This window comes from Clarias gariepinus, chromosome 6 (assembly GCF_024256425.1).
Source record: "Clarias gariepinus isolate MV-2021 ecotype Netherlands chromosome 6, CGAR_prim_01v2, whole genome shotgun sequence".
In the NCBI taxonomy this organism is placed as follows: Eukaryota; Metazoa; Chordata; class Actinopteri; order Siluriformes; family Clariidae; genus Clarias; species Clarias gariepinus.
In genome coordinates this window covers 38,593,135-38,737,313 of record NC_071105.1, presented here as the reverse complement: position 1 = coordinate 38,737,313, position 144,179 = coordinate 38,593,135, and the positions used below count along the sequence as shown (strand labels likewise).

General features: G+C 39.6%; 5 protein-coding genes across 10 annotated transcripts in view; all 5 read left to right on the top strand.

Moving 5' to 3' along the window:
- Nucleotides 1-78, top strand: part of LOC128526206 (membrane-spanning 4-domains subfamily A member 8-like) — an 8,748-nt gene extending 8,670 nt beyond the window's left edge. The window contains exon 10 of one of the 2 annotated variants that reach the window (XM_053497824.1): nucleotides 1-78. This exon is cut by the window's left edge and continues 225 nt beyond it. The gene's annotated coding sequence lies outside the window, so the exon portion shown is untranslated. The other variant, XM_053497825.1, reaches the window with a different exon arrangement.
- A 3,695-nt stretch (nucleotides 79-3,773) lies between these two features.
- Nucleotides 3,774-5,733, top strand: LOC128527128 (membrane-spanning 4-domains subfamily A member 12-like). Of its 2 annotated transcripts, XR_008360842.1 has the most exons (7): nucleotides 3,774-3,822; nucleotides 4,148-4,212; nucleotides 4,314-4,421; nucleotides 4,504-4,560; nucleotides 4,773-4,925; nucleotides 5,320-5,442; nucleotides 5,579-5,733. XR_008360842.1 is itself a non-coding variant. In XM_053499436.1 (6 exons), the coding sequence occupies exons 2-6, from the start codon at nucleotides 4,171-4,173 to the stop codon at nucleotides 5,413-5,415; spliced, it is 456 nt and encodes a 151-aa protein (XP_053355411.1). In that variant the 5' UTR covers nucleotides 3,774-3,822; nucleotides 4,148-4,170; the 3' UTR covers nucleotides 5,416-5,733. The 2 variants fall into 2 exon arrangements, 1 of the variants encoding a protein (XP_053355411.1); XM_053499436.1 differs by having other exon boundaries at nucleotides 5,320-5,733.
- A 21,317-nt stretch (nucleotides 5,734-27,050) lies between these two features.
- Nucleotides 27,051-59,770, top strand: LOC128526728 (membrane-spanning 4-domains subfamily A member 4A-like). Its single transcript, XM_053498862.1, has 8 exons — nucleotides 27,051-27,139; nucleotides 29,165-29,352; nucleotides 48,694-48,804; nucleotides 48,896-48,952; nucleotides 49,132-49,272; nucleotides 49,483-49,596; nucleotides 51,769-51,849; nucleotides 59,429-59,770. The coding sequence occupies exons 2-8, from the start codon at nucleotides 29,191-29,193 to the stop codon at nucleotides 59,768-59,770; spliced, it is 1,008 nt and encodes a 335-aa protein (XP_053354837.1). The 5' UTR covers nucleotides 27,051-27,139; nucleotides 29,165-29,190.
- Nucleotides 59,771-60,735: 965 nt separating this feature from the next.
- LOC128526587 (membrane-spanning 4-domains subfamily A member 8-like) lies at nucleotides 60,736-139,391 on the top strand. Of its 4 annotated transcripts, none has more exons than XM_053498594.1 (8): nucleotides 60,736-60,817; nucleotides 130,276-130,464; nucleotides 134,885-134,995; nucleotides 135,082-135,138; nucleotides 135,339-135,482; nucleotides 135,693-135,806; nucleotides 138,421-138,501; nucleotides 138,752-139,391. In XM_053498594.1, the coding sequence occupies exons 2-8, from the start codon at nucleotides 130,303-130,305 to the stop codon at nucleotides 138,839-138,841; spliced, it is 759 nt and encodes a 252-aa protein (XP_053354569.1). In that variant the 5' UTR covers nucleotides 60,736-60,817; nucleotides 130,276-130,302; the 3' UTR covers nucleotides 138,842-139,391. The 4 variants fall into 4 exon arrangements, with proteins under 4 accessions (XP_053354569.1, XP_053354570.1, XP_053354571.1 ...); XM_053498595.1 differs by lacking the exon at nucleotides 60,736-60,817 and adding an exon at nucleotides 127,989-128,086; XM_053498596.1 differs by lacking the exon at nucleotides 60,736-60,817 and adding an exon at nucleotides 128,707-128,791.
- On the top strand, nucleotides 66,518-81,347 carry LOC128526591 (membrane-spanning 4-domains subfamily A member 8-like). Its single transcript, XM_053498600.1, has 7 exons — nucleotides 66,518-66,674; nucleotides 76,450-76,560; nucleotides 76,654-76,710; nucleotides 76,911-77,048; nucleotides 77,253-77,366; nucleotides 80,766-80,846; nucleotides 81,077-81,347. Exons 1-7 carry the CDS (start codon nucleotides 66,522-66,524, stop codon nucleotides 81,164-81,166), a joined length of 744 nt encoding a protein of 247 aa, XP_053354575.1. The 5' UTR covers nucleotides 66,518-66,521; the 3' UTR covers nucleotides 81,167-81,347.
- Nucleotides 139,392-144,179: the final 4,788 nt, after the last annotated feature.

The window sequence follows — 144,179 nt, the reverse complement described above, 5'->3', positions numbered from 1 at the left end:
ATGTCTTTACAAGTGTAATATCTAAGTTTGAAAAATATTAAAAACAAACCAGTCATTAACAACATGTTCATGTGATATAAAGCCAAGTTCATAAATATTCGGAAACAACAAAGTTACAGTGGAAGCTTGGATTACGAGCATGCGCTGTGCGTGTGTGTGTGTGACGCTCGTCGTCAAAACAAGATGCGCATGTGTGATACATGATACTCAGTAACCAAGACAAAACTCGTTTTTCAAGTCAAATTTTATTAAAAATCTTTGCTCGTCTTGCGGAACATTTGCAAACTGCGTTACTCTCAATCCGAGGTTCCACTTTATTGTTATTTTCGCTGCCTATTGCTGTATATTGGAGTTGGAATTAACCTTCTGTCCTGTACCTGTGCACTAATGCACTACAGTACAATGTGGCTAAAGGCATATTCACAGGCACATTCCAGCCATTCATAGGCAATGAAAAACCAATAATAGTACCCCAGACAACACAGTACAATAGGATATCTAATGGGATAGCTGACTATTGGAAAGTAAAAGTGAGTGCCGCTGTGAGTAGCTTCATTTAAATTTAAATACAATCAGATAAAAAAAACTGTAAGCTTTCGCAAGGAATACTCAAAACAAAATCAATAATATTACCCCAGCCAAATAATACAGCATTACCTCTAAAACAACTGTGTGTGGTTCTGCCTGTGGCCCATTGAATTTAAATATTTAAATGTTTCAAAATAATGGAAAGAGAGGAGTTTGGGGAAGGAATGGAACTGCTCATGATCTGACACATACCACCTCATCTTACGGTGTGTTCACATATAACTGCCAGTGAAGCTTATTCTCTTGTATTCATGTGACAATGTGACAAAAGCAGCAAAAACCAGTGCACCCCCAGTCCTGAAGCATGTATATAATTGGAGGGTTGCATCAGAAAAAAAAATATATATATATATATATATATATATATATATATATATATATATATATATATTTATTTATATATATATATATATATATTTTTTTTTTTTTTTTTTTTTTTCTGATGCAACCCTCCAATTATACAATGAATTATAGAATCTTATTTAGTACACAAAGTTGTGTTTATATATATATATATACATTTTCTTCTTCTTTCAACTTTTTATTCCACTTGTTTTTTTTTGTCCTTATTGTAATTAATATTAGTTTACAATATAATGAATTTTAACTTTGGAAACAAGAGGCATCCCAGAACTTTCCCCAACATTGCTTACTCCATTATGTAACCACATAGTTTGTTATTTTTGTTTCATTTTATTTAAATGAAAATCACCCCCACACAAACCTTCCAAATAATGAATCATAACCTTTTGGTTTAAACAAGTGATAATAATAGTAAGAAGCAGAAGAAGAAGGAGAGGAAGACGGTACTGAAAAACAACAAGAAAAACAAGAAGAACAAGAACTAGAATATGAGGAAATATATTTATTTATTTAACAATGGTCCCATAAATCTATCACATTCTAACCTCTGTACACTTCTTGTGTTCTAGTTTCCCCTTACGGTTAACACTTCAAAGTTGTTCTCTTTTATTGCTGCCACTTTGTTTAGTCTTTGCAAAAATTCTTCATGCTAATTCTAACCTTCTAATCTTCTGCACATTTCTGAACAAGTGGGACTTAATTGTAAAACGAAATGACTCTCCGACTTGTCCTACACAGAAACTCAAACCTACAGTATGATTTGTTGCTATTGTTTTTTTTTTCAAAACCTACTTTGTTTTGAAGTTGAAAAAAGTGTAACTTTGATTTATGTCACATTTAAATCAAAATGGTCTTTCACACAGTTTCTGTGTTATTACCAATTTTCTATCACATCCACTTTAACAATAAACACATTAATCTGAGTTTTACTAAACAGCTTATGGCAAGTACTCAATTCATCATGAATATTCACTGTAAGCCGGCTAACTTTATATATTGCTTTTTTCCTGTCACTGTGCTTCTGCTGCCACAGCACCAAGTTCCAGTCCCATGCCAAGACCTGCAGCTCCCACAATGCTTCACTTTCGCTAACATCAGTCTCCACTCTCTCTTGTGTTTGTGTTCTGCCTTGCTTCATGGCTTATTGCCAAAATACATAGGTGAAGGTTTTTCCAAGTAAATGCCTTATGTACATATGTGTGTGTGTGTGTGTGTGTGTGTGGGTGTGTGTGCATGTATAACAAAGCAGAAAAATAAAAGCAATTATTTCTGGCTTTAAATATCATATTTAAACAGCTGTGCAGATATTTTTTAAGATGTCATCTGTTTTTTAGTTCTAAGAAATATATTAATTCATCTACTGTACAGGGTACAGAAGACAAAATGACAAACACATTCTAAACCTATACCACTGTCCTGTCGAATTCTTGATTCTCATTGATTCTGAATCTTGTGATCTGCAAATCACAAGATTAGATTAATACACTTATTCACATAAAAATTTGTAAAAAAAAAATTGAGAATCTACACTGCTGACACTTAGAGGTAAAGCTATAGCTAAGTTTTATTGCATCTTCAGAAAGAATAGGTTCATAAGTTCACTTTGTTATACAGTAACTTGGTAACATGACAAGTTACCTTTGTTTTTTTTTAAAGAAAAAAGAGACCAAGAGAAAATGATTATTGCACAAGTCAGTATACATGATGGATGCATCGCTTCTGACCCTGACATGCTTTTCACTCTGGAACAGGTTCAAGCTGGAATAATCAGAGCACTCAATTCTCTTTTCTCAAGTCCAATGAGAAAGAAAATTGTTCTTTCTTATTGGACTCACTAAGTGGTTTTCTTATTCTCTTATTTAGTCCCAGTCCTGTGAGTTGTTATCACACTGTGTGTGTGAAAATGCTCCTTCATTTGCTATTAAACATAAATGTCTACAAGCCATTTGTTACTTTCCAACTTCACCAAGCATGTACAGTATAGTAAATGTATCAAATAATAATAATAATAAAAATAAATTCCACCAGAAGATGTGGAATTTATCTTGGGACTTGTTTTATAAAGTGCTCATTGCTTTTTCTCCCTCTTTCAGGCTGTCAGGAACATAATGATGTTTACTGTTCCTCTGTTTACTTTTACTGTTTGTGTCTTCTTATGCAGATAGTAAATAGGTCAATGGTGTTCACTTTTCTCCAGAAAGGACCCATGGGTGTGCAGGTTTTCATTCCAACCAAGCAGACGCCACACCTTTCTATTGAAAGCCAACAACTACTAATTAAACAGATGTAATCAGGTGTGGCTTAACCAGATAGAATCAGGTGTGGGTTGGTATGAAATTCTACACCTACATGGGCCCTATTTGGAGAATAATCGACAGTACTGTAATAGGTACAACCAATAAAAGTCAAAGCATATCAGAAAAAATAGACAATTTTGTGTTGTTGGTTTTTTTTCAGCTTGATTTTTTTTTTTTTTCACTAAGAAAAAACAACGGTGGTCTTATGCTGTTGTGGAGAAGAAAGTAAAATATTGTACTTTTAAATACAATGAAGTGAGTTGCTCAAAATGAAAATCTTCTAGTAAAAAAAGTATATAATCACAGTGTCTTTAATGTTAAATGTATTTCATTCTATCTACCAATAGTGTGGCAGTGCCAGGACTTGAAAATCCGGACCTTTTAATCAAGAAACACTTAAATACTGATCATTTTTTCTTGCCTTGCCTTGTTCCTGAGATGGAAATACTACTTCAGTGGAAATTCTGGAACAAAGGATGCATGGCATATATATATATATTTGACAGATGATTGTGAATCAAAATCATTTAATGAAGAGACGGTGAAGTGACTGCATTGCTAAAAGCAAAGGGAGGTAAAAAAGCTTCTTTTATTAAGCCAAATGACTTTTGCAATAGAATCATTTTGGGAAAAAAATATATATATCCTTTCATACTTTTTTGCATTTCTATTATCATGTTTTTTGGTGTATTGTTTTACACCTTGTCTTGTGTATCATTTGCTACACATAAATGTACTATGTAATAACAAAAACAATAACATTATTATTATTATTATTATTATTGTTATTTCATTATGTGTGTTTATTCTATATATGTATTTTACTGGAATGACAACAATAAGAGTTGCAGCTTCAGTAATTATTGCATGTCTGATTAATATGAGTCTGATCTTTGCAGGATTACAGCGACTATCAGTGAAAATGCTTCCATGTTGTTTGAACGCTGATCAAAAAATCCTGGGGGTAATTTATTTTCATATGAACTTAATTTTTTACTCTTGAGCAGTATCTTTAAATCTAAGCTAAGGCCAATTTCCTTTTCTTTATTCTTTTTATTTCTACAGATTGTCCAGGCCATCACTGGAGCCGTAATGTTCATGTTTGGTTTTGCCAATAGAAATAGTCACAGTGTGTCTGACTCCAGCGGTGTTATATATTGGGGATCTATCAGTGTATGTTTCTTTTTTTTTTTTTTCTTGTTTTAATTTCAACTGATTTCAATACTTAATACTCTTAATTTTTTGTTTTGATCAGTTTATCTCCTCCGGTATCCTGTCAGCCGTTCCTGGAGGTCGTTGGCAGAGTTGTTTGGTGGGTAAACAGTTTTTTTTTTAATAATTATTATTTCAGATATGAGAAACATAAATATTGCAAATAATTCTTGAGAGCAGTAACACTCTACAATTATTTGAAGAAAAAAATAAATTTTATTAATGATTCAATATAAATTTAAAGTGATTAGAGGTAAATTAAGAGAAGCATTATAATAGTCATGAATACAGCTCTGTTTCTTGTCTTGTTAGAAAAAAGTCTCGATGATTATGAACCTGATCAGCACCGGGGGTGGGATTGCAGCCACTGGTCTGTTCTCTGCTGATCTGTACAATGTTGTACAAGATCCCAAACTGTTAAATGAGCTGAAAAAGCTTTCAATACGTGATTTTAACCCCTTTCAGGTTTGTATTTAACTGTTGGTTGTTTATTTATTAAAATAAGTTGTGCCAGCATGTTAGCATTGTAAAATATAATACATTATGCATAAATGTTTTTATATAAAATTTTGGACTGTCCTATCTTTTGACTTTTTTAATAGCAATAGCCCCTGTGTGACAGAAAGATCTGCAGTCTCTAACTTTCAAAGGGAATAATAAAAATACAGCACAAGCTCGTAGCAGAATCACCAACCCAAAAAACAAATAAATTCATGTTTTTTCATATAATTCAAGCAGGTGTTTTCTAGCAACGCTTAGGAAACGCTTACTAAGACATTTTTCCCAAAACCAGCCTCATTTGTACACATTGTAAAGTGAACAATTTTATAATTATTTATTTATTTATTTATTTATTTAGAATGGTAGTGGAAACTCTGGAGCACTCCTGGTTTTTTCTCTACTCGAAGTCTGCATGTCCATCTGGACATTTATACGGATTTGGAAATCCAAATGATCCATCTTTCCCCTTACTGTTTTGGAAGTACTATTATTATTGATTTTATACCTTTTGTTTATTTCTACTTTTGTTAAGGAATTATGGAATTGAATTGTTAAGCCTGGACAGCAATTTTGAACTTGATTTTTCCCCTAACACAATTCTTGGTTCATCCCTTTAGCAATTCAAGTGAGGATCATCCCTTTAGCCATCCAGCTCACCTTAAAGCATGTTTAGACCTTCTTTATATTTATGCTAAAACATATGACATGAAGTAAAAAAAATATATGAATTTTAATGTGATCTTTTCTTTTTCTATGATTTTCTTACGATATTATGAGGTATTTTTCTGATTAAAAATAATAATAAATACATTTTTATTACTTGAATATTAAACTTGATTGTGGCATATATAAAAAGTCTGGTTGCGGGGTGGTTATGGTCCTGGATGATACTGCATGCCTACTCAAATCAAATCTCATTAAATTAAAATTTTATTTGTCACACACACAGTCATACACAGTACGATAATGCTTATATGGGCGCTTGTGACCTTTAAAATCAAAATTATTAATAGAAATCTAAATAAATTAGGAAATGCAAATAAATAATAAAATATAGAGACATTATTTCAAAAATATATGCAAATAAGTAAAACAGAATCTAAAATTTAAAAGATGAGATCTTTAAAAAACCCTAGCTGTACACACTCTAAAATATAAAACTGTGCTGTACTAATTTTTTTTTTTGGTGAAACATTTTTACACTTAAAAATATTGAGTAAATATAAAAGTTGCAAACTCATGTAAAATATACTTTATGAATTGAGTACAAGTCAGTAAAAAAAAAATGAAGTAGACCTGAATAACTTTATTTACTACAATGATGTACAAAATTGAGTAAATGTAATGAAAATCAGAAGTTTATGCAATGGTTACCCCAAGTGAAAATGAGTAAAATAATTGAGTAGATATAATTGAAATGCAAGGTAGAAGAAACTGAAACTTATACTATTATTTAACAAACAAATGTGCTACATTTACTAAATATTTTAACTGAATTTAATTCATACTGCATAGAATTAATATGTTACAGTCATTTTTTTAAACTATATTTACCGTTTAATCAAATGGTACTTTAATTCAGTTTAATGCATCTAATGACACCAAATTATAAACAAAGAAACAATACACACATTACCATTTTAGTTAAACATCTATTTGCCAAATTTGACAAGACATAAAGTCTAAACTCAATCTTGTGCAAATGACATGTAACAAGATCATAAACAAAGAGCTGAATTGATCTAATTAGTAAACAGGCTCACAAACAATGCATCTGCCACAAGTATTATACAGTTAACATGTGGAAAGTAGACTTTTGTATTAGAATCTAATGAGTCACTAAAAGATTGCACAACTTCACACTTCCTGCAAACTGTGGGATCCATACAAATGTGTGTGCATACCTCAGGTCTTAAAGAAGCAACGGCGGTCTAAATGAACAAGTGTGACTGTTACTACAAAATCTACCAGACTGGTAAAATAGTACTTTTGTTCAAATACATACATTACTGTTCAAAAGTTTGGGGTCCATTGCAAATTTCTTTGTTTTTGTTTAGTGATTTATTTTCTACTTCCTACAACAATACTAGGATTTCAAAACTATAAATAATAATAGTGTAAATTTACAGTGTATATATATAAAAATATATATATATATACACTGTAAATTTAGATATGTTGATATATTTTTTTGCCGATATTATACAGGGGTATCCCACATGGAAAGAACCTATATGAGGATATATGCGCATATATGAAACCTATATGCAGTATATATGCACATATATCCTGACCTATATGAGGATATATGCGCATATATCCTCACCTATATGCAGTATATATGCACATATATCCTGACCTATATGAGGATATATGCGCATATATCCTCACCTATATGCAGTATATATGCACATATATCCTGACCTATATGAGGATATATGCGCATATATCTTCACCTATATGCAGTATATATGCACATATATCCTGACCTATATGAGGATATATGCGCATATATGAAGGCCTATATGCAGTATATATGCGCATTTATTCTCACCTATATGGGGATATATGCGCATATATCCTCACCTATATGCAGTATATATGCACATATATCCTGACCTATATGAGGATATATGCGCATATATCTTCACCTATATGCAGTATATATGCACATATATCCTGACCTATATGAGGATATATGCGCATATATGAAGGCCTATATGCAGTATATATGCGCATTTATTCTCACCTATATGGGGATATATGCGCATATATGAAGCCTATATGCAGTATACATGCATATATATAATAATATATATGCTGCATATAGGCAAAATTGAGGTGCATATATGTGCATATACAGGCCATACAGGTCTCCTGTATTGCTTCTTTATATCCACATATAAGCCCTATATGTACATACAAGATATGTCTCCTATATAGCTCATGGCAGGATCTGGTCATTTTAGCTCATATCTCACTTTGGCAACTGTCATACATGATGCGCTCATATTTTCTATTATCAAGGCAATAACTAAGAACTAACTAAATAAAAAACACATTTTAGAATTTCTGTTGCATTATCTGCTAATGACCCGAGGCAGGACACGCCCACACGCCAATCACACGGAAATCAGTCCGGCTAATTTACATACTAGGCCACGCCCCCGGACAAGGAAACTCTTCAGAATGTTCTGGAAAGTGGGAGGAGTTTACATTTACCTCAGAAGAAGACTGTGTGGCCCTGACGACGAACGGGAGCATTTTGAAGAGAGAATCCAGGAGGACACACTGGGTAAGTTACTAAGTCTTATATAACTCTTATTCTGATAATATTAAACTAATATTAGTAAATATTTTCCTCACTTCAGCTAGCTCTTGTCAGCTTGTGTGACACATTGGCTTTCAATGCCATTTACATAGTTTAGGTAAATCATGCTAACATGCTGCCTTTCTGTATGTAGCACAAACATGATATTTCCCGGTGGCTAAGCTAATGCCTTATGGAGTTTACAGATGTTTATAAACGTTTTAATAAATAACCATTTATTATTATTATACTGTCTTATTATTTTTGTCTTTTCTAGATGCTACATTGAAGAAGTGGCCGGCAGCCACCCGAGGGCAGACAGGCACATCTATCAATTCAAAGCTCACGAAGCTGAGAAGGTCCTCAAAATATATATATGTTTTCTTCCTGAGTTTTTTTGTCTTATTTTTGTTCTTTTACTATTTGATTGTTCTTAAAAAAATAAAAAAATTAAATTTCTACATTTTGGGCTTTTATTTATGTTGTCTAACAGCTATGGATTTTAATAATTTTACTAATATCTAGGTAAAAATATAGGTGCATATATATGCACGTATATATGTACACATATATGTACATATAATATAGGAAAACGGCCAATTTTATATATGTCACATATATGTTTATAGGTACATATATGCACGCATATATGCACGCACGCATATATGTACGCATATATGTACATATACGTACATATAATATAGGAAAACGGCCAATTTTATATATGTCACATATATTAAAAACCTATATCAAACCTATATTAAAACATATATGTTTTATATAGGTTTTTTCCGTGTGGGATATATTGACAATAAAACTGAAACACTGGCCAAGTTGGAAAATGATAGATTATAATGTTATAAGAGGGAATCATTATCAGGGCCCTTGAGTGTGACAAATGTTTTCTCATTAAGCTGGATGTTAAACCCCAGTGGACTAAGGGGTGCTGCAACAACATCCAAGTTTCTTTATAGACCTTCTAATGGTGCTAATCGATTTTCAGTTGCGGGTCGAATGCTTTTTTTAAATCTGTTTAGCAGACCATTCATCATCATCTAAAAGCATTTCTTCAATGCATTGAAGTACAGAAATATACAAATAAAAAATAAATTTTATTCTATATCAGTTTAATGTATAGTCGTGGTCCATTTCAATACAGTTGATGTTTTAGTTGATGGAATTAGGTAATGAGGACGACAATGTTGTCTGATCATGTCGTCGGACACATAAACACCTGACTGTATCAAGAATGTCCTAATATCAGTAAAAAGGTGTCCTGCTATCCGAGATCAGAGCACTGATCTTGATGCTCATCTCAGGGTCCACAGTGTGGCAGAAAGCTCAAGCTCAATTAAATCAGTGCGTACTGTATGTCTATCAGTCAAATCTATTTCACTTGAGGAATGCCCTAATAAATAATATACAAACAGAATATTATGGAGAATAAAATAAAGAATAGATTCTCAAGTATGGGCTAATTTTTAACTAGTAATTTAACAGTTTCGTAGCTACAAAATCACAATTGTAATTTAAGTAACAACAAATATTACCTAATCATTTGATATGATAAATGATCAGGTAATATCCCAGTTAATTGCTTTTTTTTTTAATTGTTCTTATATGGCTCTTTGTCAGGGTGAATCGTTCACTGACAGCCCTGTAACTTAAGGTGGGGGAGGGCGCTTATTTGCATTTATATGTTTACCAACATATAATTTATGTAAATATATCATATAATTTATGTAAATTAATTTATTATCCGACTATATATTTTGATTCATTGCCAACTATTGCATTGCCAGTGATAAACATTCCCCAATCACAAAACCAAACAGGAAACATCTACTTCCAAAAGTCAAACCATTATTGGCATCAAACTCTGTAAATCAGTGCGATAATTAACCATGTTCTAATAGTATGATCCTACTCCAATTAACAGGTTCTGACTTCATAAGGTAATTACTGATAAGCTAAGATGTTTTGTACTGGCTCTAAATAGTCATAACCAAATCAGCAGAATACATAGCATGGTCTTTTGTCTTGAGACTGTCCTGAAAACTGTGTGTGTGGTTTGTGTAGTTTTTTGGACTCAGTTTCCCAGAATGATCATTGGTTCCTGTATAAATAGCTGTTTGTTCTGGGAAACTGGGTCGAGCATTGGTTACAGTATGTCAAGTGGGCATTTGTCTTGTCTTATCTTATCTTATCTTGTATTAGTTGGCATTTGTTTTATGCAGCAATTTAGTTAAGTTTAACATCTGGTCTGTTAAGTAGGTGTTGTTAGTTTGTCTCTTTGTCTGTGTGTCTCTTCGTCTGTCAGTATTCTTGTCTGTGTAATACCCTAGTTTGTTTAGTTACTGTTGCTGTCTGTATGTCTCCTTGTCTTTGTGTCTCCTAGTGCAAGTGTAGCCTCTAGCATGGTTAGCCCCTAGTGGGTTTAGACATTTACATTTACATTTAGGCATTTGGCAGACGCTCTTATCCAGAGCGACTTACATTTTTATCTCATTATACACCTGAGCAGTTGAGGGTTAAGGGCCTTGCTCAAGGGCCCAACAGTGGCAACTCGGTGGTTGTGGGGTTTGAACCTGGGATCTTCCGAACCGTAGTCCAGTAGTCCAGTGCTTTGTCCAGTGCTTTAACCACTGAGCTACCCCTGACCCCTAGCCTCTAGGATGATTAGCCTTTTGTATGTGTAACCTCATGTGTGATTAGCCTCTTGTGTGATTTCTCTGTTGTATGTTTAGTTACTAGTCTGTTTTACTGCTAACCATTGAACTACTAACTTGCTTAGCTCCTAGTCTGTTTAGTCTCCTGGTCTGTTTAGATCTTAGTCTGTTTAGCTACTAACCTGTTTTTTTCTTAGTTTCATATCTCGTCTGCTGTGTACCTAGTCTGTTAGTCTCTTGAATCTTAGGCAAATAGTCTGTTTAGCAACTACTCTGTTTAGCTACCATTCAGCTTAGCAGCTAGTATGCGTAACAGCTAGTAGGCTTAGCCAAGTCTGTCTGGTATGTTTAGTCCCTTGTGTGTTTAGTCCCCAAGTCTGTTCGATTTGTTTAGTCGTCTTGTCTGTTTAGTATCCAAGTCTGTTTAAGCACCTAATCTGTGTTAGTTATTATTTGATTAATGTTTTTGTTAAAGACGTGCTCCAGAGAGAGCCAACTTCCTTTGTTTTATGTTTTGTTTTATTAAGTAATAAAAAGACTCTTTACGTTCTTACCTCTTTATCTCTGCTAAAGCTCACACACCACCACTTTCCATGACAAAAACTGGTCATACATTTTCTTGAGAAGTGCGGTGACCGCAGACATTACACCTACCAAAACATCTTAGGTGTGAAGAATGTCTTTGATAACATCAGCATCACAGATGTTAAATGCTTAATTTTCCACAGATGTTGCAGCAATGTCAGGAAGAGGGGGCTTTGCAGCATTTCCTCCTGCTAGTGCCCTGCGTAGATGCCTTCTCTACCATCAAGCTTCAACTCACCTTGCTTTAATGTCTAAAACAGTTTTAGCTTCACAAATTACATCTTCTATAGTGAGCTGTTACATGACAACTTAGAACACTAGCACTTTCTACAACCCGGCCGAAGTGCGAACGAGTAACAAATAAAAAAGCCTGATAAAACAACATAAATATTATGTAGAACAACGAAATTTCCAGAAATGTAAGACAATATATTTTGGTTCAGTGCCAGCCGAAGTGCAAGTAAATAAAGAATCTAGTTTTATTCTTCCTTCTTTTCTTTTTAATGATTGTAGTTGTGTGAACTAGTGAGCATGGTGTTAATATTTGGGTGATTAAACCCAGACAGAATGTATGGGGTTTAAAACAAAAAAATAAAATCTTAAGTATGGGCTAATGTTTAACAGTTGCACAGTTACAGTATGTAGCTAATCAATAATTTAAAAAACAGGATTTTAATCATTTAAATAACAACCAAAATTATGATTAACGATCAGGTAATATCCCAGCTATATATATATATATATATATATATATATATATATATATATATTTTTTTTTATTTTTTTTTTAATAATTATTCTTATATGGGTATTTTGTCAGGGTAAATAATTTAGTGACAGCCCTGTAACCAGCCCTGTAACTTTCCATGTAAAACAGGTACATCTGTATGAATAAACTGTTTAAATGTATGTAGCATGAGCCACTTATCATTAAGACATTTTGTGTACTTTTTATCCCTGTTATGTGCTTGATATTAAATACTGTAGGATAAAAAAACATAACATTTTGGTGAGACAATTGTGACCGGTTGTGAAACAGACCAAGAATGATGAATTAAACAGGAGTGCGTTTCAAAAATATTTTACTCATGTGAAGTGTGTAATTTAAGGAAAAAAGTATGAGTGTCACTCAAAGCAAAAAAACAAAAAACAAAACAAACAATCCTTATACAGTAACTAATCCCTAAATTAACAGAAAAGAAATATGAAAATAAAACTGAAATCTTCAGCACATACGGCACCCTAACTAAACACCTTTAAACTAAAGAAACAAAAAATACAAAGGTGGTATAATACTTAACCTAATCTAACAATTGAATTCATCTAATAGCAATTAATTACTAATTGTAGTAGACTTCGCCTATGACTACAAGGCCCTCTGCCTAAAATGGAGACCTGACATCTCCGAGGAGGAGCTGATGAGCTGGATGCTTAACAACATAAACCCTGTCTCAGAGGCACGGTAAGCTCCATTGAACAGCTAGTAAAGCTGGGATTGAGGGTAGAAAAAGACTGCATGGAAGTGAAAGACTACTGGCAGAAGTTGGGGGCTCAGCACAACAAGGAGTTAAAGAAAACAGCCACAGAATGGACTTCTACACTACACTTAGCTGGACTCTCCATTGCTCAGCCCCAACCATCTTCCTTTCATCTTTACCCTCCACGACACACCACCAAGATTCTATTCGACCTCGTCAGTGACCTGGGTAAGATATCAAAAGCCCAAGAGGAGGACAGCCAGATAGCCACTTTAGAGGACCCTAGGAAGACACCAAGCCAAAGGGTCACCTTTCAACACCTCCAGGGGGCATTATGTCATAAAGCTCCAGAGAAGCGAGGAGAAAGATTCTAACTGGTGGTCCTACAATCTTTAATCAAGAGGTTCACGGCTACTACCACAAAAACCCATCAGGCGGACACAGGGAGAGGCTAGTAGACAAAGTCTGGTGGCCCTCCATTCGCAAGGACGTCTGGCAATACGTCAAGTCATGTAAAGTCTGAAAGAGCCTTAACACCATCAGTATAGTGACCACTGGCAACCAGAGTTTTGCTATGCTCTTAGCTCCGCTCATCATGAAACTACAGGGACAAGCCCAGCGGGGTTCATCGTTAAAATCTGTCCCATTTTGCAGGACAGATAAAGTGATTTGCCTTAACTGCTGTGATAGTCTTAGTTCGTGTTATTTATTTTTTTAAACACTATTTTGTTCTTTAACATTAAAATTTTTGTACTTGTAATTTTTAAGGGGATTGAGAGTAACGCAATTTTAATTCCTTATATGTATGTACCATACACGTAGCAGAATCAACAATAAACTTGACTTGGACTTTGATTTTGACATTGTACAATAAAAACTGTGCAAAACATGTATCTGGACATTACTCGAGTAGTTTTACTAGAGAGAGAGAGAGAGTTGCATTACCCAACCACAATTGGTGTGTAGTATTTGAAGTGTGAATTTGCCACCTGCTGACTATTATGTGTAAAGGAATGACTTGCATTTTCTTTCAAAAAGCATTTTTATTTCAAAGCAGCAGTAATTTTTCTGTAACCTTCCCCAGATTTGTGCCTCTGGTTTGTGCTCTGACATGAACTGTCAACTGTGGGACCTTATATAGACAGGTGTGTGTCTTTCCAAATCAGGTCCAATTAACTGAATTTACCCCAAGTGGACTCCAATTAAGCTGCAGAAACATCTCATGGATGATCAGGGAAACAGGATGTGTCTGAGCTCAATTTTGCAAAGACTGTGAATACTTATGTACATGTGCTTTTTCATTTTTTTTTTAATAAATTGCAAAAATCTCAAGTAAACTTTTTCATGTTGTCATTATGGGGTGTTGTGTGTAGAATTCTGAGGAAAAAAAATAATTTAATTAGTTTTAGAATAAGGCTGTGACATGACATAAAAGGTGGAAAAAGTGCTGTGAATACTTTCCGGATGCACTGTATGTCATGATGCTGTGTATTCAAAGGACGCAAACGCAGGTATGGTGAAGTTATAGCCTTTCAGCTTTAATTTATTTTAGAATCTCTTTTTCTTTCAAGTTAAGTCTTTCAAATAAAAGGACAAAAAAACACAAAAAGATGAAACTGAAACAAAAACAAACGTGCTCCTCTTCGAGCCTCCTCAGGCTGGGTCTGCAGGCGGATACATACACAAGCACAGGAGATTAGTTCCAAAACTGAAATAACAATCACAAGGGCTTCTTGCCCAGCTTGTCTGGCGTTTTAACCTTGACGAAAACGTGCCTGCCTTTACAGGCCTTACCGCAACCCTGCAGACTCTGCTCAGTTCTGAGGAGGAACCATTTACATTTAGGCATTTGGCAGATGCTCTTATCCAGAGCGACTTACATTTTTATCTCATTATACATCTGAGCAGTTGAGGGTTAAGGGCCTTGCTCAAGGGCCCAACAGTGGCAACTTGGTGGTTGTGGGGTTTGAACCTGAGATCTTCCGAACCGTAGTCCAATGCCTTAACCACAGAGGTACCCCTGGCCACGTACAACGTGAAACACGTACACGTCACGAGTTAGAAGCCAGCAACAAACAAACATGGTAGTAACAGTGAACGGACGTAACTCTCCGGGTTCGACTGGCTTAAATAGAAACACAGGGGAGAGACACAGGTGGACATAATTAGTGCTGGGGAGACATACCAACATTCACACACTAGAGGGGGACAAATCTGCGGCTCAGTAGTCCGGAGACCCAGATCTTATTCCCCCGGACTGTGGTGGTACAGGTGTGACACTATACATAATAATAATAATAATTCTAATCTAATAATGTAACAGGTGTTTGAAATTAGAATCTTTTCTGAAGGTCTTTGTACTTCTAACGCTGCTTTCATGACAACTAAAGACTTGAATTTGGTACCACCTAGTGCGTTTACACTAACCCAGTCATTAAAAGTTGGAAATAAAATGGGCGTTAAATTCACTGCCAATAATTGACCAAAAATAGATTAAAAGAACAGTTTGATAAAATAAACATTTTATTGATTCAAGTCTTACTCTGTATTTAATTTTTTTTTTTAATTACAGTGGAACCTCGGATTGTAAGCAAGCATTCCGCAAGACAAGCAAAGATTTTTGACTTAAATAATGAACAATGGCTCGGTCTTAGTGCGCGTCTCCCACTCGTATATTCAACAACTGTGCAATGCGTGTAGTGTTTACTATAACACGGTGACCACATGTGTGTGTGTGTAAAACATATTTTATGTGCAGGTGAAGTAAAAGAAAGTCTGTGAAAGTTTGTGTTAAAGATCCATTTTCTGTCTCTGTATCAGCCTGCACTGCGCGTCATTGGTCACCGTGCTCATTCACAGGCACCCCTCCTCCTCTCACCTTCTCTCTCTCTCTCTCTCTCTCTCTCTCTCTCTCTCACACACAGACACACACACACACACTTGCACCCCTCCTCTTCTCCGTTAGTGTGTCGCTCATTCGAGTGTCATTAAAGAGGTCTCTTGTTTATTTTCCCGAACAAACAGTGTTTACATTAGTGTGCATGTGTGAAAAATTCAAATAAGAGAGGAGGAAGGGTTACTGTGTAAGATGAGAAGATGGAGGGGGGTCTGATTCATCCTCTCCTCTTACTTTCGCTTGACACCCACACAAACACACACACAGCGCCTGCACGCATAAATGGGTTTATTTTTACATTTTTTAAGGTCAAGTGCAGCTTATTTTGTTTTATTTTTACTTTATATTTTGTATTTATTATTTTTTATTAATTTATGTTTTGGGCTGTGGAATAAAATTATTTGAGTTTCTATTATTTCTTATGGAAAAGATCTCTTTGTAAGATTGTTTTGATATATTTATTTTAATGCTGTTTATAAAGAATTTGTCACAACACCCTGCTTCATATGGGGCTATGTATCTTTAAGGCAAGTAAAAGTGCCCATGGTTTTACCCCTATAGCCCACAAAAGCATCTGTGGTGTGCACAGAAGTATCAGAACTTGACCTTGAAACAATGTGTCCCGTTTCCTTTAACATATTGTGAATAATCTGTGCATTGTTTACTTGGGGAAGCAATGGCAGCGGGACGCATTGTGGGAATGTTGTGTGAGTGTGATGCTCTGGGCAATGCTCAGCTGAGAAAATCGGGTTCAGCACTCATATGGTCAGCAATTTGACACATTAACATTTACATTTACATTTAGGCATTTGGCAGACGCTCGTATCCAGAGTGACTTACAAAAAGTGCTTTAAAGTTTACATAATTGGATACATACTTACACTGGGTTACTAGGTTAATAATTAAGTGCCATTAGTCCAACACAACTGGAAAGAGTTTTTTTTTTTTTTTTTTTTTGGGGGGGGGAGGGGGGGGGTTACAAGTACTGGAGAAACAGATGCATTTTGAGTCGTCTTTTAAAGATAGTCAAAGTCTCTGCTGTACGGACATCTAGAGGAAGTTTGTTCCACCACCAAGGTGCCGGAAAAGAGCCTGGATGAATGCCGCCCTCGATCCCTAAAAGAGGGTGGGATGAGATGAGCAGTGCTGGAGGATCGGAGGGAACATGGTGCAGTGCGTGGTGTGATTAGAGCAAAGAGGTAAGTGGTGCTGGGCCATTTTTAGCTTTGTAGGCAAGCATCAGCGTTTTGAATTTGATGCGGGCAGCTACAGGAAGCCAGTGCAGGGAGCGGAGGAGTGGTGTGGTGTAGGAGACCTTGGGAAGGTTAAAAAACAAGACGTGCTGCTGCATTCTGGATCAGTTGCAGAAGACGAATCGTGGATAGAGGCAGGCCTGCCAGGAGCGAGTTGCAGTAGTCCAGTCCTGAAATAACAAGGGACTGAACAAGCACCTGAGTAGCCTGTGAAGAAAGAAATGGGCGAATTCTTCTGATATTGTAAAAAAGAGATCTACAAGAGCGAATAAGGTTAGCGATGTGTGGGGAAAATGACAGATGATTGTCCACGGTTACCCCAAGATTGCTTGTGGTGGCTGAAGGAGTGATTTGGTTGTTGTCCAGGGACATATGCCGCTTACTAGAACAGTTATGGCAACTTACCATGGCAGTGCTGTTCCCTACAAGGTAATGCTCACTACTAGACTGCATACATTGTTTAGAAATGTTGGTCTTTTCTTTTCTTCAATTTTCCTTGGTCTCAGTCTAATTATGAATTCGAGTCCCTGTCCCATCATCTTGGTCCCAGTAGATTTGTGCCTAGCACCTAAACTTAATTTGCCTTTTGAGTTTTCAGTAAATTAGATTTACCAGGGTATTCCAGCTTCCCTTTCCACCATTCCTCCTGAATCAGAAGGTCTTTAACCTGGTACTGGTGAAATTCAATTCAATTTAATTTATTTGCGCTTTTAACAATTTTCATTGTCGCAAAGCAGCTTTACACAATCAAAAGAATTAAGTTTAAATGAAATGTGAATGTGTATGAATCAAAATGATAAGATTGTCCCTGATGAGCAAGCCGAGGACGACGCGACAGTGGCAAAAAAAAACTCCCTGAGGTGGTAATAGGAAGAAACCTTCAGAGGAACCAGACTCAACAGGGAACCCATCCTCGTTTGGGTGAAAATGGATAGCAGAGTTGATCTGCATAATACTATGTGAGACTGGAAGTTCAGTATGACAGAAGATGTGTAAAATTAAATGCAGTCCAGTTTGTTCCTGAAGGCTCAGGTAGACTGTAGGAAATTCCAGTCCTGAACTATTGAGCGACTGAAGCCACAGGTCCTCAGAGAACAGCTGTCTACATCAGTCAAGGACAGGGCGGTCTTCATGGAAAAGTGGAACCATCCCCAGTCACCACATGCATCCCAGGCAGACCACACAGGGTATCCATGTGATGAGATCTCTAACCAGAAGCAGGACTCCATGTGATGAGATCTCCAACCAGAAGCAGGACTACAGGATGAGTTAGACAGGTCCAGAAGGCAGATCACTGGCAGCTCAGGGGCGACTTGTATAGCTTGACAGAGAAATAGGTAGAGGAAAAAGAAGAGAAGGAAAGAGAGAGAAAAGAGAGCAAAAGAAGAGAGAGCAAAAGAGATGGTGAGATTTTAGGGATGGTCACAGTCGATGTACAAGATGAATGTATATTTAGTGCAGAGTGCAAGCAGGGACTCCGGCAAGACTAACTATGACAGCATAACTAAAAGGGAAAGCCAGAAGGAAACACAGCCATGAGGGCTCCCTGAGATGTAAAGCAACCAATCACCTCAACGTCAACAAACCTGAGTGATCAATGAGAGTGGAGAAGACAGAATCTAAACATACCAGTTCACCATAATACTCTACGTCTATGAGTCCCCCAGATCTGCTCCTTTACCTAAGGCAAATCAATTTACAAAAATGTTTGGCTAAATAAATAGGTTTTTAGCCTAGACTTAAACACTGAGACTGTGTCTGAGTTCCGAACACTATTTGGAAGGCCATTCCATAACTTTGGGGATGTGTAAGAAAAAGTTCTGCCCCCTTTTTTCTGCATCATGGTGACGCGGCCCCATGACGTATAAAACTCTGCTCTAATTTACGACGCTAGCTTATGCAGAGGTGCTGGACACAGCGAGTGAAGTCTTATTGCTCCGGAGCTATAACGGCGGAGGACAGAAGGCTTCGGCTGTGGAGGATAGTTGGGTAAGAATGCAGAAAAAAGCCTAAGCATGCTGGGGAGGCTGATGAGGTCCGCGAATAAGCTGGCAACTAAGGGTGTTTTCCACAAACTTCCAGCACTGAAACAGTTCAGCAGTGGACTGGGTCTACATGTTTTTATAAATGATCCTCAGGGACAGAGTTTTTCCTGTCCTTAAGCAGAACCTAGTGGGCTAGTTTCCTTAGCAGCACAAATCTAGTCTGCCCAGGCAATATTTACAAGCTGTATTGTTGTCCATCAGTGCTAGAATGTGCTAGCCTCCTGATTGCTGGAGGGAATATTTCAGGGCCAGAAATAGAGTCATCATTTTGGGGCAATTGAAGTGATGACCTCTCCAGATCCCTTGGGCTGAATGGCCATCTAAGGCCGCACCCCAGCCTGTGAAGGAAACCGTCTGTCGTTAACAATCTGCGACGACGACACGGACCTAGAGTGGGACCCAGAGTCAAAGACCGGCGTCTGAACCACATAGAAAGGGTACGAAGCTCTCGGCGCGTAACCCTTATTGCCTCTTGGCCCTCGGATGAAACCCCCGGCACTTAGCCACCACTGAAACCACTCTAGGAGCGTTGAGGTTACCTCCTGGCCTAGCTTGGACTCCTTTAGGGTGCTTATATGATTCCGGCACGCGCAGGAGACAGCTGTGCCCACATTGCGGTCGGATTCCACATGACACTCAACATCATACTTCGTGTAGGAAGGAAGACGCTTTCTGTGGCATTAAGACTCCACCCTAAGAAAATGAGGTGAATTAGGGCGACGTGTTGACGCCGAATGGGAGGGGAACATGTGCTACAGTATGGCCCCCTTTACCAGCAAGCCTGTGATTTTGAATTAACAGAGGTGCTCACTGTGGTTTCACGGAAGTGGAAAACCGATGCCGTTGAAGCACAATGATTGAATCCTGTAGCCAGGGAGACATGCTTGGCAGTAGTGTACACGCTGCCAGCTTCTCCGAAGGGGCAGTAGCTTTGTCGCTTAGCTAGGTGGAGGGGTGGTGGTAATGGTGGTGGCTGTTAGGTGTCCGGAGTCCTAAACTACGACAGTAGAGAACCGAGCAACTAACACTTTGTGGAAACACCAGTGGTGGCGGAGATTGAACCATGGGCTCCTGCCAGTGCTCAGCTCTTAGTAGGTCAGTCTGGTATGCCTGCAAAGCCATTGTGTGCAGGACAGCACCTGGCTGACCCGCTGCCTAAAAAATCTTCTCCACCAATGAAGATGTTAGTATACACGCTTAGTGGGGAGGGTAGATTTTTCACAGGAGGATGAGCTCCCAGGAGAGAGATAGCCCGCAAGCGTCTCTCTGATCTGGGACATCATCATAAAGGACTGCGCTTTCACCAGTGACCATTGGAACAAATTGATGTCAATAGCACAAAAACACGGGCTAAATACGGCTTATTCCATAAAAGAGTTAACTCATGGAGGTCGCCAGGAAGGGGACCTCCGACAGAAATCTATCGTCTGACCTTGAGCGTTTGGGGGATTTATTTTATATATTTATTCCTACAGCGAGTCAAGGTGTACGCGTTAGACCGCGCGTTACCACCTCTAACAACAACTAACACATTAGTTCATCACTAGAGGATTGCTCTGAGGTAATAGTTTCTATCTCCGCGAAAGCGGGAGTGTAAGGGCCATATTTCATTCTTGTGATTTGTTGTTATGTTTATCTTATTTCAGTTTATTAGTTAAGCATTAAGCATTAAGTATCATACATATAATTTGTATTGGGACATCATTTCATGGGTTGTTCTGTGACATCATCCCACAGTTATGCAGTTCCATGTCTATCACGCACATTAGTTGTAGTTGTTGTTAAGACAGGGAAGGATACAGAAAGGTGTGGAGCACACAAGCTTTTGACCGTGAGACAGTAAGCTAAAAGGAATACAGTAAAATAAGTTGTTGTAACTGTAATCTATAGAAGCTACAGAACACAGCAAGCGACTTGTTGTGACTACAGTGGATTTATGCAAGAAACTGTAACAACCGTTGTTTTTGATGTTAAAAATAAGAGACAAAGAATAAGAGACAAAGAAATCAACGAAACGTCTGATGTCGTCAGTGACACAGTGTAACTAAAGACACGCGTCAGAACTTGTGAATAACATGCACCTTCATTAAAGTCGAAAGCTTGTGTGCTCCACACCTTTCTGTATCCTTCCGTGTCTTAACAACAACTACAACTAATGTGCGTGATAGACATGGAACTGCATAACTGTGGGATGATGTCACAGAACAACCCATGAAATGATGTCACAATACAAATTATATGTATGATACTTAATGCTTAATGCTTAACTAATAAAATGAAATAAGATAAACATAACAACAAATCACAAGAATGAAATATGGCCCATACATTTCCAGCCCCTAAATGACAGGCAGGAAGACTGACAATTACACACATTTTTGTTTTGTTGTTTTTTTTTTTTTTTTTTTTACAATTGGGCCACAACATTTACTATTGGATTAAAATTTAAATTAACTTTCTTAACACTTTAGAATTAACTTTCTTAACACTTTAGACATTTGTTAACGGTTTAACTTAAGGTATTCATATTGCTGCGTACCAAATGAAAGGAACATGATAATTAACAGTCCATTTCACATATGAGGCACAGCTTATCGATGGGTCTTTCCAGGTTACTGGTTTTAGTTTTGACCAGTACACGTCTAACAAGTCCTTTTTTATCAGGGAACACTTTCGTGATCTGTCCGATAACCCATGAATTTCTTGGAGAAGACTCATCAATTATTAAAACTACGTCTCCAATCAAGAGGTTTTTTCTCACCTGAGACCATTTTTGGTGCTCCTGAAGCAAGGGCAATTATTCACGCACCCATCGCTTCCAGAATAGGTCGGCAAGGTACAGAATTTGCTTCCACTTGCGACGTGCGTAAATGTCCTCTTTTTTGAAAAGACCAGGAGGCAAGTTTGGCTGTTTTTTCATCAGCAGCAGGTGGTTAGGTGTCAGGGGCTCCAGGTCTGTGGGATCGTCTGTAGCGGTGGTAAGGGGACGGTCATTCATTATAGCTTCCACCTTACACAGGAATGTGTGCAAGCTCTCATCGTTTAGTGTTTGTTCTTTTAGTACAGACCTCAAGATTTTTTTAACTGTGTGCACCTACAGGGAGAAAAAGTTCTTCCTTCCTTCACAAGAAGCGCTGAAGCGCGCTTGAGAAGTGGAAGGCTCATAATCCGGGGAGAGGCCGCGAGTAAAGGAAAATTCTGTGATATGCACGCGAAAAATGCGTCTCGGCACGCAGTTTCGTTTTTAAAAAACGGCAAACCTGAGCGCAAGGGACTTTAATAGGGAGAAATCGCAATACTTACCTGCTTCTTCAAGCCCGAGATAGCGTGCTCTTCCCTCAAACACTGAAAACAGAAAGCGAGGAGATCACGCTCAGCGAGATATTCTTCTACACGGAGGGATGGACTCGTGTCTAACTCTGCCATCTTTCTGGTAAGTAATAAGACACTGCCTATTTTCGCTTTCTTATTTAAAAAGTGCTTGCACACGCGCACACTCACAAAGCGGATCCTGAAGACAAAAAGATCTGAGGATGTTTCCGGTTTATGCCTATTTATAACCTCCAGGTGCACCTAATCGAATGACGTCACACAAGTATAGTGACGTAACCCTGATCAGATGCCACTAGGAGGTCATTTACTACTTTAACAAATGCTGTCTCTGTGCTGTGATGAGGCCTAAATCCTGACTGTTACAGTTCGTTTATGCTATTTCTATGTAGATATGAACATAGCTGCTGTGATACTACCTTTTCCAGAATTTTATAGATGAAGGGGAGGTTTGATATCAGTCTGTAATTGCAAAGCTGACAGGGGTCAAGGTCAGGTTTCTTGATTAGTGGTTTAATAACTGCTAATTTAGGGGATTTAAGTGGGTAACATACCCACTGCTGAGTGAACAGTTTATTACTTTCAACAGGGGTTCTGTTATTGCTGGAAGTATCTGCTTGAGAAAATGTGTCGGTATAGGATCTAATTCACAGGTTGATGATTTTGAAGAGGAGATGAGTAAAATTAGTTCTCTCGCTTCAAGGGAAGTAAAGTATTCTACAGTAGGTTCTGATGTGATGTGATTAATTTATCATCTGAATAACTTAAATTGTCTCGTTTCATAGCCTGAATTTTTTGCCTAATATTTATGATTTTGTTATTGAAAAAGTTCATGAAATCCTCACTACTGTATGTTGTTGTTGTGGAGATTTCTGCAGTGGTCTTGTTTTAAGTTAATTTAGCTATGGTATTAAATAAAAATCTAGGATTATCTTTGTTATTTTCTATAAGAGTGGAGAGAAACATTTGAGATTTTTTCTATAGTTCAGGATGCTCTCTTTCCATGCTTTTTGAAATACTAACAATTTAGTTTGACGGCATTTGCTTTCTAATTTTCGAGCGGTGCGTGTGTGGTCATTATACCAAGGAGTGAGTTTCTTATTTCTAAAAATTTTCCTTTTAACTGAAGCTAGTGTTGCCTCTAAATATTCTGTCGCCTGATCGAGTTTTGTGAAGTCAGATGGCGATCCAGTCAAAGTTGATAACTCTAGGAGATTGTTAATAAAGCACTGTGTGGTATTTGATGTAAATGTACGTTCAAGGTGGTAGCGCAGTGCTGTGCATACATTATTACTATGACACACTTTAAGACCATTTGGGCCCATTAGTGGCAGTGGTGGCTCAGTTGGTTAAGGCTGTGGGTTACGGGTTACTGATCGGAAGGTCGGGGGTTTGAGCCCCAGCATTGCCAAGTTGACACTGTTGAGCCCATGAGCAAGACCCTTAACCCTATATGCTCCAGGGGTGCTGTAAGCTGGCTGACCCTGTGCTCTGACCCCAGTTTCCTAATTGGGATATGCAAAGAAGACATTTCACTGTGCTGTAAAGTACATGTGACAAATGATTGAATATTCTTCTTCTATTCTTTAATCGAGACAAGACAGTGATCTGAGATAACTTCAGATGGTGGAATTGTAATTATGTCGCTTATACTTAATCCGAAGAATATTATTAAATCTAAAGTGTGATCTGCTTTATGAGTGGGTCCTACTACACACTGATTTACTCCTACTGAATCCATTATGGACATAGATGCTGTTCTCAGAGGGTTTTCTGAATTCTCAAAATAAATATTGAAATCTCCAGCAATTAACACCTTGTCTACAGAAATGACAATGTTTGAGAGGAAATCTGCAAATTCACAGAGAACGAGTGTACGGCCCTGGGGGTCTGTAAATGATGATTAGCGGAATCGACTGAGCTGACTTTATGTTACTATAGAGAACTTCAAATGCATCAAATTTAAATCTGTGTTTTTGTACGATAGCCAGATTATCTTTGTAAACAAATGCGACGCCTCCTCCTCTATCAGTTAGCCGAGGCTGGTGTATATAGTTGTATACCGGAAGACCAGCTTCATTTGAAACTACATACTCATCATGTTTAATCCAGGTTTCAGTTAAACATAATATATCAAACTCTGGTCTGCGATAGTTTCATTAACAATAACTGTTTTAGATGCGAGAGATCTAATATTTAACAGTCCTGGCTTCAGATCAGAGGTGCCGACTGTGCATTCAGTGTGATCTAAATTTTGTTCATGTTAATTAAGTTACTAAAACAGACTTTGTGAGTCTTTCTTAATTTGTGTTTAGCTCGGGAAACAGACACAGTCTCAATGCAGTGAACCCTGAGTGACGACTCTATGCAGCTAGCAGACGGTTGGTTTAGCCTGTTTGTCTACTCCCTGGCCTGGGCTTTGGATTGTCACTGTTTAACTAGGCCTCTTCTGAGATTGAGCTATACTACAGGAAATGAGAGCAGCACCTTCCTGAGTGGGATGGACATCTTTCTGCCCTAACAGGCCAGCTTTGCCCTTAAAGGTCTTCCAATTATCTGTTAAGCCCACATTATTTTTGGAGCACCACCTGGACATCCACCGGTTCAGTGACCATAACCTGCTGTAAGCTATGTCGCCACGTCTCATTGGATGGGACCAGAGAATATTACTTCATCAGACATCGCCTTCTCTAATTTAAACACCTCTGTAAAGTTACCCTTACTAACCCCTGACTGACGAAGGCGTATATCGTTAGCTTCAGCATATACCACTATCTTAGAGAACCTGTCCTGTCCTAGAGCCCTAAGATTACCTGCTATGTCCGGTGCTCTAGCTCCTGGGATAAACCTAACCACTGCCGCTGGCACCCCTAAAGGCCTGGTTAATTTCACATGTCTCAGTATAGAGTCTCCTATAACCAAAGCTCTTTTAGGTTTCTCAGCGGGTGCATCTCTGTACACAGAGAATGACCAGCCGAGGTCTGAAGCGGGTTTGAATGCAGGTACTGTATACGGTGGACTCTGTCAATCTCAGGCGGGGATGGCAATGTTTCACTCCCAAACACCTAAAACAAAACTTTGAAAAAGAACACGGTATAAAGTCCACCTTCAGTAGCTTCTGGAAGACCTAGGATATGCAGACGTTGTCTCCTGCTGCTGCCTTCTAGGTCCACGACTTTGGGCGTTAACTTATAGTTCTTATGAAGGCGCTGGTCATGGCCGCCCACTTTGGCCTAAATTTGGTCAAGTTTATTTTCCAACAAACTAAACAAGGATTTAAATTAAGCCGCTAATGCATCATGTGATTATCTAACAGTGCAGAAATAGCATGTTAGAGCGGTCGCAGTGTCATATTTTTTCCCAGTTTTAACACTCCTAGTAGCCATTGTAAGTGGAAAATAGATGACCATGGGGTAGTGTATTAAGTTATAATACCCTAAGGAGTAAAGAGGTTTGCAAATTGGACCAAAGCATTCTTAAATATCAGCATGACCACTATAGATAGTTCTTAACCCAATTCCAGAATTTTGTAATGTGCTTTAATATGCTTTCTTTGATTGCTATTTCTCTTTCAACAAATCATATCTTTTTAGTCCCCCTTTTTAAATTATCTTTCTTTCTTCTGTCTTTCCATCTTTCCACTGAAAGAAACACTACTTCTGGCAGTGTAATGGTATTATTAAAATAGAGGCAGCATCATTGTGTAGTGGTTAGCACTGTGACCTTGCCCCTCCAGGTTGGAGGGTTTGAGTCTGTTGGCCTTTGGGTCTGTGTGTATGGAGTTTAAATGTTTAAAAAAAAAGTCAATTAGGCCATTTGTTTTTTCCAAATTGCTTATAGTGTGTGAGTGTTGTGTGTATATACACTATATTGCTAAAAGTATTCCTTTGCCTGGCTTCACATGCTTATGAACTTGAGTAACATCCAATTGTGAATCCATAGGGTTTAATATGATGTTGGCTCAGCCTTTGTAGCTAAAACAGTTTCAACTCTTCAGGGACAACAAGTATTTCACAAGCATTAAGAGTTTATTGCACTAAAAGTAGGGGGCCGAGCCCAACTCCTGAAAAACAACCCCACACCAGTTCCAACATGACTGTGCACCATTGCACAAAGCAATGTCTATAAAAGACATGGATGAGTGAGTCTGGTGGAAGAATGGGCACAAATTCCCATAATCACACTCCTTAACCTTGTGGAAAGCCTTCTCAATAGAGTTGAAGCTGTTATAGCTGCAACGGACAATATTCTATTAAACCCTATGGATTAAGAATTGGATGTTACTCATATTAAACCCTCCTTCTTCTTTGTCTATTGGCTGTTTAACCTTAATTACACTAACTGTATTTATACTGTGCTGATAGGAATACTTCAGCTATGCTATTCATCTTTTTCTTGAGAAGTGCAGCATGTACAGACATCACCTCTGTTGCACCACGCCAATCACCCCCCCCCCCCACCCACAGACTTTCCTGTTACTGTCTTTTCAGTTATTTGAATTATAAGCAAGCTTTCAGGAGGTGCAAATAATACACAGAGCAAAGGGGAAAAGCAAAGCATGTATTACCACCTACAGAGATAAAGAGACACTGCACTGTTAAAAAGACATCAGGTAAAAAAAAGTATTTTTGTCTTTATTAAAATAACTGCTTTTCGTTTTATAACAGACAAGTAATGATCCCAGTGTTTGTTTTAAAGTGTGATTACGGCATGAAAATGCTGGTTCCCTTTTGTAGATTTGCCTTGCAAATTGGGTGATTATGGACCATTTTACTTTGTAGATTTACCTCTCATGTCATCTTCAGAGTAAATACAAAGATTGTTTTCAGAAGTGGACAAAATTCTAAGAAATGATACTTAAGTGAAAGTTAAAGTGATGTGTTAAAATTTAATGTATACAGAGAAAAAAAAATTGTTCTTAAGTAAAAGTTTAAAAGTTGTTACAATTAAATGCCCTTCATATTTTAACTGAGAAAAAAGATTTTATTGTGTTTTAAAATCATAACATAAAATTTTAAATTGATGTTTTTCTGTTTTGCCTGAAAACAGGTAAATCTATCCAAAGTGCTCTCGTGGATATAAAGCATGTCTGCTTTAAAGTTGTGAAGTTATTTTGTACTTAAGTAAAAGTACTGTTACTTTAGTGAACTTTTACTGAAATACAAGTAAAGTTACCCTTATAAAAATCTACTCAGGTAAAAGTAAAAAGTAGCTTATTAAAAATTTACTCAGAGTAAAAGTAACTGAGTTACATTTTTTTTAAACAGCAGGGGTGGGATGGGGGATGGAACACCCTTGCATAATAAATCTGTTCTCTTTGTTGTGCTTGAAATCAAATTCGTCGCTTAAAAATGACCAGAAGTTTGCTTCATAAGAATTTGTTGGCATTTCACTTTCAGCTGTGTCTGCATCACTGGCATCTGTTTTGTCCGTCTCATCGTTCTTGTGAATTTATTGCGTTTGTTCTCCATCAATCAATCAGTGCAGTGGTTTCCGGGGTGCAATTTTTTTTTTTCGTTCCCCGTTGTATTTTTTGTATTATTTTCAATTTTCATTTATTTATTTTTTACTCAGTAGTGAATACGATTTAAAATGTAGTGAAGTACAATATTTTAAACAAAACATACTTAAGTAAAAGTAAAATTACAGATTGTAAAAACTACTTTAAAAAGTAGAAGTACACAAAAAATCTACTCAATTACAGTAACGCGAGTAAATGTATTTCATTACTTTCCACCTCTGTTTATTGGCTTCATTTTAATAGGGTTCAAGTCTTGTAATTGAACCCTAATATAGTAATGGGGTTTGGGACGTGTGATGAAGTTTCTAATTAATGAAAGTTTAAGAGCGATTGAGATTTACAGAAGACTTCATGGTCAGTAGAGTGATGAGACTGTTACAGCAGCTGCAGTAAAACAATTGAATGCTGTAAACATTTTAAAAAAAGAGGGTGCTTGGAGTCCACTACAGTGGTTCCTGTGGACATTCAGTGAGTGGATATAATAATATACAATATACAGTCTTATGCAAAAGTTTGGGCACTCCTTGATAAATCACAGATTTTGGTAATTTTTTAAATTGAAAACATGTTAACAAAGTCTCTCTTGGAAAATGAAAACAATGCGAACATTTTTTCAGTGAACATTGATGCATAGTTACTTGTTATGCCATAAATTGAACAAAAAAATAACGCTTTTACCCTTCTTTTTTACTATAATTTTGTGATGCTGAAAGAGGCCAATAAAGGTTTAATGATGAACGTTATTCTTGGCTCTAAACTATATTTTCCCTCGGCACACCATATTTAAGCGACCACTTTGATATCAAGCAAAGGTGTCCCTTCAATTAAAAACACCTAGTTTGAGGTTTATAGCCACTTGTCTTTTTTGAACTACACTCCCCCATCCCGTCCCCGCTGTTATAAAAAGTGACGTTTACAACACGCACAGTGCTGTACAGTTTCTTTTCTTCGCTTCATGACTCCACTGATGGCACAAGTGGTCAATCTTGGATTATGGGTGAAATTGCACAAATTCTAGAAACATTATTTTTGTGATTTTATCCTTTGTACTGACATTTCTTCCTACATTATACCAACATGTTAATAGCAAACGCTGATAGCTTTTTTTGTCCACAGATTGAAAATCCAAAGAAGCTTTAAAGATGGCTAATGTTCATATACCGCTCACTAATGCGAGAAGTGGCTACAGCATCGTCACTCAAGTTGTTCCCTCATCAACAGTTTCAGTTGCAACAGAACAAAATTCATCTCAGACTCAAAGTCAGCTGCAGGAATTCCTGAAAGGAGAACCCAAAGCACTGGGAGTAAGTTACACTATTACATCACAGAGTCAAAAGAAAATATATTTATGAAGTTTAGGTATTTGGCTTTTAAATATGGCATTTAAAGATGTTCTTTACATAATGATGAAATATGAAACAGTAATCATAAAGCATTAATTTAAGATTTTTACTTTATGTTAGTCTTGGTGTTTTTCATATCATTTCACTTAAAATCAAACAAATTAATACACAAATAAACATAAATACAGTAATAACATGGTTCGCGTGGAATTGTAATAAACTGTATGTATAAACATAGGGCGATTACCATTTTGTCCATTCACCCTGTCTTTGCTTCAACAGCCTTATGCAATATCACAACACTTATTTCCATCCAGGGTTGCCTTAATTATTGGCCAAAACCTTGTGTTGATAATTGGGAGAGTAATACTGTTCTTTAAAGTTCTCCAGCACATACTCAAGACTTTTGAAGCAATTAAGGACTTTTTGGTGGCCAATTCATGTGTAAAAATTATTTCTCATGCTGTCAGAATGACTCTTTAAGAATGAGTCCTGGAATATTGCTGGTACATCTAGGAAGAAAAACTCCATAGATGTGATAACCTGGTCATTCAGTACATTCAGGTCATGAGCTGACTTTATTTTATTGCCACATAACAATGTTGAGCCTAGATTTGACCAAATGAAACTGCCTCCAGAGGCTTGTACAGTGGCCACTACGCATGATGGGTGCATCGCTTCTTGCGCTAATTTAATATATATTTTTTCCATTTTTTTCAAAGTCCAGTCATTTTCCTTCATAGCTAATTGTTTATTAACAATCAATGTGATAGTAACCATTATAAAAAGCACAATATAAATAAAACTGAATTTAATGTTACAGTTTATCCTGACCAAACACTGTAAAAAACTGTCCGTAATTTTAAAAGTAAGATACCGTATAAATGCTACAGAATAAAACCACAAAATCTTTTATTAACACAAAAACTTGTTATGGATGTAACATATAAACTCTCAGAGAAGGTATTTGTTACTAATATACTGAAGCATCAGTTTATATTTTACTAAACCTTTGTTAATAGAGTTTAAAAATCAGAAAAAATATCTGCTCTGTAAAAAATAAACCGTACATTTTATGGTAAAAAAAAAAAAAAATTTGCCAGAAATTTACCATAAACAATACGGTAGCAACATTATTGGTTGTACGGGATTGCACTCATTATACTGTATATTTTAAGGATTTTAATAGTTTTTTTTTTTACGGTTTATAGCCATCTAATATACATTAACCAAGGACTTTAAAGTCGTGAATGGTATTCGGCCCTTTGATCACTGTGGCAAAAACAGCCGCTAGCACGCGCCACTTTGCCCGCTGCCACTGCTCACCAGCCTGTGCCCGCATGCCAGCAGGGCACTGCCCACCAGATGACCATTACAAAATACATGAACATATTCAACACCCCAGTGCAGTGTGCACTTAAAAACCACAATGCAGGACAGAGGACATAAACTATTTTAACATGTGTGTGATAAAATCATTTTTTTTGTGTAAAGTCATACTAAAAGTCCTTCTATAAAATTATATGCTTAGATTGTCTGCCCAAAATGCTTAAAGATGTCCACCCTGACATTTGTATATTTGATTTTGAGAATTTAAATATTGTTTTGCTGACCTAATAAAAAAAAATACATTGGACCATGCTGATGTCCAAGTCTTGAATAAATTTTGATGGGTTTTGATCATTTGATTTAGGTTTGTATTCATCAATTAGTATAAAAGTACTCTTAATAGTTCCTTAACAGTAAAATCCTAATGCTTAGCAATGTAACTCTAATCTTTTTTAGCTCCCAGCTAGTGTAATAAAATTATGCTTTCACAGAATTGCTAAATAAATTCACTGGTTATTCATAATAAAAAATAGTCCAACAATGACAGCAATTGCGTAGCAAGCATGGTGGTGTAGTGGTTAGCATTGTCGCCTTCCACTTCCAGGGTCTGGGTTCGATTCCCGCCCAGGCTCAAAAAAGCATTAATGTTACAAAATAAATATTTAAATTAGACAGTTCTGAGCTGTAAAAAACATGGTTATGATCTCTATTTGTTACAATGTAAACACTGGAATTTGACGGGAATAAACTGTTTTTATAACAACATAAACATGATAATTAGACAGTTATAAACTGTAAAATAACCAATTAAAATCTGTAAAATATACAATATAATGAGTGCAATCCCATATAACCAAAAACATTGCTACCATATTATTTACGATAAACTTCTGGCAACCGCAGCTGCTGTTTTTTTTTTTTACTGTAAAATGTACAATTTATTTTTTACAGTGTATTACTGATTTTGGATTAAACAGGAACCATCGGATATCACCAATAAACTTGATGGATGTGCGCACCTGTCCAAATAATAATAATTCCCTTGGGAAACCACAGAAAAGGTAAAACTAAAAGAAAACCAAGTAAAAAGAGAAAAACAAACTATTTTATGATACCTAGTCAATATCTGTATACAAAAAGTAAGCTATAAGTGATATACTTATTTAAAGTGATGCAGAATTAATTTGTGCGTGTTTCTTTAAAAAATAATCAAACTCGTTGGGTCGAGCATTATTAGTTAATACTACTATCATTTGTGTGGGCATTTTGTTTTGTGTTTAGTTTATATTTTGATTTAAGTTCTGTTGACTTGGGCTCTCATATTGGCAATGTTATCTGTATATGTTCTGTGTGTCTGTGGAGCTGATTCAGTCATGTCATGTGTGGTGTTGTGAGTATGTTAGTTATTGTCCCCCTGTTTTCTTGTGTGTTTAGCTAGAGTCAGGTAAGTAGCTAGGTGTGTGTTTGGCTAGAAGTGTGTTTAGCTAAAATCTATGTTGAGCTAACTAGCATGCTTCTAGCCATAGCCCCTTTGTGTCTCTAGCTTTTCTGTGTTTTCTGCCTCCCTAGTTTCCCAGTGAGCCTAGCCTTTGAGTGTCCCCTAGCCTAGCCACTGGGTATCCTCCACTTCTGTGTCCTAATTCTTTAGTGTGTGTTGAGCTATTAGGTAAGTGTCGCTTAGTGCATGTTGGGCTAAAGACATGCTTAGCTAGGTGAATGTGTAGCTGACTGCCATGGTTAAGTGCCCTTAACATGTTTAGCTAAAAGCCATGCCTAGCTGATTGCCATGTCTTTAGCCCTAGTCCCGTCTCTCTCCTTGTCTCTCATCTCTCCTTGTCTCTACTTGTCTCCCGTCTCGTCTTGTTGTGTCCTGTTTGTGTGTCCTGTTACGTGTTTCGCCACCGGACGTGCGTTAGGCGTCCTTCTGCCTGTGTTTCGCCACCGGACGTGTGTTAGGCGTCCTTCTGCCTGTGTTTCGCCACCGGACGCGTGTTAGGCGCCCTTCTGCCTGTGTTTCGCCACCGGACGTGTGCTAGGCGTCCTTCTGCCTGTGTTTCGCCACCAGACGCGTGTTAGGTGCCCTTCTGCCTGTGTTTCGCCACCGGACGTGTGTTAGGCATCCTTCTGCCTGTGTTGCGCCACAGGACATGTGTTACACTGAAGAAAAAAAAAAAAAAAAAGTCTGTTGGATTTATATGAGAATTTTGTACATCAGTTGCACATATTTAAATTATGTTTGCTTCAAATTACTAATGTTTGATAAATGTACTAAGTTTTTATTAACAAAACATGTTAATATAAATAACAAGATTTAAGCTAAATATATATAAAAAAATCTTATGTTAAACAAACATGACTTTCTTGTTAATCTAATATTTTCATCCACTATCTGAACTGCTTATCCTGTTCAGGTTATCAGGGGTTGGAGCCTATTCTAGCTGTCATTATGTGTATTTATTTACCATATATTGAAACAACAGTGGTTTAGTAAAAAAAAAAAAAAACACTACTGGGTATCTATCTGTAGATAGTGTAAACCTATCTAGGTCAATCACGTCTTACACTATAAAGTTGAAATCAGCAGCATACTTTGTTTTAACTCTAAGATGACACGACCAAAATGTGTAACATCACAATAACATGACAAACAAAACAGTTCTTGCAACAGAAGGACTATATTCAGTCATCTGGACACTTAACATGGGACTCCACCGAACACTCTGCCTTTTGGCTCTACAACCACAAAACAGATGCTACATAATCAGCATACCTTGAATCATATAACTGTACTGTGTTCCTTTAAGAACCATTTATACAACAACAAAAAGGGTATTTCAAAGGCTTTTTGACAGAGGAAATTTCAAAACAAGCAGGCCCCATAAGGCGATTGCAATAAACATGTTAGAAACTTAAAAAAAAAAAAGAAAAGATTGCAATAAACATTTAGAACCTAAAAAACAAGTTTTAGGAAGCAAGTGTTTTATACACACACACACACACACACACACACACAAAAAAAAAAAAACATTCAGTGTTGTAAATCTATCAAATGACTCTCACCTCTCAATATCTTAGTATTTAAATTAAAAACTGCCCAAACAACAAACCAAAAGCATAAAATAGACCAACCCCAACACAGGAGTGTGTATATTCCAAAAACATTTAAATGCATAACTTTTAAATAAAAAATCACCATATACGTCCTCATAAAAAAATAAATAAATAAAAAATAAGAGGGGGCAGTCCTTAAGCATAGTTTCTCAACTCACAGCTTTTCTACATTTAAATGAGATGTTAGGTAGCACACACATTATAGTGTATTTAATAAGTAAAATATGAAATATGCTTGTTCAAAAGGTGTCTATCCAGACAAGAAATCCACAATTTGTTCTGATCATGTTGGACAGATTGTACAATATTTTCCTATGTTCGCTTTTTTGAAAAAAATTACTATTGTTCTTTCATTGCACAAATTGTGGATTACATGTCTTGTTGTTCACCTTTGGACAAGCATGTATAGAATACACTACAACTTGTATGCTCCCTAAGATAATCATCAAAAAACAAACTAAGAGGAGGCAGTATTTAAGCATAGTTTTCCTCAACTCACAGCTTTTAAATAAAATTTGAGGTACTGTAGCATACACATTGTAGTGTATTCAATAAGTGCTTGTTCAAATGTGTCCATCTAGACATGTAACCCCCAATCAGTGCACTGAAAGTGCAACAAGAGTCCATTTTTTCCACTTTACCATAACCTGCGAACAGTTAACTGTTTTTGAGATTTTGGGCTTTGTTGGAAAGTGCGTTTCCCTCGAGCTCCATGACAACTTTCTGCAGAACTTCGAACGTATACTTCAGCTCAGAAGGGTAGTTCAAGTTCAACACATACATCAGGCCAAACAACATGGCAGTGGCTAATGCAACATTATCCAGATCTTGTAATACTTGTAATGTCCTCTGGGGTCATTTACACAATAAAACAAAATTTGTTATGGTACTGGTAATTAACAAATTTTGAGAACCATTTTGAAAAATATAAGATTACAATTGATCTGACATGTCACTAATGGTTGTCATGAACAAATGTAAAATCACAATTAAAAATACAGAAATCTTGTACTGATGCGATTACTTACCATGTACTCTCTAACCAGATTTTGGGGGTCCTCATTGAGGTACACACACACAGTCCCTTGAGAACACACTCTCTTGCAAGACCAACATCATTCTCCTAGTCAAGAAAGAAAGTCATCAAACTAGAGTACAATATTTGTTCTTCACTAAAATGTGTACACTGAAAAATACTTTTTTTTAAAGAATGCATTCTTACTGCAGATATGGGGTCCATAATGCTTTTTAGTTTTCGTCCAATTTGGTCTCCTCTTTTCCCAAATAGCTTCAGGAGTTTGTCAGAAAGGACATCTAGCTGCAAAAGAAATCTGAATTGTAGAGGCATGGTGGTAATGCGCTTAAATTCGGCATTGATCTGAAACAAGAATAAAATAAATAAAATTACAATAAAAACATAAGTTACCAGGAACATTAGTGAGGTAGTTTGTAGTGTCTTGATTCCATAATTGATAATTTCTTTACTATTTAATTACCCACCTAATAGTAAGTCTGGTAAACTCTAATCATTTTTTGTTGTAATTGTTTAATATTTACTGCAATTGATTGGCACCCTGTCCAGGGTGTACCCCGCCTTGTGCCCCAAGTGTCCTGGGATAGGCTCCAGGCCCCCTACGACCCTAAATACAGGATAAAGCGGTATAGATGATGAGTGAGTGTTTAATAATTTGCTTGATATTTTTGTGGCAACATTTTTTGTAGTTATTAATTCATATATATACTCACCTAAAGGATTATTAGGAACACCTGTTTAATTTCTCATTAATGCAATTATCTAATCAACCAATCACATGACAGTTGCTTCAATTAATTTGAGGGTGTGGTCCTGGTCAAGACAATCTCCTGAACTCCAAACTGAATGTCAGAATGGAAAAGAAAGGTGATTTAAACAATTTTGAGTGTGGCATGGTTGTTGGTGCCAGACAGGGCGGTCTGAGTATTTCACAATTTCTACGGTAAACAAAGAATGGTGTGAAAAGGGAAAAACACCCAGTATGCGGCAGTCCTGTGGACGAAAATGACTTGTTGATGCTAGAGGTCAGAGGAGAATGGGTCGACTGATTCAAGCTGAAAGAAGAGCAATATTAACTGAAATAACCACTCATTACAGCCGAGGTATGCAGCAAAGCATTTGTGAAGCCACAACACGCACAACCTTAAGGCGGATGGGCTACAACAGCAGAAGACCCCACCGGGTACCACTCATCTCCACTACAAATAGGAAAAAGAGGCTACAATTTGCATGAGTTCACCAAAATTTTACAGTTGAAGACTGGAAAAATGTTGAGTCTGATGAGTCTCGATTTCTGTTAAGACATTCAAATGGTAGAGTCAGAATTTGGCATAAACAGAATGAGAACATGGATCCATCATGCCTTGTTACCACTATGCAGGCTGCTGCTAGTGGTGTAATGGTGTGGGGGATGTTCTCTTGGCACACTTTAGGCCCCTTAGTGCCAATCGGGCATCGTTTAAATGCCAATGGCTACCTGAGCATTGTTTCTGACCATGTCCATCTCTTTATGACCACCATGTACCCATCCTCTGATGGCTACTTCCAGCAGGATAATGCACCATGTCACAAAGCTCGAATCCTTTCAAAATGGTTTCTTGAACATGACAATAAGTTCACTGTACTAAAATGGCCCCCACAGTCACCAGATATCAACCCAATAGAGCATCTTTGGGATGTGGTGGAACGGGAGCTTCGTGCTTTGGATGTGCATCCCACAAATCTCCATCAACTGCAAGATGCTATCCTATCAACATGGGCCAACATTTCTAAAGAATGCTTCCAGCATCTTGTTGAATCAATGCCACTTAGAATTAAGGCAGTTCTGAAGGCAAAAGGGGGTCAAACACCGTATTAGTATAGTGTTCCTAATAATCCTTTAGGTGAGTGTATATGTGAGTCAACAGAACCCGCTGATAACATAAGCACCTTAATATTCATGAAATATACAATAGGCAGCAATAAACATGGAAAAAGGAACAAAATTAACAGAAATAATTCTTAAACACATCAAGCAAATTTCATTAATCACATACCTCGCTCACTTCAAAATGTCCTGGCCACCTCGCCTGGAAGTCTTCTATTATAGGTGTGTCACGGACCACTTCATGTCTCCTATATGCAAATGTCTTTTCCATTTTCATCCTGACAACCTTCCTGTTGTTCCTCCTCTTAACATCTAAAAGAAGAGCCACTCTAACGCTCTCAAGGCTCTCCTCAGATTCTCCAGTAGGAAAGGGGGGACAGTAGTTCACTTCAGATCGCCTTGGTCTTTTTATGGCAGATGCAGCACTTGATTTGCCTTCAGGTTTGTGCTTGGGAGAGTTAACCATCACCTTGGGGCACCCCAACTTTCTCACCTGAGTGCGGTAGATTGCCATTTTATTCTTCAAGCTAGCTTTCCATCCAGAGTATCCAGTAAAAGAGCCCTTTTCCTTCAAGCAGGGATGCTTTAGCATGAGGCCCTCTCCAACAGTGTTAAACTCTTTATCAGTTATATAAACCTTATAGCGGACTATTTCTTGAACCAAGCCATCAAGAATGTTTGACTTCAGTTTAGGATCTGGAATAAGCAATGCACCCTTTTCTCTGTATGCTGCATTGCCTCGCTCTATTTTCAGCTCAGCATCATAACTAAACTGAGGAACTGTCACAGTACGTCAGATTTCGGCCATAACATAGCTCCTCCAAAAGTAATCAAAGTTACTCCGGTTCCAGCTCCGCGCCGCCTCTTGTTTTTTGCTGCCTCAGTCACAGCGCAAGCTCACCTGTTGCCGATTTGGATTAATCAGATCCGCTTATTTAAGACGCTGCAAGACGCATTATTATGCCGTTCATGCCAATATTCTCGCGTTTGTTTTGTCATTTGCTCACAGTGTTATTGATCCTGTTTTGTTATCAACCTCGTCCTTGCCTAGCGATTTGGAATTACTGCTCGTTTTGGATTACCGGCTTTTGACTTCCGCATTGTACACTGACCACGAGACTGCCTAGTGATTTGGAATTACTGCTCGTTTTGGATTACCAGCTTTTGACCTCCGCGTTGTGCACTGACCACAAGACTGCCTAGCGTTTTGGATTTCTTGCATGTGTGGAGCTACTGCACGTCTGGGTTACAGACGTCACTCCCAGAACCATCTGAAGCTTCTCCGCGCATTCACAGAGACTGTAAGTGCCCACTATCTATAATCTGGCCAGTTATGGCTTTAGCAGAAATTACCCGTTTGAGATCTGCACTGGAAAGCCAGGGAGCTCTCCTCGGCACGCATCAGCAAGACATTCAGCAGGTCGCTAATAACCTCAGAACTGTAACTGACTCCCTTGCCTTCCTAACAGCTCAGATTCAGCAGATGCAGGCATTACAGACCCCAGCTCCGCTAGCTCCTGTTGCTACACTTCCCTCACCTCATGAGCCACATTTCCCCGCCCCACCCACTTATGATGGCGACCCTAATACCTGCCGCTCCTTTTTATCTCAATGCTCGCTACTTTTGAATTACAAGCCTCATCTTTTCCTACTGAACGATCTAGGGTGGCATACATAATAACTCTCCTTTCTGGAAAAGCGAGAGAATGGGGGACAGCTATATGGGACGCACAAGAGGCCTGCTGTGCCAACTTCAGGACATTCACTAATGAAATGAAGAAGGTATTTGATCGCTCTTCTTCTGGACACCAGGCAGCAGGTCAGATTCTAAATCTCCACCAGGGATCTCGCTCCGTTTTCGATTACGCCATTGAGTTCCGCACCGTGGCAACCTCATGCGGCTGGAATGACCAAGCCTTGTTTGACGCTTTTTCTTCATGGACTTTCGGACCTAATTTACCCTCCAGCCTTCAGGACCTCATTGACCTTGCTGGACGCATCAATGATTGCAAACGCATTAGACAACGAGAGCGAGGCCTGGACACAAGGTCATTCCAACCACATTTACATTTAGGCATTTGGCAGACGCTCTTATCCAGAGCGACTTACAAAAAGTGCTTTAATGTTTACATCATTAAATACATACTTACACTAGGTTAACTAGGTTAATAACTAAGTGCCATTAGTCCATCACAACACAACCATTAGTCCAACGCATCTAGAGGAAGTTCATTCCACCACCTAGGTGCTAGAACAGAAAAGAGCCTGGATGAATGCCGCCCTCGATCCCTGACAGATGGTGGGATGAGGCGAGCAGTGCTGTAGGATCGGAGGGAACGTGGTGCAGTGCGTGGTGTAATTAATGCAGAGAGGTAAGTGGGTGCTGGGCCATTTTTAGCTTTGTAGGCAAGCATCAGTGTTTTGAATTTGATGCGGGCAGCTACAGGAAGCCAGTGCAGGGAGCGGAGGAGTGGGGTGGTTTGGGAGAACTTGGGAAGGTTAAAAACGAGACGTGCTGCTGGATTCTGGATCAGTTGCAGAGGACGAATCGTGGACAGAGGCAGGCCTGCCAGGAGTGAGTTGCAGTAGTCCTGTCTTGAAATAACAAGGGACTGAACAAGCACCTGAGTAGCCTGTGAAGAAAGAAATGGGCGAATTCTTCTGATATTGTAAAGAAGAAATCGACAAGAGCGAGTAAGGTTAGCGATGTGTGGGGAAAATGACAAATGATTGTCCACGGTTACCCCAAGATTGCGGGCGGTGGCTAAAGGAGTGTTTTGGTTGTTGTCCAGGGATATCACAAGGTCTTGACCTGGGGATGAGTCACAAGGGATAAACAACAGTTCGGTTTTACTGAGATTGACCACCAACAACCACCAACCCCTCCTTGTCCTTCAGAACCTCCTGCTGAACCCATGTTGATGGACCATACTCGAATTTCTCCAAAAGAACGCCAGCGACGACGGGATGAAGGGGCCTGCTTCTACTCCGGTCAGTCCGGTCATTTATTGCGGACCTGCCCGCTAAATGGCAAGGCCCCTCGTTGACGCTGGGAGCAAAGGGGGGCCCAAACCATGTGAGTTTCCCAGATCACCGTTCTTGTTCTCCGGTGTCCCTAATTTATGATAAGAAGCCTTACACCACCCATGCCCTTGTAGACTCCGGCGCTGAGCAAAATCTGATCTGTTTATCTATGGTTAACCTCCTTAAAATTCCCTCTCTATCTTTGGGCCGCCCATTCTCCGTCCAAGCTCTTGATGGAAGTAACCTAGCCCCAATCACGCACCAAACCGCCCCAGTCATTCTTCCCGCTCCCTTGGAGAACACAAGCATCATGTACATCAGGTACTCCAAAGACTCTTGGAGAATAAACTGTGAATTTCACAGCAAGTCCACATCCTTTCTGGGGTTTGTAATCTCTCCCTCAGGTATCCAAATGGACCCGTCCAAACTCAAGGCAGTCATAGAATGGCCATGGCCCACTTCGAGACAGGGACTCCAACAGTTCCTGGTGTTTGCCAAGTTCTACCGGCGATTCATCAGAAATTATAGCATGGTGGCAGTACCCCTCACTACCCTTACCTCCACAAGACTTTCTTTTCAGTGGAACCCTCAGGCTGATAAAGCCTTTTTGGATCTGAAACACCGCTTTACCTCCGCCCCCATCCTCACATACCCTGACCCCTCCCTTCAGTTTGTGGTAGAAGTAGATGCATCGCTATCTGGAGTAGGAGCTGTCCTCTCTCAAAGGTCCCACAGGGACAATAAGCTCCATCCTTGCTCCTTCCTCTCTCGTCGCCTCTCTCCGACTGAACACAACTATGGCGTTGGAGACCGTGAACTGCTGGCCGTTAAGCTGGCCCTGGAGGAATGGCGTCATTGGCTGGAGGGAGCGGAACATCCCTTTCTGGTCTGGACAGATCACAGAAACCTTGAGTACCTGAGGTCAGCCAAAAGACTTAATTAAGGTCACTTTTTTTTTTTGAGATTTAATTTTACGCTTTCTTATCGTCCTGGGTCCAAGAATGCCAAGCCTGACGCCCTCTCCCGCCAGTTTTCTCCCTCCCCAAACCCTTCTTCTCCTGAAACCATCCTTCTACGCCACTGTCTTGTGGCTACAGCTCGTCTTGACGTTGAGAACCAAGTACTACGAGCCCTTGAGCAAGAACCTGGCCCCAGCAATGTTCCACAGGACAAATTCTTTGTTCCTGCCTCCATACGCTCCTTTGTGCTAGAATGGGGTCACAGCTCCAAACTTGCGTGTCACCCAGGGGCCAATCGAACCTCATCCCTCATACACCAACACTTCTGGTGGCCAACCATCAAGTATGATGTGAGAAAGTTTGTAGCATCTTGCGACACATGCATCAGAAATAAAACTACCAACCGTCCCCCCGAGGGTCTTTTGAGGCCCCTCCCAACTCCACACCGACCATGGTCACACATTTCTCTCGACTTCGTTACCGGACTCCCCCCTTCGGAAGGAAATACTTGCATCTTGACAGTGGTCAATCGTTTCTCTAAGTCCGCACACTTTGTCCCCCTACCCAAGCTACCGTCTGCCAAGGAAACAGCGGAAATTCTGATACTTCATGTCTTCTGACTTCATGGCCTCCCGGTGGACATAGTGTCTGATCGGGGCCCTCAGTTCTCTGCACAGTTCTGGAGGGCCTTTTGTGGACTCATCGGCGCCACACCAAGTCTTTCTTCTGCTTTCCACCATCAAAGCAATGGGCAGTCTGAACGTCTTAATCAGGAACTCGAAAAAATACCTTAATTGTATGACATCACGTGACCCCTTTTCATGGAGCAGAATTCTACCCTGGGTGGAATATGCCCACAATTCCCTCCCCACCTCCTCCACTGGTATCCGAAGTGCTAAAACTAGTGCCCCTTTCGGAGAAGCTGGCAGCGTGGAAGCTACTGCCAAGCATATCTCCCTGGGTGTTAAAGACTGTAGAAAAAGGCTACAGGATTCAGTTTGCACATCGCCCTTTGCGTTTCAACGACGTGATTACCACCTCCGTGATACCGGAAAGGGCGCATCTGTTGACTCTCGAACTGCAAGCATTGCTGGAAAAAGGGGCCATAGAACAGGTTCTCCTTCCAGACATAGAGTCAGGCTACTACAGTCTATATTTCCTGACTCCCAAGAAAGACGGGGGGCTGCGTCCAATCCTAGATCTTCACGGACTAAACCGCTATCTCAAAAAGTACAGATTTAAGATGTTGACTGTCAAAAGCATTGTTTCACAAATTCAACCAAGGGATTGGTTTGTGACAATAGATCTGAAGGATGCATATATTCACATAGAAATTTTGCCACAACACAGGAAGTTCCTGAGGTTCTCTTTCGGGGGAAAAGCCTACCAATATCGGGTCCTTTCATTTGGTCTAGCTCTATTACCCCGCACATACACAAAGTGCATGGATGCAGTCCTGGCTCCCTTGCGACTCCAGGGCATCCGTATTTTAAATTACATAGACGACTGACTCATTCTGGCCCAGTCTCAGGAGCTAGCGCTTCGACATCGGGATGTCGTTCTAGCTCATCTTCATTCATTAGGATTAAGACTCAATGCCGCGAAAAGCATTCTCTTTCCAGCTCAGAGGACAACATACTTGGGTGTTTTTTGGGATTCAATCGTTATGTGGGCACAGATGTCTCCTGCCCGTATCGAATCCATTCTCAATGCCCTGAAGGAAATCAGGCTAGACCGAAGAGTGACTGTACATCACTTTCAAAAGTGTTTAGGCCTCATGGCATCTGCATCCACGGTGATACCTTTGGGCCTTCTGCACATGACAGCTTTTCAGTTGTGGCTAAGAGCCAGGGGACTTCATGCAAGGGCCAATCCCCGAAGGCAAATAAGGGTTACGCGCAGAGGACTTTGTACCCTTTCTACATGGTTCAGACCCCGGTTCCTGACTTTGGGTCCCACTCTAGGCCCGTCTTGTCGTCGCAAGATGCTAACGACAGACGCTTCCCTCACCGGCTGGGGTGCGGTCTTGGATGGCCATCCAGCCCAAGGGAGCTGGAGAGGCCATCTTCTCGCATGGCACATCAAATGCCTCGAAATGATGGCTCTATTTTTGGCCCTACAGCATTTCCTCCAGCAGATGAGAGGCTACCATGTTCTAGTGGGGGTCGACAACACATCGGTAGTCTCCTACATAAATCGCCAGGGCGGACTTCGCTCGCGCCGCTTGAACAAGCTAGCGCACCAGGTTCTGCTTTGGGCACAGAACAAGTTCCTGTCCTTCAAGGCGATTTACATTCCAGGGCAAGACTTATCGTCCAGACAAGCTGTGACACATGGGGAATGGAAGCTCCATCCTGAAGTAGTCAGTCAGATCTGAGAAAAATTCGTTACAGCAGAGGTGAACCTCTTTGCCTCCCAAGAGACAGCACAATGTCCCCTCTACTACTGTCTGACTCATCCAGCTCCCCTGGGTCTGGACGCCATGGCCCATACGTGGCCCAAATTACGCCTTTACGTATTTCCTCCGATAGCTCTGCTACCGGGAGTCCTGATGAGGGTCCGTCAACAGCGTTTGCGCCTCTTATTGATAGCGCCCTGTTGGCCGACCAGAGTGTGGTTCTCGGACCTAATATCTCTCCTCGACGGCTCACCATGGGTGATTCCAGTGAGGAGGGATCTTCTATCTCAGGTGCAGGGGACAATATTTCATCCCCGGCCCGAGCTTTGGAACCTTCACGTTTGGCCCCTGAACGGGACCAACTAAGTCAAGCTGGCCTTTCAGCCAGCATTATTGACACTATTTTAAATGCTAGGGCTCCCTTTACTAGAAAAGGCTAAGCCCTCAAATGCAATGTATTTGGAAGTTGGTGCATGACGAAGCAGGTGGACCCAGTTCACTGCCGAATTGCTTCAGTACTGGAGTTCCTGCAGGAAAAGTTGTCCTCGGGCTTGTGCCCTAGTACTCTCAGGACGTACGTAGCCGCTATTTCAGCCTGCCACGTTCCTACTGATGGGGTAACAGTGGGAAAGCACCCTTTAGTTGCCCGTTTCATTCGTGGAGCTAAACGGTTGAGGCCACCCACTAGAGCCACTGTCCCGTCATGGGATTTATCTGTCGTGCTCGAAGGTCTAATTGACACCCCTTTCGAACCTCTAGAGTCAGCGCCTGTCAGGTTTCTGACCCTCAGGATGGTTTTTCTGATGGCCATTACCTCTCTGAAGAGAGTTGGAGATCTGCACGCCTTGTCAGTCTCCCCATCCTGCCTAGACTTTGCCCCTGGGCTAGTCAGGGCTGTTCTGCATCCTCACCAGAACTATCTTCCGAAAGTTCCATTCTCAACCATGCACCCTGTTGTACTTGAGGCCTCCTGTCCTCCGCCTTTTACAGCTCCGGAGCAGAAGAGACTTCACTTACTGTGTCCAGTACGTGCTCTTCAGATTTACGTCCACTGCACCGGCCAGTGAAGTAAAACAGAGCAACTCTTTATATGCTATGGGGGCCGCAACCGGGGGGTATCCGCCACTACACAGACTCTGTCACACTGGGTGGGGGATGCTATTGCCCTCTCCTATGAGGCGCGTGGGCTCACTTCGCCTCTAGGAATTAGGGCTTATTCGACCAGGGGGATTGCCTCATCTATCGCTCTGGCGAGAGGTGTTCCCCTGCAGCAAGTGTGCGACGCGGCAGGTTGGTCCTTTCCGCACACATTAGTTAGATTTTATAGCCTGGATGTGTCTGCTACTCCGGGGTCACGGGTCCTCGAGTCAGCTTCCCTGAGATAGTTCTGAGACCTCCTCGGTCTTTGTGCGCACACGCTACACAACCCAGGGGTCCAGACACTTGCAGTGCGGCGGCGTTGGTATTCTCGTTCCCATAGCGTTTTAATGCAGCATCGAGTGTAGCCTTTGAAAGGGAACCTCTCGGGTTACTTTGCTGTAACCCTGTTCCCTGAAAAGGTGGGAACGAGATGCTGGGCTCCAATGCCGCACTGCTCACGTGACCGGACGTCCCTTCAGACAAAATCAATCTGATGAATGTTTCCGGTTTACTCCTATTTATAACCTGCAGGTGCGTCTCATCAGATTACGTCACCTGACCGAGGTTATATAAGCCAAAATTTGGCGTGTTTGATACACACATGCTTCACAACCGGCAACACGAAAAGATGTTCCCATAGTGTTTTCACGCAGCATCTCGTTCCTGCCTTTTCAGGGAACAGGGTTACAGGGTTAACCCGAGAAGTGTACCACCCACACAGCATTTGCACAATGAGGAACAACTTCTCACTTATAACACACGTTTGATTTCAGCAAATTCTGGTAGTCCACTTAATGATCCATAAGCAACCACCATACCTTTGCTGTAGGCTATGCCATTACTTAAGGCAGCCTTAGCCAAGTGCACTTCAGATGTGTTGGGGTATTTTGACCTAACGGCCTGAGCCACGTCCTCTTTTAGAACATCAAGTGGGACTGTGGATACATTAGATACATCTAGGCTTGATTTACCATAAGATGATGAGTTTATGTGGAAAGCGATCATCAGCTAATGTTTTGAAGCCAATTTTAGAGGTATGTTCTTAAAGCAGCTGGTGTGTTTTACAATATGCTTAAAGAAACTATGTTTTGCTTCAAATCCATTTGTCCGTAGTATCACCAGAGGGCCAAAAAACCTTATCATCTGAGGATAGTGTTCAAGATAGTGGTGCTTAGGTAAAAGCCTGGCATCAGGGAACAGTTCTTGGTACCTCTGTCTGTGCTTAATTATTTTGCTTTCAAGATATGAAATGGATTCATCATTATGCACTGGAGCAACCACTAACTCAACAATATCTTTTAAATCCATCAACACAAGCCATGCTGGCTCTTTCTCTGGCACAAAATGTCCAATCAAAAATGGTAGAAACCTCAGCAAACTTCAATTTTCATGGGCATTGCCACCAATAGTTTTTCGACCAAATAAACTCTGTGGCACGACATGTGGTTTATTTGTTTTGTCTGACTATTTATATAGGAAAGATAATATAGCCTGATTGAGGTCATCTAATGTAAATAATTTCTTTGATATTAGTGATACCAAGCAGTAGGCCAGCTCATCTGGCACAATACCCTCGAATATATCATGAGCAACTTCAGGAATAAAACCAGAAACAACATCAAAATGAGACAAATCCTTGGTAAGAACACATTCTTCCTTAACTCCAAAACAATTTTTGTGGGGCATTATTCTCAATAGCTGCTCTTACATGATCTGCATGGACCTCTTTAGATCTCAGGCTGAAAGCACCAGATGCAACACAGTGAAAGCCAATATCACATCTTTTTGCAATGCAAAACTGCCAGAAGAAATCAGTATTTTAGAATCTTGCAGGAGAGGTTCTAAAACTTTGTCATAACCGTACACTTTTACATCATCACTTTTGCAAAGTACTGCAAGATAAATAGATGATAAAGATGAGTGAGAACCTGGTGGCAAATTACCCAGTGTCCAATAAACAACGCAAAGCTTATGTTTCTTCCGGGAAGTGCCTACGGGATTGCAGGTCTCTAAATCATCAATGTAAAGACGCAATGTTATTCTTAACTCTTTGCTATTCAAAAAGCTATTTTCTTTATAATGTAAACCATCTTCAGGTCCCCTTAATTCATAGGATGAGTCAATTTCAGTATCCTGCTGTCCTGTGTGATTTTCAATAACCTTATCAACATTTGTTTTGTTATTTAAAATTTGCTGCTGGGATTTTAAGATCGGGACATACTGAAAGGTGCGCTTGTTTTTATGATCAAATATGTAGGTAACTGGTTCCACAACACAGAATTGCTCCTTGTAATATTGTTTACGTTAATAGGAGCTGCTAAGAGGACCACCTTTGGGATTTGCCTTTGAAATCAGGTTAGACGAGCAAACTGCTGTAGTGATTTCTGTAACTACAAAGTCATCAACTTGAACATTGTTACAGTGAAGAATATCACTAACAATACCTTTAAATACTGGGATTGATAAAGAGCATAGCAATTAGTTAAGTTCTTCGAAAATTCATCAATAGCTTTACCTGGCACATGGATTAAACATTCCAACCTCAATAAGGCTACTGCAAGCTGCTTCTCAATTAGATCTGGGAGTTCCTTGTTTTGACCTTTCCAATCTAGAGATGTACTGGGCGCTTCCTGTTCTACACATTTCTTGTCCTGGCCTTCTGCAAATTCTGACTCATCTAATGGTGGAAATGCTACTGTAGTTGTTCTCACAATACCAGGTTTAAAATCAGTTAGGCTGTAAGGTGTGTGTTGATGACTCTTATGAGATTTAAAAGTTCCATAAATACAGGTTTCAAAAGAACAGCCAACAAACATGCAAAACACATTTTAATTTCTTTTCAGATGTGAATTGATATGAAAAAAACACTCTCTTTCATTAGCTAGATTCTTGCATGGACATAAATGACAACTAAATATTTAATAAATAAATAAATAAATGCTAACTGTTTTTGAGTCTGTGTGGAATGCACTCTACTGTGATGTACTATCAAAGAATTCCATGTCTTAAATGTGCACGGGCTTCCAGAATATGCACATGGATATCGGCTGGTGCGACCAAAATATGGATATTTGCGTTTGTAATGGTTAAGTACTTGAACTGTTGAAATAAGCGTGCAAATAAAAAAATGGCGGGCATGCGATAATCCACTGCTGTAGCTTTCCCTCCAGTTTTCAGTCGATTGGGGCGGAGTTTCCAGACAAAATATAACTATTTTCAGTGTTGTTAACATGACTGACATTTGTTGGTTCCACATCCGCCTAAATTGAAGGAATTTTAAAAGACTGATACATGATTAGAAGGAGAACATAAATCGATTATAAAGCATAGATAAGCTGCACATTTGTGAAGTATACAACCCCCCTTATCCCTTTTTTTCAGTGTAGGCACCCTTTAGCCTGTGTTTTGCTACCAATCTTAAACGTAGTGTAACAGGTATTAGTGCCTGTTGATGTCCCTTTGTCTGTGTCCTGCCAGAGAGCCCATGTTTAACCCCATTCTATTAAGTATTGTTTGAGTTAGTTTGTTTCTTTGTTCGTTTTGTGTCTTTATTATTTCTGTGACAACCTTTATTAAAAGACTCTTTTTGCTCAACTACCCCTCTGCCTTTGTGCCTGCCAATACACCCGATTCGTGACACTCCTTTGCAAATCTTATCATGTTTTACCATAAATGAGAATTTTTTGGGAGAAAGTGCATTGATTTACCATTCTGACTTTTTGCTTTTATTAGGAATGTGGTGGCACAATACTAAACAAATCTGGGGAAACTGTAACATTGCGACAAACAAAACAAGAATGCTGAAGCCTCTGGCTCTTTCCTTCCCTGTGTGTGTATGTGCATACACATGTGTGTGGGAAAGGAACCCTCTCTACGACAAGAATAGCCTACAGTAAACAAATTATTAGCGTTATGTGATATAATATAATTGACAAGTTTCTGTTACATGTACTACATGACATAAGCGTGATATATAAATAAAAATGAACTGGCATTCTCAACACAGAAATGGGGGATCACCTGCTTTCAGTGCAAATACTTTAACCATTTCACCACATGGGAACATATGGAATTTAGTGACTAAAATCTCCTTTTCACTCCCATGTACATTCACCAGTGTACATGAATACAACATTTACAAAACAAATGAGAGGTACTAGTGTAAATGCACATAGTGTTCATATACGTAGCTAAACATTCTAACACACTATGTTAAAGAAAAAAACACACCTCTAAATGACTCATGACTTCTCAAAAGCATTAATGTACTATAGCCCATACTGTACGTAGCTGAGTTATTTATTTACATTGCCATAAAGCAGGGGGCTAATTAAAAGGCTTCTACTGTAAAGGACACAAATAAATATATAAACAAAATAGTAGTTATTATAAGGATTTTAGAAAAAGAGTGCATAAGTGTCTTTTTTTTTATCTTACACAGGTTGTCCAAATAATGATTGGTTTTATGACTATATTGTTTGGTATCGTGATGGGAGTCCTTTCTCAGACCTTCAGCGTGTTCTCTGGGGTTCTGTTCTGGGGCTCACTGTTTGTAAGTTTTCTTCTTATGTTTTTTTTTTTCATTTTTAACTTCAAATGTACTGCATGTATACAGTAAATAGAGTAAAAATCTGCACTTACAGCACATCATCGCTGGTTCTCTGGCTGTTTCAGCGAGCAACAAGCTTCATGTCTGTGTGGTACGTAATCACCAACAGCAGCTTTCAAAATGAAACATAGATTGCAAATAGATTGCTTTTCTGTTTGTCTTATGTTTTTTGGAACAATTTTCTGAGGTAGTTTTTTACACTCTCTGTTTTTTTTTTCTTTTATGTATTTCCTAAACTGATTTAACTTGATTCTGTGTTTGCCTTTTCAGGTGAAGGCCGCAATGGTGCTGAATATCTTTAGCACATTAGCTGCAGGAACCGCCATCATCATGCTTTCTCTGGATTTGGTGACACCTCATGCCTGCTACTACATTGGTTACATTTATAGATGCATATATAACTCTGCAGAGGTATGACTTATCAGTTTATTATCATATAAGTGTGAAATGTGGCAAGGGTAAAAAACAAACAAGCAAAAACAAATACCATGTAATAAAGGGTTAACAAATGTACATTAATAATTTTAAGGTAAAAACAATGAAACTATTTCCTGAATATTTTAAGACAAAAACAGGTTTTGTATGCGTAGCTGTATTTTGTATTGTGGATCTTTTTTTCAGAGCCGTACCAAAGGAATCAGTGGAGTTCTGCTGATTTTCTCTCTGCTCCAGTTTGCCGTCTCTATTGCAGTTTCAGCCTTCACTTGCAAAGCCACCTGCACCGATCAACAAACTGTAAATAATTTTTCATTAGTAATTTATTCACCATTTGTTTGTTTTTAAAAGAGAAATGTTTCATTTACATGGGGAACTGGCGTGAAGTGTAGATAAAGTGTCAACTAAAGCCTGTTTGTTTAAAGAGGACATAGAAGTGTATGTGGAGTAAAATGCAGGCTTAAATCGGGTAGTGAACTGTTTACAGTGGTAATGGAATTTAGTTTGTTAGTGGGCTTTGAACCACACATCTTGGTGTTAAGAGTGCCCTACCCTGTCAGTGTATTGTATCTGGAGTGTGACTGGGGCATCTGAGGTGTGTGTGCTAACATGTGACCAAAACAAAAAAGTGACACTGTGTCACAGTCAGGCCAGGCTCAGAAACAAATCAGACTCAGCGACCTCTATCACCAGAATACTAATCACCACCACCTGAAGCCAATCAACCAGAACACATAAAGACCACGCACCACGCCTCAGTCGTCGTCCGAGCTCGTACATACGAGGGTGGACTCATCTCATGATCTTCCGAATGAAAAGAGAAAGACTTGCCTGTATACTTACCTGTGTCTCTGTTTTCAGAAGCTTTCCTGATCACCGTCCCTGGACGAGGAAGCGCCGCAGTACCGTGGTGCGTGGGTCTCCGCCGAATCTCCTCGACACCCGATTCGCGCCGGTACGGCAGTACTCTCTTGGGCACTACATAAAAGGACCAAGTCACCGTGGGTCGTAACTAGTAACAAGTAATTCTCTGAAACCTTCCTCTCGGTTCCTACCGATGCTCTATAGCCATAGCCTGCCGCTAAGTACGCTAACTGCAAATAAAACTACTCATCTTGAAACTTACCTCTGTGTGAAGTCCATCTTTGTTACACACTGCAGGAACCTGCAAATAAAGAAGGTGTTTCTTATTAGTGTTTCTTGCTTCTCTTTTAACACTTAACCCCTCCCTCTTTTAACCTATCAGTTCCTTCTCCTCTCTTTTCACCCCTCCTCTTTCAATTCTCATTTTTACCATTTCCTTTTTACAGTCCCTTATCAGACTGGTGTGAAGCTGCTCTCATACATGGTGCAGAGCCAGTGTTAGGATGACAAGTGATGCATTAGAGGCTGAGAATCTAGGTGAAACAAGGCATTCTGCACCGAGAGACATAAAGAACAATGTGACAATAAGCTTTTAATGCAAGATGCAACTTATAAATGGTTTAAATCCTTATTACTAACAAATGAAAGCCAAACACAATTGATACTGTAAATGTTCAGAAGAAGAGCAAACAGGATACATACACCTGACTGCAAGTGTGGATGGGCAGTTTAGAGCAAAACAAAGCAAGTGGTGTCCAACATGGCAAATTTCACAGAAAGCACTTTGCTGTGATGTCACGATCCCAAATCTTATAAATATGTGAAAGTCAGGGTAATTTGAATGAGATGTGCGTTATTAAACTGTGTTTATGATCATGTGCGAACTGGCAAATTTCTGATCTCTTAGTAGAAACCATCTGGCTTTCTGACTCATAATTCTGACTCAGAGAGGTGATTTCTTGTGAGCTTTGGTCTTTTAAACTTCTTCCAATGACGTACCCAAGGTAATAAATAGGAACAAGAAATAACAGCTTTATTTATTGCTAATAATTAATCTCTTTTTCTGTTTACCTGCTTAATACTAAAATACTTTATCCAGTGAAGTGTTCATTTGCCGTAATGGGACTCATAGCGTATAGCATTCATAAGTAAAAGTAGAGACTCCCTAGGGCAAATGTCACTCAAGTAAAATAAAAAAAGTCTTCCATTTACATGTCTACTTGAGGAAAAGTACAGAAATACCTTTAAATTTACTTAAGTATAAAAACCTATATCAGGTCACAGTAGTCTTTTTCATAGTAAAGCTCTCTCTCTCTCTCTCTCTCTCTCTCTGCTTCCCGGGTGTGAAGGTGCTTTTTTTTTTTCATCGCTGACTGCAACCAGATTTGTTTTTTATTTCAAATTTCAATTTTATTTGTCACATACACAGTCATACATAGTACAATATGCAGTGAAACACCTGTAACATTTTTAGTCATATCTCAAAGGATAGTTAAGTCATTTATTCCCTCCACAATTATTGGCACCCCTGGTTAAGATGTGCTGAACAATTTACAGTGTAAATATAATTATTGTGTAATTATGAAGCTCTGTCTATGTGTTGTACAGCTGAACATTATCAATGTGGTTCCAAACACTGCGAGTGGCGGTTCTGTGGTCAGTTCTATTCCAGCTTATCAGACACAACCGGTAAGAAAAACCTGCAGGGTGCTGTCATGAAACTCCACCTCAATAAAGAGCTCAAAGTCAAATAAAAAAAATGTAAAGAAAAAAATAATAATAAAACAATGTATATAAAAAAGTTTGTTGGGTTTTTGATCGAATAATGTCAAACCATTCAGGTTTAAGTAAAAAACCCAATTGGAGATAATTGCATACATATTATTATTATTATTATTACAAACAACAACAACAATAATAATAATAAAAAATAATAAAAAATTATCAGCGCATTTGTGTTTGTTAAATTACAATTTTAACCATTTATTTACTTTACTAGGTTAAATTCATACTGTATTTCCAATGCCAAAAGTTTTTTCTTTTTGTATTTTTCTATTCATCCTTTACCAAACATGTGTTTTACAAGGAGTCAGTACAATGGGCGCCGTGGCCATGAGAAGTCCACCAATGGAAAATCCTCCTGCATACTGTGAGAAAGGCCAAGCATACAACTGAGGATAATTCTAAATAAGAAATTATTCTTGTTAATAATTTTAACATTTTTCACTTAACTCAATTAAACTCTAGTGCTATCTACACATCTCACTGATGACCTTAACAACTACAGTAATCACAATTACAATCAGGATATCTTATGAACACTTAGATTTTAAAATGTTTCGAAAAGCACTCTTAAAAAAATTAAACAAGTTTGAATTCTCTCTCTCTCTCACGCACGCATGCACACACGCACGCACGCACACACACACACACACAGGTACACACATGCAAATACAAACTCAGGAAATAACAGTGAGGGTGGCTGCAGCATTCTTTTTTTTTTTTTTTTTTTCTTTCCCCACTATCACAGTTTCACAGATTTGTTTAGTAATAAACTGCCACTTTTCTAATCAAAGCAAAAAGTCAGACTGTTAAATCAATGCATTTTCCCCCAAAAAATTCACATTTCTTTGATAAAATATAATATACGTGCTTTCTTTTTGTATACAGACATTAACCAGGTATCATATAATAGCTTGTCTTTTGCTCTTTACTCTTTTTTCTCTTGCTTTTTGCTCTTTTTTAGTTTTGGTTTCATCTTTCTTTAGTTATTCTAAAGAAAGTATATAGTTTTGTGCTCTGGCCAATAGAGTAAGCTAGAAGATATATCTTGCTTATCTTGCTGACATTTTAACAGAATTGTGTAAGTTTAATCCTAAACTATGTTTTCAAGCCCTTTACTGAACACTATCTAAGCTGGTTACTCCAGTTGTGATACATAAAAATTAGCATTTTTGTCACTATAAATCCATGCTGCTGGAAAAGTTTATTTTAGGGGAAGCAGCAATCCTGGTATTCTAAGGGTTAAGGTACCCTAAGGGTTCCCTCTTTCCAACTATATCATGGATTAATAATATTTATTTTTTAAATATTATAAAATGTAGATTTTTTCCCTTGTATACAAATTCACACTGGCTTTATCTCTGCAACTGGTCATGATACATTATTAAAATTCAAAATGGCATTGAGGTTGAGGTTACTGAACTAGGAATCTTGAAATACTTAAATCTTACTCAAATCACCATATCGACTGGACCAGAAGCTTCAAACAACACTATATTATCAACAATACTATTTGCAAGAATATAAATCTTATTGAGCAAAGTAGATCGACCATACCTGTAAAGAACAAATCCAAGGTAAGACAACTTAATGCCTGATGTGGCAATTCTGGTACGACGAGGGGCTGTTGGAGGGGCTAAATCCTGTTTTACCCATTACTTCAGTTGCCGGATCCACCTGCTAGTATGGTCAGGTTTAATGTGGAGATGTAACAGGCTTCCCCAAAGTGTTTAGTCAGGTCCTGCAGTCTTGGCCCTGGGTAACTATAAAATTCTGAGACCTAGTTTAGCCTGTATAAGTCATTCTGAGACCTAGTTTAGCCTGTATAAGTCATTACCTCCAGCCAGACTTGGATACCACCACAATGGGGCTGGACTAGAACATGTAACTTTTTTGATAAATTCCTTCTGCAGCATTCGGGACACCTTTTAACAGCCTGACAGCATCTGGGATCCAGTAGAGCCACCTCTTATGAGGGTAAAGGGAATACATCTGAAAACAATTTTTCCAGTTCTCCTAATTCTTGATATTATGTATGGGTCAATTCCTTTTCCCCATAAACTTGGTCACTCTTAAGCTGTCCTGACGAAAGAGCAGCATACAGGGTTCTATCATCTTTTAATTAAGTTAATTAAATTTACTTAATTTTAGTTCCCTACTTGGGAACTTTGCTGGTTGCAGTCAACAGATCGATTAGCCGACCTACCTAAGTATGGATCTTGCCAGTGAGACAGAAGCATCTGGCAGCAGAAGAAGGACACAGTTTGGCTTGTACATCTTCCATGTGCGAACAATGAACAGGTGCATTGTGGTTGATCCCAAGTTCTCCCACACTCCCAAGTTCTCCCACACCACACCACTCCTCCGCTCCCTGCACTGGCTTCCTGTAGCTGCCCGCATCAAATTCAAAACGCTGATGCTTGCCTACAAAGCTAAAAATGGCCCAGCACCCACTTACCTGTACCTCTCTGCTCTAATCACACCACACACTGCACAACGTTCCCTCCGATCCCCCAGCACTGCTCGCCTCATCCCACCATCTCTCAGGGATCGAGGGCGGCATTCATCCAGGCTCTTTTTTGTTCTGGCACCTAGGTGGTGGAATGAACTTCCTGTAGATGTCCGTACAGCTGAGACTTTGACTATCTTTAAACGACGACTCAAGACGCATCTGTTTCTCCAGTACTTGGACTATCCACCCCCTCAAAAAAAAAAAAAAAACTCTTCCCAGTTGTGTTGGACTAATGGCACTTAGTTAATAACCTAGTTAACCCAGTGTAAGTATGTATCCAATGATCTAAACTTTAAAGCAGTTTTTGTAAGTCGCTCTGGATAAGAGCGTCTGCCAAATGCCTAAATGTGATCCGACCCTGCATCTCTTTTACACTCTGTAATTGATAGATTGTAGGATAGATAGGCTTTTTAACATTGTCCAAAACAACCTTGAAAGTGCAAACATAAGACCTCGGGTATCACCCAGTCTTAGGACCTTGGTAGAGCAGAGGATTGGGCAAGCGAATCCATACTCACCTTCTTTAGTAGGATGGTGATGAAAGCTCAACCTAGTTACCAGTAAGACTGGGAGGTAGAGGTTGCAGCAAATTTTAGTCAGATGTAAATTTGTTTGATGTAATTCTTAACTATCTTCATTCGTGCAGGCATGGCAAAAGTGCATATATCAGCAGGAATAGGCCAGCAATAAACTAAATAGAAAAAAAAAATCCAAGACAAAGATTAGCAAACTAATCAAACTTAACAAGGTAAAAGTGAATATGGAACATGGCTATGGTGCAGTGTACAGTGTATGCTGGGACCTGGAACTACCTTCAACATAAAAGTCCAAACAAAGAAGTTCATGGGCACAAGACCTCATGGGCACATGAGAACAGGCACAAAGTTATTTAAAAAATAAATTATATGTTTAAAAATGTAAAAGGTTAGAGTAGGCTTAATGCCTAAGTCTAATAACAAATATAAAATAGTTCCAGATTAAATTGGAATTATTAATATTATTAATCTCTGGACTGCTGAGGTGATTTAAATCAACTGGTGGGTCCTACACATTTAGCTTACATCGTGTCTGATATCCAGGCCAATTTTACCTTTAGCAGATCTTTAAACAAAAGGTGCTCCTCTTACAGAATAAACATACTCTTAGTCATATTTATGTTGCAGCGACAACATTGCAGACAGCTCTGTTGGGAAATATTGGCACAACCAAGTACTCTTTTTCCTGTGGGTTAACCCTCTTCCCAACCCTTAGTGGTCGGCTGTACACCTGCAAGAAAACTTTGTATTTGGACGGGGAAAAAAAACAAACAAAAAAAAAAAAAAACTTGTATTTGTTTCTGTTAACCAAAAAAAAGGGCTTAAAATGCTCTGTTTTTTTTATCATACACATAATGTAGTACATTATGCAGAATCTGTAAACGGTCTACTTTTATTTATATTGAGTCCCAATATAAACAAAACATTTGTGCTTTTGTAAACGAAAAGGAAATCAACCAGTGTGCACTTTCAGGCATCTCAGGCCGCACAAATATGTTTCTAAAACAAGTCTCTAAACTGAACTGAAACTCAGTAAAGACATAAGAAATGTATCTATAGAAAGCTTAAATTGTCTACCTTTAAATGAAGTGAAAACAAATATTATTTGTTAATGTTATCTGTATGAATTAAAGGAGAGGTACAATCTTTCCGCCACACTTCATTATCTGATAATGACCTGAGACAGGACACGCCCACACGCTATGCACCAGGGGAAACAGTTTGGATAATCGACATGTAAGCACGGACAGATTCATTGACTCTTCTGTGTGTGTGAAAGACGGTATGTGCTGTACAGGTGAGGAAGCTCTTCAGGAGGTTATGGACAGTGAGGAGGAGTTTAACTTTTCCTCAGCACAACAGTGCAACAGCGAATGGGTGCATTTTGAACATTGAATTACTCCAGGTGATTTACCTGGTCCTTCACGATCCTCCTGGCCTTGGTCCAGCACCGCTTGCTGTAGATTGAGGGCAGGTCAGGCAGCTCGGTGTGGATGATGCACTCAGCTGATCGCACCACCCTCTGTAGAGCTCATCTGTCCTGCATGGTGCTGTTACCAAACCAGGTCGTGATGTTTCCCATCAAGATGCTCTCTATGGTGCAGGTGTAGAAATTCCTGAGCACCTTAGAGGGCAGTCTGAAGTCTCTCAAGCGTCAAGGTGGTAGAGACGCTGTCGGGCCTTTTTTACCACACTGTTGATGTGACCATGACAGGTCCTGCGTCATGTGAACACATAGAGAGAGAGAGCTTATACAGTATTGTGGATTACTACTACCACTACTATTATTAATAATAATTGTTGTTATGTAAAATAAACCCATATGTCTAAATCATTCCAAAATCAGCCAATGCTGAAACAGATGGCATAACAAATTAAAATGGAAAATATTTACAGTATGATCAAAGGTGTAATGATATTACTTGAAGTACAAGAATGTATACAGTATGTGCACGTGCACATTATACACAGGACTTTGATCACCTACAGGATACTACTGTATTTTTTTTTGCTCTAGTTTCATTTGGTTTTAACCTCCATGTTGTGTTCATTTGTGGCTCACACTCATAATGACCTCCCACTTCCCCTGTTTATCTCACCATCAGCCGGTTTGCCTGTGTACACTTGCATGTTCCAGGTATAACATTTTTTCATATCACATTCTGCCCATATTTTTATATATTTAGATGGTTTGTTTGGCATATACTGCTTAAATGGGCATCGTCCCACAAAACCCACGATATGCTCAGTAAAAGTGATGTCAGTACCTGGTTTGTAAATGATTGGCAGGTACTTCTTCCAAACTTACAAGCTTATTTTGATGACTTCGGGCTGCTCTTGTGTGGTGGTCAGCAAAGTGAATCACACATGACACGATATGGAAGATCTTGCACAATGCAAAGACATTACAGCATGAACAATTGCCTGACCAGTGTCTGCATCCTATAAGCTGGATGCAGATCAGTTGCGGGATCTGTAGACACCACACAAAATCAACACATCCACGTACAGTAGGCTTCAATATTCACCGGAGGTTGCAGGTTGCCATAATATCCAAAAAGGGGCATAAGAAGTGTGTGTGTGTGTGTGTGTGTGTGTGTGTGTGTGTGTGTGTGTGTGTGTGTTATTGTATGTGCACATGCACATGTGTCTGCTTAAAGACACCTGTGTGTTTAGGTGTGGGGAAGGAGTGTAGAAATGTCCTTGAACTCTGTTTTATACATTAATTGTAGTCTTACATTTGCATTTACATTTAGACTTTAGGCATCTTACCGTACCTATTAATTTCCAATGACCGGACGTTTTTGACCAGGAACACCATGAATGTATAAAAGTTCCATAAAACACACAAACTTGTATTAAAATATTTCTAATTCATTTTGTGTGTTTAAATGCCATGTGCGAACAAATTTATTAACCTCATAAGAAATGGATAAAATTTAGTAAACATTTTAAAGAGGTGACTTGTAAATCGGTCAGATTTGACCGGAACACAGCATGAGGGTTAAGCGATTTCATGTGCTGTTTGTGTGTGCGTGTATGTGAGAGAAAGAGCTTTTCTTGGGGTTACTAATTGAGAGGCCAGGTTGGGGTGGAAGTTGCCCCTCACCCATGTCTGGAGACCTAAATAGCCGATGTCCACAAGAGGGCCATGGGGAGCCAGAGGTGAGCTGCTGCCACATTGGAGGAATGGAGGTTGTTTGGTTTTCTAGCTGTTCCAGTCTCTGGGTCACAGCCTCCAGTTGAGTCTTTACCTGTCTCACCTTCCACTCCTCCCAAGTTAGTATTTGCTCTTATAATGAAGTTCTTAAAACCCAGATCATTTTAAACAGAGAAACAATAAATATGAGTCACATAAGCCCAAAATAGCACAGACGCTATTGATCAATGTTTAATTGTTGTTGTCATTTGTTTTTATGACCAATGATAATAATAACATAGAATAAATAATAAGAATATAACAATAAAATTGTGTGTGAGTGAGTGTATGTGTGTTTGCCCCGTGATGGATTGGTACCTTGTGCCCTAAGCCTCCTAGAGTACCCTGAACACAGGATAAAGCGTTGTAGAAGATGAGTCAAGCACATTTGCAAAACCCATCAAGCACCTTGATGAAAATGGGTCCCATGAAGACTTTCTCTGGAAGGAAAGAACAACCTCGCTGCTGCACACGCACACACACTGAGACAGAGTATGGGAGACAATTACCCAGAATCCCACAGTGGGAAGAACTATTGGCTAAGTTGTGATCATGTGACGCTCAGCAGAGAGAGAGAAAGAGAGAGAGAGAGAGGTTTTGTTGAGGTTTTAAACTCACTTTTTAATTACAAATTTGAAGGAAGTTAACTATTTAACCAAATATATATAAATTTACATATTATATTCATATATACATATACACACCACATACACACACTCAGACGTGCACCCATACACAATATATAAACAAGTACTTTTTTTTAAATAAGGAAAGAACCCGTGACCCCCCACCCCACCTACAACTTCTTCTTTTTTTTTCTTTTTATTTTAAGTTCAGTCATACAGTCTTGTTTGTTGTTTTTGGTTTGTTTAGCTTCCGTCCATTTTTTCTTCTTGTTGAGTGTCATTAGGTTTTTGAGATTCTTTATCTTCTGCTTTTTTCTTTATTAGTGACATTCTTTCTAAATGTTTCTTTTTTAATTCCGGTATCTGTATCTGTTCTAGTCCCTGTAGGTATGGGTCTGTTTGTTCCTGGATGTCTGTGGCTGTGTATGGGTTTGAATCTGTTGTACTTGACGCTGCTGCTTTACTCAGAGTCTGACTGCGGGTTTTACGTTTCCTGATGTGTTTTGTATTAAACAACTCCTCTCTTTTCCTCCTGGTTTTTATTGTAGTGCTCTTTTTTTTAGGTGTCGGTGGTGGTGTGCTGGTTTGTAGTTGCTGTATTTCCTCTGCACAGATTTTAGGGGTGGGGTCACTGTTTGCGGTGGATACTGTACTCACAGTGTTTACAGTAGTGTCTGTGTTATTGTCTGCTCCCGGCGTGGTGGTGGTGTGTTCAGGGCTGACCTGTTCGAGTGGCGGCTGCGGTGTGTCGTCGCGGCCCGCTGTGGGCACCGCCTTCCTGGTGTTCTCCGGCTGGCTGTCCTCGCGCCGCTGCATCCCGGGTGTGTCGCTGCGCGAGCTCCCCGGCTGCACGACTCCCCGGCTGCACGGCTCCGTGTGGACAGCTCAGCCTCTTGTGTCCCACGTCCCCGCACTCGAAGCACCTCAGGGCTCCGTGGTGGCGAAGACGGTGTAGCCGCTGTCCCCCTCTTTACATTTAAAGTTCATGTCCAGTGCTGATCTTCATTGTGTAAGATCATTAGCACCTGCCTGCGGAAGGACAGGACGTGCTGCATGTTGGACCTCTTACACCCAAGCCGGATGTGGCTCTCATGGGGCCGACGAACTTCCCGAAACGGGCCAGCTCCTTCATTATAGTCTCGTCCTTTATGAACGGAGGCACGTTGGATATGACCACCTGCGCCGCGGGGGCAGACAAAGGGGTGACTTTAACAGCGGCTCCTCTCACACATATTCCGCTCCGCGTCAGTGCGCTCACGAGGTCAACCCTGTTCACAAACACCACCACCGCTTTATTCATCCAGGAGGCAGAGTAGATGTTCTCACACCCGACCTGCTCTCCCACCTCTAGCAATACGTCCTCAATCGGCACGCCATCCCCCGGGACGCACCTGACGCCACGCCGGAGAGACAAAGTCTTTACACCGGCCTTAGAGGCCATGGTGCCTGATCGCTCTCTCTCCCTCTTTAAACTTTATACTTTTTAAGTGTAACACATTCACTCTTTTAAGACAAAAATAAATAAATAAATAAATAAACAGTCTTTCAGAACAAAAACACGCTCTCACACCCAACGCATGCGCAGAGAGAGAGAGAGAGAGCTGGCAGAGTGTATTGCAAGGCAAGATGTTATTTGCAGAGCATTTACAGTGTTTATTGTACCAGCACAATTCAACCTGTCCAAAACGGCAAGAAAAAAAATCAATTGCAGCTTCCTTATTTTTTGTCTTTTGCTGTGTCTGTTTAAAGCCAGACCTCAGGTCATGTCATTAAGGCAGCACTAACTGTATTTATTGTTTATTTATTTATTATTTATTACTGTACTGTATTTTAACTCTGTTGCAAAATCATTAACCCCCCCCCGTCCCCTCCCCCGCCCCTTCCTGTTTTTAATTCCCATTAAGACGTAAGGAGGTGCATATAATACACAGAGCAAAGGGGGAAAAGCATTTATTAACACCCACAAAGAAAAAGAAAGACTGCACTGTTGAAAAGGCAGGAGGTAAAATAAGTATTTTTGTGTTTATTAAAATAACTGCTTTTCCTTTTATAACAGACATGTAATGGGATCAGTGTTTGTTTTAAAGTGTGATTATGGCATGAAGACGCTTTTAACTGGTTTCCTTTTGTAGATTTACCTTTCATTCCCGGACTAAATACAAGGACTGTTTTCAGAAATAGAAAAAAAAAATCCTGATAAATATACTGAAGTGAAATTAAAAATGATGTGTTCAAATTATAAAGTATGCAGAGAAAAAAAATATGTTTTAACTGAGGAAATGTATTTTATTGTGTTTAAAAAATGTTTTTCTGTTTTGCCTGAAATCTATCCAAAATCTAACCAATGTGCTCTCATGGATATGAAGCATGTATTCTTTAAAGTTTTGAGATTTTTCTATTTGCTCTGTTTAACATAATCAAAATGAGTGTCTGCTTCAAGCATAATAATATGGATAATATGGCTCACCTGTTAAAGCTATAATTTAATGACTTCATTTATTGGCTTCATTTTAATAGCATTCAAATATAACCAGGACTTGTCGTAAAGTTTCTGGTAAATAAGGCATAAAAGCGATAGAGATTTACAGAAGACTTCAAGCACAGTAAGCACAGAGTGGTAAGACTAGCTTCAGTAAAACAATTAAATGCTGCAAACATTTAAAGAAAGCCCATAATAAACATCCATAAATGACAATTTCAGCTAAAGTTACATGGAGCCCACTGCAGTGGTTCCTGTGAACATTCATTGGGCGGAACGCCTATTTTAATATAGAGGACATATTTGATGATGGTAAGACAAAGTTAGTGACTTGAAGTTGTATCATTGTATTGTTGTTTATATACTGATCTACAGATGTTACTCATGCAGTATTCTGGTTTTACCGTCACGTCGCTCAGCGACAACATTTGGGTTTGTGCGTTTGCTGGCTTCTACCGCTGAGTGGCGCTATATAACTATAGACTGACGCCTCGGGCATCAGTTCATTCTCTCAAGGATTATTGAGCCGCGCTCCGTTAGGGCTGCACATAATAGCGGATAAAATCAAGTGAAACGTTGTAGTTAAACGAATTCATAATCACAGTATTAAAATTACAGTACAAATGTAGAATTTAAATTAAATTAAATCTTATTAGGATCGAATTTAAGCAAAATAAACGTTAACACAGTAAGTCTTTAGATTTTATCATGTGTAATTAGAAAAGCTACACATGTATGTTTTTTGTCATCTTATATTTTGTGTTCTTTAAATTTGTAGTAGATTTATTAATTGAAATAAATGAAAATTAATTACCATAAAAATTAAAACATTGTCAGGCCGTGCTACTGCGTCAGCAGATGTCGATGTCCTTTTGCGTTATTATAAGAATTAAATACACTAGGCTGTTATGATCATCATAATGTTCTTTAATAAATAATAAAAACATTTTAACAAATTATATTTTCACATCCCAGCACCCCCGTTGCGCTGGGGTAAAAATATAAAATACAAGTGAAACATTAAACGAATTTATCATCACAGTACTAAAATTACATTACAAATTTAGAACTTAAATATCGAGGTTTCTTAGTTCCATCGAATTTAAGCAAAGTAAATGTTAACACAGTGAGCCTTTATATTTTATCATGTGTAACACTCGCGTAGCTAGAAAACTCTGTGTGTGTGTATCAGAAAACGTGGGTGAGTCACAGGTGTTGTCAGATTAATGGGCAAAAACTATATAATAAACCTATATAAGCTACATAGCCTTTATAAGACTTTACTTTTATTTAAGTGCACGCACAATGACGACAAAACGTTATGATGTTGTAAAATAATGAAAGCAAACAGGGATACAGCGCTATTCTCTATCGGTTTCTGTGAACTTGAGCGCGTCAGAAAATGAACCGAAACTCCGTGTATACTCGCCTCACAGACGTGAAAAATATTTACTTACAGAAAGCAAAATGTCTGCTTTTACATAAACGAATGGGAAAAAAATCAGCTTATGTAATTCGTATGAAACGTGGATTACTACAGCGCATCCACTCACAGCCGAAACGAAAAGACATCAACCTATCAATGAATTATTAAAATGGCCAGTCAGTTTCCTTGCTGTTTTCCCCGACGCATTCATAATCATTAGTCTAGTTCTGCCGGCGTTAAAACGGCGTATTCAGAGGCTCGCCCGCGAGAGGTTGTGCACGCGCGGTATAAATGTTTGTTTGTTATATTTCTGGGAAAGAGAAATCTCTTATAAATATCTCATATCTGCGCGCGCGTTCATCTGACATCAAAACTCGGCAAAGTGAAAGAGAGCACGCTGCGGGTTCCCGCGAACATTTTACTTTCATCAAAAGATTTATTTACAACCACATTTCGGCCATTTACACACATGTATTATGCTATGTTGTTTGTAGACACTTTTACTTTTCCCCTTCTTTGATCAAAATGCTCCCGATATGAGCCGACACGAGCTCATATCGTTTCATAAAGAGAGGCGACATATGCTTGATTAAACACTGCATTTTTTTTTTTTAAACAGCAAAAAGAACAATATTATCTTATTTTTGATTATTATTATGTTAATGAAAGATTGTTTGAAACTGAAGCCCTTTGTGTAGATTCATGCCACGAGTGATTTTATCATACAAAGGATTATTACGTTGTTTTCGGACCACTAAGCGTCGGTGGATTCCAAAATTGACATTTTTACCATTTTTCAATCACTGGAATGGAAAAGATAGAAAGTTTCCTTATCATAACACGCCTTGTATTGTTTTTAATCGCTCGATACACAACCCATCATTTTTAATGCTTTTTTACAAAGGGAAAAAATACAAATGGAATATATTTATTTGGTTTATTTTTTTTTTTTATTAATAAAATCTAAAATTAAAACATTGTAAAGTAATTTAAAAAAATGTAGATTGATTAATAACATGCATGTTATGACAAGAAAAATCTCATTCCAGGGATTAAAAACGGTAATAATGTCAATTTTGGAATGTAGAATCCAGAAGATTTTACATTTACACAAATTTAAGAAGAGGCCTGAGGCAAGATCCAAGATCCTCCACTTTGCTAAAACCATGCACAGTGAGGAGGGGTACATTTTAGTTTCTCCGAGTGTAAAGGTGAGAATAGCTGATTCACACCTGGGGAGGGTGTATTATTTGCATTTAAATGTGTCTGACATTGCAAAGCGCACACTGCAAGAACAACGACCTAAAGTAAATAGAAATAAGAGGTCCTGATTATACTGGATAAATATTATTTAGTAAAAAAAAAAGAAATTCCAGCCGCGATATACTATACTATAACCATATTATACAAATGATAGAAGTGTATATTTAAGTCTGTAGGTCTATTTTCCCAGTTTTTTTATATTTAAATTTTGATGTCTTTAAATTTTTTTTTTTATATAATAACAATAAACCAATACAAACAGAAGCTATATACCAGTTCATTCTTTGTACAAATAAAATCGTTAGCTAGTGAACTTAATTAGCTAGTCTAAATAATATTATTTTTTTTACCAGCCCTTGAGCTGTTGTAAGTGCTTGTTTGGCCAGTCAGTTTCCTTGCTGTTTTCCCCGACGCATTCATAATTATTAGTCTAGTTCTGCTGGTGCGGTGTTCCTTATCCCCACACCCGTTAAAATTGTGTATTCAGTGGCTCGCCCGCGAGGGGTTGTGTGCGCGCAGTTCACTCATATTATGACTGAGATAGGAAGGCGTCTCTCATCGGCGTGCGTTCCGCACAGCGCCGCAAAGACAGCGCTTATTTAACACGTATAAATGTGTGTTTGTTATATTTCTGGAAAAGAAATCTCTTATAAATCTCTCATATTGCGGGTTCACGCGAACATTTTACATTCACTAAAAAATTAATTCACAACCACATTTAGGCCATTCACACACATGCATTGTGCTATGTTGTTGGTACACACTTTTACCTTTCCCCTTCTAATCTCCCCTTTGATCAAAATGCTTCCGATATGAGCCGACACGATTTAAAGTGAAAGAGCGCGTGATGTGAGCAGCTTAAATTATTGATAATTAAAAAATTATTAAATGGTGGACATAAACAGCAAAAAAGACTATTATTTTACTTTTGATTATTATTATCATGTTATTGAATAATTATTTGAAACTGAAGCGCTCCGTGTAGATTCTTGCCACGAGTCACTTTATCATACAAAGATCATTACGTTGTGCTCGGACCACTGACTCCGAAATTTACATTTTTACAGTTAAACATAAAAATGTTTTTACAAGCCCTTGAGCTGTTGTTTGTGTTATTTTCTTTAATAGTAACAATAACAGTAGACAGAGAGAAACATAGAGTCTGTCTAAACAAAATTAATTGCAGCGTTTGCAAAATGTCCCCTTGCGCCACCTGGCGGTCATTTCACAAATTACTTTGAATTGCGACTGATTTATTTTGGCGGTTAACGTTTGCCGCGACAGAGTGCGTGGCAGTCATAGACATTCCGCGTAAATAACCACTGTAGAAGCTCTCAATTTTCTGCTTGTTTGGCATTTCCTTGATGGTTATAAGGCAAGTAAGAAATCTTCTGTAAAACGTCTTTTTATTTTGTGCCAACCTCTGATTGTGGTTTTGCAGTGCATTTGACTCCTCATTTTTGTATCATGTAATATGGGTAGCTACAACCTTGAGCTTCCTTTGTGTCTAATCTTATTCATGGTATCCATGTTTTTTAAGAACATAACTGTATTTGAACAGAATGACTCTTTCATAATATTTCATAGTTTTGGTTCCTCATCCTGGTGGTTGTTATTTCATCATGTATCTTGATCAGCTGCTTGAGGTCTTTTCAGTTTATGGTGCCATGCTGGTGTTCTGGGTGCCTTCCTCTTCTCTAATGTTCTTATTGGCTTCTTGCTAGTCAAATCGCAGTGGCGCAATGGCAGTCAAATCATCCATTGCAAGCTTCCTCCAGAGATCCTTGTTTAGCTTGACCCATGATAGGTGAGGTCTGTCACTATTTTTATTTCTTTGTCCAGAGGGAGATTTTGTATGAAGTGGTTAATAATGTTTCTATTCTTCATCTATTCTTTCTACTGATAATTCCACTGATGGCACAAGTGGTGAATCTAGGGTTATTAAATGGTTGTTAATTTAGGGTTATTTTTCTCTTCCTGTTCTTCATTATACTCACTAAATATCAGTGAATAGCTTGGGGTGTCTGAGTCCAGACTGGATTTGGGCTGTTGTTGGGTGTATGTATTTTTTGTTTGGTGGATAAAATGTGTATAAATCTTCTTCTTTGTCTTTCGGGTGTTCCCTTTCAGGGGTCGCCACAGCGAATCATCTGCCTCCCTCTAACCCTATCCTCTGCAGTCTCTTCTCTCACACCAACTAACTTCATGTCCTCTCTCACTGCATCCATAAATCTCCTATTTGGTCCTCCTCTAGACCTCCTGCCTGGCAGTTTCACCCTCAGCGTCCTTCTACCGATATATTCACAATCTCTCCTCTGAACATGTCCAAACCACCTCAATCTGGCTTCTCTGACTTTATCTCCAAAACAAATAACATGGGTTGTCCCTCTGATTAAATGTGTATAAATACTGTTTATACTGCTCAAAACCTAGAAACACCATTTTATTGATGTTACTATACAAGCATTTCTTCTCACATTATACCAACATGTTGATATTTTTTTGTTTACAGATTAAAAAATCAGAGGTTTTTTAAAGATGGCTAGTGCTCCTATACCATTCTCTAATGTCGGAAGTGGCTACACAATCGTCACTCAAGTTGTTCCCTCATCAACTGCAGCAGAACAAAATTCATCTCAGACTCAAAGGCAACTGCAGAAATTCCTGAAAGGAGAACCCAAAGTGTTGGGAGTAAGTTTCACTATTACATCACAGTCAAAAGAAAATATATTTATGAAGTGTGGTTTAAGTATTTGCCTTGGACAGGATGACAGATGAGGTAAGACAGGAGTCCCCATGGACTATGATGTTTGCAGATGACATTGTGCTCTGTAGCGAGAGCAGGGAACAGGTGGAGGAAAATTTGGAGAGGTGGAGGTATGCTCTGGAAAGCAGAGGAATGAAGGTTAGCTGCAGCAAGACGGAATACATGTGTGTAAATGAGAGGGACCCAGGAGGATCGGTGAGGCTACAGGGAGCAGAGGTAAAGAAGGTGCAGGATTTTAAGTACTTAGGGTCAACGGTACAGAGCAACGGAGAGTGTTCAAAGGAGGTGAAGAGGCGGGTACAGGCAGGTTGGAATGGGTGGAGAAAAGTGTCAGGGGTGTTGTGTGATAAAAGAGTATCAGCAAGAATGAAAGGAAAGGTGTACAGGACAGTGGTGAGACCAGCGATGCTCTACGGCTTAGAGACAGTGGCGCTGAAGAAAAGACAGGAGGCAGAGTTGGAGGTAGCAGAGCTGAAGATGTTGAGGTTCTCCTTGGGAGTGACAAGGATGGATAGGATCAAGAATGAGTTTATCAGAGGGACAACCCATGTTAGATGTTTTGGAGATAAAGTCAGAGAGGCCAGATTGAGGTGGTTTGGACATGTTCAGAGGAGAGATTGTGAATATATCGGTAGAAGGATGCTGAGATTGGAACTGCCAGGCAAGAGGTCTAGAGGAAGACCAAAGAGGAGATTTATGGATGCAGTGAGAGAGGACATGAAGCTAGTTGGTGTGAGAGAAGAGGATGCAGAGGATAGGGTTAGATGGAGGCAAATGATTCGCTGTGGCGACCCCTGAAAGGGAACAGCCGAAAGACAAAGAAGAAGAAGTTTAAGTATTTGCCTATTAAACATAGATTTTCTTAAAGAAGTTCTGTATATAAGGATGAAATATGAAATAGTAACTTCAATTATAAAGCATGAATTTAACATTTTTACTTTGTGTTAATCTTGGTATTTTTTATATGACAAAAATCTAATAAATGAATACACAAATAAACATAACTAATAACATGGTTACCATAGAATAGTGATATACTATAGGATGTATAACCATATAGGGAAATTATCATTTTGTGCATTTACCCTGGCTTTGTTTTAACACCCTTATGCAATATCACAAGACTTATTTCCATCCAGATTTGCATTACTTATTTGGCAAAATCTTGTGTTGATGATTGGGAGAGTCATACCTTTTTGTAAAGTCCTCTCCAACATACCCTCAAGACTTTTAAAGAGGTCTAGGTCAGAACTCTTTAGTGGTCAATTCATGTGTAAAAATGATCCCTCATGCATCCAGAATGACTCTTTCATAATCTGAGTCCTTGGATATGGCTGTTCCATCTGGGGAGAAAAACTGAATAGATGTGATAACCTGGTCATTCAGTACATTCAGGTCATCCCTCACTTCATTTTATTGTCACATTATGTTGCTGAGCCTCTACCTGACCAAGTAAATCACCCCAGATCATAACACAGCCTGCAGAGGCTTGTCCAGTGGGCACAATGCACTTCTTACCCTGAGGTGCCCATTTAATATAATATTTTTAAGTCCAGCCTTTTTTCTTTAAAAAAAAAATAAAGCTTTATCACATGTTTTCAGACTGTACACATTCAAATTTAAATTTTATTTGTACCATACACAGTCATACACAGTACGATATGTAATCAAATGCTTAGACAACTGCTCGTGGCCTTAAAATAAAGACTATGAATAAGAAATAAATATGAAAAAAAAGGTACATTTAACTAGTAAAAAATATATAATTATAAAATTTAAAATTAAAGTTAAAATAAAATAACTGTACAACAAAAATACACAATATAGAAAATATATGAAGAAATATAGAACAAAAAGGAAACAGCTGTACAAAGTAGGTATAGATTTATGTTATTTTTGTGTGGAACAAAGTTAGATAAAATGGTAAAAAAAAAATGGTAATGTCCATGGTTGTGAAATCCACATATTTAAAGTGTCTTGTGCAGTGCAAATATGCTTAAAAGTGGTTTATTTAAAGTGGCTTGTGATAGAGTGATTTAACTAATGACCACAAAGTGTAGTTGTACAGTGGCCACTAGTGTAAACGAACGACCAGAATGTCCAGAGTGAGTGTAAAAACCATATGTGTGGGTCAATACTGTGTGGTGTACTGATTAAGAGAACATATCGCCTGCGGGAAGAAGCTCCTCCTCAGTCTCTGTGTTGGCCTTCATGGAGTGGAATCGCTTTCCTGACCTCAACAGAGAGAACAGTCCATTGTTGGGATGGCTGAGGTCCTTCACAATCTTCCTGGCCTTGGTCCAGAACCGCCTGCTGTAGATCGAGTGCAGGTCAGAGAGCTCGGTGCGGATGGTGCGCTCTGCTGATCGTACCACCCTCTGTAGGGCTTGTCTGTCCTGCTGTTCCCGAACCAGGTTGAGATATTTCCCGTTAGGATGCTCTCTATGGTGCAGGAGTAAAAGTTCCTAAGCACCTTGGAGGGCAGTCTGAAGTCTCTCAAGCGTCTTAGGTGGTAGAGAAGCTGCCGGACCTTTTTCACAACAGTGTTGATGTGACAGGACCATGACAGGTCCTGCGTGATGTGAAAACAGAGGTATTTGAAGCTGTCCACTCTCTCCACTGGGCTGTCATTGATGACGGGGGTCTGGTAGTTCCCTTTCAAAGGCTACACTCGATGCTGCGTGAAAACGCTATGGGAAAATCTTTTCGTGTTGCCGGTTGTGAAGCATGTGTGTACCAAACACGTCAAATTTTGGCTTATATAACCTCGGTCAGGTGACGTCATCTGATTAGATGCACCTGCAGGTTATAAATAGGAGTGAGCCGGCAACATTCCTCAGATCTTTTTCTTCATCGCATTGTGCGCGTGTGTGTGTCAGCAAGCATAACAAAAATACAAAATAAGCAGAATTAAATCTATAAAACTCACCAGTTAGTATGGCGGAGTTTAGAACTAGATGTCCCCCTCCTTGTGAAAATTTCCTTTCGGAGGGCGATATGCACACATTCTGCTTCGAATGTTTGGGTGAAAAGCACGCTCTCGAAGGAGAGTGTGAGCACTGTGATCTTCTCCCCATGAAGCTGCTTCGCGCGCGTCTCGCGTTCTTTAGGGAACCACGAGCCGCGCTGCACTCATGGGGATCACAAGCAGATCTGGCCGAGGAGCGAGAGACGGAGTCCCTCCTTTCTCTCGCCCTCTCCCCCGATCCCGATGTCTCTCCTTCCACTTCACGAGCGCACTCCGGTGCTTCTCGCGGGTGTGTTGAAGAGAGGTGTGTTGGCGTTCTCCTGCTTCTGTGGAAATGGAAGTTGCTTCCTCAGAACACTTCTCAAAAGATGAAAGAGAATATGAGGAATTGCTTGAAGTTATAACGCGTGCAGTCGAACGACTGCATATTGACTGGCCACAGGAGCAGGCTCACCCAAAACAATCTAAATTAGATGACTGTTTTCTGTCGGGTGGCCAGGAGATGGAGCCAAAACACCGCTCTCTCCCATTTTTTGATGACCTCCACACGAGTTATCTCGTTCTTGGAGAAATCCTTTTTCTTTCCGTATTTTTGTACCATCGACTTCGTTTTATTCGAACATCGTTGATGCAAAAGCACGAGGTTATGTGGTGATGCCCCAGATAGAAGAGACGCTTGCAGGCTATCTCTCTCCTGGAACATCATCCTTATTAAAGAAACCAACACTTCCCTCCAAGCCGTGTAGAACTTCTTCTACCTTGGTAGGGAAAGCGTTCCAAGCAGCAGGTCAGGCCAGCGCTTCCTTGCACACCATGGCGGTTTTGCAGGCGTATCAGGCTGATCTGCTGAAAGATTTGAGCACGAGTGGCACACTGAATCATGACGTATTTAATGAATTACGCCGGGCTACTGATTTATCCCTGCGTGCGACTAAACAGACAGCCCGTGCAATCGGCCGTTCCATGGCCTCCTTGGTGACCGCTGAAAGGCACCTGTGGTTAAACCTGACAGGCATCAAGGACAAGGATAGAAGATTCCTCCTTGATGCCCCTGTCTCACCTTCCGACCTATTTGGCGACGCTGTGAATTCCGTCGCCACTAGGTTCCGAGAAGCTAAATTGTATGAACAGGCTTTTGGGAAATTTCTCCCACGCCATGCTCAAGAGTCGAGGCCCTCGGCCACCCAGCCTCGGCCAGATCTGAATCTCACCAGGCGAGAAGCACAGAAAGAGAGCGTCAGCAGCCGGGCACCCCCCCGTAAGGACTGGGGTACGGCTCGTCGCCCCCAACAGGCTGCCTCCAAAAGATCAGATCGCCGCACTGTCTTCTTTTCAAAGACTAAGTCCTTAAGCCTACGTGCCCAGGACTATCTCAAAAAGTACAGATTCAAGATGTTAACCATCAATATGATTGTCTCGCAAATCCAACCAGAAGATTGGTTCGTGACGATAGATTTAAAGGACGCATACTTCCACATAAAAGTTTTGCCACAACACAGGAAGTTCCTGAGGTTCACTTTCGGGGGAGAAGCTTACCAGTATCAGGTCCTTCCATTCGGTCTAGCTCTGTCACCCCGCACATATACAAAATGTATGGATGCTGTCCTGGCTCCCTTGCGACTCCAGGGCATCCGTATTCTCAATTACATAGACGACTGGCTAATCCTGGCCCAGTCTCAGCAGCTAGCGCTCCGACATCGCGATGTCGTCCTAGCTCATCTCCATTCGCTGGGATTGAGACTAAACGCTACCAAAAGCGTTCTCATTCCGGCTCAGAGGACAACATACTTGGGTGTCAGATGGGATTCGATCACTATGCGGGCACAATTGTCTCCCGCTCGTGTCGAATCCATCCTCAGCGCCCTCAAGGAAATCAGACTAGACCAGGAAGTGACTATTTATCACTTTCAAAAATGTTTAGGCCTCATGGCAGCTGCATCCACGGTGATACCTTTGGGCCTTCTGCACATGAGAGCTTTTCAGTTGTGGCTAAGAGCCAGGGAATTTCATACAAGGGCCAATCCCCGAAGGCGAATAAGGGTTACGCTCAAAGGACGTCGTACCCTTTCTATGTGGTTCAGACCCCAGTTTTTCACCTTGGGTCCCACTCTAGGTCCGTCTTGTCGTCGCAAAATGCTAAAGACAGACGCTTCCCTTACCGGGTGGGGTGCGGTCTTGGATGGCCGTCCAGCTCAAGGGCGCTGGAGAGGTCATCTTCTCGCATGGCACATCAATTGCCTCGAAATGATGGCTTTATTTTTGGCCCTACAGCACTTCCTCCAGCAGCTGAGAGGCTACCATGTTCTAGTGCGGGTGGACAATACATCGGTAGTCTCCTACATAAATCGCCAGGGCAAACTGCACTCGCGCCGATTGAACGAGCTAGCGCATCAGGTTCTGCTCTGGGCACAGGACAAGTTCCTGTCCCTCAGGGCGATTTACATTCCAGGGCACATGAATGTGGGAGCAGATTCACTGTCCAGACAAGCTGTGACAAACGGGGAATGGAAACTCCACCCCGACATAGTCAGCCAAATCTGGGAAAGATTCTCTACAGCAGAGGTGGACCTCTTTGCCTCCCAAGAGACAGCACAATGTCCTCTCTACTACTCTCTGACTCATCCAGCTCCCCTGGGTCTGGACGCGATGGCCCATACGTGGCCCAATATACGCCTTTATGCGTTTCCGCCAATATCTCTGCTCCTGGGAGTCCTGGCAAGGGTCCGTCAACACGGTTTGCGCCTCTTACTGATAGCGCCCCATTGGCCGGCCAGAGTATGGTTCTCGGATCAAATATCTCTCCTCGATGGCTCACCTTGGATGATTCCAGTGAGGAGGGATCTTCTGTCTCAGGCGCAGGGGACAATATTTCATCCCCGACCGGAGCTTTGGAACCTTCACGTTTGGCCCCTGAACGGGACCACCTAAGTCAAGCTGGTTTCCCAGCCAGCGTTATTGACACTATTCTAGCCGCTAGAGCTCCCTCCACTAGAAAAGCTTATGCCCTCAAATGGAATGTTTTTGAAAGTTGGTGCATGACAAAGCAGGTAGACCCAGTCCACTGCCAAATTGTTTCAGTGCTGAAGTTCCTGCAAGATAAGTTGTCCTCGGGCTTGTGCCCTAGTAGCCTTAGGACGTACGTAGCCGCTATCTCAGCCTGCCACGTTCCAATCGAGGGGATTACTGTGGGAAAACACCCTTTAGTTGCCCGTTTTATTCGTGGAGCTAAACGGTTGAGGCCACCCACTAGAGCCACGACCCCGTCATGGGATTTATCTATCGTGCTCGAAGGTCTAATTGACACTCCTTTCGAACCGCTAGAGTCAGCGCCTGACAGGCTTCTGACTCTTAAGATGGTTTTTCTTATGGCCATTACCCAGAGGTGGGACAAAGTCATTGTTTGGCAAGTCACAAGTAAGTCTCAATTCATTGCCCTCAAGTCCCGAGTCAAGTCCCGAGTCAAGACAGGCAAGTCCCGAGTCAAGTCCCAAGTCAAAGGCAACAAGTCTCAAGTCAAGTCCAAAGTCCTACGGTTTGACTTTCGAGTCTTTTCAAGTCTTTTTAGCAGAAAAATAAAATGTATACAGATTATGTATGGTTGTAAGATCTGTATTTATTAAACAAACCTTTTTTTATGAAAGAACATTGTTCAGATACATAAAAATACAAATGTTAGTAAATGCTAGTAGCAATGTAAAATGGTAGCACATATTCTCAATGAAGTCTCTAAAGTAGGCTACTTCATGCAAACAATAACGTTGTTTTCTTCACATAACGTTAAAGAACTTTGCTCCCTACCTTGTGTGATACACTCATGTAGGCTACCTCATGCTGTGTCGAAGTTAGTTCCCCCATCAGGATGCGTTTTTTTAGCCCCACCCCCGTGAAAAGGGCACAGGGAATGCGCATTTAGGAGAAGGCTCGCCCGCGAAGGGTTTTGCGCGGACCACTGAGATTCTACAGAGCGCGGTAAAGAATAAAAAGGACAGTTAGTGTTTTTAAATCCCTGACGAACTCTAGCCATCAGGATGTGTTTCCCTTGTTATCTTGAACATATTTAGAATGATGAACCTCGGCTGAGTCACTTGTAGGCTGTAAACATGTCAGTATTTTGTCTGATATTTCATATCAAATATGCCTTTTCAGCAAAACCATAATGCCAAAATAGAGAATACAGTCTCAAGACATTAATAATAATAATAATAGTAATAATTATTATTATTATATATTAATTAATAATTCTTCTTCTTCTTCTTATTATTATTATTATTATATTATATTATAATTAAATATTATATATTATAATATTAATAATAATATTTATTATTAAATATTATATAATAATAATAATAATTATTATTATTATTATTATTATTATGCGAGATAATTAGCATTTTATCCGCGTGATGTCAATTCACTAGGTCACATTATTTGAATAAACCCAAACGCACTCGTAGTGGTCCATTTCTTTATATTAAATATATACTGTATTTAAAAGAAATCCCTTGATAAAATAGCATAAATAAATCATGGGTAGTGTCTACCAGTGATTAAATATAAACAATACAACGCATGTACTGACATGTTTACGGCCTACAAGTGACTCAGCCGAGGTTCATCATTCTAAATATGTCCAAGATAACATGGGAAACACATCCTGATGGCTAGAATTCGTCAGGGATTAAAAAAACGCTAACAATGTCCTTTTTGGCCTTTACTGCGTTCCGTAGAAGCTCAGTGGTCCGCGCATATAGACAATTTTTTATAGCCAAAAGAAACTACCTTCGGTATCATTTCGCGAACTGGCGCGTGCACGTTGTTGTCACGTTGGACGCTGTCGAATCAAAAGAATCTACGGTACTTTGATTGGATGTCATGCCGAATGCGCGCATGCGCTCTGTCACACACACACACGCGCACAGCTACATAAACAGAGATAGAGCGGTCCGTGTTAACATACTTTTTATCTTTGGGCTTTTTATGGGAAGTAGCAAGTCTTTACAAGTCAATAGGCACAAGTCCAAGTGAAAGTCCGAGTTATTTATGTTAAAGTCCAAGTCGAGTTGCAAGTCTTTTTATATTTTGTCAAGTCGAGTCTAAAGTCATCAAATTCATGACTCGAGTCTGACTCGAGTCCAAGTCACATGACTCGAGTCCAAGTCACATGACTCGAGTCCACACCTCTGCCATTACCTCTCTCAAGAGGATTGGGGATCTGCGTGCCTTGTCAGTCTCCCCATCCTGCCTGGACTTTGCCCCTGGGCTAGTCAAGGCCATTCTACATCCTCACCCGAACTATCTTCTGAAAGTTCCATTTTCAAACAGGCACCCTGTTGTTCTTGAAGCCTTCTGTCCTCCGCCTTTTACAGCTTCGGAGCAGGAGAAACTTCACCTATTATGTCCAGTACGTGCTCTTCGGATTTACGTCCACCACACCTGCCAGTGGCGTAGATCAGAGCAGCTCTTTATTTGCTATGGAGGCCGCAACCGGGGGGCGGCCGCTACTACGCAGACCATGTCACATTGGGTGAGAGATGCTATTGCTCTCTCCTATGAGGCGCGTGGGCTCACTTCGCCTCTAGGAATCAGGGCTCATTCAACCAGGGGGATTGCTTCATCTATTGCACTTGCAAGAGGTATTCCCCTGCAACAAGTGTGTGACGCGGCGGGCTGGTCCTCTCCGCACACATTTATTAGATTTTATAGTCTGGATGTTCCTGTCACTCCGGGCTCACGAGTCCTCGAGTCAGCTTCCCAGACATAGTTCTGAGACCTCTCAGCTTTGTGCGCACACGCTACACAATGCGGGGTCCAGACACTCGCAGTGCAGCGACGTTGGTACTCTCGTTCCCATAGCGTTTTCACGCAGCATTGAGTGTAGCCTTTGAAAGGGAACGTCTCAGGTTACTTTGTTGTAACCCTGTTCCCTGAAAAGGCGGGAACGAGATGCTGCGTCCCAATGCCGCACTGCCCACGTGACCGGACGTCCGACAATCAATCTGAGGAATGTTGCCGGCTCACTCCTATTTATAACCTGCAGGTGCATCTAATCAGATGACGTCACCTGACCGAGGTTATATAAGCCAAAATTTGGCGTGTTTGGTACACACATGCTTCACAACCGGCAACACGAAAAGATATTCCCATAGCGTTTTCACGCAGCATCTCGTTCCCGCCTTTTCAGGGAACAGGGTTACAACAAAGTAACCCGAGACGTTCCTCTCCTGCTTAGTGCTGAAGTCCACTATCAACTCCTTTGTCTTACTGACGTTTAGAAGGAGGTTGTTCCTCTGGCACCAGTTCTCCAGATTCCTAATTTCTTTCAGGTAGGCTGTCTCGTTGTTATCAGAGATCAGGCCCACCACGAAGGTGTCGTCAGCAAACTTAACTTAATGAACGCATTTCCGTTGCTGGCAGTGTCTTCCTGTCTGCAGCCATTAGCGCCGCTAGCATTAGCATCGCTAGTGTCTTGAGCTGCAGCCTCGAAGCGAGCATGTTTTCAGCTCTTCTGCCAGAGTTCAGAAGCCCTCTGTACTTAAATTTTCAGCAGACAAGATAAATTTCATTATCATCGTGAGTTGTGTCCCCAACACCCTGTCCCACATCACACATCTGACTGTCTAATTAGTCTTCATGAACAACCTAATATATAGGACAAAAACAAATACATAAACAAAATAGTACTTATTATAATTTTTAAAAAGTGTGTATGTGTGTGTGTTTAACCACAGGCTGTCCAAATAATGATTGGTTTGTTGACCATATTGTTTGGTATCGTGAAGGTGGTCCCTCGTTGTAGCATGAGCGTGTTCTCTGGAGTTGTGTTCTGGGGCTCACTGTTTGTAAGTTTTTTTTCTTCAGTTTTTTTTTTTTTTTTTACTTTAAATGTACTGTGTGTATATATAAAGTTACTTTAAAAAAATCTGCACTTACAGCACATCATCGCTGGTTCTCTGGCTGTTTCAGCGAGCAACAAGCTTAATGTCTGTGTGGTATGTAATCACCAACAGCATCTTTCAAAATGAAACTGCACATAGATTGCTTTTCTGTTTGTCTTTTAAAGTAAGATTTTGATTTTTTAAAAATTTGCTGAGGTATTTTTTCTTACACCCTCAGTGTCTTTTTTCTTTTAATTATTTCACAAACTGATTTACCTTAATTTTGTGTTCTGTTTGTGTGTTTGCCTCCTCAGGTGAAGGCCACTATGGGGCTGAATATCTTTAGCACGATAGCTGCAGGAATCGCCATCATCATGCTTTCTATAGATTTTTTGATAAGTCATCACTGCTACTACGACAATAATAACAATTATAAATACGACATCGCACAGGTATGACTTATCAATTCATTATCATTTTACTGTGGAATGTGGCAAGGGAAAGAATATGCAAAAAAAAAAAGCATATAATAAAAGGTTAACAAAAATATATTAAGCATTTTAAAGTAAATACAGTTGCTGTATTTTCTGAATATTTTAATACAAAAAGGTTTTGTATTTGTAGCTGTATTTTTGTATCGTGGATCTTTATTTCAGGGCCTTACCAATGGAATTAGTGGAGTTCTGCTGGTTTTCTCTCTGCTCCAGTTTGCCGTCTCTATTGCAGTTTCCGCCTTCACTTGCAAAGCCACCTGCACCGATCAATCTACTGTAAATAATTTTTCATTATTAATTGATTAATTAATTAATTTATTTAAGTGTGTATAAAGAAGTGTATGTGGAGTCAAATTGCAGGCTAATTAGATAGTAAACAGGGTTTGAACCACACACCTCGGTGTTAAGAGTGCCCCACCCTGTCAGTGGATTGTGTCTAGTGTGTTACTGGGAAATCTGAGGGTTATGTACTGACATGTGACCAAAACAAACTTCAAAATCTACTGTGACACTGCAGGAAACTGCAAATAAAGATGGTGCTTCCTTATCAGTGTTTTTTGCTTCTCTTGCAGTAGGGCTTTGGAATGTGTTGGGAAGGCTTTACATTGTGGGGTGTGTCAACCATCTTGCTAGCTACTATAGTATGTCTCTGTTATCAATGACATAATAAACACAAAGTCATGAGAAATGTAGATGAATACCTATGCAAAAATGGAAAGAATAGGATTTAACATGACAAGTTGTCAAAGGATGCCAGGGAATGGTTTTTGGAGAAGATGCAACTTGTAAATGATTTGAATCCATACTACTAACAAATAAAAGCCAAACACAAGTGATAAATGTTTAGAAAACTGAGCAAACAGGCTACATACACCTGACTGCATGTGTGGATGGGCAGTCTACAGCAAAACAAAGCAGGTGGTGTCCAACATGGCACTTTCACAGAATGCACTTTGCTGTGATGTCACAATCCCAAATCTTATAAATAAGTCATTGTCAGGGTAATCTGAATTAAAGATGTGTGTTATTAAACTGTGTTCAAATTTCATATCTCTCAGTAGAAACCATCTGTCTTTCTGAGCTTTTGTAAATTTATTTCAATGAGGTGCACAAGGTAATAAGTAAGAACAAGAAATAGCAGCTTTATCAATTGCTTATAATCTATTTTTTCTATTTTTTTCTGTTTACTTACTAAATAAATAATAGTAAATGTAATACTAAAATACTTTAGCCAGTTAGATGTTCATATGATCAAAATGCTTGTTCAATCTATTTTCAGTATTATTTGTAGTGAATATAACATCCATTTTGTTTCCAACCTCAGATGTCTGAGTTAGTGTGAAGGCAGGCCCAAATGGAAGTGTAGTTGTCATGAGTAAATATAGAGACTCCCTACGGCATATATTACTCTTACTGTTAAACGTCTTTCATTCACATGTCTACTTAAAGAAAATACAGAAGACCTTCAAATTTTCTTTAAGTATAAAAAAGTATATTATCCCACGGTAGTCTTGTTTATAGTAAAAGCTCTCTCTTTCTGCTTCCCGTGCTTTTTTTCACTGCTGACTCCAATGAGATCTGCTTCTGATTAGAAACACCTGTAACAGTTTTAGTCATGTCCTCCACAATTATTGCCACTTCTTGCCACCCCTTGTGTGTGTGTGTATATATATTATACTCCTGCAAATATATATATATATATATATATATATATATATATATATATATATATATATATATATATATTTGCAGGAGTATAATCTCACATTAGAAATTATAGAAAAAAAATCTTACCTTTAACTCAAGTGAATTCCATGGACAAAAAATTATTGTTTTTATAAAAATCACCTGTTCTACAATTATTGGCACCCCTAACAATTCCGATAAAATAATGTAATTTAAGCAGTTTTTAAATTTGTATCATAGTTTATAAAGTTGATCAGGGTATCTAGAAACATTTAATTAATAATTCATGACTTCATCTTTTCCTGTGGTATAAATATAACATGACTTAGAGGCCTATATCTCTTATCCACTCTTCAATATGGCAAGGACAAGAGAACACCTAATTTAAGTACTGTAGGGCAGATGTGTGTCAACCTTCATAAGTCAGGCAATGGCTACGAGAAAATAGCCACTTGCCTAAACTTGCCCAAATCCACAGTCAGATAAATCATTAAGAAGTTTAAAACAACTGGAACAGTGACATGCAAGGCTGGACAAGTGTATCTTGCCACCATGCCCAGTGAAAAAGAGAAGAATCTCTAAAGTTCACTGTTAGAGAACAATGAAAGAATGACATCTTGGAATCACAAAGTCTGTATAACAGCTATCAGATGCATTCTACATGCCAGGGAGGCACGCAAGGAAAATGTCTTTTTCTCACCTACAGTCACAAACCTACATTAAACATCTGAAATTTCCTGGGACTTTAACTGAGACTGGGTGCTTTTTGTCAACAAACACTGTCTGGGTCTGACATAAAACAAAAAATGAGTATGCTTAAAAGCACCATACTGTGAAGTATGATGGAGGATCTGTGATGCTGTTGGCCTATTTCTCCTCCGAATGTACTGGGAACCTTGATAGGGTGCATGGCATCATGAACTTTATGAAATACCTGGACATTTTAAATCAAAACCAGATGGAGTTTGCCAGAAAGCTAAAGATGGGTCCTCCTTGGGTCTTTTAGGACTTAAATGACCCAAAACATGTGGCGAAATACAAAAAAATGGTTCTGCAAACACAAAATCAAGCTCCTCTCATGGCTAGTTTCCAGACCTCAACCCAATTGAAAACCTGTGGGGTGAGTTGAAGAGGAGAGTGCATAAGAGGGGACCCAGCACTCTGGACGATCTAGAAAGATAGTGCAAAGAGCAATAGAATGGTCAAGGATCCCTTTATCTGTATTCTCCAATTTTTTAAAATGTTATAGGAGAAGATTAAGTGCTGTCTTGTTGGCAAAATGGGGTTGTGCGAACAATTAACATCAAGGGTGCCAATAATTGTGGCACACATGATTTTATGTAAAAAATAAAAAAAAATCCTACTGTTGGATTTTTTCCACTGTACTTCAATTAAAAGTTGGATTTTTCTCCCTTTTTGTGTTGTGGTTCTATTTTGTTTAAAGAAAACATGAATTTATTAGAAGCCTAAAAACACATCTTAACCAGGGGTGCCATTAATTGTGGAGGGTGCTGTACAATTATGCATAATGGACAGCAAGTGGCAAAATTCATGCTTCAAATACTACACATCACTTCGGTCATGCAGAGATGTAGCTACATAAGAACACAGATATTTTTCATAGGATTTAGTGGAGTAAAAATAAAAAGTATCCCCTAATTAAACTACTCAGGTGAAGTACACATGTGAAAAAGGTACTTAAGTACAGTAACAAGGTAAATATACTCAGTTGCCTACCACCTCTGCTGATAGGAATGGAGAGTAGTTTGACCATATTGTGAGGTGGTGAGGAATTCTGGGAGTTGGAGTCCAGGACAATAAACAGTGCTGATGTGAAATGTAGCCTTTATATCTATCTAAGATCAAAAAAATCCAGATCCAGAATACTGCAAATAATGAACAATTTGGGATGTTGCACCTAATGTAACCTTGTGTAAATATAAGTATTGTGTATTGTGTAATTATGAAGCTCTGTGTATGTGTTAACAGCTGAACATTATCAATGTGGTTCAGAACCCAGACAGTGGTGTTTCTGCGATCAGTTCCATCCCAGCTTATCAGGCACAACCGGTAAGAGAAACCTGCAGGAGGTTGTCATGAAACTCCAAATCACTAAAGAGCTCAAATAAATAAAAATATCAGAATATTTGTGTTTTTTTTATTATTATAATGTTAACCTTTACATTTACTGGCCTTAGCTGTAATTCATATTATATTTAGTTACATACATCTAATACCAAAAGTTTATTTTCTTTCTTTTTTTTTTTCTATTCATCCTTTACCAACCATTTGTTTTACAGGGAGTCAGTACAATGGGTGCTGGTGGCATGAGCGCTCCACCAATGAAAAATCCCCCAGCATACTATCAAAAAGGTGAAGCAGTCAACTGAGGATGATTTTAGAAATTATTCTTGTTAATAATTTGAACATTTTTCACTTAACTCAAGATAAAAATCTCACACTCTAGAACTAACTACACGTCTCTGTGTTTACTTTAATAACTAATCACACATTTAATAAAAAGTGAACATTAAATACCTATTTACAAAACAGTATATATTATGTACACAAAGATTTTAAAATGCTTCAAAAAGCTTTCTTAAAAAGTACAGCAATATTACAAATATTAATCACTTTTTTTTATAATTTATTTTGTTTTTGCTGAACAATTATTTACTCTTTTTAAAAAACTTTTGCTAAAATCAAAGAAGGAATAAATAAATAAATAAATAAATAAATAAACACCACAGCTCTGTGAAATTATGGATCCTAATTGGTCAGAAGGTGTTAATTACTCTTTTAGAACAGCAGTTTTAAAAAAAGTGTTGGTTTAATATGAACAGGTTTGTACTGATATAAAGTCTGTAATAAAGTCTGATGACATCTACAGAAAATAATTTACACTTTGTAAGTGTTTTCTTTTTTTGTACCATGACAAAAAAAGAAGGAATGCTTAATGATTAAGTCAGAACAGGAGCTAACTTTTAAGGGCAAAGCTTCTACTGTTAGTACAGTATCATGATTATTTCTCTCCATCATATTACTATTGTTATTAAAATGATAAAAATATATAAATTACTTGGGGGGGGGGGGGATAATAATAAAATAAATAATAAGAACAATACAATAGTGTGTGAGTGAGTGTATGTGTGTTTGCCCTGTGATGGATCGACACTCTATCCTGCGTGTACCCCACCTCGTAGGGTAGGCTCCAGGCCTCCCGCAACCCTGAACACAGGATAAAGTGGTGTAGAAGATGAGTGAGTAAGTGAGAATATAACCAATAATAATTATTATTAAAACTGGCTGATTACCTGAGATAACAACATACTGTATTATACAGTATAATCTTCTGTTTCTCCAGCAAAAATAACTTGTTGAATGAACGTAATTAAATTATGGAAAGAATTTCCACCTGATTTAATGGCTTTCTTTCAGCGTTAAGCAATTTTGTTGGCCCAACTTAATGTTCTTAGGTTCAGTCAAATTAATTTTATTAGGTTCATTTAACTTATTTACTACAGCTGCGTCCAACATAATTTAATACTGTTAACATAAATGAATAGCGTTGGTACAACACATTTTTCAGTTGTAAATTAAATTGATCCAACTCAAGTAAATTTAAATTTCAAGCCCTGGTCAACAGAATTCTGTGAAGGAAGGAAGCATAAGACAAACGGGATAAAACAGAGATTTTTATTTTACACCAGCAGCAACTTACAAATGAGGTCTCAATTTGAAAAGATGTACAAAACATAAAACACCATAAATAAGTATTAATCATAGAAAAAAAAATTAACACCAACAGAATGTTTTGTACTTTATAACTGTCCGTTATGACTTTTAAATATGACGAGTGTTAGAGACGGTTGGTCAGGAAACTCCTGAAGTCAGATGCAGACAGGATACTTTCACTCACAAACTCCTGTGAAAATATACAGAGAGAGATTCAATTAAAATTCATGATACTTAATTTATCAAATAAACAATATTTATACTTTCTTCCTCTCGCTTCACAACTCATGAGAACAGACCGAAACCAGAACCGAACCGCAGATTAAGTACGCGCATATAACCCTCGGTATTTTAAGTGTGATTAAAAATACAAGAAATAGCTTAAACCAAAATAACGTGACTAAACATCGCTAAACAGCAGTGACATTTATGTTCAGTATTTGGTTTCTATTTAGAAAGACGGAAATTAATTCCTGCTGACCTTTTCCACACGCCCGCCAAAAGTTTGTCTTCTCAACACGCTGTGTTCTCTTCTCGCGATATTTCCGGTTTTGCTATTTCCGGTTTTCATAGTGACAAGATCTCTTTGGTTCATCTTAACATGATTAAATCTAATACATGTTAAGTTGTTGAATTTCATGTAAATACAACATAATTTATTCATGTTCATCTTGGAAACATGAAATTATTATGTACTAAACACATATTACATTTTAGTACATGTAACAGGTAGCCATGTTCATTTTTTTGAGTGTAGTATTTCATTTCAATGTTTGACCTTGCCTATTTTTTGGATTTCGTCTCGTGCCTAGCCCTTCTGATTATCCCCATTTTTTTGGATTACTCTACGTTTATGACCTCGCCTGTTTAACGACGCCGCTTTTGGATCGCGCTTCCGGATTTCTCTGCCTCCGCTGCTGGATTATCCCTGCCAACCCCGCTCTGTTTCACGGACCTCTCACTCTCTCTCCTGTATCGCCAACAAGAGCACAGCTATATTATACCGGCTTCTTATCCAGCCTGACTTTTCCACCCAATTCACAAGCTCCGGTAATCTGTGTGTGTTTGTGTTTACATGTAACACTGACAACAGAGCATCGCTAGCTTGCTGTGTTCCTCACTCCCTGCCGGATTACCCGAACGTCGGATGCTGCGATCGCATTATCCCAAGCACTTGCGACCGTTGGAGATTTCATCTTACTCCCACTTCCGGGTTCGTGGTGATTCCGCCTCATCATCGACACGCCTCCACCCCTGTCACAGGGGATTTCCCACACAGCCTGTTATACCTGCCTACACAAGCACAGCTTCGCATCTCTGCTCTTGTTAAGCCTGCAAGCTAAACTCCTTTGGCCAGCAATAAAGCTTTCAAAGAAATTACCTGTCTGCTATTGGGTTCATTCCTGTTCAGTCTGATCCCTGACAGTTAAATCAGTTAATTTATTTGTATGAAACTGCATTACGTAAATCCTCAGTTAATGTAATGCAGACGATAATACAGAAATACAGTGGCTGATGCTAACCAGTGGCGGCCGGCCCATAGGGGGCGCTGGGGCACCGCCCTCCCTGATAAGAGGGGCTAAAAATGTAAAATATATTTTTTACAAATTAAGTTTTTTTAATTCGGTTTACCCACCAGTATGTGCCTACATGCGATATGAATAACATATACAACATTTCCCACCTAGTGACATTCATTCACCAGTGAATTTCCACAGACAGACTTGTATCGTTTCTGTCATGGGGCGCTGAGAAAAAGCGCCCCTGAGTGCAGCCAAATAGCCAGTCATGTAGCTGTTGCTAGGGTAAATTAATAAATATGCGGCCAATCAGGTTCTCAGAATTTTATGGTCTTGGGGCGCTGGAAATTCTGCCCCAAGCCGCAGAAAATACCGCGAGATTTAAGTTTTTTTTTTCTTTTGAGGCGCGGCCAATCAGAGAGAGGCGCGGTCAATCAGAGTAATGATGGCGAACTTAACGAGCGAAGAGCAGTTTCCACCAAATTCGGTGAGATCCTTATTAATATACCCGTTTTAGACTGTTGTGTTAAATTGCATTTTTAAAACTGTTTATTTTTGTGTGAACCACTATGAGATGCAACTTTGCTTGAAAGGTGATCCAGCTGATCATACCCTTTGATGTTGATTATTGTATTTGATACTCTCTTAAGCATGCATGGCGTATTATACAATGGAAATTTGTTCATTTACTTTATCTGTGAAACTGGTGATTTTGAGGAGGAGATTAAATCATTATTGTTAATTGTAATCATCGTCTGATTTTAATTCTTATATTGGACTAAGCAAAGAAATATTTTGTCACATCAGCCCCACCAGGAAAAATTTTCACCAGCCGCCACTGATGCTAACATAAAGTTCAGTGGTTAACATTAGCACAGGGATTTTATTTCCATTCCAGAATTCCCAAAACAGTATTTTACACTCTGTTGGTACATACTGTATGCTTATGAATATCTTTTATTTTATCATAACTAGATATTGTGTAAATTCTAAAAAAAAAAACTTTACTAAACTCAGATTATGAAGGCATTTTTAAAGGGCACAACCACTCTTCTTATAAAAAAATACTTAAACACAGAAAACTGTACATTAATTAGTAGTGAAGGAGGGCGGATTATGGCATTAAAAGGGCAGGCGGACTCCGTTCACATGGCAGCCACATGGTCCAGGCGGTTTTAAATGGATATTACTGTAAGAAGGTTTGTCTGCTGAGCATTACGTGATCAGAACTGAGCCAATGGTTCTTCTCTCTCGTGCTGCAGGATTGTGGGTAATCGTCGCCCAAACTCTCAGTGCTCGTATAGTCAACATCAAGGTGCACGTGTACTGTTTACTATAACATTGTGACCACATGTGGGTGTACGCACTATGCTTTTTAAAATTTTGTGTTCAAGTGTAGTGATTGTTCTTTAGTAACTGTACTAAAACAACAGCCCTCGTGAAAAAGGTTAAAAGGCAGTAGCAGTGCGGGAGATTAATCTGTTTAATAACAATGCAATGCCACATTTCCGTGTAATCTGTAAAAAGAGGGAAAAGCAAGTATCATTACAGAGGTTCCATCTTAAAGTCACGTGAATCCGCACGAAAGAAGAGGGACGGAGGAGGGTTTCTACTGTGTAGGAAGACTTTCACACACACGCACGCACACACACACACTCTCTTTCTCTCTCTCTCTCCTTAACAGAGTCACATCTTAGAGAACAAGCGCATGTGTTTGTGTGTCATCATACACAGTAGGCCCCCTCCTCCTCTCCTCTGTGTGTGTGTGTTTGTGTGTGTGTGCGCATGTGTGTATGTGTGTGTGTTACAATCTCTTTAGGGAGAAACAAGCATGAGCCCAACTCCTAAAAAGAACTCATACCAGTTCTAAAATAGAGACATGGATGAATGAGTCTGGTGGAAGATTGGTAAAAAATTCCCATAAACCTCACTCCTAAACCTTGTGAAAAGCATTCCGAAAAGAGTTGAAGAGTGCTGTTATAGCTGCAAAGGGGGCGGGGCCAACATCATATTAAACCCTATGGATTAGGAATTGGATATCACTAAGTAAATACGCATGTGAAGGAAGGCGAGCGAATCATTAATGATAATTTGGAGAAATAGTCCTCGGTCCATGCTGAGCATCCTTCTAAAAAAAGAAAAGAAAAAAAAAAGACATGTTTGGCTTAGAAATGTGTTCTCATATATTTATTATTTTGCATAAAATATACCGTTTTAATGTGACAAAAAGTTTTCCTCTCTCTCTCTCGGTAAGCTGAAAGAGGGAAAACATCATTCAGTTCAGACAGTGCAGTGACTGAGTGTGGACTTACAGTAAATGACTGCCACAAAGCTCATAGCACCTTAAGTGAGAAATTTCATTTATTCATCTCATTATTATCTAGACACATTTTTCTTACACATACACAATTTATTATTTTTATTTATTTTTTCTTTTTATTATTATTTTTTAATGAATTTCTTTCATTTTTGTGAAGCTGCTTTGAGACAATGACCATTGTTAAAAGCGCTATATAAATAAAATTGAATTAAATTGAATTGAATTAAGTGTTAATTATACCATGAGGTCAATTGTCTGCAGACAAACACAACATGAGTGTTAATAACTACAAGTTTTGTAATCTGTCTGAATTCTGGGAGACCGGAGCACGAGCCAGCCGAAACAATCATATCTGGTACATACTTAATCCCATCCAAACATACTGAAGATGCTACCAAAACAGTGTTTTGCTGACCGTTCACCTGAAAGAGGGACTGCTGCACATTGTCAGGGAATGAAGAAACAACAGCAGCTTTCAATTTTTTAATTTCCACTGGTGGTTTGAAAAAAGATGGAGAAGCTAAGTGGAATCCCATCCTTCTTTTGTGTCTTACTGCCAGTGTGAGACACACATTTTAGTCCAAAAGTTAGTGGTCCAAAAGTTCGAATTAGTTTGGGATAATGCTCTAGGTAGTGATGTTTGGGCCGAAGTCTTGTAGAGGGAAACAATGTCTGAAACAAATAGCGATGTTCTGAGATCTTCATTTCAAAAAGGCCAGTGAATCTTCTGAAAATCTTGTTTTCTGTAGTTCAACCACATCTTTAAGAATCATGATCAGCTCCCAGAACAGGTCACCTTCAGGAACATTGTGTCCAATCAAAAAAGGAAGTAATCTAAGAAGAGTCCAATTTTCATGGGCATTGCCTAAAATTGTTGACTTTGCTGTGTGACTCTTGGGTATAATCTGAGGCCGATCTGTTTTGTCTGTAAATGTGTAAGGAAACTCTTTGATCGCCTTATTCAAAGACTCCAAAGAAATGTATTTTTGGTCAATTAGCTTCTGAAAACATAGTCATAATTCAAAAGGCACAAGACCTTCTAAAAGATTGTGTAAGATATCTGGTGGGAAACCATCCACTACATGAAAATGTTTCAGATTCTCACTAAGTATGCAGCTAGACTAAACCCCACACTCTTAGGACAAGGTGGGATTCACAGCAACATCTACATGCTTGTCGTAAGTCACTTTTGCTCGGAGCTGGGAGAAACCAGACTGTACTTCACTTACCTGCAGTTCATCCCTGGTGGCCATGCAGAATCTGCACATATGATTAGCCATAAAACTCTCATAAAAACCTGCAAGAGAATGAGCTGCCAAATTGTCTGCTGCTACAAACAATACTGTGCCTTTAATCCTTGCTCCAAGCTGTTGCAGGTAAAGGCCCTGCTCCTCAAGTGTTACAAGATGAGAGGATGGAGAATTTTCCCATAACCATGCTCCTTGACCACACTGGTCTGGCAAAGGATGGCAAGCTGTATTGAATGGAGGGACGAATGATACTTTGGATGCAGATTGTGGAGTAACCAGTAAATGGCACACATCTTGTGTTCCCTTTCAAAGGCTACACTCGATGCTGCGTGAAAACGGGAAGATGGGAACATCTTTTTGTGTTGCTGGTTGTGAAGCATGTGTGTGTCAAACACACCAAATTTTGGCATATATAACCTTGGTCAGGTGACGTCATCTGATGAAGCGCACCTGCAGGTTATAAATAGGAGTGAACTGGAAACATTCCTCAGATCTTTTTGTCTTCAAAGGACCGAATATTGTGTTTGCATGTGATGTGTGCAAGCGAATTTAAAAATATTAACTCACCGATATGGTGAAGTTTGTTAGGAGATCCATGCTTACGCTCTTTCGGAGCGCGATTTCCACACCGTTATTTCGGCGCATTCCTGGGTTAAACAGTGCAATCTGGCAGACGTGCACGAGACGGGAATCCCCCTTTCTTTCGTGTCCTCGCCGGATCAGGAAGTTTTCTGTGCACTTCACAAGCGCCTTACGGCATTTCTTGTAAAAGGATAGGAAAGACTTACTCTCGCTTCCGCAGGTAAGTAACGCATGCGATTGAGCGATCGTGTTTCGTATTTGGCTGCGGAAGCAAGATTTCCCCAAGCGCTCGAAAAAACGATATGTGGGGGGAGCCTCGGATAAACGGCGCTCTCTCACTCCCTTCTTTCTTGGCAACCTTCATGACGAGTTAACTCTTTCATGGAATAGCCTTATTCATCCTGTGTTTTTGTGCCATCATCTTCGAATTATTTGAATGTTGTTGATGCGAAGGTGTGGTTATATGATGATATCCCAGTTAGAAGAGATGCTTGGGCTATCTCTCCTGGGACATCATCCTCCCTGAAAAGAAGCATACACTCCCCACCAAGCCGTGTAGACTAACATTTTCCCTGGTGGGGAAGAGCTGGCTGGTGCTCCACTGCACACCATGGCGGTTTTGCAGGCTTACCAGGCTGACCTGTTGAAAGACTTGAGCTCTACAACATCGTTCCTGGAATTACGCTGAGCCACAGACCTGTCTCTTCATGCGATAAAGCAGACGGTCCATGCTATTGGCTGTTTATGGCTGTGATGGTGTTCCGCAGAGTTACCTGTGGCTAAATCTCACAGGAAAATCAAGGATAAAGATCGTGCATTCCTCCTTGATGCCCCATCTCGCCCTCTGGCCTGTTTGGCGACGCTGTTAACATCACCACTAGGAGGCGAAATCATATGAACAAACCTTCGGAAAAGTCCTTACCCACCATGCTCAAGGGTCGGGACTGTCAGCCACCCAGCCCCGACCGAGTCTGACTCTCGCGAGGCGCTAAGCACAGGAATAGAGCGTTATGAGCCGTGCACCCCCTCGTAAGACTGTGGTGCGGCAGCCACGTTTTGCAATCAGCCTCAAAGAAAGCTGACCTACGTACTGTCTCCTTCACAAAGAAGAAGTCCTAAGGTCATCCAGGACCATGGGGGTGGCTCCCCCCGGGGAGGGGCATGTAGAATTCCTCTCAGGGATGAAGTGTTCTCCCTGGCACCTCCAGGAGGTCGGTTTTCCTGCTCCGCCACCACTGGTGTTTCGGACAACACCGGTCTCCAAGAAATGTTAGTTTTTCGGTTTTTCCTTGCCATGTTCAGGATGCCGAACAGCTAATAACCCCCCCCCGGTCTAACTGCAAAGACTGCCAAGTATATCTCCTTGGGTATTGAGCACTGTAGTGAGAGCTACAGGATCCAGTTTTCACATCACCTTCCGCGTTTCAACGGCATGGTCTCCACTTCCATCAAACCGGAAAGGGCGCATCTGCTGACTCTGGAGTTACAAGACGTTCCTGGGAATAGGGGCCATAGCATAGAACATGTTCCCCTACCAGGCAGAGAGTCAGGCTACTACAGTCATTTTTTTTCTTGGTTCCCAAAAGGAACGGGGGGGCTGAGTCCGATTTTGGATCTTCGCGGGCTGAACCGCTATCCAAAATAATACAGGTTCAGAATGTTTACTGTCAATGGGATTGCTCTTAATCCAACCAAGGGATTGGTTGTGACAATCGATCTAAAGGATGCATATATTTTACATGGAAATATTGACACAACACAGGAAGTTCCTGAGGTTCGCTTTCGGGGGCGAAGCTTACCAGTATCGGGTGCTTCCATTGGGTCTAGCTAACCCGCACATTAGACGACTAGCTATGCTGGCTCAGTCTTAGGAGCTAGCGCTTTGACATCAGGATGTCGTCCTAGCTCATCTCTGTTCCTGGATTAAGACTCAACGCCATAAAAGCGTTCTCTTTCTTGCTCAGAACACAAAATTTTGAGTGTCACCTAGGATGTGATCGCAATGCGGGCACAGGGGTCTCCTGCGCGTGCCAGAAAGTGACTGTTCATCACTTTCAGATATTTTTAGGTCTCATGGCAGCTGTGTCCACGGTGAAACCTTTGGGCCTCTGCACATGAGATTGTTTCAGTTGTGGCTAAAAGCAAGGGGATTATACTCAGGGCCAATCCCCAGAGGCAAATAAGGGTTAAGCGCCAAGGGCTTCGTACCCTTTCTATGTGGTTCAGAGCCCGGTTTTTGACTTTGAGTCCCACTCTACGTGTGTCTTTTTGTCGTCGCAGATGCTAACGACAGACGCTTCCCTCACGGGCTGGGGTGCGGTTTTAGATGACCATCCAGCCCAAGGGAGCTGTAGAGGCCATCTTCTTGTGTGGCACATCAATTGCCCCGAACTGATGGCTTTATTTTGGCCCTGAAACACCTCCTCCAGCAGTTGAGAGGCTACCATGCCCTAGTGCAAGTGGACGACACTAGGGTTGTCTCGTACATAATCGCCGGGTTAAACTGGTGCTGCCTGAATGAGCTAGCGCACCAGTTCTGCTTTGGGCACAGAGCGAGTCCCTGTCCCTCAGGGCGATGTACATTTTGGCCCATGATTGTCAGAGCACACTGTGCTGCACCGCTTCAATAAGCTAGCACACTAGTTTCTGCTTTGGGCACAGGACGAGTTTCTGTCCCTCAAGGCGATTTACACTTCAGGGGATATGGAGTTGGGAGCCCTGGTACCTTCAATGCACTAGAAGAATGTATGCCCTCAAGGAGAGGATATTTGAAAGTGGTGCATGGCGGAACATGTAGACCCAGTCCATTGCTGAATTGTTTCAGTGCTGGAGTTCTGCAAGAAGTTACTCGGGCTTATGCCCTAGTACCCTCAAAATGTACGTAGCCGCTATTTCGGCTTGTCATGTTCTGACGGATGGGACTGGCTGACACCCCTACCAAACCACTAGAGTCAGCGCCTGTCTGGCTTCTGACCCTCAAGATGTTTTTTCTTATAATCCCTTTGGAAATCTGCAGGCTTCCCTTCCTGCCTAGACTTTGCCGCTGGGCTAGTCAGAGCTATTCAGCATCCTCACCCGAACTATTTTCATTCTTGACCATGCACCCAGTTTCCTCAAAGCCTTTTGTCCTCCGCCTTTTACAGCTCTGGAGCAGGATAGGTTTCACCTACTATCTTCAGTACGCATTATGCCCACCGCACTAGCTAGTGGCCTAAGTCAGAGCAGCCTTTTTCATCACATCATGGAAAGATGTTATTGCCTTAGCCTATGAGGCGCGTGGTCTCACTTCGCCTCGAGGAATCAGGGCTCATCCAACCAGGGGGATTGCCTCATCTATTGCGCTGGCAAGAGGGTTCCCCTGCAGCAAGTGTGTCATGCGGCAGGTTGGTCCTTTCCGCACACATTTGTGAGATTCTATAGTCTGGATGTTTATGCTACTCCGGGCTCACAGGTCCTTGAGTCAGCCTCCCAGAAATTGTTCTGAGACCTCCTCGGCCTTTGTGCACACACGCTTCACAACCTTGGGGTCCAGACACTTGCAGTGCAGCGGCGTTGGTATTCTCTTTCCCATAGCGTTTTCACGCAGCATCGAGTGTAGCCTTTGAAAGGGAACGTCTCGGGTTACTTTGCTGTAACCCTGTTCCCTGAATAGGCGGGAACGAGATGCTGCGCTCCAATTCCGCACTGCCTGCGTGACTGGACATCCTTTTCAGACAAAATTGATCTGAAGAATGTTTCCGGTTCACTCCTATTTATAACCTTCAGGTGCGCTTCATTAGATGACGTCACCTGACCGAGGGTATATATGCCAAAATTTGGCGTGTTTGACACACACATGCTTCACAAATGGCAACACAAAAAGATGTTTCCATAGCGTTTTCATGCAGCATCTCGTTCCTGCCTTTTCAGGGAACAGGGTTACAGCAAAGTAACCCGAGACGTTTAGTTACCATTCAGCTTAGCAGCTAGTATGCATAACAGCTAGTAGGCTTAGCCAAGTCTGTCTGGTATGTTTAGTCCCTTGTATGTTCAGTCCCCAAGTCTGTTTGATTTGTTTAATCATCTTGTCTGTTTTGTATCCAAGTCTGTTTAAGCACCTAGTCTGTGTAAGTTATTATTTGATTAATATTTTGGTTTAAAACGTGCTCCAGAGTAAAGCCAACTTCCTTTGGTTTATGTTTTGTTTTATTAAGTAATAAAAAGACTCTTTACGTTCTTACCTCTTTATCTCTGCTAAAGCCCACACACCACCACTTTTCATGACAAAAACTGGTCATAAATTTTCTTGAGAAGGGCGGTGACCGCAGACATTACACCTACCAAAACATCTTAAATATGAAGAATGTCTTTACTGTCTTTCAGCTTTAGTGATGTTAAATGCTTCCTTTTCTTCACTGATGTTGCAGCAATGTCAGGAAGAGGGGGCTTTGCAGCATTTCCTCTTGCCAGTGCCCTGCGTAGTTTCCTACGATGCCTTCTCTACCATCAAGTTTCAACTCACCTTGCTTTAATGCCTAAAACTGTTTAAGCTTCGCAAATTAAATCTTCTATAGTGAGCTGGGACATGACAACTTAGAACACTAGCACTTTCCACAACCCGGCCGAAGTGCGAACGAGTAACAAATAAAGACGCCCAAATTAAACAACATAATTAGTATTTAGAACAACGAAATTTTCACAAATGTAAGACAATATATTTTGGTTCAGTGCCAGCTGAAGTGCAAGTAAAATAAGAATCTGTTTTTTTCTTCTTCCTTTTTTTCTTAATGATTGCAGTTGTGTGAACTAGTGAGCATGGTGTTAATATGTGGATAAACCGAGACAAAATGTATGGGGATTAAAACAAAAAAATAGAATCTCAAGTAGGGGCTAATGTTTAACAGTTGCACAGTTACAGTATGTAGCTAATCAACTATAAAAAAACAACAACAGGATTTTAATCATTTAAATAACAACCAAAATTATGATTAACGATCAGGTAATATCCCAGTTATATATATTTAAAATAATTATTCTTATATGGGTATTTTGTCAGGGTAAATCATTTAGTGACAGCCCTGTAACCAGCCCTGTAACTTTCCACGTAAAACAGGTACATCTGTATGAATAAGCTGTTTAAATGTATGTAGCATGAGCCACTGATCATTAAGACAATTTGTGTACTTTTTATCCCTGTTATGTGTTTGATATTAAATACTGTAGGATGAAAAACCATAACATTTTTGTGAGACAATTGTGACCGGTTGTGAAACAGACCAAGAATGATGAATTGAACAGGAGTGCGTTTCAAAAGTCTTTTACTCACGATGTGAAGTGTGTAATTAAAGGAAAAAAGTATGAGTGTCACTCAAAACAAAAAATATACAAAACAAACAATCCTTATACAGTAACTAATCCCTGAATTAACAGAAAAGAAATATGAAAAAATAAAACTGAAATCTTCAGCACATACAGCACCCTAACTAAACACCTTTAAACTAAAGAAACAAAAAATACAAAGGTGGTATAACACTCAACCTAATCTAACAATTGAATTCATCTAATAGCAATTGATTACTAATAGGACGGTTGTAGGACTCTCATAATCTAATTAAAATTACCTCAAAAAGGTACTAAAATGCGCTCCCTTCGTAACTCGTGCTAGAGCCCTCCTGCTGCACCCGAGCACTGACCTTGGCAACGGCTCCAAGTGTGTAGTTTCTCGTGTTTTAAACAACTATGTCAGAAGACATATCCTGTGGAAATGACAAATATTTTACTCTGTTTCAAAAGTGTCAAATGAGTGTCCTGCATTAAACAAAGAAAAGAAATGAGAATTGGTGAAACCAGAGGAGTGGACTCGAGTCATGTGACTTGGACTCGAGTCAGACTCGAGTCATGAATTTGATGACTTTAGACTCGACTTGACATAATATAAAAATACTTGCAACTCGACTTGGACTTTAACATAAATAACTCCGACTTTTACTTGGACTTGCGCCTATTGACTTGTAAAGACTTGCTACTTTCCATAAAAAGCCCAAAGATAAAAAGTATGTTAACACGGTCCGCTCTATCTCTGTTTATGTGTCTGTGCGCGTGTGTGTGACAGAGAGCATGCGCGCATTCGGCACGACATCCAATCAAAGTACCGTAGATTCTTTTGATTTGACAGCGTCCAACGTGACAACATGAACGCGCCAGTTCGCGAAATGATACCAAAGGTAGTTTTGTTTAGCTATAAAAAATTGGCTATATGCGCGGACCACTGAGCTTCTACGGAACGCAGTAAAGGCCAAAAAGGAAATTGTTAGCGTTTTTTTATCCCCTGAGGAACTCTAGCCATCAGAATGTGTTTTCTTTGTTATCTTGGACATATTTAGAATGATGAACCTCGGCTGAGTCACTTGTAGGCTGTTGTATTGTTTATATTTAATCACTGGTATACACTACCCATGATTTGTTTATGCTATTTTATCAAGGGATTTTTTTTTAAATACAGTATATATTTAATATAAAGAAATGGACTACTACGAGTGCTGATTTCTTTCATATGCAGTTTGGGTTTATTCAAATAATGTTACCTAGTGAATTGACATCACGTGGATAAAATGCTAATTATCTCGCATAATAATAATAATAATAACAATAATAATAATAATTATTATTATTATATATTTAATTATATTAATACTTATTATCAATATTATAATATATAATATTTAATTATAATATAATAATAGTATTTATTATTAATAATTTATATATAATAATTATTATTATTACTATTATTATTATTAATATCTTGAGACTGTATCTGACGGGTCTCTATTATGGTTTTCCTGAAAAGGCATATTTAATATGAAATATCAGACAAAATACTGACATGTTTACAGCCTACAAGTGACTCAGCCGTTCATCATTCTAAATATGTCCAAGATAACAAGGGAAACACATCCTGTTGGCTAGTGTTCGTCAGGGATTAAAAAACACTAACTGTCCTTTTTATTCTTTCCCGCGCTCCGTAGAATCTCAGTGGTCCGCGCATAACCCTTCGCGGGCGAGCCTTCTCCTAAATGCGCGTTCCCTGTGCCCTTTTCATGGGGGTGGGGCTAAAAAAACGCATACTGATGGGGGAACCAACTTCGACACAGCACCGGATTGTTTGTATGAGGTAGCCTACATGAGTGTATCACACAAGGTAGGGAGCAAAGTTCTTTAATGTTATGTGAAGAAAACAACGTTATTGTTTGTATGAAGTAGCCTACTTCATTGAGAATATGTGCTACCTTTTTACATTGCTACTAGCATTTACTAACATTTGTATTTTTATGTATCTGAGCAATGTTCTTTCATAGAAAAAGGTTTGTTTAATAAATACAGATCTTACAACCATACATAATCTGTATACATTTTATTTTTCTGCTAAAAAGACTTGAAAAGACTCGAAAGTCAAACCGTAGGGCTTTGGACTTGACATGAGACTTGTTGGCCTTTGACTTGGGACTTGACTCGTGACTTGCCTGTCTTGACTCGGGACTTGATTTGGGACTTGATTTGGGACTTGAGGGCAATGAATTGAGACTTACTTGTGACTTGCCAAACTATGACTGTGTCCCACCTCTGGGTGAAACTACCTAAATTGAGTTAAGCCATATAAAATGCATAATTAAATCCTGAAAGGATAGTGGTGAACCATTATCTTTGATGTGGCCAGAAACACATCCTGAATGTGTGTGCGTTTCTAAAGGAGTTTATATTTAAAATCATTAAGATTGTTGCTCAGTGAAAAATCCAGATAACCAGTTTTGGAAGATGACATACGTTGCCACAAAGCTGGAATCATGAAGGTGACAATGAGTTCATTGTGCATAAATGGCCACCACATCCACCAGATCTAAATCCAATACAACATCTGAGTGTTCAAGCCAAGAGTCTGGTCCTGTCCATGTCCAAATCGTACGTGTGTGTGTGTGTGTATACACCCAGGTATTGATTGGCACCCTGACCAGGTTGTAAGCTTCACAACCCTGCAACTTTGTACACAGGATAAGTGGTATAGAAGATGAATGCATGAATGAATGGATGCAAATTTTGGACTCCTAATTATATTCACCTGTACCTCATTGAGTCTGATTAGCTTGCTTATTTAAAGTGCCAGTGGTTGGAGACAGTTGATCTTTGTCTTGCTTCAGTTTTTATTGCTGTTCTGTTCCTCTTGATATGCAGATTTTGTATTTTCTGTTTTGTTAAATAAATGTCTTAATGTCTGAACTTGAACTGCCGTGTCTATATGCACTTTTCTGGAAATGCTGTTCCTGAAAGACGATCTTCAGTTTAACCTGTATAGTGATGAATAGTGTATTTACAGTGCGGATTTTGCGGGTCTTTAACACTTTGTGGTTTTGATTTATTTTCAGCAGTTGATCTGACATAAGATATCTGTCTTTTTATGTATGGTTGGAAATATTGAAATTGGCCCACTAAAGGTTTGTTTTTATTCATGTCAGTGATTACTCTTAGCTGAGAAACTATCTAAGCTTAATTATTTTAAATGTTGGAGAAGTTCTGCAGGGATGGCCACTTGTTTGATAAAAATCAAATGCAAACAAGCAGGCAAGATTCAGACAGCGAATCACTGTTTCATGAAAAACCCAGACTGATGATGACACTGAGTCTCCTTCCCACATAACGGGGGTCTGGATTGGGATGGATCTCTTGTATTTTTGAAATTGATTGACTCACGTTAAGTCTCTGCACCTGTGACTGCATGCAACCAGCATATCGACTGACAAGAATGTTACCACTGCTGGTCACAGGGTCTGTATGCATTGTGAAGCAGTGTATGTTAAGCAGTGGCAAATGCCAGGTACAGTATACCATGTTTACTTGTGTCGTCAGTTGAACAGTAACTGCTTTTTTAGAGTTGCACAAAGATGTATGACTGTGTATAGGGTGTAAGAGTGGGCTTTTAAAAACCTAACATTATTTTTTACATCGCACTGTTCCTGTTTGCACTGTTTTACGCTGAATGTCTGTTTTTGCACAACGATATTTATGCCATAAATGTACCAGAATTTTTTATTATTCTTGCCAGATGACCACCTGACTAAAGTAGAGGTTAAATTAAGGTCTCAACAGCCTGGTCAACGTCTCAAAGACTTTGCCTATGACTACAAGACCCTCTGCCTAAAATGGAGACCTGACATCTCCGAGGAGGAGCTGATGAGCTGGATGCTTAACAACATAAACCCCAGAGTGCCTGGCTGTCTCAAAGGCATGTTGAGCTCCATTGAACAGCTAGTAAAGCTGGGATTGAGGGTAGAAAAAGACTGCATGGGAATGAAAGACTACTGGCAGAAAGTGGGGGCTCAGCACAACAAGGAGTTGAAGAAAAGAGCCACAGAATAGACTTCTACACTAAACTTAGCTGGACTCTCCATTGCTCAGCCCCAACCATCTTCCTTTCATCTTTACCCTCCACGACACACCACCAAGATTCTATTTGACCTCCTCAGTGACCTGGGTAAGATATTAAAAGCCCAAGAGGAGGACAGCCAGATAGCCATTTTAGAGAACCCTAGGAAGACACCAAGCCAAAGGGTCACATTTCAACACCACCAGGGGGCATTATATCATAAAGCGCCAGAGAAGCGAGGAGAAAGATTCTAACTGGTGGTCCTACAATCTTTAACCAAGAGGTTCATGCGCTACTACCACAAAAACCCATCAGGCGGACACAGGGAGAGGCTAGTAGACAAAGTCTTGTGGCCCTCCATTCGCAGGGACGTCTGGCAATACGTCACGTCATGTAAAGTCTAAAAGAGCCTTACAGTAACACCATCAGTATAGTGACCACTGACAACCAGAGTTTCGCTATGCTCTTAGCTCCACTCATCATGAAACTACAGGGACTAGCCCAGCGGAGTTAATCGGTAAAATCTGTCCCATTTTGCAGGAAAGATAAAGTGATTTGACTTAACTGCTGTGATAGTCTTAGTTCGTGTTATTTAATTATTTTTTTAAACACTATTTTGTTCTTTAACATTAAAATTTTTGTACTTGTAATTGTAGTTTTTTAAGGGGATTGAGAGTAACGCAATTTTAATTATTTATATATATGTACCATACACGTAGCAGAATCAACAATAAACTTGACTTGGACTTTGATTTTGACATTGTACAATAAAAACTGTGCAATTTTTTTTTAAATATTATATTTAAAAAAATATTATATTTCCTAGTGCGATTTGATTTGAATGACAGTGTAACTGTATTGTTTTTCCCTTTTTTAGTATGTATACACTATACACTGTATAAATATTTGTTTTTGATAATGTTTTTCTTTTTTTTTTGGCTGGAGGACCGGGAGTTTTCTTGGTGGACCGCTGGCCAATGTGGGCCAGCCCTGTCAGTATGCAAAGATATGTATATTTAAAAAAAAAAGACGGAAACCATAATATTCCATCTCTTTTCTACGCATATGGATGCGCAAGTGTGCCGCCGACAAAGAGCGCGTGTTTGTTACCGCGGATGCAGATGTATATTTGTAAAATTAAGAAAAAAGGAAAGAACAATAAGACAAACAACATATAAAACTACGTATAAAGACAATATTTTCAGTGTAGTAGCACCAGTCTCACAGAGACCCAGAAGGCTTATAAACAGTTTGACAGCAAAATGAGACATTTTCTCATTTCTCATGCTAAAATATATCATTTACAGGCCGTTAGAAAATATTCTGTGCATTGTGTTCTACTGAGTCACAAGGGTGCTAAAAAGCATTCATCATTCAACGTTATTCATATCAGTGTATAGTTAGTGTGATTTTGAAAGTGCTATAATGTGAGAACGTATAGGTTAATATGTATAGGTGAGAACAGCTGATTCACACTTGGGGAGAGTGAATAATTTGCATTTGAATGTTGTCTGGCATTGTAAAGCACATGCAGTGACACTAAAAGAACAATAGGATTAATAGGAATAGGAAGCACTAAAGAGGATGATTTTAATTTAGATTATAAAAAAATTAACCTGCGTCAATTTTTAGGCGTGCCAGCTGCCACTTTTTAGTTAAAAGTTTTCAATACAAATCTTATAATGCCTACATGACATGCTGGTGAGCTATCCTTGCCAATGATCCCGGGCTTGCACCCTGCGCTATAAAAAATACGAGTACGTCGGCCATCCGCGGGCAGCTCCTGCCTCCGTCCGCTTGCGCTGGCTCTTCTTTAAAGTCTCTGGGGCGCGTTCCATTTGCCTCGCTTGCATGCCGCACTTCTGCGTTGTTGTGCGTGCGTCTCACTCACACCGCGTAGTAAAATCCACTGTAAACCAACAAACCCCGAGTATTTTATAGCACGGGTTGCAAGCCCGGGATCATTAGCAAGGAGAGCACTTCTTCACCATTCGTTCCTAATTCGGCAGCCCCGCTTCTTCGCATATCTGAAGGAGAGGCCGCCTAACTAGTGAGCGAGGAGCGATATTGATTTGGGCGCACGTCGTGACAGGCTTAAAAAACTATTGTCCTAAAAAATTTAACAGATGAGGACTCAGATTAATGCGCAAAAACTATATAATAAAACTATATAAGACTACATGCCTTTATAAGACTCAAGTTTTATTTAAGCGCACTCAAAATAACAAAAAAATGTTGTGATTTTGTAAATGTTTGAAAGCAAATAAGCTGCGCTGTTCTGTATTGTTTTTGGTGAACTTGAGCGTGTCAGAAAATAAAGGCAAACTTTTTTTAAATGTTCAGAGTCAGTCTGCTTGCTGTTTTCCCGATGCGTTCATAATCATTAGTCTACTTCTGCCGGTGCGCTGTGGAAAACTTTATGCATGCGGCTGAGCGCTGATTAAACTATGTAGTAAATTGAAGAGGAGAATCACGATGCCGAATCGAAGTCCTGAGCCCAAACCTCATTTAAATTAAATTAACAAATATTATAAGTAAAAAACAATAGCCCATGTTTAGAAACCGTTTATAAATTCTTTTCGACATGAGTTGGCCCGGTGTTATGTGCAGAGCGCCGGGAGATTTCCAGAAGCTCAGAAATTACTGGCGCATTTTTTCTAAATAGATGCTATCTTTAATAACTGGTGGAGGTTTTGAGCTGTATACACAAGCATTTTTGAAGGGTTTAAAACGTTTAAATTAATAAGTCCAAGCAAACCTACATGAAAGGTGAGAAGTGAGTAACTGAGCGCGCTGTCGCGGTGTATATACTGTACAACACACGTTTATCAACCTTTTGATAAAAACGCTGCCTTTTGTAAAGTATAAGTACTTTACAAAAGACGAACAGCTTTATTTCAGTCATAAATTTACAATCACATCACATTCCAGCTATTATTTCCAGCTGTGGTTAAATAATGGATGAAATAATTATTAAATGCTGGACACAAACAGCAAATATGATGATTATTATAAAAAGCCCGAAGAAGTTCGTGTTCATAAAATAATATTTACTTAATAACATATAGTTCATTCATGTCTTCTGATAATGTCGACACATTTTTACATTTTAAATAAGATATGTTGGCATATTAACGAATCAGGACATTCGCATAGTTAACACTATGAGATAGCCTACTATCAGGAAATTTAATTAATTTCAATACCATTTAAACCAAGGCATTGCCATGTCTTTCACTGTTTGTTCCTGTTAAAACATTACAAAAACTATATAAGAAACTTATTAAGAAGTTTAAAGCACGAATTTGGGAAATCTCAGTTCATCATTATGAAAATAATACACTCAACAAAAATATAAACGCAACACCTTTGTTCCTGCTCCGATTTTTCATAAGATGGACTTAAAGATCTAAAATTCATTCCAGATACACAATATTACCATTTCTCTCAAACATTGTTCACAAATCAGTCTAAATGTGTGATAGTGAGCACTTCTGCTTTGCTGAGATAATCCATCCCACCTCACAGGTGTGCCACATTAAGATGCTGATCTGACATAATGAGTAGTGCACAGGTGTACCTTATACTGCCCACAATAAAAGGCCACCCTGGAATGTGCAGTTTTTTGCTTTATTGGGGGTCTGGGGACTCAGAACCGGTCAGTATCTGGTGTGACCACCATTTGCCTCATGCAGTGCAACACATCTTCTTCGCATAGAGTTTATCAGATTGTCAATTGTGGCCTGTGGAATGTTGGTCCACTCCTCTTCAATGGCTGTGCGAAGTTGTTGGATATTAGTGGGAACTGGTACACGCTGTCATATACGCCGGTCAAGCACATCCCAAACATGCTCAACGGGTGACATGTCCGGTGAGTATGCTGGCCATGCAAGAACTGGGACATTTTCAGCTTCCAAGAACTGTGTACAGATCCTTGCAACATGGGGCTGTGCATTATCTTGCTGAAACATGAGGTGATGTTTCAGCAAGATAATGCACGGCCCCATGTTGCAAGGATCATGGGTTTTGAAAATGCTGGGATTGTGTTGTGAACACCTGTTACCTATTTTGCTCAAGATCATTTTCTATATAAGGCTCTTTACATACAGCCATGTTTTAATGAGAGTTAATGTGAAAAAATGACACGAAAACCACAATTTACTACAAAAGAGCTTGCAGTTCTTTTGGAGGAGGTGGGAAACAATCAAATCTTGCTTTTCTCCTAATTAAAAAACACATTTACAAATTTTGACAATTTTTTTTACAAAAAATTAATGCTTCTGGAAATGGGTATGAGAGAAGCCCAGAGGGAGTCAGAAACAAGTGGAGGGACTTTAAAAGGGACTTTTTTTAAACCTATAAATAGTCCATATTCTACTTCTTCTTCTGAGAGCACAACACAAAATCACATGCTTATTTATACCATTGTTGTTGATTTATTCGGGTACATTCATTGAATATATATTGAGTAATATTTTAAATAGGCTTACACTATGGTAGTGTATATATTTTTTTATTTTCTTAGTGCTTAACACTAAGTGCACTGTAGATGTTGAAAACGTGAACAGTACGGATAACATTCATTATAAGTGAAAACCTCTAACACTACAAATATTATAAGAAATTTCTCTTTGGGTATGTTTTAACAAAGATACTCACTTGAAAACTCACCTTTTTTTCGCACAATCGAAACGAAGGCTGTGTAGCGAATAACAGGGCTCCTATAGAGAGAACAGTCAATGGATCACATTCCTTAACACCCTCTTCCAGCATGCATGGCACCATCCTGATAACCTTATCTGGTTTGCTATCTTAAGGGGGACGTCTGTAAAACTAAGAAACTCCACAAGGCCAGATGCTTTGAAGTAGACCCCGAAACTGAGGGTGTAAATCGGCGATCCGGTAAACAAAGAAGACAGTTTTACAGCTCCACCCCAAGCTGGGGAGGAAGAGGCCTCATCACACCTGGACAGTCTCTTGACCTCTGGAAGACATGCCTTTTCATGAACAAAGGCATACGGCATGGACACTATTTTAAACATCTTTAAAGTGTGCCAGTAGGGCAAAACGTATTTACATATATTTACTCAGTTCCTTTTATTCCTGTGTATATGTTTGATTAATCTGCATAACGTTCAAGGTGTAATCAGCATTTACAAACCTTTTTATTAGATAAAGGAAGGAATGAGTGGGTAAGATATGTAATGTTTGGTGTCAATCTCAAGCTGGCTTTATTTCAAGAATGTTGGTGAACATGGGTAATTGGTAGCATGAACAGAGCTCATGCAAAATTAATTTTTATAAAGTATTAAAAACTCCAACCGGATGGGTCACACGTGACAGCCGAAACACCTGGCTAATTTATGCATGGAAGGAGGAACCACGTGAGGTGTGGCTAAGCCCTGCAATCACATCCGATTGGATGAATCACCTGTGGGACGGACTGACCCCCAAGGGACAAAAACCCTCAGGAAGTCCACAGTAGAAGAAGAAGAGAAGTTATCATCACAACTACAACCTACAACATCTTCCAAGCAGCTCGGGCTCCCGCCCTTGCGGGCGCTGCGCCGCCGCTGCTGGCGTCATCCGCTCTTCCAGAACTCTCAACGAGACTTCGTGCCAGAACTCCAAAGTCCCGCAACGAAGGAAACCTCAGGAGAAGTTCCAGAGCGCAGCCATCGGTAACCAGGCAACCAACGCTTCACCGAAGGGCTTTCCCGACTGACGTCATCTCTACAACAGCACACCAACCAACCAGCAACGCCGTGATTCCATTCGCTGGAGGCGAACGCACGGATGAGAACGAAACATAACGCAAGGAAACAAACAAAGCTGCATACCTTGCTGAAGTTGGTGCTCGTTGCATAACTAAACCGTAAGATTAAACCCAAGACTCTGCTCTTGTGACTTTCGTTGATCTAGTAACCAGTAATAGAATAACTTCATTCATTTGTACTTGCCAAACTGTTTGTGTTCATGTGTGTGTGTGTGTGTGTGCGTGCGTGCGTTCAAGTAGTGTAGTTTCATGTATCGTAGATTAGTCAAATAAATTCTCGTTTCTTTATAAAGTACTGTTGTCTTGGTCATGTATTTTAAAGTCTAAACATTTGCCCAGATCGTGTTACCTTGCTCATAAATTGCTAAATACTAGATTTTGTGTTATAGCCGTTGGCCATGTGATAACCAGAACTAGTAAGATACACTAAATTGTGCTAAACGCTGGACGGGTAGTCAATATAGTGTACGTTATAAATTTTGATTCAATTAATCAAATTAAACCGAATCGTTAAAGATTCGATACCACTCTGACCCAGAGCTAAAAATTACTTATTAATGATGACGGATGTGTTGGCATTGTGTCCACATTAAAATGTCTATATTCATTGGTGGACAATGCAACCGTCATTCGTTGTCTTTATTATGTAAACCCTACGTATTAATGATGAAGAATGCCGGAAGCTATTCATGGTCATTATTCTGTTAAAACTCTACCTATATATTATGGTGGAGAATGCCGGCAGCTATTCATTGTCATTATAACGTTAAAACGCTACAGCTGTGTTCCAACCGGCATAAATAATGCTTTCGTAGGGCACTTCGAAGGAAGAATAATTGCGATGGTATCTCTGTTATATCGTTTCAAAGTGAATTTTTAATCAAAATAACCGAAAAATTAATAACCTAATATCTGAGCACCAAAACATTAAGTTTTCCAAATCGCTCAAAGTGATTGGGGAAATTTTTAGGAACTAATAGGGCGAAGGGTCGTTAACTGTGAATAGAACACACCCAGCCGCGGCACGGAACTATGCTTCTAACCACAGGTCGAAGGCTGTAGTTCCAACCACGTAAGTTTGCAACGCTGTTTGCGAATGTTTGTTTGAACTATGGTTTCGAGAAACACCGAATTGTTAAACTATGTTGGTAACGACGGAACTTGCGACCATAGTTGGCTGACGATGCTTTTGGGAAACGCACCCCTGGTTGACATTCCTGCTGTCAGCATGCCAATTGCACGCTCTCTCAATGCTTGTGGCATCTGTGGCATTTTGCTGTGAGACAAAACTGCACATTCCAGGGTGGCCTTTTATTGTGGGCAGTATAAGGTACACCTGTGCACTACTCATGATGTCAGATCAGCATCTTGATGTGGCACACCTGTGAGGTGGGATGGATTATCTCAGCAAAGCAGAAGTGCTCACTATCACACATTTAGACTGATTTGTGAACAATGTTTGAGAGAAATGGTAATATTGTGTATCTGGAATAAATTTTAGATCTTTAAGTCCATCTCAAGAAAAATCGGAGCAGAAACAAAGGTGTTGCATTTATATTTTTGTTGAGTGTATGAAGCACATATACAGTACACACATTCATCATGAAAGATCTGTTGTAAAGAAAAATAAAATTCATGTTTGCTTCAGCATTGGAAACAATATTGTTTTAGACTAAGTAAATATACACAGTTCTTCGATGTACAGTACTTGGTCCGGCTTTTAGATAAACTCCTTCCATGCGCCATCTGGCGGATATTTAGTGAAGCACAACACATTTATTTAAATTCCCGAATGTTGCTTACGGCAAGTTGCGGCACGCCGCGCACTTAATTGCGGCATCTCGCGGGAAAACACGCGCAGTCTTAATGGCCACATCTGTATAGAAATTTCCCTGCTGTGGGACGAATAAAGGTACATCTTATCCTATCTAGTCATTGGGAATGGTGGGAGGCAACTGGGAACATTTACTTAAATACCTTTTTCATGTATCTGGACATTACTCGAGTAGTTTTATTGAGTAGTATACTAGAGAGAGAGAGAGTTGCATTACCCAACCACAACTGGTGTGTAGTATTTGAAGCGTGAATTTGCCAGGAAAAAATTCTGAGGAAAAAAAAATTATTTAATCAGTTTTAGAATGAGGCTGTGACATGACATAAAAGGTGCTGTGAATACTTTCCGGATGCTAAAAAGTATGCTGTGTATTCAAAGGACGCAAACGTAGGTATGGTGAAGTTATAGCCTTTCAGCTTTCATTTATTTTGAATCATCTCTTTCTTTTAAGTCAAGTCTTTCAAATAAAAGGACAAAAAAAAAACACAAAAAGATGAAACTGAAACAAAAACAAACATGCTCCTCTTCGAGCCTCCTCAGGCTGGGTCTGCAGGCGGATACATACACAAGCACAGGAGATTAGTTCCAAAACTGAAATAACAATCACAAGGGCTTCTTGCCCAGCTTGTCTGGCGTTTTAACCTTGACGAAAACGTGCCTGTTTTTACAGGCCTTACCCCGACCCTGCAGACTCAGTTCTGAGGAGGAAAAACGTACACGTCACGAGTTAGAAGCCAGCAACAAACAAACATGGTAGTAACAGTGAACGGACGTAACTCTCCGGGTTCGACTGGCTTAAATAGAAACACAGGGGAGAGACACAGGTGGACATAATTAGTGCTGGGGAGACATACCAACATTCACACACTAGGAGGGGAAAAAGCTGCGGCTCAGTAGTCCGGAGACCCCGGACTGTGGTGGTGCAGGTGTGACACTATACATAATAATAATTCTAATCTAATGTAACAGGTGTTTGAAATTAGAATCCTTTCTGAAGGTCTTTGTACTTCTAACGCTGCTTTCATGACAACTAAACACTTGAATTTGGTACCACCTAGTGCGTTTACACTAACCCAGTCATTAAAAGTTGGAAATAAAATGGGTGTTAAATTCACTGCCAATAATTGACCAAAAATAGATTAAAAGAACGGTTTGATAAAATAAACATTTAATTGATTCAAGTCTTACTCTGTATTTAATTTTTTTTTTTTTTATTACAGTGGAACCTCGGATTGTAAGTAACGCGGTTTGAAAGCATTCCGCAAGACAAGCAAAGATTTTTGACTTAAGTAACGAGCAAGTGCTCAGTCTTAGTGCACGTCTCCCACTCGTATATTCAACATCTGTGCAATGCGTGTAGTGTTTACTATAACACGGTGACCACGTGTGTGTGTGTGTAAAACATATTTTATGTGCAGGTGAAGCAAAAGAAAGTCTGAGAAAGTTTGTGTCATTGGTCACCGTTCTCATTCACAGGCACCCCTCCTCCTCTCACCTTCTCTTTCTCTCTCTCACACACACACACACGTGCACCCCTCCTCTTCTCCGTCGCTCATTCGAGTGTCATTAAAGAGATCTCTTGTTTATTTTCCCGAACAAACAGTGTTTACATTAGTGTGCATGTGTGAAAAATTCAAATAAGAGAGGAGGAAGGGTTACTGTGTAAGATGAGAAGATGGAGGGGGGGTCTGATTCATCCTTTCCTCTTACTTTCGCTTGACACCCACACAAACACACACACAGCGCCTGCACGCATAAATGGAAACAAATGGGTTTATTTTTACGTTTTTTTAAGGTCAAGTGCAGGTTATTTTGTTTTATTTTACTTTATATTTTGTATTTATTATTTTTATTAATTTATGTTTTGGGCTGTGGAATAAATAATTTGAGTTTGTCTTATTTCTTATGGAAAAGATCTCTTTGTAAGATTGTTTTGATATATTTATTTTAATGCTGTTTATAAAGAATTTGTCACAACACCCTGCTTCATATGGCGCTATGTATCTTCAAGGCAAGTAAAAGTGCCCATGGTTTTACCCCTATAGCCCACAAAAGCATCTGTGGTGTGCACACAAGCATCAGAACTTGACCTTGAAACAATGTGTCCCGTTTCCTTTAACATATTGTGAATAATCTGTGCATTGTTTACTTGGGGAAGCAATGGCAGCGGGACGCATTGTGGGAATGTTATGTGAGTGTAATGCTTTGGGCAATGCTCAGCTGAGAAAATCGGGTTCAGCACTCATATGATCAGCAATTTGACACATTAACATTTAAATGTAGGCATTTGGCAGACGCTCTTATCCAGAGTGACTTACAAAAAGTGCTTTAAAGTTTACATCATTGGATACATACTTACACTGAGTTACTAGGTTAATAATTAAGTGCCATTAGTCCAACACAACTGGAAAGTTTTATTTTATTTTATTTTTTTTTTGGGGTGGGGGGGTACAAGTACTGGAGAAACTGATGCGTCTTGAGTCTTGAGGAAGCCAGTGCAGGGAGCGGAGGAGTGGTGTGGTGTAGGAGAACTTGGGAAGGTTAAAAACGAGACGTGCTGCTGCATTCTGGATCAGTTGCAGAAGACGAATCGGGATAGAGGCAGGCCTGCCAGGAGTGAGTTGCAGTAGTCCAGTCTTGAAATAACAAGAGACTGAACAAGCACCTGAGTAGCCTGTGAAGAAAGAAATGGGCGAATTCTTCTGATATTGTAAAGACGAAATCTACAAGAGCAAGTAAGGTTAGCGATGTGTGGGGAAAATGACAGATGATTGTCCATGGTTACCCCAAGATTGCGGGTGGTGGCTGAAGGAGTGATTTGGTTGTTGTCCAGGGACATATGCCGCTTACTAGAACAGTTATGGCAACTTACCATGGCAGTGCTGTTCCCTACAAGGTAATGCTCACTACTAGACTGCATACATTGTTTAGAAATGTTGGTGTTTTCTTTTCTTCAATTTTCCTTGGTCTCAGTCTAATCATGAATTTGAGTCCCAGTCCCATCATCTTGGTCCCAGTAGATTTGTGCCTAGCACCTCAACTTAATTTGCAAAAAAAAAAAACTCCCTGAGATGGTAATAGGAAAAAACCTTTAGAGTAACCAGACTCAACAGGGAACCCATCCTCATTTGGGTGAAAATGGATAGCAGAGTTGATCTGCATAATACTATGTGAGACTGGAAGTTCAGTATAACAGGAGATGTGTAAAATTAAATGGAGTCCAGTTTGTTCCTGGATGCTCAGGTAGACTGTAGGAAATTCCAGTCCTGAACTATTGAGCGACTGAAGCCACAGGTCCTCAGAGAACAGCTGTCTGCATCAGTCAAGGACAGGGCCGTCTTCATGGAAAAGTGGAACAATCCCCAGTCACCACATGCATCCCAGGCAGACCACACAGGGTACCCATGTGATGAGATTTCCAACCAGAAGCAGGACTCCATGTGATGAGATCTCCAACCAGAAGCAGGACTACAGGATGAGTTAGACAGGTCCAGAGGACAGAGGAGGTCGGGATCACTGGCAGCTCATGGGCGACATGTATAGCTCGACAGAGAAATAGGTAGAGGAAAAGAGAAAGAAGGAAAGAGAGAGAGAGAAGAGAGCAAAAGAAGAGAGAGCAAAATAGATGGTGAGATGGCAGTTAGGTATGGTCACAGTCGATGTACAAGATGAATGTATATTTAGTGCAGAGTGCAAGCAGGGACTCCGGCAAGACTAACTATGACAGCATAACTAAAAGGGAAAGCCAGAAGGAAACACAGACATAAGGGGAGATGTAAAGCAACCAATCACCTCAACGTCAACAAACCTGAGTGATCAATGAGAGTGGGGAAGACAGCATCTAAACATACCAGTTCACCATAATACTCTACGTCTATGAGTCCCCCAGATTCAATTCAATTCAATTTAATTCAATTTTATTTGTATAGCGCTTTTAACGATTTACATCATCACAAAGCAGCTTTACACAATCAAAAGAATTAAGTTTCAGATCTGCTCCTTTACCTAAGGCAAATCAATTTACAAAAAAGCTTGGCTAAATAAATAGGTTTTTAGCCTAGACTTAAACACTGAGACTGTGTCCGAGTCCCGGACACTATTTAGAAGGCCATTCCATAACTTTGGGGCTTTGTAAGAAAAAGTTCTGCCCCCTTTTTTCTGCATCATTTGGTGACAATATTTGAATTTGAATTTGAATATCTACATGTGCTTCAAATGAAAGGCTGGAATCTACTGTATAATCACACCATGGTTTTTTACTGTTGCACTTGATGGAACAGAAAGGCCATTTAAAATCACAGTGTGATCAAAAAGCTTACTTCTAGCTGCTTGTGGTCCTGTGACTAGAACTTCTGTCTTATCAGAATTAAGCAGAAGGAAATTAATTAACATCCAATCTCTTATGTCCTGTACACATTGCTCAACTTTAGTAAACGTCTCGGGTTACTTTGCTGTAACCCTGTTCCCTAAAAAAAGCGAAAACGAGATGCTGCATGAAAGTGCTATGGGAACGAGAATACCCACTCTGCCGCACTGCAAGTGTCTGGACCCGCAGGTTTGTGTAGTGTGCGCACAGTTCCCCCAAGAAGTCTTAGACATAATTCTGAGATGCTGACTTGAGGACCCGCCAGCCTGGCACAAACTATGAAGCCTGACAAATGTTTTGCAGAAAGAGGCAGCCTGCCGCATGACATACTTGGAAACCCCTCTTGCCAGAGCAATTGATGAGGCAAGCTTCCTGGTCGAATGGGCCCTAAACACTAGAGGCAAAGTGTGAGACGCGCCTCATACGCTAGGGCACAAGCATCTCTCATCCAACTCGTCTAATGGCGGCTGCCCTTCGCCCACGTGACGTATAAAACACTGCTCTAATTTACGACACTAGCTAATGCGGAGGTGCGCTGTAAATTTAAGAGCATGAGCTGGACACAGCGAGTGAAGTCTTACTGCTCCGGAGTTATAACGGCGGAGGACAGAAGGCTTCGACTGTGGAAGATAGTTGGGTAAGAATGCAGAAAAAAGCCTAAGCATGCTGGGGAGGCTGATGAGGTCCGCGAATAAGCCGGCAACTAAGGGTGTTTTCCACAAACTTCCAGCACTGAAACAGTTCAGCAGTGGACTGGGTCTACATGTTTTTATAAATGATCCTCAGGGACAGAGTTTGTCCTTTCCTTAAGCAGAACCTAGTGGGCTAGTTTCCTTAGCGGCGCAAATCTAGTCTGCCCAGGCGATATTTACAAGCTGTAATGTTGTCCATCCGGGCTAGAACGTGCTAGCCTCCTGATTGCTGGAGGGAATATTTCAGGGCCAGAGTCATCGTTTCGGGGCAATTGAAGTGATGACCTCTCCATGGGAGATCCCATGGGCTGGACGGCCATCTAAGGCCGCACTCCAGCCTGTGAGGGAAAACGTCTGTCGTTAGCAATCTGCGATGACAACACAGACCTAGAGTGAGACCCAGAGTGAAAGACCGGGGTCATATATGATTCCGGCACGCGCAGGAGACAGCTGTGCCCACATTGCGGTCGGATTCCACATGACACTCAACATCATACCTCGTGTAGGAGGGTGGACACTTTCTGTGCCGTTAAGACTCCACCCTAAGAAAGTGAGGTGAACTAGGGCAACGTGTTGACGCCGAATGGCTCTGTCTGGGAGGGGAACATGTGCTACAGTATGGCCCCCTTTACCAGCAAGCCTGTGATTTTGAATTAACAGAGGTGCTCACTGTGGTTTCACGGAAGTGGAAAACCCAACCCAAAACCCATAAAGCACAATGATTGAATCCTGTAGCCAGGGAGACATGCTTGGCAATAGCTTACACGCTGCCAGCTTCTCCAAAGGGGCAGTAGCTTTGTCGCTTAGCTAGGTGGAGGAGTGGTGGTGATGGTGGTGGCTGTTAGGTGTCCGGTGTCCTGAAACACGACAGGAGGGAACTGAGCACCTAACACTTTGTCGGAAACCACTTTCTCCTGAAACGCCAGTGGTGGCGTGAATTGAACACCGGTCTCCCCAAAAGGTGCACAAATTTTTACACTTCGGCTAGGTGGTTATGTTAGATGTTCGGCATCCTGAACATGGAAGGAAGGGACCGAACACCTAACATTTCGCTGGAAACTGCTGCTCCCTGAAACACCAGTGGTGGCAGAGATTGAACCATGGGCTTCTGCCAGTGCTCAGCTCTCAGTAGGTCAGTCTGGTATGCCTGCAAAGCCATTGTGTGCAGGACAGCACCTGGCTGACCTGCTGCCTGAAAAATCTTCTCCACCAACGAAGATGTTAGTATACACGCTTGGTGGGGAGTGCAGATTTTTAACGGGAGGATGAGCTCCCAGGAGAGAGATAGCCTGCAAGTGTCTCTCTGATCTGGGACATCATCATAAAGGACCGCGCTTTCACAAATGACCATTTGAACAAATCTAAATACGTGCTAAATACGGCTTATTCCATGAAAGAGTTAACTCATGGAGGTCGCCAGGAAGGGGAGGGGCCATCATTGAGGCCCCTCCTCCGGCCACCCGACAGAAATCTATCGTCTGACCTTGAGCATTTGGGGGATTTATTTTACATATTTATTCCTACAGCGAGTCGAGGTTACCACCTAACAACAACAAACACATTGGCTCATCACTAGAGGAGTGCTCTGAAGTGATAGTTTCTATTGCTGAAGCGCGCTTGAGAAGTGGAAGGCTCATAAACTGGCGAGAGAGCGAGAGAAAAGGAAAATTCCGTGATATGCACGCGGAAAATGCATCTCGGCACGCAGTTTTAGTTTTTTAAAAAACGGCAAACCCAAGTGCGAGGGACTTTAATAGGAAGAAATCGCAAGTTTTACCTGCTTCCTCAAGCCCGAGATAGCGTGCTCTTCCCCCAAACACTAAAAAACAGAAAGCGAGGAGATCGCACTCAGCGAGATATTCTTCTACACGGATATTTTTCTACAGACTCGTGTCTAACTCTGTCATCTTTCTGGTGAGTAATAAGACACTTTCTATTTTCGCTTTCTAATTTAAAAAGTGCTTGCACACACACACACTCACAAAGCGGATCCTGAAGACAAAAAGATCTGAGGATGTTTCCGCTTCATGCCTTTTAATACCATGTTTACAAAATATGTTGCCCAGAGAAAGCATGTAAAGGGAAAAAAGCAGTGGGCCTAAAACAGAACCCTTGGAACACCAAGCTCCACTTGAGAACATGAGGAATGGTCACCATCTAAATCTAAAAACTGATAACGATCAGTCAAATAGGATCTGAGCCACAAGAGGGCCGTTTCCTTAATTCCTGCTACATTTTCTAATCTGTGAAGGAGAATACTATAGTATTATCAATAGTGTCAAAAGCTGCACTGAGGTGGAGCAACACAAGTATAGTGACGCAACCCTGATCAGAGGCCACTAGGAGGTCATTTACTACTTTAACAAGTGCTGTCTCTGTGCTGTGATGAGGCCTAAATCCTGACTGATACAGTTTGTTTATGCTATTTCTATGTAGATATGAACATAGCTGCTGTGATACTACCTTTTCCAGAATTTTATAGATGAAGGGGAGGTTTGATATCGGCCTGTAATTGGAAAGCTGACAGGGGTCAAGGTCATGTTTCTTGATTAGGTTTAATAACTGCTAATTTAGGGGATTTAAGTGGATAAAATACCCACTGCTGAGTGAATAGTTTATTACTTTCAACAGGGGTTCTGTTATTGCTGGAAGTATCTACTTGAGAAAATGTGTCGGTATAGGATCTAATTTACAGGTTGACGATTTTGAGGAGATGAGTAAAATTAGTTCTCTCGCTTAAAGGGGAGTAAAGTATTCTACAGTAGGTTCTGATGTGATGTGAGTAATTTATCATCTGAATAACTTAAATTGTCTCGTTTTACAGCCTGAAGATTTTGCCTAATATTTATAATTTTGTTATTGAAAAAGGATAACTAGGATTATTTTTGTTTTTTTCTATAAGAGTGGAGAGATACATTGATCTAGGAGCACAGAGTTTTTCTATAGTTCAGGATGCTCTCCTTCCATGCTTTTTGGAATACCAACAATTAAGTTTGACGGCATTTTTGCGTTCTAATTTTCGAGCGGCTTGTTTTAGAGTGCGTGTGTGGTCATTATACCAAGGAGTGAGTTTCTTATTTCTAATAATTTTCCTTTTAACTGGAGCTAGTGTTGACTCTAAATATTTGATCGCCTGATCGAGTTCTGTGGAATCAGATGGCGATCCAATCAAAGTTGATAACTGTGGGAGATTATTAATAAAGCTTAGTGTGGTATTTTATGTAAATGTACGTTCAAGGCGGTAGCGCAGTGCTGTGCATACATCATTACTATGACACACTTTAAGACCATTTGTAGCCATTAGGGGCAGTGGTGGCTCAGTCGGTTAAGGCTATGGGTTACTGGGTTACCGATTGGAAGGTTGGGAGTTTGAGCCCCAGCATCGCCAAGTTGACACTGTTGAGGCCTTAAGCAAGGCCCTTAACCCTATATGCTCCAGGGGCGCTGTAAGCTGGCTGACCCTGTGCTCTGACCCCAGTTTCCTAATTGGGATATGCGAAGAAGACATTTCACTGTGCTCTAAAGTACATGTGACAAATAATTGAATATTCTTCTTCTATTCTTTAATCGAGACAAGACAGTGATCTGAGATAACTTCAGACGGTGGAATTGTAATTATGTTGCTTATACTTAATCTGAAGAATATCATTAAATCTAAAGTGTGACCTGCTTTATGAGTGGGTCCCACTACACACTGATTTACTCCTACTGAATCCATTATGGACATAGATGCTGTTCTCAGAGGGTCTTCTGAATTCTCAAAATGAATATTGAAATCTCCAGCAATTAACACTTTGTCTACAGAAATGACAATGTTTGAGAGGAAATCTGCGAATTCACAAAGAAACTCAGAGTACAGCCCTGGGGGTCTGTAAATGATGATTAGCAGAATCGACTGAGCTGACTTTATGTTACTATAGAGAACTTCAAATGCATCAAATTTAAATCTTTTTTTAAACTTTTAAAAAAGTGTTTTTGTACGATAGCCAGATTATCTTTGTAAACAAATGCGACGCCTCCTTCTCTATCAGTTAGCCGAGGCTGGTGTATATAGTTGTATACCGGAAGACTAGCTTCATTTGAAACTACATACTCATCATGTTTAATTCAGGTTTCAGTTAAACATAATATATCAAACTTCTGGTCTGCGATAGTTTCATTAACAATAACTTTTTTAGATGCGAGATATCCAATATTTAACAGTCCTGGCTTCAGATCAGAGGTGCCGACTGAGCATTCAGTGTGATCTAAATTTTGTCTATGTTAAATAAGTTACTAAAACAGACTTTGTGAGTCTTTCTTAATTTGTGTTTAGCTCGGGGAACAGACACAGTCTCAATACAGTGAACTCTGAGTGACAACTCTATGCAGCTAGCAGACGGTTGGTTTAGCCTGTCTGTCTACTCCCTGGCCTGGGCTTTGGATTGTAACCGATTAACTAGGCCTCTTCTGAGATTGAGCTATACTACAGGAAATGAGAGCAGCACCTTCCCGAGTGGGATGAACACCGTTCTGGCCTAATAGGCCAGCTTTGCCCTCAAAGGTCTTCCAATTATCTATACTGAACAAAAATATAAACGCAACACTTTTGTTTTTGATCCCATTTTTAATGAGAGGAACTCAAAGATCTGAAACATTTTCTACATAAACAAAATAACCATATCTCTCAAATATTGTTCACAAATTTGTCAAAATCCGTTACGATGAAAAACTCGTCAAGTCGAGACCCCAGTGAGGACAACGAGCATGCAGATGAGCTTCCCTGGGACTGTTTCTGACGGTTTGTGCAGAAATTGTTTGGTTATGCACTCCGATTGTTTCAGCAGCTGTCCGAGTGGCTGGTCTCAGACGATCATGGAGGTGAACATGCTGAATGTGGAGGTCCTAGGCTGGTGTGGTTACACGTCGCCTGCGGTTGTGAGGCTGGTTGGATGTACTGCCAAATTCTCTGAAACACCTTTGGAGATGGCTTATGGTAGAGAAATGAACATTTAATTCACGAGCAACATTCCTGTGGACATTCCTGCTGTCAGCATGCCAATTGCACGCTCCCTCAATGCTTGTGGCATCTGTGGCATTTTGCTGTGAGACAAAACTGCACATTCCAGGGTTGCCTTTTATTGTGGGCAGTATAAAGTACACCTTACGTCATCTTGATGTGGCACACCTGTGAGGTGGGATGGATTATCTCGGCAAAAGAGAAGTGCTCACTATCACAGATTTTGACAGATTTGTGAACAATATTTGAAAGATATGGTTATTTTGTGTATGTAGAAAATGTTTCAGGTCTTTGAGTTCATCCAATAAAAAATGGGAGCAAAAACAAAAGTGTTGCGTTCATATTTTTGTTCAGTATATAAAGCCCACATTATTTTCAGAGCACCACCTGGACATCCACCGGTTCAGCGACCGTAACCTGCTGTAAGCTACAGTGGTGTGAAAAACTATTTGCCCCCTTCCTGATTTCTTATTCTTTTGCATGTTTGTCACACTAAAATGTTTCTGCTCATCAAAAACCGTTAACTATTAGTCAAAGATAACATAATTGAACACAAAATGCAGTTTTTAAATGAAGGTTTACATTATTAAGGGAGAAAAAAAACTCCAAATCTACATGGCCCTGTGTGAAAAAGTGATTGCCCCGCTTGTTAAAAAATACCTTAACTGTGGTTTATTTCTGTAGTTACCCCCAGGCCTGATTACTGCCACACCTGTTTCAATCAAGAAATCACTTAAATAGGAGCTACCTGACACAGAGAAGTAGACCAAAAGCACCTCAAAAGCTAGACATCATGCCAAGAAGAAATTCAGGAACAAATGAGAACAAAAGTAATTGAGATCTATCAGTCTGGTAAAGGTTATAAAGCCATTTCTAAAGCTTTGGGACTCCAGCGAACCACAGTGAGAGCCATTATCCACAAATGGCAAAAACATGGAACAGTGGTGAACCTTCCCAAGAGTGGCCGGCCGGCCAAAATTCCCCCAAAAGTGCATCCGAGAGGCCACAAAAGACCACAGGACAACATCTAAAGAACTGCAGGCCTCACTTGCCTCAATTAAGGTCAGTGTTCACGACTCCACCATAAGAAAGAGACTGGGCATAAACGGCCTGCATGGCAGATTTCCAAGGTGCAAACCACTTTTAAGCAAAAATAACATTAAGGCTCGTCTCAATTTTGCTAAAAAACATCTCAATGATTGCCAAGACTTTTGGGAAAATACCTTGTGGGCCGATGAGACAAAAGTTTAACTTTTTGGAGGGTGCGTGTCCCATTACATCTGGCGTAAAAGTAACAGCATTTCAGAAAAAGAACATCATACCAACAGTAAAATATGGTGGTGGTAGTGTGATGGTCTGGGGTTGTTTTGCTGCTTCAGGACCTGGAAGGCTTGCTGTGATAGATGGAACCATGAATTCTACTGTCTACCAAAAAATCCTGAAGGAGAATGTCCGCCATCTGTTCGTCAACTCAAGCTGAAGCGATCTTGGGTGCTGCAGCAGGACAATGACCCAAAACACACCAGCAAATCCACCTCTGAATGGCTGAAGAAAAACAAAATGAAGACTTTGGAGTGGCCTAGTCAAAGTCCTTACCTGAATCCTATTGAGATGTTGTGGCATGACCTTAAAAAGGCGGTTCATGCTAGAAAACCCTTAAATAAAGCTGAATTACAACAATGGGGCCAGGGGTAGCTCAGTGGTTAAGGCATTGGACTACGGTTCAGAAGATCCCAGGTTCAAACCCCACAACCACCAAGTTGCCACTGTTGGGCCCTTAAGCAAGGCCCTTAACCCTCAACTGCTTAGATGTGTAATGAGATAAAAATGTAAGTCGCTCTGGATAAGAGCGTCTGCCAAATGCCTAAATGTAAATGTAAATGTAATTCTGCAAAGATGAGTGGGCCAAAATTCCTCCAGAGCGCTGTAAAAGACTCGTTGCAAGTTATCGCAAACGCTTGATTGCAGTTATTGCTGCTAAGGGTGGCCCAACCAGTTATTAGGTTCAGGGGGCAATTACTTTTTCCCCACAGGGCCATGTAGGTTTGGATTTTTGTCCCTTAATAATAAAAACCATCATTTAAAAACTGCATTTTGTGTTTACTTGTGTTATCTTTGACCAATAGTTAAATGTGTTTGATGATGAGAAACATTTAAGTGTGACAAACATGCAAAAGAATAAGAAATCAGGAAGGGAGCAAATAGTTTTTCACACCACTGTAAACAACACACCTATGAGGCTGGACAATGGAATAAACTGTGTGGGTACCAATAATGTCAAACATTTATCTGTTAATTCTTTGACAATACTGCTGCTTTTGGGTGGAAACTGGCAGACATAAATAATGTGAAAAATAGTTTCTAATGCAATATGACTTCAATTAATGTTGGGAACACAGTGTTAATGTGCCGAAGAGGCTGCGCTTTCAGAGAACTGAACTGTAGAACTGAACAGAAAACTGGAGATGGAGGGTTTTTTAAGTCACATAGAAGTAGGTCTCCAAATGAGCAGCAGGTGAGAATAGAACATCTTTTTTTCATGTGACTTAAAAAACCTTCAGTTAAATATAAATATTAAAGCTTTGATCATGTTATCTAGTTTAATTTAGTGCTTTAGCTACATAAATAAGACACTAGGTTCTCTATTCAACCCCTTAAAATGTCATAGCTACTAGGCTATTTATTCAAATGTATTAATATAAATAAACATTGTTTTAATGTAATTAAACAAAGCATCTTTTTAATATCGTTCTTTTTTTGTTTCTATTCATTAAAAAAAGTTAATTTTTCTAAATCAAAGTGACAAAACCCCTACTCTAAGGGTAATTAATGTATTTTATGATTTGGGGCATTATTTATTACAAAAAAAGGATCTCTGTAAATCACACTGCTATGCAGTTAAAATGAGTACACTAAATGCTGTCTGTCACTATTTTTAATCATTTATGTGCATAACTCTATGGTAGTTGAATGCCATATGCACTGTGCAATGTTTTATATGGACAGTTAGGTTTTCCAATTAAAACAGCGACGGCATGAGACGTTCATAGAGTGTGTATTAAGGGCTTCATTGTCACTAGAGGAAACAGCTGGTGTGATGAGGGTGAACACAGAAAACTTAGTAACTGATTAATCCCTCATGACATTTTGTAAACTGTATTTATAAGAAAGGACTGCACTGATGCAGATATAACAATTTATCAAAAAACACACACGCCTTGCCTTAATCCTCCCTCTGTGATGGCGAATTGAAGACAGCGCTGAAAGACGGAGAGAAGCCGAAGGAGCCGAAGTCTGCCGTCGCTTTTATATCAAATTTAAAGGGGACGATGGGCGATCACCAATTTGTGTGAAGTTTATGGAGAATTTTTAGGGGGGCTGAGTACAAATGTTAGGGGGGGCCCCCCTAAAAATGGCCTAGCGACGCCCATGGGTCACAGTAGTCTTTTTCATAGTAAAGCTCTCTCTCTCTCTCTCTCTCTCTTTCTGCTTCCCGGGTGTGAAGGGGCTTTTTTTTTCATCGCTGACTGCAACCAGATCTGTTTCTGATTTCAAACACCTGTAACATTTTTAGTCATATCTCAAAAGATAGTTAAGTCATTCATTCCCTCCACAATTATTGGCACCCCTGGTTAAGATGTGCTGAACAATTTACATTTTTTATTTACAGTGTAAATATAATTATTGTGTAATTATGAAGCTCTGTGTATGTGTTGTACAGCTGAACAATGTGGTTCCAAACACTGCGAGTGGCGGTGGTCTGTGGTCAGTTCCATCCCAGCTTATTATGAGGGCCAGGGGTAGCTCAGTGGTTAAGGCATTGGACTATGGTTGGGAAGATCCCAGGTTCAAACCCCACAACCACCAAGTTGCCACACACACACAGGTACACACATGCAAATACAAACTCAGGAAATAACAGTGAGGGTGGCTGCAGCATTCTTGTTTTTGTTTTTTTCCCCACTATTACAGTTTCACAGATTTGTTTAGTATTAAACTGCCACTTTTCTAATCAAAGCAAAAAGTTAGACTGGTAAATTAATGCATTTTTCCTAACCCTAACCCTAAATTTATCTTTGATAAAATATGAAAAATATTTACAAATAAGCGTGGTTAATATTTAAGTTATTAAATATAAGTGCACAAAAACAGCATATATGTGCTTTCTTTTTGTATACAGACATTAACAGGGTATCATATAATAGCTTGTCTTTTGCTCTTCACTTAGTTATCTTTTGGTTTCACCTTTCTTTAGTTATTCTGAAGGAAGTATATAGTTTTGTGCTCTGGTCAATAGAGTAAGCTAGAAGATATTTATCTTGCTTATCTTGCTGAGGTTTTAACAGAATTGTGTAAGTTTAATCCTAAACTATGTTTTTAAGCCCTTCACTGAACACTATCTAAGCTGGTTACTCCAGTTGTGATACATAAAAATTAGCATTTTTGTCACTATAAATCCATGCTGCTGGAAAAGTTTGTTTTAGGGGAAGCAGCAATCCTGGTATTCTAAGGGTTAGGGTACCCTAAGGGTTCCCTCTTTCCAACTATATCATGGATTAATAATATTTATTTTTAAATATTATAAAATGTAGATTTTTTCCCTTGTATACAAATTCACACTGGCTTTATCTCTGCAACTGGTCATGATACATTATTACCCATGAAATCAAAATGGCATTAAGGTTGAGGTTACTGAACTAGAAATCTTGAAATACTCAAATCTTACTTAAAATCACCATATCGACTGGACCTGAAGCTTCAAACAACACTATATTATCAACAATACTACTTGCAAATCTTATTGAGCAAAGTAGATCGACCATACCTGTAAAGAACAAATCCAAGGTAAGACAACTTAATGCCTGATGTGGCAATTCTGGTACGGCTAAGGGCTGTTGGAGGGGCTAAATGCTGTTTTACCCATTACTTCAGGAGCCAGAGCCACCTGCTAGTATGATCAGGTTCAATGTGGAGATGTACTGTAACAGGCTTCCCCAAAGTGTTTAGTCAGGTCCTGCAATCTTGGCCCTGGGTAACTATAAAATTCTGAGACCTAGTTTAGCCTGTATAAGTCATTACCTCCAGCCAGACTTGGATACCACCACAATGGGGCTGGACTAGAACATGTAACTTCTTTGATAAATTCCTTCTGCAGCATTCGGGACACCTTTTAACAGCCTGACAGCATCTGGGATTCAGTAGAGCCACCTCTTATGAGGGTACAGGGAATACATCTAAAAAACGATTTTTCCAGTTCTCCTAATTCTTGATATTATGTATGGGTCAATTCCTTTTCCCCATGAAACTTGGTCACTCTTGAGCTGTCCTGGAGACAGAGCAGCATACAGGAACTGGTTCTATCCATTTTTTAATCAAGTTTACTTGAAACAATTGGAACTTTGCTGGTTGCAGTCAATAGATCGATTAGCCGACCTACCTAAGTATGGATCTTGCCAGTGAGACAGAAGCATCTGGCAGCAGAAGAAGGACACAGTTTGGCTTGTGCATCTTCCATGTGCGAACAATGAACAGGTGCATTGTGGTTGATTCAACCCTGCATCTCTTTTACACTCTGTAATTGATAGATTGTAGGATAGATGTTCTTCCTAGGCTTTTTAACATTGTCCAAATCAACCTTGAAAGTGCACACAAAAGACTTCGGGTATCACCTAGTCTTAGGACCTTGGTAGAGCAGAGGATTTGGCAAGTGAATCCATACTCACCTTCTTTAGTAGGATGGTGATGAAAGCTCAACCTAGTTACATTTTGATAGTGGGCACTTTCAAGAAGACTGGGAGGTAGAGGTTGCAGCAAATTTTAGTCAGATGTAAATTAGTTTGATGTAATTCTTAACTATCTTCATTTATGCAGGCATGGCAAAAGTGCATATATCAGCAGGAATAGGCCAGCAAAAAACTAAATAGAAAAAAATATATATATTCAAGACAAAGATTAGCAAACTAATCAAAGTTAACAAGGTAAAAGTGAATTTGGAACATGTCTATGGTGCAGTGTATGCTGGGACCTGGAACTACCTTCAACATAAAAGTCCAAACAAAGAAGTTCATGAGCACAAGACCTCATGGGCACATGAGAACAGGGCTTCGGGATTTAGAACAAGTTATTTTTTAAAAGGCTTAAAGTGTCTACTTTTTAATGAATTGAAAAATATTCTTTGTTTACGTTATCTGTATGAATTAAAGGAGAGGTACAATCTTTCCGCCACACTTCATTATCTGGTAATGACCTGAGACAGGACACGCCCACACGCTATGCACCAGGGGAAACAGTTTGGATAATTTACATGTAAACACAGACAGATTCATTGACTCTTCTGTGTGTGTGAAAGACGGTATGTGCTGTACAGGTGAGGAAGCTCTTCAGGAGGTTATGGACAGTGAGGAGGAGTTTAACTTTTCCTCAGAACAACAGTGCAACAGTGAATGGGTGCATTTTGAACAGTGAATTACTCCAGGTGATTTACCTGGTCCTTCACGATCTTACTGGTCCAGCACCGCTTGCTGTAGATTGAGGGCAGGTCAGGGAGCTCGGTGTGGATGATGCACTCAGCTGATCGCACCACCCTCTGTAGAGCTCATCTGTCCTGCATGGTGCTGTTACCAAACCAGGTTGTGATGTTTCCCATCAGGATGCTCTCTATGGTGCAGGTGTAGAAATTCCTGAGCACCTTAGAGGGCAGTCTGAAGTCTCTCAAGTGTAATGGTTGTAGAGACGCTGTCGGGCCTTTTTTACCACACTGTTAATGTGACAATGACAGGTCCTGCGTCATGTGAACACATAGAGAGAGAGAGCTTATACAGTATTGTGGATTACTACTACCACTACTATTATTAATAATAATTGTTGTTATGTAAATTAAACCCATATGTCTAAATCATTCCAAAATCAGCCAATGCTGAAACAGATGGCATAACAAATTGAAATGAAAAATATTTACAGTATGATCAGAGGTTTAATGATATTACTCGAAGTGCAAGAATGTATACAGTATGTGCACGTGCACATTATACACAGGACTTGGATCACCTACAGGATACTACTGTATTTTTTTTTTTGCTCTAGTTTCATTTGGTTTTAACCTCCATGTTGTGTTCATTTGTGGCTCACACACATAATGACCTCCCACTTCCCCTGTTTATCTCACAATCAGCCGGTTTGCCTGTGTACACTTGCATGTTCCAGGTATAACATTTTTTCATATCACATTCTGCCCATATTTTTATATTATATTTAGATGGTTTGTTTGGCATATACTGCTTAAATGGGCATCGTCCCACAAAACCTGCGATATGCTCAGTAAAAGTGATGTCAGTACCTGGTTTGTAAATGATTGGCAGGTACTTCTTCCAAACTTACCAGCTTGTTTTGATGACTTCGGGCTGCTCTTGTGTGGTGGTCAGCAAAGTGAATCACACATGACAAGATATGGAAGATCTTGCACAATGCAAAGACATTACAGCATGAACAATTGCCTGACCAGTGTCTACATCCTATAAGCTGGATGCAGATCAGTTGCGGGATCTGTAGACACCACACAAAATCAACACATCCACGTACAGTAGGCTTCAATATTCACCGGATCTACCTCTGGGTCTGCCTTTTTCCACACTCTAAAAATCGCTGGGTTGTTTTTTCTACCCAAGCGCTGGGTTGCCTCTGTTGGGTCATTTTTCTGGGTTATTTACAGAGAGTTGGGTAGTTTTTGTGTAACCCAGCTGCTGGGTTGAAGTTTGCTTGGCTCCGCCCCCAAAGTTCACCGGTGGATTCAGCGGCTGTCAGTCAGAGCTTCGTGTCTCTCTTCAGCTCCCACACCGCTGATGACGGTTCATTTAAGGGGAAATAGCGTTAAATACAAGGTCTGTATACACATGTTCACTCACCTAAGTCACATATGACTAAAAAAATATTAATATGTGAGATTTATTACTGTTACCGTGTTAAGGTTACACTTAAACTTTCAGGCTGGTCTGAGGTAAGATAATTTAGCTGACAGTAGCTGCTATAGTTAGCCAAAGAACAACACCTGTGTGTGAGGGAAACGGATAAGATGTCTGAGCTTTTTATCTTTCTCTATAGAATGTTTGCAGGGTGACGAAACTGTAACTGTAGTATTAGCATGATGCTAGCATTTAGTTAGTTTGCTAGCGTTAGCAACCACATTAACATTAGAACTTTATTAATCTCACTGTTTGAGACAATAAAATGCTGGGGTGTTACAAAACACTGATCCTCTCACAAATATACACACCTGCTAACCCTCCCGTTTTTCACTAGGTAGTAATTTACTCCGCGGTCAAAAGTCGCCGCGTTTCTCCCGAATTATAACTACTGTATATTATACACCTTTACCTCTTTGGCAAGTAGTATGCAAATATGACTGCTGCATGTAAGCTAACCAGTTAGCCCTCTTTAACCAAAGTTGCTTGTGACTCAGACTTAATTAACTATCAGTCAGCTGTACAGATAACTACTAGATGGAAGTATTAACTTTTGGGTGATTATAATGTGCCAGTATGACCCCAGATATGACAATGCATCTCCTCGGTAATTAGCTTAAAATCAACGCAGACCACAAGACCAACTAGTCTGATAAAGCTCATATGAGCTTTATCCCAAAAGCCATGCTTATTTTGCTTATTTAATTTTTGGTAGTAGCTGTCTCCATGTTTTGTTTCAGGTTACCTATACCCTAGCTTTGTCATTTTTTAATTTAGTATAAATCCTATTACACATTAAATTTATAGTCTTATTTAGTTTAATCTTAATAATTTAACAAATTTTTTTTTTTTTCATTTTCTTTCTAAGGTTGGCACCAACATGGTGGAATACCTCCAGCAGGCTGAAGGGTCAAGGCCGTACCCCTACTGTACATCCTGACGTTGGGAGATGATGACCAGCGCTGGTCTCAGGCATTCGTCATTCTGGTGGGACAGGCTCTGGAGCAATGCACACTACTTGGGGCGGTTGATGTGTGCTTCAAGGCATTTTATATTTTTGACATTAACTATTTAAAGTAGTGTGCACCTGTATAGGACTTTTTGTAATGTTGCTATGAAATAGCGAGGCCTACTTGAAAAGTCATAGACAGTGTTTGTATGTTAAAACAGAACCAGGGCTGAATAGTTTTGTTCTGCAGAAAAGATATCTAATGTCACAAAGAGATCTTGCTCTGTAGAAGCTGCCTCAGCCTATTTGTGTTATTACTCTATTCTGCCCTTATGAGTAATAGTATAGTAATGATGTCGCTGTTGATTATCTGTTCTTGTGCTTTTGAAAAATAAACGTTTTTTCTATGAACGTTTAATAGGATGTTGTTTATTGCATATATGTATGGTTTGCAAAACTTTTAAGTTTTTTTTTTTTTTTAATAAACCAGTATATCAAAGTAATTTAACTGTTTAATAGACGTGGGTAGTTTTAACATGAAAATAATAATAACCTATTTGTGAGGTAGAATTAACTCAACATTCCAGTTAAAATGAACCAACATCTGGGTAGAACATTTAACCAATTTATGTGGTAGAATTAACCCAGCATTATAGTTAAATATGACCCAGCATTTGGGTTGAATATTTAACCCATTTTGCTGGGTTAAAAAAATAACCCATTTTGCTGGGTTAAATTAACCCAGCATGTAGTTAGTCCAATAGTTACCCAGCAGCTGGGTTAAAAACAACCCAGATTGGGTTGTTTTTAACCCAGCATTTTTTAGGGTGCAGGTATTTATATAAACCCTTCTTCCTTCGAGGTTTGTCATGTTCATGACAATGGTTACAATGGAGTCTGTGAGGAAAAGTTGAAAACAGGACTTGATGTCATCCACTTGTGATATGGCATATCGGGTTAGGGTTATGGTTTGGTTCCACTTTTGGATGAAAGGAGACCACGACTTCAGCTGTGTCTTCTTCCTCATCAGTGTCAGAGTTCTGCGCAGGTTGCCATAATATCCAAAAAGGGGCATAAGAAGTGTGTGTGTGTGTTATTGTGTGTGCACATGCATTAAAGACACCTGTGTGTTTAGGTGTGGGGAAGGAGTGTAGAAATGTCCTTGAACTCTGTTTTATACATTAATTGTAGTCTTACATTTGCATTTACATTTAGACTTTAGGCATCTTACCGTACCTATTAATTTCCAATGACCGGACGTTTTTGACCAGGAACACCATGAATGTATACAAGTTCCATAGAACACACAAACTTTTATTAAAATATTTTTTGTTAAAATCATTTTGTGTGTTCAAATGCCATGTGGGAACAAATTCATTGAACCTCATTAGAAATGGATAAAATTTAGTAAACATTTTAAAGAGGTGACATGTAAATCAGTCAGATTTGATTGGAACACAGCATGAGGGTTAAGCGATTTCATGTGCTGTTTGTGTGTGCGTGTATGTGAGAGAAAGAGCTTTTCTTGGGGTTATTAATTGCGAGGCCAAGTTGGGGTGGAAGTTGCCCCTCATCCGAGTCTGATGACCTAAATAGCCGACGTCCACAAGAGGGCCAAGGGGAGTCAGAGGTGAGCTGCTGCCACATTGGAGGAATGGAGGTCGTTTGTTTTTCTAGCTGTTCCAGTCTCTGGGTCACAGCCTCCAGTTGAGTCTTTACCTGTCTCACCTTCCACTCCTCCTAAGTTAGTATTTGCTCTTATAATGAAATTCTTAAAACCCAGATCATTTTAAACAGAGAAACAATAAATATGGGTCACATAAGCCCAAAATAGCACAGACGCCATTGATCAAGTGTTTAATTGTTGTTGTCATTTATTTCTATAACCAATGATAATAAGAACATAAACTAAATAATAAGAATATAACAATAAAATTGTGTGTGAGTGAGTGTATTTGTGTTTGCCCCGTGATGGATTGGTACCTTGTCCTGCGTGTACCCCGCCTTGTGCCCTAAGCCTCCCTAAACACAGGATAAAGCATTGTAGAAGATGAGTCAAGCACATTTGCAAAACATATCAAGCACCTTGATAAAAATGGGTCCCATGAAGACTTTTTCTGGAAGGCAAGAACAACCTCACTGCTGCACACGCACACACACTGAGACCGAGTATGGGAGACAATTACCCAGAATCCCACAGTGGAAAGAACTATTGGCTAAGTTGTGATCATGTGACGCTCAGCAGAGAGAGAGAGAGAGAGAGAGAGAGAGAGGTTTTGTTGAGGTTTTAAACTCACTTTTTTATTACATATTTAAAGGAAGTTAACTATTTTACCAAATATATATAAATTTACATATTATATTCATATATACATATACACACCACATACTCAGACGTGCACCCATACACAGTATATAAACAAGTACTTTTTTTTTTAATAAGGAACCCATGACCCCCCACCCCACCTTTTTTTTGTCTTAATTTTTCTTTTAAGTTCAGTCATACAGTCTTGTTTGTTGTTTTTGGTTTGTTTAGCTTCCGTCCATTTTTACTTCTTGTTGAATGTCATTAGGTTTTTGAGATTTTTTATCTTCTGCTTTTTTCTTTATTAGTGACATTCTTTCTAAATGTTTCTTTCTTAATTCCGGTCCGCTGTGGGCTCTGCCTCCCCGGTGTTCTCCGGCTGGCTGTCCTCGCACCGCTGCATCCTGGGTGTGTCACCCAGGCTCCCTGGCTGCAAGGCTCCGTGTGGACAGCTCAGCCTCTTGTGTCCCACTTCCCCGCACTCGAAGGACCTCAGCGGCTCCATGGTGGTGAAGACAGTGTAGGCGCTGTCCCCCTCTTTACATTTAAAGTTCACGTCCAGTGTCTGATCTTCGTTGTTTAAGATCATTAGCACCTGCCTGCGGAAGGACAGGACATGCCGCATATTGGAGCTCTTACACCCGAGTGGGATGTGGCTCTCATGGGGCCGACGGACTTCCTGAAACGGGTCAGCTCCTTTATTATAGCCTCGTCCTTTATGAACAGAGGCACGTTGGATATGACCACCCGCGCCGCGGGGGCAGACAGAGGGGTGACTTTAACAGCGGCTCCTCTCACACATATTCCGCTTTGCGTCAGTGCGCTCACGAGGTCAACCCTGTTCACAAACACCACCACGGCTGTATTCATCCGGGAGGCAGAGTAGATGTTCTCACACCTGACCTGCTCCCCCACCGCTAGCAATACGTCCTCAATCGGCACGCCGTCCTCCGGGACGCACCTGACGCCATGCCGGAGAGACAAAGTCTCCACTTAGAGGCCATGGTGCCTGCTCGCTCTCTCTCCCACTTTAAACTTTATACTTTTTAGGTGTAACACATTCACTCTTTTAAGACAAAAATAAATAAATAAATAAATAAACAGTCTTTCAGAACAAAAGCTGGGCAGGACGCCAAACAGCCTTATGCACGCTCTCAAACCCGACGCATGCGCAGAGAGAGAGAGAGAGAGAAAGAGAGAGCTGGCAGAGTGTATTGCAAGGCAAGATGTTATTTGCAGAGCATTTACAGTGTTTATTGTACCAGCACAATTCAACCTGTCCAAAACGGCAAGAAAAAAAATCAATTGCTTCTTCCTTATTTTTTTGTCTTTTTGCTGTGTCTGTTTAAAGCCAGACCTCAGGTCATGTTATTAAGGCAGCACTGTATATATACTGGAAATACTTCGGCTATGCACTTCCTTTTCTTGAGAAGTCTGTGGCATGTACAAACATTAACTCTGTTGCGAAATCATTAACCCCGCCCCCCCAAACCCCCTCCCCCTCCTTCCTGTTTTGAATTCCCGTCAAGCTTTAAGGAGGTGCATATAATACACAGAGCAAAGGGGGAAAAGCATTTATTAACACCCACAAAGAAAAATAAAGACTGCACTGTTAAAAAGGCAGGAGGTAAAAAAAAGGATTTTTGTGTTTATTAAAATAACTGCTTTTCCTTTTATAACAGACATGTAATGGGATCAGTGTTTGTTTTAAAGTGTGATTATGGCATGAAAACGCTTTTAACTGGTTTCCTTTTGTGGTTTTGCCTTTTTTGCCAGATTGGGTGATTATGGACCATTTTACTTTTACTTTGTAGATTTACCTTTCATGCCCGGACTAATTACAAGGACTGTTTTCAGAAATAGAAAAAAAAAATCCTGATAAATATACTGAAGTGAAAGTAAAAATGATGTGTTCAAATTATAAGTATGCAGAGAAAAAAAATGTTCTTAAGTAAAAGTTGTTACCATTAAATGATCTTAACGTTTTAACTGAGGAAATGTATTTTATTGTGTGTTTAAAAAATGTTTTTTTGTTTTGCCTGAAATCTATCCAAAATCTATCCAAAGTGCTCTCAGGGATATGAAGCATGTCTTCTTTAAAGTTTTAAAAAATTTTCTTTTTGTTCTGTTTAACATAATCAAAATGAGTGTCTGCTTTAAGCATAAAAATATAAATAATATGACTCACCTGTTAAAGCTATAATTTAATTACTTCATTTATTGGCTTCATTTTAATAGCGTTCAAATATAACCAGGACTTGTCGTGAAGTTTCTGGTAAATGAGGCATAAAAGCGATAGAGATTTACAGAAGACTTCAAGCACAGTAGAGTGGTAAGACTAGTTTCAGTAAAACAATTAAATGCTGCAAACATTTAAAGAAAGCCCATAATAAACGTCCATAAATGACAATTTACATGGAGAATGTACATGGAGCCCACTGCAGTGTTTCCTGTGAACATTCATTGGGCGGAACGCCTATTTTAAGATAGAGGACATATTTGATGATGGTAAGACAAAGTTAGTGATTTGAAGTTGTATCATTGTATTGTTGTTTATATACTGATCTAAAAGCTCTCAATTTCCTGCTTGTTTGGCATTTCCTTGATGGTTATGAGGCAGGTAAGAAATCTTCTGTAAAAGGTCTTATTATTTTGTGCCAACCTCTGATAGTGGTTTTGCAGTGCATTTGACTCCTCATTTTATATCATGTAATATGGGTAGCTACAACCTTGAGCTTCCTTTGTGTCTGATCTTAATCATGGTATCCATGTTTTTTAAGAACATAACAGTATTTGAACAGAATGAACAGAATGACTCTTTCATAATCTTTCATAGTTTTGGTTTCTAATCCTGGTGGTTGTTATTTCATGTTGTATCTTGATCAGCTGCTTGAGGTCTTTTCAGCTTATGGTGCCATGCTGGTGTTCTAGGTGCCTTCCTCTTCTCTAATTTCCTTATTGGCTTTTTGCTAGTACAAAAGGGTGGCATTTTGGCAGTCAAATCATCCATTGCAAGCTTCCTCCAGAGATCCTTGTTTAGCTTGACCCATGATAGGTGAGGTCTTTCACCTATTTTTATTTCCTTGTCCAGAGGGAGATTTTGCATGAAGTGGTTAATAATGTTTCTATTCTTCATCTATTCTTTCCACTGATAATTCCACTTATGGCACAAGTGGTGAATCTAGGGTTATTAGATGGTTGTTAATTTACAATAGGGTTATTTTTCTCTTCCTGTTCTTCATTATACTCACTGAATATCAGTGAATAGCTTGGGGTGTCTGAGTCCAGACTGGATTTGGGCTGTTGTTGGGTGTATGTATTTTTGTTTGGTGGATAAAATGTGTATAAATCTTCTTCTTTGTCTTTCGGCTGTTCCCTTTCAGGGGTCGTCACAGCGAATCATCTGCCTCTATCTAAGCCTGTCCTCTGCATCCTCTTCTCTCACACCAACTAACTTCATGTCCTCTCTCACTGCATCCATAAATCTCCTCTTTGGTCCTACTCTAGACCTCCTGCCTGGCAGTTCCCCCCTTAGCGTCCTTCTACCCATATATTCACCATCTCTCCTCTGAACATGCCCAAACCACCTCAATCTGGCCTCTCTGACTTTATCTCCAAAACACCTAACATGGGTTGTCCCTCTGATGAAATGTGTATAAATACTGTTTTCTTTTTAAAATGGCCAAAATAGTGTTGGCAATCTTGGAGCAGATTTTGGAAGCTGCTTAAAACCTAGAAACACCATTTTATTGATGTTACCATACAAGCATTTCTTCTCACATCATACCAACATGTTGATATTTCTTTTGTTTACAGATTAAAAATCCAGAGTTTTTTTTAAAGATGGCCAGTGCTCCTATACCACTCACTAATGTGAGAAGTGGCTACACAATCGTCACTCAAGTTGTTCCCTCATCAACAGTTCCAGCTGCAGCAGAACAAAATTCATCTCAGACTCAAAGCCCACTGCAGAAATTCCTGAAAGGAGAACCTAAAGTGCTGGGTGTAAGTTTCACTATTACATTACAGATTTTCTTAAAGAAGTTCTGTATATAATGATGAAATATAAAATAGTAACTTCAATCATAAAGAATTAATTTAACATTTTTACTTTGTGTTAATCTTGGTATTTTTTATATGACAAAAATCTAATAAATGAATACACAAATAAACATAACTAATAACATGGTTACCATGGAAAAGTGATATACTATAGGATGTATGAACATATAGAGAAATTATCATTTTGTGCATTTACCCTGGCTTTGTTTTAACACCCTTATGCAATATCACAAGACTTATTTCCATCCAGATTTGCATTACTTATTTGGCAAAATCTTGTGTTGATGATTGGGAGAGTCATACCTTTTTGTAAAGTCCTCTCCAGCATACCCTCAAGACTTTTAAAAAGGTCAAGGTCAGAACTCTTTAGTGGTCAATTAATGTGTGAAAATGAATCCTCATGCATCCAGAATGACTCTTTCATAATCTGAGTCCTTGGATATGGCTGTTCCATCTGGGGAAAAAAAATGCATAGATATGATAACCTGGTCATTCAGTACATTTAGGTCATCCCTCACTTCATTTTATTGCCACATTATGATGCTGAGCCTATACCTGACCAAGTGAATCACCCCAGATCATAACACGGCCTGCAGAGGCTTGTACAGTGGGCACAATGCACTTCTTACCCTGAGGTGCCCATTTAATATAATATTTTTAAGTCCAGTCTTTTTCCTTTTAAAAAAATAAAGCTTTATCACATGTTTTTAGACTGTACACATTCAAATTAAAATTTTATTTGTCACATACACAATCATACACAGTATGATGTTTAGACAACTGCTCGTAGCCTAAAAATAAAGACTATGAATAAGAAATAAATATGAAAAATAAAATAAAAGGTAAATTTAACTGGTAAAAAATATATAATTATAAAATATAAAATTAAAATAAAATAACTGTACAACAAAAATACACAATATAGAAAATATATGAAGAAATATAGAACAAAAAGAAAACAGCTGTACAAAGTAGGTATAGATTTATGTTATTTTTGTGTGGAACGAAGTTAGATAAAATGGTAAAAAAAAAATGGTAATGTCCAGGGTTGTGCAATCCACATATTTAAAGTGTCTTGTGCAGTGCAAATATGCTTAAAAGTGATTTATTTAAAGTGGCTTGTGATAGAGTGATTTAACTAATGACCACGAAGTGTAGTTGTGCAGTGGCCACTAGTGTAAATGAATGTCCAGAATGTCCAGAGTGAGTGTAAAAACCATATGTGTGGGTCAATACTGTGTGGTGTACTGATTAAGAGACCATATCACCTGCGGGAAGAAGCTCCTCCTCAGTCTCTCTGTGTTGGCCTTTATGGAGTGGAATCGCCTTCCTGACCTCAACAGAGAGAACAGTCCATTGTTGGGATGGCTGAGGTCCTTCACAATCTTTCTGGCCTTGGTCCAGCACCACCTGCTGTAGATCGAGTGCAGGTCAGGGAGCTTGGTGCGGATGGTGCGCTCTGCTGATCGTACCACCCTCTGTAGAGCTCGTCTGTCCTGCATGGTGCTGTTCCCGAACCAGGTTGAGATGTTTCCCGTCAGAATGCTCTCTATGGTGCAGGAGTAAAAGTTCCTGAGCACCTTGGAGGGCAGTCTGAAGTCTCTCAAGCGTCTGATGTGGTAGAGAAGCTGCTGGACCTTTTTCACCACAGTGTTGATGTGACAGGACCATTACAGGTCCTGCATGATATAAAAACTGAGGTATTTAAAGCTGTCCACTCTCTCCACTGGGCTGTCATTGATGACGGGGGTCTGGTAGTTCCTCTCCTGCTTAGTGCTGAAGTCCACTATCAACTCCTTTGTCTTACTGACGTTTAGAAGGAGGTTGTTCCTCTGGCACCAGTTCTCCAGATTCCTAATCTCCTTGAGGTAGGCCGTCTCATTGTTATCAGAGATCAGGCCTACCACGACGGTGTCGTCAGCAAACCTAATGATGGTGGTGGAGCTGGTAGTGGCCACACAGTCATATGTGTACAAAGAGTACAGCAGAGCGCTCAGAACACACCCCTGAGGTGCTCCAGTGCTGTGAGTGATGGAGGCTGAGACATGTCCACCCATCTTTACTGCCTGTGGTCTGCCAGTTAGGAAGTTAGAGACCTACTGGCACAGAGATGAGCTGAGTCCCAGGTGCTCCAGCTTCGTGGTAAGTGTGGAGGGAATTATGGTATTAAATGCAGAGCTGTAGTCGATGAAGAGCATTTTAACATAATTCCCCCTTCTAGTGTCCAAGTGAGTAAGTGATGTGTGGAGGAGATGAGAGATGGCATCATCAGTAGAGTGATTTAAATGGTAAGCGAACTGTAGTGGGTCAAGTGTGACTGGTAAAGATGAAATGATGAAGTCCTTGACCAGCCGCTCAAAGCACTTCATCACTACTGAGGTGAGGGCTACAGGGCGATAGTCATTAAGAGAAGCAGGTTGAGGTTTCTTCGGGACAGGAACAATGATGGACTCTTTGAAGCATGTGGGAATCACCGACTAAAATAAAGAGATGTTGAATATCTCAGTGAACACAGGTGCTAGCTGGTCTGTGCAGGCTCTGAAAATACGGCCTGAGATGCCCTCTGGTCCTGCTGCTTTCCTGGTGTTCACTCTCTTGAAGGCTCTCCTCACGTCATGCTCGGTGATGATAAACGCGTTTCCGGTGCTGGCAGTGTCTTCCTGTCTGCAGCCGTTAGCGCCGCTAGCATTAGCATCGCTAGTGTCTTTAGCTGCAGCCTCAAAGCGAGCATAGAATGTGTTCAGCTAGTCTGCCAGAGTCACGTCCGCCAGGGGCGTAGATTTAGGGTGGACGGAGGGGATGTGTCCCCACCAATATCCTCCGACCATTGAAATATCCCCACCCAATAATTTAATCCACTTTAAAAAAAAAAAAAGAAAGAAATCGTGATGTCAACATTAACCTAGACACGCAGAAAGGGATAAATCACGTTCTCTCCTTGAGTCCTCCCGCCCCCAAAACACATATGAACATTTTGATTGGCTGTGCCTTTCCCTGCTATCACGTGAGAGGCTATGGCTGCGTTCAGATACAAACAGCGCCAAATGCAGTCGATCTTTCCCCCCGTGCAAGAAGGTGTGTTGGGTGACATACATGTAAAAAAAAAAAAAAAAAAAACATAGCAAAAAAAAGAAGCTGCACATAAGGAGCTTTTTTTTTTATTTTTTAAAGAAAAATGTAAGTCACTTCAAGTTCGCTAGTGAATCCATCAAAGTAACGACAACAGTTAACGTTAATGCTAGTGGCTTTGACGCACATTCATTATAGCAGGACAGGCTATAGTCTGTGAATACGGATTTAACACTAATAGCAGATTAAACAGCTAAATGTAAAAGTATAAATATGATCCCTGGGATCAACCGGGATGGAGTCATAGGTCCCCACCAATGTCCAGAGCAAATCTACGCCCTTGGCGTCCGCATTCGTCATACCGGTTGTCGGTGCTTCAAAGTCCGTTGTCCGTTGTCCTTCGTCCCTGCCACAGGCTCCTAGAATCACTCTGTTTGAGTTGTGACTCTAGTTTCCTTACATAGCGCTGCTTCACCTCTTTCACCGTCTTCCGGACGTTGTATGGTTCCATGTCCCCAGACGCAAGTCCCGTGTTGTAGGCAGCGGTGCGAGATCTTAGAGCGTTGCGGCTGGTTTTATCCACCCACGGCTTCTGTTTGGGAAAGGTTCTGATAGTCTTTTTTTTCCACGGTACAGTACTTTCCATTTAGTGAAAAAAATAGTGGAAGAAATAAAGGATAAACCAATCATGCCACTGTCAATTTCTTTTAGGAGTATTACTGATATGGGTTCAGCACAAAAGTATGTTAAAGAAAAAAAAACACCAAATAAGTTAAATTTCCATCCATTCACCATTCATTCATTTTTCCAGTAAAACATTAAGCAGAGCATCACACTTATTCAAAATGCATCCTGCTGCTATTGAGTCCCCAGATAAACAATGCCAGGTATGAATGAGTTGTTAAAGAAGGCGGGACAAAACAGACCAAGGCACCTTCTTTCATGGTATCAAGGTCCAGTTATGATGCTTGCATGGGCACAATAGAAGCTTTCATGGTGTACTCTGACCGGTCCTGAAGATACACAGCCCTATACAAAGCAGTATGTTGTGACTCATTCTTCCTAAACAACATTAACATTTTCAGTAGCCCTCAGTCCTCAAATTTTTAGCAGACAAGATGGATTTCATTATCATTGTGAGTTGTGTCCCCAACACCCAGTCCCACATCTCACACATTTGACTGTCTAATTAATCTTCATAAACAGCCTAATATATAGGACAAAAACAAATACATTAACAAAATAGTACTTATTATAATTTTTAAAAAGTGTGTGTGTGTGTGTTTAACCACAGGCTGTCCAAATAATGATTGGTTTGTTGACCATATTGTTTGGTATCGTGATGGCGGTCCCTGCTTGGAGCATCAGCGTGTTCTCTGGAGTTGTGTTCTGGGGCTCACTGTTTGTAAGTTTTTTTTCTTCTGTTTTTTTTAACTTTAAATGTACTGTGTGTATATATAGAGTTACTTAAAAAGAAATCTGCACTTACAGCACATCAGCGCTGGTTCTCTGGCTGTTTTAGCGAGCAACAAGCTTAATGCCTGTGTGGTACGTAATCACCAACAGCATCTTTTAAAATGAAACTGCACATAAATTGCTTTTCTGTTTGTCTTTTCAAGTAAGATTTAGATTTTTTTTTAATTTGCTGAGGTATTTTTTCTTACACCCTCAGTGTCTTTTTTCTTTTAATTATTTCACAAACTGATTTACCTTAATTTTGTGTTCTGTTTGTGTGTTTGCCTCATCAGGTGAAGGCCACTATGGTGCTGAATATCTTTAGCACGATAGCTGCAGGAATCGCCATCATCATGCTTTCTATAGATTTTTTGATGCATCCTTACTGCTACTCCTATGATTACCATTATGGATGCAGAGTTGGCTACGTTGCACAGGTATGACTTATTAATTCATTATAATTTTAGTGTGAAATGTGGCAAGGGAAAGAATAGGCAAAAAAATAAAAAAATACCATATACTAAAAGGTTAACAAAAATATATTAAGCATTTTAAAGTAAATACAATTGAAGTATTTTCTGAATATTTTAATACGAAAAGGTTTTGTATTTGTAGCTGTATTTTTGTATCGTGGATCTTTATTTCAGAGCCGTACCAATGGAATCAGTGGAGTTCTGCTGGTTTTCTCTCTGCTCCAGTTTGCCGTCTCTATTGCAGTTTCAGCCTTCACTTGCAAAGCCACCTGCACCAATCAACCTACTGTAAATAATTTTTCATTATTAATTGATTAATTAATTAATTTATTTAAGTGTGTGTCAACCATCTTGCTAGCTACTATAGTATGTCACTGTTATTAATGACATAATAAACACAGTCATGAGAAATGTAGACGAATACCTATGCAAAAATGGAAAGAATAGGATTTAACATGACAAGTTGTCAAAGGATGCCAGGTAATGGTTTTTGAAGAAGATGCAACTTGTAAATGATTTGAATCCATACTACTAACAAATGAAAGCCAAACACAAGTGATAAATGTTTAGAAAACTGAGCAAACAGGCTACATACACCTGCCTGCATGTGTGAATGGGAAATGGGAGTGTAGTTGTTATGAGTAAATGTAGAGACTCCCTAGGGTATATACTGTATTACTCTTACTGTTAAACGTTTTTCATTTACATGTCTACTTAAAGAAAATACAGAAATACCTTCAAATTTACTTAAGTATAAAAAAGTATATTATCCCACGGTAGTCTTGTTTATAGTAAAAGCTCTCTCTCTCTGCTTCCCGTGCTTTTTCACTGCTGACTCCAATCAGATCTGCTTCTGATTAGGAACACCTGTAACAGTTTAGGTCATGTCCTCCACAATTATTGCCACTCCTTGTGTTGTTAAGCTTCTAATATATTTTTTTTTTGCAGGAGTATAATCTCACACTAGAAATTATAGAAAAAAACATCTTACCTTTAACTCAAGTGAATAAAAAAAAAAAAAAAAATTCTATGGACAAAAAATTATTGTTTTTATAAAAATCACCTGTTCTACAATTATTGGCACCCCTAACAATTCCGATAAAATAAATGTAATTTAAGCATTTTTTTTAATTTGTATCATAGTTTATAAAGTTGATCAGGGTATCTAGAAACATTTAATTAATAATTCAGGACTTCATCTTTTCCTGTGGTATAAATATAACATGACTTAGAGGCCTATATCTCTTATCCACTCTTCAACATGGCAAGGACAAGAGAACACCTAATTTAAGTACTGTAGGGCAGATGTGTGTCAACCTTCATAAGTCAGTTAATGGCTACTAGAAAATATCCACTTGCCTAAACTTGCCCAAATCCACAGTCAGATAAATCATTAAAAAGTTTAAAACAACTGGAACAGTGACATACAAGGCTGGACAAGTGTATCTTGCCACCATGCCCAGTGAAAAAGAGAAGAATCTCCAAAGTTCACTGTTAGAGAACAGTGAAAGAGTGACATCTTGGGATCACAAAGTCTGTATAACAGCTATCAGACGCATTCTACATGCCAGGAAAGCATGCAAGGAAAATGCCTTTTCTCACCTACAGTCACAAACCTAAACATCTGGAGTTTCCTGGGACTTTAACTGGGACTGGGTGCTTTTTGTCAACAAACACTGTCTAGGTCTGACATAAAACAAAAGATGAGTATGCTTAAAAGCACCACACACTGTGGTGTGCATACACTCTGTGTATGATGGAGGATCTGTGAGGCTGTGGGCCTATTTCTCCTCCGAATGTTCTGGGAACCATGATAGGGTGCATGGCATCATGAACTCTGTGAAATACCAGGACATTTTAAATCAAAACCTGATGGCGTTTGCCAGAAAGCTGAAGATGGGTCCTCCTTGGGTCTTTTAGGAGTTTAATGACCCAAAACATGTGGCGAAATACACAAAAATGGTTCTGCAGACACAAAATCAAGCTCCTCTCATGGCTAGTTTCCAGACCTCAACCCAATTAAAAACCTGTGGGGTGAGTTGAAGAGGAGAGTGCATAAGAGAGGACCCAGCATTCTGGACGATCTAGAAAGATAGTGCAAAGAGGAATAGAATGGTCAAGGATCCCTTTATCTGTATTCTCCAATTTTGTGAAATGTTATAGGGTGAGATTAAGTGCTGTCTTGTTGGCAAAATGGGGTTGTACGAACTATTAACATCAAGGGTGCCAATAATTGTGGCACACATGATTTTATGTAAAAAAAAAAAAAAAAAAAGAAATTCCTATTGTTGGATTTTTTCCACTGTACTTCAATTAAAAGTTGGATTTTTTTCCCCTTTTTTTGCATTGTGGTTCTATTTTGTTTAAAGAAAACATGAATTTATTAGAAGCCTAAGAACACATCTTAACCAGGGGTGCCATTATTTGCTGTACAATTATGCATAATAGACAGCAAGTGGCAAAATTCATGCTTCAAATACTACACATCACTTCGGTCATGCAGAGATGTAGCTACATAAGAACACAGATATTTTGCATAGGATTTAATGGAGTAAAAGTAAAAAGTATCCTTTAATTAAACTACTCAGGTGAAGTACACATGTGAAAAAGGTACTTGAGTACAGTAACAAGGTAAATATACTCAGTTGCCTACCACCTCTGCTGATAAGAATGGAGAGTAGTTTGACCATATTGTGAAGTGGTGAAGAATTCTGGGAGTTGGAGTCCAGGACAATAAACAGTGTTGATGTGAAATTTAGCCTTTATATTTATATCTAAGATCAAGAATGATCCAGAATATTGCAAATACTGAACAATTTGGGATGTTGCACCTAATGTAAACTTGTGTAAATATAAGTATTGTGTATTGTGTAATTATGAAGCTCTGTGTATGTGTTAACAGCTGAACATTATCAATGTGGTTCAGAACCCAGAGAGTGGTGTTTCTGTGGTCAGTTCCATCCCAGCTTATCAGGCACAACCGGTAAGAGAAACCTGCAGGAGGTTGTCATGAAACTCCAAATCACTAAAGAGCTCAAATAAATAAAAAAAAATTAAAAAAACATTTTTTTTTTAATCAGAATATTTGTATTTTTTTATTATTATAATGTTAACCATTAATTTACTGGCCTTAGCTGAAATTCATATTATTTTTAGTTACATATCTAATACCAAAGTTTTTTTCTTTTTTTTTTTTTTTTCTATTCATCCTTTACCAACCATTTGTTTTACAGGGAGTCAGTACAATGGGTGCTGGTGCCATGAGCGCTCCACCAATGGAAAATCCTCCAGCATACTGTGAGAAAGGCGAGGCATACAACTGAGGATGATTTTAGAAATTATTCTTGTTAATAATTTGAACATTTTTCACTTAACTCAAGATAATCATCTCACACTCCAGAACTAACTACACGTCTCTGTGTTTACTTTAATAACTAATCACACATTCAATAAAAAGTGTACATTAAATACCTATTTACAGATCAGTATATATTATGTACACAAAGATTTCAAAATGCTTCGAAAAACTTTCTTAAAAAGTACAGCAATATTAATCAGCTTTCACTAGTATTCACAGCTGTGCAAATTTGTTTTAAAAATATTAATTACTTTTTTTTATAATTTCTTTTGTTTTTGCTGAACAATTATTTACTCTTTTGAATCAAATTTTTGCCAAAACCAAAGAAGGAATAGATAAATAAATAAATAAATAAATAAACACCACAGCTCTGTGAAATTATGGATCCTAATTGGTCAGAAGGTGTTAATTACTCTTTTAGAACAGCAGTTTTGAAACAAGTGTTGGTTTAATATGAACAGGTTTGTACTGATATAAAGTCTGTAATAAAGTCTGATGACATCTATAGAAAATAATTGACACTTTGTAAGTGTTTTCTTTTTTTGTACCATGACAAAAAAGAAGGAATGCTTATTGATTAAGTCAGAACAGGAGCTAACTTTTAAGGGCAAAGCTTCTACTGTTAGTACAGTATCATGATTATTTCTCTCTGTCATATTACTATTGTTATTAAAATGATAAAAAATATGTAAATTACTTAGGGGGGGGGGTCATGTAGACTCTTTCTGGGTAACATTTAACACTTCTCAGTTCTTTCAAGACAGCAGTGACCAATGATAATAATAAAATTAAATAAATAATAAGAACAATAAAATAGTGTGTGAGTGAGTGTATGTGTGTTTGCCCTGTGATGGATCGACACTCTGTCCTGCGTGTACCCCACCTCGTGCCCTAAGCCTCTTAGGGTAGGCTCCAGGCCTCCCGCGACCCTGAACACAGGATAAAGTGGTGTGGAAGATGAGTGAGTAAGTGAGAATATAACCAATAATAATTATTATTAAAACTGGCTGATTACCTGAGATAACAACATACTGTATTATACTGTACAGTATAATCTTCTGTTTCTCCGGGGACTCTAGTATTTCATTTCAGTGTTTGACCTTGCCTATTTTTTGGATTTCGTCTCGTGCCTAGCCCTTCGGATTACCTGAACGTCGGATGCTGCGATCGCATTATCCCAAGCACTCGCGACCGTTGGAGATTTCATCTTACTCCCACTTCCGGGTTCGTGGTGATTCCGCCTCATCATCGACACGCCTCCACCCCCGTCACAGGGGATTTCCCACACAGCCTGTTATACCCGCCTACACAAGCACAGCTTCGCATCTCTGCTCTTGTTAAGCCTGCAAGCTAAACTCCTTTGGCCAGCAATAAAGCTTTCAAAGAAATTACCTGTCTGCTATTGGGTTCATTCCTGTTCAGTCTGATTCCTGACAGTTAAATCAGTTAATTTATTTGTATGAAACTGCATTACATAAATCCTCAGTTAATGTAATGCAGACGATAATACAGAAATACAGTGGCTGATGCTAAAATAAAGTTCAGTGGTTAACATTAGCACAGGGATTTTATTTCCATTCCAGAATTCCCAAAACAGTATTTTACACTCTGTTGGTAGATACTGTATAACTAGATATTGTGTAAATTCTATTCATCTTTGACTTTACTAAACTCAGATTATGAAGGCATTGTTAAAGGGCACAACCACCCTACTTATAAAAAAATACTTGAACACAGAAAACTGTACATTAATTAGTAGAGAAGGAGGGCGGATTATGGCATTAAAGGGGCAGACGGACTCCGTTCACATGGCAGCCACATGGTCCAGGCGGTTTTAAATGGATATTACTGTAATCAGGTTTGTCTGCTGAGCATTACGTGATCACAACTGAGCCAATGGTTCTTCTCTCTCATGCTGCAGGATTGTGGGTAATCGTTGCAGTTCAGTAACTGAATGGGGACTTAAATGACTGCCACAAAGCTCATAGGACCTTAAGTGTTCATTATACCATGAGGTCAATTGTCTGCAGACAAACACAACATGTGTGTTAATACAGTAACTACAAGTTTTGTAACCTGTCTGAATTCTGGGAGACCGGAGCACGAGCCAGCTGAAACAATCATATCTGGTACATACTTAAACCCATCCAAACATACTGTAGATGCTACCAAAACAGTGTTTTGCTGACCGTTCATCTGAAAGAGGGACTGCTGCACATTGTCAGGGAATGAAGAAACAACAGCAGCTTTCAATTTTTAATTTCCACTGGTGGTTTGAAAAAAGATGGAGAAGCTAAGTGGAACCCCATCATTCTTTGGTGACTTACTGCCAGTGTGAGACACACATTTTTGAAGTTTTGTGTTGCATGGACAATTTTTTTGAAGAATTTGTGTTTCGCATAGTCCAAACATCTATTAATGGTCTAAAAGTTCGAATTAGTTTGGGATAATGCTCTAGGTAGTGATGTTTGGGCCGAAGTCTTGTAGAGGGAAACAATGTCATATATGAAAATCTTGGAGATGTGGCTAGTAATCTAAGAAGAGTCCAATTTTCATGGGCATTGCCCAAAATTGTTGACTTTGCTGTGTGACTCTTGGGTATAATCTGAGGCCGATCTGTTTTGTCTGTAAATGTGTAAGGAAACTCTGATCACCTTATTCAAAGACTTCAAAGAAATGTATTTTTGGACAATTAGCTTCTGAAAACATAGTGATAATTCAAAAGGCACAAGACCTTCTAAAAGATTGTGTAAGATATCTGGTGGGAAACCATCCACTACATGAAAATGTTTCAGATTCACACTAAGTATGCAGTTAGACTTAACCCCACACTCTTTGGACAAGGTGGGATTCACAGCAACATCTTCTACGTGCTTGCCGTGAGTCACTTTTGCTCGGAGCTGGGAGAAACCAGACTGTACTTCACTGACCTGCAGTTCATCCCTGGTGGCCATGCAGAATCTGCACATATGATAAGCCGTAAAACTCATAAAAACCTGCAAGAGAATGAGCTGCCAAATTGTCTGCTGCTACAAACAATACTGTGCCTTTAATGCTTGCACCAAGCTGTTGCAGGTAAAGGCCCTGCTCCAAGTGTTACAAGATCTTGGATGAGAGGATGGAGAATTTTGCCATAACCTTGCTCCTTGACTACATTGGTCTTACAAAGGATGGCAAGCTGTATTAAATGGAGAGACGAATGATACTTTGGATGTAGATTGTGGAGTAACCAGTAAATGGCACACATCTTGTGTTTTTTTTTTTTAGATGTTGCCAGGGGATTTGCCACTTCAAAATCATCAATATACAAGCAAAGTGCAATGCGGAACTCTTCTTCAATGAAGAATGGAATAGAAATGTTTCCTTAAAACATGAACCATCTCTGTAAGATGTATAATCAGGTGACTGTCCCACTTCAGTTGATAATGCTTTATCCATTATGTTTCCATTGCTTAGCATTGCATGGAGCATCTTAAAAATTGGGACATAAACAACAGTTTGCGAACCATTCATTTTATATTCAACTGGCATTACAATTGAGAATTCTATCAAGACATATGATTCTCTCTTTGCAGAAGTAGACAATGATCCATCATTGCTAGTGCATTTAAGGAAAACAATTAATTCATTAATGGCACTGATGACCTCACACACAACTGTTTCTGAAACATCACCACAATATCTCCTAAAACCTGGCAAAATTGTCCTCTCTAGCATGGCTGAGATAACAGAAATATCTGATTGATTTGTTCTGTCACTTCCTTCAAGGCAGTCTCTGAAATGTGGAGTATTGTTTGCATCTTTGGAAAAAGAGAAGCAATGCAAAGTTCCAGCTGGCTCTCAAGATCTTTACCTGTTTCATTGAAAGGTATTTCAAGATCCTAATCAGGAAGCAGTTCCTCCACAAATGTCTCTTCACTAATCAGTGTGCTACTAGCAACATGATTCACTATTGAGGGCTTAAATTTACAATTCATGTCATGCTGCTTTGATCTATGTGCATTAAAAGTTGAATAAACATTACTTTGAAAATGACATCCTTTGAATGGACACAACACTTTTCTGCAGTTTTACATGCTTTCGGAGGTGAGTAAAAAATCAGCCTTTGTACAAGGTTGTGCAAAATCGCATAACTGACAGTGAAACACCTCTTTTGCAACCAATGCTTTCCCAAAATCTAATGCAAGTGAATTTTACAAGTGAAATTGGCGCAATACATGAGCCCTTTCTCTAATGGCTGTTGTCCTGGTGTACAATGACGACGAAGTTAAAAAAAAAAATCGTTTTTTCTATGTTATATGACACCATTACTCTTAATGATATTTAAAATGCTTTTAATCATTTTAACATTGCTTGTTCTGATTTTAAATGATCTATCAATAATCTTGAACATTGATAACATACATGATGAATTCCCATTTAAAAAAAAACATTATTAAACAAAAAACATATTCTTATCACTCTCCTTCATATTTCATATTGTTCCTCTACTGACTGTTTATTTTATTAATTTTGTGTTTGGATTAGCCCATGTAGGTTCTTAATGGTCGGGATCTTCTAACGCCAAAATGCGAGTAGAATGGAAACTGACCCAATACACCGAAAGTTTTCTAAGCAAAATGGCACTCAAACTAATCATATTACAGTAACTAGAGATATTAGAGTAAATAAGACTTTGAAGGCAAATAGTAAGGATTACTACATATACATCAGTAAGGTAAACAAACCACTCCACATTAAGTAAAGTCAACATAAAGAAATAAGTTAAAATGATTGTTAGATTTTACAGTGCAGGGTAGAAGAAGTTCTACATCACCATATAACCTATTTGGATAAAAAGAAGTTGATGGTACAAAAATACAGCCTGAATAAGGCTTACTCCAAGAATGAGTTAATTCATTGTGGAGGTCGCGGAAAAAGGGGAGAGAGCGGCGTTCTGGCTCCATCTCCTGGCCACCCGACAGAAATCTGTTGTTTAATTTTGAGCGTTTGGGGTTGGCTTGCTCCTGTGGCCAGTCAATGTGCAGCCGCTCAACTGGACACGTTCTCGGCCAGATCGGCTTGTGATCCCCAGGAGTGCAGCGCGACTCGTGGTTCTCTAAAAAATGTGAGGCGTGCGCGGAGCACTTTCATGGGAAGAAGATCACAGTGTTTGCAGTCTCCTTGAAGCTCTTGGAGAGCATGACTTTCACCCAAACACTCAAAGCAAAAAGTGTTGAGATCACCCCCCGAAAGGAAATTTTCGCAAGGGGGGGACATCTCGCTATAAACTCTGCCATTATATCGGTGAGTTAAACACTTTT

What these genes read in the sequence shown, in the direction of transcription:
- LOC128527128 (XM_053499436.1), top strand. Translation starts at nt 4,171, where the DNA reads ATGCTTCCATGTTGTTTGAACGCTGATCAAAAAATCCTGGGG. An exon ending in CTGATCAAAAAATCCTGGGG is followed by an intron (nt 4,213 to 4,313) that starts GTAATTTATTTT and finishes TTATTTCTACAG; the next exon opens with ATTGTCCAGGCCATCACTGG. An exon ending in TATATTGGGGATCTATCAGT is followed by an intron (nt 4,422 to 4,503) that starts GTATGTTTCTTT and finishes TGTTTTGATCAG; the next exon opens with TTTATCTCCTCCGGTATCCT.
- LOC128526728 (XM_053498862.1), top strand. Translation starts at nt 29,191, where the DNA reads ATGGCTAATGTTCATATACCGCTCACTAATGCGAGAAGTGGCTACAGC. An exon ending in GAGAACCCAAAGCACTGGGA is followed by an intron (nt 29,353 to 48,693) that starts GTAAGTTACACT and finishes TATCTTACACAG; the next exon opens with GTTGTCCAAATAATGATTGG. An exon ending in TGTTCTGGGGCTCACTGTTT is followed by an intron (nt 48,805 to 48,895) that starts GTAAGTTTTCTT and finishes CTGCACTTACAG; the next exon opens with CACATCATCGCTGGTTCTCT.
- LOC128526591 (XM_053498600.1), top strand. Translation starts at nt 66,522, where the DNA reads ATGGCTAGTGCTCCTATACCATTCTCTAATGTCGGAAGTGGCTACACA. An exon ending in GAGAACCCAAAGTGTTGGGA is followed by an intron (nt 66,675 to 76,449) that starts GTAAGTTTCACT and finishes GTTTAACCACAG; the next exon opens with GCTGTCCAAATAATGATTGG. An exon ending in ACAAGCTTAATGTCTGTGTG is followed by an intron (nt 76,711 to 76,910) that starts GTATGTAATCAC and finishes TTGCCTCCTCAG; the next exon opens with GTGAAGGCCACTATGGGGCT.
- LOC128526587 (XM_053498593.1), top strand. An exon ending in GAGAACCTAAAGTGCTGGGT is followed by an intron (nt 130,465 to 134,884) that starts GTAAGTTTCACT and finishes GTTTAACCACAG; the next exon opens with GCTGTCCAAATAATGATTGG. An exon ending in GAGTTGGCTACGTTGCACAG is followed by an intron (nt 135,483 to 135,692) that starts GTATGACTTATT and finishes TCTTTATTTCAG; the next exon opens with AGCCGTACCAATGGAATCAG.